The sequence below is a fragment of the Rhinatrema bivittatum genome, chromosome 11, assembly GCF_901001135.1.
Source record: "Rhinatrema bivittatum chromosome 11, aRhiBiv1.1, whole genome shotgun sequence".
Classification (NCBI taxonomy): domain Eukaryota; kingdom Metazoa; phylum Chordata; class Amphibia; order Gymnophiona; family Rhinatrematidae; genus Rhinatrema; species Rhinatrema bivittatum.
Window position 1 is genome coordinate 89,387,801 of NC_042625.1, and position 124,362 is coordinate 89,512,162.

Sequence of the window (124,362 nt, forward strand, 5' to 3'; positions counted from 1 at the left end):
AGATAGGACAACATGCAGTTAATGGAAGAACAAAGGAACAGGCCACATGGATAGCATGAACAGATAGGACAACATGCAGTTAATGGAATGACAAAGGGACAGGCCGCATGGATAGCATGAACAGATAGGACAACATGCAGTTAATGGAATGACAAAGGAATAGGCCACATGGATAGCATGAACAGATAGGACAACATGCAGTTAATGGAAGGACAAAGGAATAGGCCGCATGGATAGCATGAACAGATAGGACAACATGCAGTTAATGGAAGGACAAAGGAATAGGCCACATGGATAGCATGAACAGATAGGAAAACATGCAGTTAATGGAATGACAAAGGGACAGGCCGCATGGATAGCATGAACAGATAGGACAACATGCAGTTAATGGAACGACAAAGGAATAGGCCGCATGGATAGCATGAACAGATAGGACAACATGCAGTTAATGGAAGGACAAAGGAATAGGCCGCATGGATAGCATGAACAGATAGGACAACATGCAGTTAATGGAAGGACAAAGGAATAGGCCACATGGATAGCATGAACAGATAGGAAAACATGCAGTTAATGGAATGACAAAGGGACAGGCCGCATGGATAGCATGAACAGATAGGACAACATGCAGTTAATGGAACGACAAAGGAATAGGCCGCATGGATAGCATGAACAGATAGGACAACATGCAGTTAATGGAAGAACAAAGGAACAGGCCACATGGATAGCATGAACAGATAGGAAAAACATGCAGTTAATGGAATGACAAAGGGACAGGCCGCATGGATAGCATGAACAGATAGGACAACATGCAGTTAATGGAATGACAAAGGAACAGGCCACATGGATAGCATGAACAGATAGGAAAACATGCAGTTAATGGAATGACAAAGGAACAGGCCACATGGATAGCATGAACAGATAGGAAAACATGCAGTTAATGGAATGACAAAGGGACAGGCCGCATGGATAGCATGAACAGATAGGACAACATGCAGTTAATGGAACGACAAAGGAATAGGCCGCATGGATAGCATGAACAGATAGGACAACATGCAGTTAATGGAAGGACAAAGGAATAGGCCGCATGGATAGCATGAACAGATAGGACAACATGCAGTTAATGGAACGACAAAGGAATAGGCCGCATGGATAGCATGAACAGATAGGACAACATGCAGTTAATGGAAGGACAAAGGAAAAGGCCAGAAGGATAATTCAGACAGACAGGCCAATGCGCCGATTTTCTACCATGTGCGTGCCAGTGCATGCATGGTGGAATATCCATGGGCTGAGCGCACATGCGTGTTGGATTTTATAATCTGCGCATGTATGTGCAGGTGGTGCATGCAAGGGGGGGGGGGGGGCTTCAGCAATTTCCACGTGGCAGCGCATTCTGGTCTTCCCCAGTTCCCTCCCAGTCTCCTCCAATTAAGGAGCAGACTGGGAGGAAACTTCTCTACCCCCCTACCTAACCTCGCTTCCCCTTCCCCTCTCCTCTCCTCTCCTCCCCACACACTAAACCCTACCTTTTTCTTTTTTTTTTCCATTGTTGCACAACTTACTTCAGCTCCCAAGCAATGGCACTGTCCCGGCCCACTCCCCACCCCACCTCGCCCCTTCGAAGAGGCCTGGCACTTATTCACAAACCGGCGTTTACGTGCGTGGCTGGGCCTCTTCGAAAATTCACTTGGCAAACGCAAGGCCCGACAATGTGCTGGGATTTATGCACATGGGCGGTTGAAAATGCACTTTGAAATGTCTGTATGCCAATGCCAGGAGAGTTAGAGTGTATATCAGTAAATGAAGAGATTGATATAATTGGCATCACAGAGACTTGGTGGAAGGAGGATAACCAATGGGACAGTGCTATATCAGGGTACAAATTATATCGCAATGATAGGGAGGATGAACTTGGAGGGGGTGTGGCACTTTATGTCCGGGAGGGTATAGAGTCCAAGAGACTAAATGCTCAGTAGAATCTATATGGGTAGAAATCCCATGTGTGTTGGGTAAGAGTATAGTGAAAGGAGTATACTATCATCCACCTGGCCAAAATGATCAGACAGATGATGAAATACTAAGAAATCAGGGAAGCAAACCAATTTGGTAGTGCAGTAACAATGGGAGATTTCAATTACCCCAATATTGACTGGGTAAATGTAACATCAGGACTTGCTAGAGACAGAAAGTTCCTGGATGTAATAAATGACTGCTTCATGGAGCAATTGGTTCAGGAACCAACGAGAGAGGGAGCTATTTTAGATTTAATTCTTAGTGGAACGCAGGATTTGGTGAGAGAGGTAACGGTGGTGGGGCCACTTGGCAACAATGCTCATAACATGATCAAATTTAAACTAATAACTGGAAGGGGGACAATAAGTAAATCTGCAGCTCTAGCACTAAACTTTCAAAAGGGAAACTTTGATAAAATGAGGAAAATAGTTAGAAAAAAACTGAAAAGTGCAGCTGCAGAGGTTAAAAGTGTAAGAAGTGTTGAATAGACCAGTCATCTTAGGTTAGAAGAACTTTTATTTACACAATTCTAAAAGGTAAAAAATCCCAACTCTGGCTGATTTTCACTTACACAGCTGCATCAGGGGCTTATACAATGAAGTACAGCACTTGATGCATTAAACTCAATGATGACTATAAAGATATTGCTGGACAAGCAGTCGATGTGTGTGTTACTGAATCGATACGATACACCCAAGTATTTTTGCTAGCGAATACCACGCTGGTCTCTCATAAATTCACCAGTTCTCTCTATTTGTAAGAAATGCCGTACCGGTCTCTCCAATATTTGCTATCAAACGCTATGAGGGCTCGAACCTAGAACTCAATTCATTTACTTCCGCATGCCAGCTCAATGTTTCTGCTTAGGAAATGCACCCACTAGTCTCTCAAAAATTATGCAGCTGCGTAAGTGAAACTCAACCAAAATTGGGCTTTTTACCTTTTAGAATTGTGCAAAGCAAGAAACCTGTGAGGGAGATGGTTGGACTGTTAGATGGCCGAGGGGCTAATGGGGCTCTTAGGGAACATAAGGCCATTAGTTTTTAAGGGTGATGAATCAGATGAACTGAACCAAATCACTGTAAACCTGGAAGATATAGAAGACCAGACTGACAAACTAAAGAGTAGCAAATCACCTGTACCAGATGGAATGCACCCCAGAGTTCTGAAGGAACTCAAAAATGAAATTTCAGATCTATTAGTTAAAATTTGTAACCTATCATTAAAATCATCCATTGTACCTGAAGGGTGGCCAATATAACCCCAATATTTAAAAAGGGCTCCAGGGGTGATCCAAGAAACTATAGACCGGTGAGCATGACTTCAGTGCCAGGAAAAATAATGGTAACTATTCTAAAGATCAAAATCACAGAGCATATAGAAAGACCTGGTTTAATGGAACATAGCATGGCTTTACCCAAGGCAAGTCTTGCCTCACAAATCTGCTTAATTTTTTTGAAAGGGTTAATAAACATGTGGATATAGGTGAATCAGTGGATGTAGTGTATTTGGATTTTCAGAAGATGTTTGACAAAGTCCCTCATGAGAGGATTCTAAGAAAACTAAAAGGACATGGTATAGGAGGCCACTTCCTTTTGTGGATTACAAGCTGGTTAAAAGACAGGGAACAGAGAGTAGGATTAAATGGTTAATTTTCTCAGTGGAAAAGGGTAAACAGTGGAGTACCTCAGAGAACTGTACTTGGCCTGGTGCTTTTCAATATATTTATAAATGATCTGGAAAGGAATATGACAAGTGAGGTAATCAAATTTGCACATTATACAAAATTATTTAGAGTTGTTAAATCACAAGCGGATTGTGATAAATTGCAAGAGGACTTTCCGAGACTGGAAGATTGGGCATCCAAATGGCAGATAAAATTTAATGTGGATAAGTACAAGGTGATGCATATGGGGAAATATAAACCATGCTGTAGTTTAGGGGTGTGCATTCGTTTCCAACGTATTGGTAATCTGCAACGTATAGGGCCATATTCGTTGTATTCGTGGGGAAGCGAAACGAATCGCGATTCCCCACGAATACAACAAATCTTCACCGAATTATTCGGCCGTCTAAAGGAGTGAATTTAAACAAACCCCCCACCCTCCTGACCTCCCAAGACTTACCAAAACTCTCTGGTGGTCCAGCGGGGGGTCCAAGAGCCATCTCCTACACTCATGCCATCAGCTGCCAGTAATCAAAATGGCGCCGATAGCCTTTGACCTTACTATGTCACAGGGGCTACCGGTGCCATTGGTCAGCCCCTGTCACATGGTAGGAGCAATGGATGGTTGGTGCCATCTTGTCTTCCTACCATGTGACAGGGACTGACCAATGGCACCGGTAGCCCCTGTGACATAGTAAGGTCAAAGGCTATCGGCACCATTTTGATTACTGGCAGCCGATGGCCCGACTGCAGGAGATCGCTCCTGGACCCCCCGCTGGACCACCAAGGACTTTTAGCAAGTCTTGGGGGACCCTCCTGACTCCCACAAGACTTGCTAAAAGTCCTTGGTGGTCCAGCGGGGGTCCGGGAGCGACCTCCTGCATGCGGGCTGTTGGCTGCCAGTATTCAAAATGGCACTGATAGCCTTTGCCCTCACTATGTCACAGGAACTGACCAATGGCACCGGTAGCCCCTGTGACCTAGTAAGGGCAAAGGCTATCGGCGCCATTTTGAATACTGGCAGCCGACGGCCCGAGTGCAGGAGATCGCTCCCGGACCCCCGCTGGACCACCAGGGACTTTTGGCAAGTCTTGGGGGACCCTTCTGACCCTTCTGACCAGCTGCCAGTATTCAAAATGGCACTAATAGCCTTTGCCCTTATTATGTCACAGGGGCTACCGATGCCATTGGTTGGCCCTTGTGATATAGTGAGGGCAAAGGCTATTGGCTGTCTTTCTGACCCCTGCAAGACTTGCCAAAAGTCCCTGGTGGTCCAGCGGGGATCCGGGAGCAACCTCCTGCATTCGGGCCGTCGGCTGCCAGTATTCAAAATGGTGCCGATAGCCTTTGCCCTCACTATGTCACAGGGGCCGACCAATGGCACCAGTAGCCCCTGTGACATAGTAAGGGCAAAGGCTATCGGCGCCATTTTGAATACTGGCAGCCGACGGCCCGAGTGCAGGAGATCGCTCCCGGACCCCCGATGGACCACCAGGGACTTTTGACAAGTCTTGCGGGGGTCAGGAGGGTGGGGGGTTGTAGTTAATTCAATTTTAGCCAGGAAAAGAATAAGAATGAACGTATCAACGTATCGGGGGTCCCCCTTGCGGAATGCAACGTATCTGCCCCCCGACGAATACGAATTACGAATGCAACGTATGCCATCCCTCTGCACATCCCTACTGTAGTTACATGATGTTAGGTTCCATATTAGGAGCTACCACCCAGGAAAAAGATCTAGGTGGCATAGTGGAAATACATTGAAATCGTTAACTCAGTGTGCTGCAGCAGTCAAAAAAGCAAACAGAATGTTAGGAATTATTAGGAAGGGTATGGTGAAAAAAATTGAAAATGTCATAATACCTCTGTATAGCTCCATTGTGAGACTGCACCTTGAGTACTGTGTACAAATCTGGTCGCCACATCTCAAAAATGATATAGTTGTGATAGAGAAGGTACAGAGAAGTAGACCAAAATGATAAAGGGGATGGAACAGCTCCCCATGAGGAAAGGCTAAAGAGGTTAGGACTGTTCAGCTTGGAGAAGAGACGGCTAAGGGGGGATATGATAGAGGTCTTTAAAATCATGAGAGGTCTAGAATGAGTAGATGTGAATCGGTTATTTAGTCTTTCAGATAATAGAAGGACTAGGGGGGGCACTCCATGTTGTTAGCAAGTAGCACATTTAAAACTAATGGAGAAAATTCTTTTTCACCAATGCACAATTAAGCTGTTAATTTGTTGCCAGAGGATGTGGCAGTTAGTGTAGATGACTTTAATAAAAGGTTTAGATAAGTTCTTGGAGAAGTCCATTAGCTGCTATTAATTAAGTTGACTTAGGGAATAGCCACTGCTATTACTAGAATCAGTAGCATGAGATCTACTTAATGCTTGGGTACTAGCCTGGATTGGCCACTGTTGGAAACGGGATGTAAGGCTTGATGGATCCTTGGTCTCACCCAGTATGGAAATTTCTTATGTTCTTATGACAAAGGAACAGTCGCATGGATATTTTGGACAGACAGTCAAAAATAGTCAATGGAAGGACAAACGAACAGTCCACATGGATAGCATTAACAGATAGGAAAACCAACATTTAATGGATGGACGTCCATAATTTGTGCATCATTTACAGACTCCTGGTGATGCCTATAACGGATGCCCAAGTCCTGCTCCTTTTGTTGGCATCCAGGACTTGGGCATTCAATCACCCACAGCCTTCAATCCATATTGTTGAAGAAAAGGCAACTGAAAATAGTGGATGTTCAACAATTTACAAATGGAAGAAAAATAGGTAATATAAAATAAAAACAATGAACAAGCTGTGCGCATAGCAAAAACAAAGAAGGACAAAGCAAATACTTATTACCTGTTGAAAATGAAACAATGTTGATCTTCCTGCAATGTTGAATATTCTGAATGCCAGGCACCAGCCCACACCAGTCTGTAGAGAGCACAGGTCCAATGTGAACTGAGCACAAAAAGACCGTTGGACTCCCAGTAGCAATTTGTATACCCTGCTGGCAGGATGATGACCTCACATCATGATGTCACGTTGGGGGTGCACAATTTGATTTGATTTGATAATATTAATTTTCTAATAAACATTCTCCATATTCCATTTGACAGAATCTATGCACGTCCACATGGTGCACGCGTGATGCAGTATGGACGTCCGATGCAATAAAATGGGTAGAGATATGGACGCTCTTTTTTTGAACACTGCATGCTTTTTTGGCACCCTTTTCATTTCTGTTTCATTTGAATTGTGCAACAGATGCCCAGGAGAGGTGGTTGTGTACTCATTGAAAAAAATGGGTGCCCAGTTTGAATGCAGGACTCTTCATGCATGAGCCCGATCCACCCCTTTCCAGGAGCTGCTCTATGCAGGCCACAGCTCTCTCTGTTCCCAGTGCTTTTCCTTCGGCCAACTTTGTCCTGGTTTTTCTCTCTCTTTTCTTTTTTTTTTTTTTTTTTTGAAAAGGGAGACCATAGTTAAACTTGCCCGGGGAGACAAGTGAGAGAAAATGCAATTAAAATAAAAAACCAATGAGGAAACACTGAGAAGAAGAAAGGAGAAAGAGAGAGGAGGGAAGAGAAAAAGGAAAATGGAAAAAAAAGACCCTTCCTTTTTTTTTTTTTTGGTAAGTTCCAGTTATCCCTGCCTACCCTAAGCTTTTAAGCAGAGAACACGCATAGCTATCCTAGGCAAGGGCGGTAAGTGACATAAAAGAACGGGAATGAGTTCACCCCCTGCTGGCCAGCAGGGAAATAACATCAGTAATGAACTGGTCTGCAGGACAAGGAGTAACAATAGATACTGTAAAATAGCCCAGAAACTTGAACACCATGTGGATGCTTTTAACATGAACACTGTATGCAGATTTTATAATGGGAAACTAGCTGCAAATAATTAGCAAGTGTCATTAAAACCAACTGCATACCTAGTGCTTGCTATTTGTATGGGTGTCAGGGAAGAGGGGTGAAAGACAGCTTATGTATGTTAGGAAGTCAAAGATATATCTGTGCTGTCTTTCTCCCCCAGCCTAAACATGCAAACGAGCATACCTTTTTCATGCAGCTAAAAATGTGTACTCTATGGAACCGGCATAGACTTTTAGCCGCATATGAAGGCAGATTTTAGTCATGTCATTTAACCCAGTAAATAACTTTTGAAAACTGGCCACAAAGAAAGGAAAGAAAAACTTGGATAGAGGCAAAACAGAAACAAGGAAATGGATAAGAAAGAAAGAACAGAGGAGACACTGAAGACTAGCTGACAAAATTGTGCAGGAGAAGAGCTAAATTCAAGATTATTTACATTAGGCATTAGAGATGAAAAAAGCCACATTCACTGATAGTCCTACCTGACATATACTGGGTGATATTGCACATACAGCCTGATGCTGCAGAATAATATTCATCCAAGGCACAATCTAATGTGGTAAGAGTCAGTGTTTCTGTAGTTGGGGGAGTTGAGGCTGTAGATGTAGTCAAGGGCAATTGAGTGGAGAGAGGTGTAGATGACATTGGAGTGGGGGGAGGTGTAGTCAGGGAAGGTGTAGTTGAGGGTGTTAGGAGGAAGGGATGTGTAGCTGGGAAAGGTTTATTCAAGAAATTTGGGTTGGAGGGAGATGTAGTCGAGGGCATTGGCGTAGGGGGAGGTGTAGTGGGCAAAGGTGTAGTTAGGTGAGGCATACTAAAAGACATTTGGGTGGCAGGAGATGTAGCTGGGGTAGGTTTATGTGAGGGCTTTGGAGTTGGGGGTGGTGTTTTCAAGCTAGGTGTAGTTGAGGGTGATGTGCTTGAGGGAGGTGTAGTTGAGGGTAGGTTGGGGGCAGGTGTAGTCTGGGGAGGTGTACTCGAGGTTATTGGTGTGGTGGGAGATGTTGTCGAGCTTGGTATAGTTGAGGGTGTTGGAGTGGTGGGAGGTGTAGTCAAGGGGGCTGTAGTTGTGGGTGGGTTGGGGGGAAGTGTAGTCTGGAGATTTGGGGTTGGGGAGGTGTAGTGGGTGAATGTGTAGTTAGGGGAGCTGTACTAGAGGGCATTGGGGTGGCAGGAGATGTAGCTTGGGTAGGTTTAGGCGAGGGCTTTGGGGTTGGGGGTGGTGTTTCAAGCTAGGTGTAGTTGAGGGTGATGTGCTTGAGGGAGGTGTAGTTGAGGGTATGTTGGGGGGTGGTGTAGTCTGGGGTGGCGTACTCGAGGTTATTGGTGTGGTGGGAGATGTTGTCGAGCTTGGTATAGTTGAGGGTGTTGGAGTGGGGGGAGGTGTAGTCAAGGAGGCTGTAGTTGTGGGCGGGTTGGGGGGAAGTGTAGTCTGGAGATTTGGGGTTGGGGGAGGTGTAGTGGGTGAACGTGTAGTTAGGGGAGCTGTACTAGAGGGCATTGGGGTGGCAGGAGATGTAGCTTGGGTAGGTTCAGTCGAAGACTTTGAAGTAGGGGGTGGTGTAGTCAACCTAGGTGTAGTTGAGGGGTGGTGTAGTTGACTGAGGCGTAGATGAGGGGAGGTTGGGGGGAGGTGTAGTCTGGGGAGGTGTTCTCGAGGTTATTGGTGTGGCGGGAGATGTCGTAGAACTTGGTATAGTTGAGGGTGTTGGAGTGGGGGGAGGTGTAGTCAAGGATGCTGTAGTTGTGGGTGGGTTGGGGGGAAGTGTAGTCTGGAGAATTTTAATCAAGGACATTGGGGTAGGGGGAGGTGTAGTGGGTAAAGGTGTAGTTAGGGGAGCTGTACTAGAGTGCACTGGGGTGGCAGCAGATGTAGCTTGGGTAGGTTTAGTCGAGGACTTTGAGGTTGGGGGTGGTGTAGTGAAGCTAGGTGTAGTTGAGGGTGGTGTAGAGGGAGGTGTAGTTGTAGTTGGGGTGGTTGTAATCAAGGATGTAGGTGGGGTGGTTGTGGCTGTAGTTGGGGTTGTGATTGGGGTGGTTGTGGTTGCAGTCAGGGTTGTAGTTGGGGTGGTTGCGGATGTAGTCTGGGTTGCAGGTAAAGTGGTTGTGGTTGTAGTTGGGATAGTTGTTGCAATCAGGGTTCTAGTTGTGGTGGTTGTGGTTGTAGTCAGGATTGTAGTCAGGGAGGTTGTGGTTGTAGTCGTGGTTGTAGGTGAGATGGTTGTGGTTGTAGTTGGGGTGGTTGTGGTTGTGGTTGTAGTTGGGGTGGTTGTGGGTGTAGTCAGAGTTGTAGTCGGAGTAGTTGTGGTGGCTGTGGTTGGAGTCAGAGTTGTAGTTGTGGTGGATGTGGTTGTAGTTGTAGTCGGGACAGTTGTGGTTTTAGTTGGTTTGGTTGTAGTTGTAGTTGGTTTGGTTGTGGTTGTAGTCATAGTTGTAGTTGGGTTGTTTGTGGTTGTAGTTGGAGAGGTTGTGGATATAGTCTGAGTTTTAGGTGAGGTGGTTGTGGTTGTAGTTGGAATGGTGGTTGTTGTGGTTGGGGTGGTTGTGGTTGGGGTGGTTGTGGGTGTAGTTAGAGTTGTAGTCAGAGTAGTTGTGGTTGCTGTGGTTGGAGTCAGAGTTGTAGTTGGGGTGGATGTGGTTGAGATTGTAGTTGGGACAGTTGTGGTTTTAGTTGGGGTGGTTGTGGTTGTAGTTGGTTTGGTTGTAGTTGTAGTTGGTTTGGTTGTGGTTGTAGTCATAGTTGTAGTTGGGGTGGTTGTGGTTGTAGTTGGAGAGGTTGTGGATGTAGTCTGAGTTTTAGGTGAGGTGGTTGTGGTTGTAGTTGGAATGGTGGTTGTTGTGGTTGGGGTGGTTGTGGTTGTAGTTGGGGTGGTTGTGGGTGTAGTTGGAGAGGTTGTGGATGTAATCTGAGTTGTAGGTGAGGTTGTTGTGGTTGTAGTTGTAGTTGGAATGGTGGTTGTTGTAGTTGGGGTGGTTGTAGTTGGAGTGGTTGTGGTTGTAGTCTGGGTTGTAGTTGGAGTAGTTGTGGTTGTAGTCGGTGTTGTGGTTGTAGTCAGTGTTGTAGTTAGGGTGGATGTGGTTGTGGTTGTAGTCGGAATAGTTGGGGTTGTAGTTGGGGTTGTAGATGGTGTGGTTGTGGTTGTGGTTGAAGTCTGGGTTGTAGTCTGGACATTAGAGGTCAGGTCGGGTCCTGAAAAAAATAAGAACATAGCTCGTTACAGGAGCATCATTTAGTTAATTCAGCATATTCAGTGCACATGTGGAAGACGATTTCTTTATGGTTAGCTCAAACTTAAGTGAGTTTTATTTTACAGTCTGATGGGCATGGCAATTTTCCAATTGTTTTCTGTGAATAAACAAACATTTACCTCTTATACTGTAAAACATGTTTTGATAATTGCCTCCCCACTCTTCCCAGTCTGGAGGAAATGCACATTTCAGAATATGCGTACTTACATCCATGGGGAAAAGGAGGAGGGGTTAGGAGGGGCAAGGAATGGGTATATGGGGATTTCACTTTGAAATCTCTGTGCGTAATTTAACGCTCATGCTCAAGTGCTACAAAGCAGTGATAAAGTGCTCAGTACAAATGCACTCGTTTTCCCTGTTGGTTTGCATTTTCCAAGGGAGACTTCAGGGGCAGTTTCTAGGAATGTGTTTTCATTGAAACAAAACAGGAACTTTTAATGAAACTTTCCACTTTGTTTCATTTAGGGCCTTATCCGACTATCTAGAGCTACTGAATATTTAGGTAAACTCAGTGGCCCCTAGATACCTGGATAAGTGACTTATCCAGCTATCTGGCTAGCCAGCTAACTTGGGGGCAAGCAGCAGACAGTTCGGGGTGTCTCTTCTTAGCCAGAAAACGTATCCAGCTAAGTATCGATATTAAGACTTAGCTGGATAAGTTGTATCCATCTAAGTTTAGAAAACTTATCCGGCTAAGTGGTGACTTCTACGCGAATGCAGCATAGCCGTGCCACTGAATATTCATGTAACTTCTTAGCCAGATAAGCTTTTTCCAGCTAAGTTCCTTAACCAGCTGGCCTTTAAATATTGGGCCCTTAGTTTTTAAAATAAAATGAAAGAAAAATTAATTAAATTTTGTTTCCTTTGTTTTGCTTCTGTTAGTGTTCGTGGTAGTTGTAGGTGGATCTTTGGGCCGGTAGCAGATGACCACACCCCCGGGGGAAGATCCCTAGAGGGACCACCGGTCAGGCATAGAGTATGGAGACAGACACAACTAGCTCTTTTATTAAACAGTATATTGAACCACCAGAGGTGGCAGTAGTGAGCTGGAAGTGCCCGGCTGGGCTGTAGTCCCTCAGATACTGGAACAGCGATCCTGGATAACTGAGCTGTAGAGAAACTGAATATAGTGAGTAGGCAGGTTATGCAGAGTTCAGGAACAGAACCTTGATGGTAACACTCACACAATAGGGTCTTAGAAGCAGCCCAGGAGCTGGAATGAAGTAGGCCCTTGAGGAGCGAGTACCTGGTTCCAGGGAATGCTTTGAGAGAGAGATGATAACTCACTGGTGTTGTAGGTAGCGATGACTTCCTGGCAGAAGTGGTATTCAGTAGCAAGTCTGGGAACATGGGCCCTCGAGGATCGAGTACCAGTTCCAGACTGCGATCTGAAAAGCAAAAGAGAAAGCGAGGCCCCCAAGGAGTGGGTACCCCTGGTAAGTCCGAGGAGGCAGAGTAGCAAGGTATGCGGAGAGCGAATCCCATCCGCCGATACCTGGAGGAAAGCCCGTAGTAATCTATCCTTTGCTAACTCGATTAGTTAGCAATTTCAGAGACCTTAAATATCCGGTGATAATGACGTCACCTGAGGGGGACATCCCTGAGGTTCGTGCCACTGCTGGTACTAGAGTCGGGGCCGCGCTGCGCGTGCGCCCTTAGGCTGCTGGGGAACATGGTGGAGTGCAGCATCCAGCCAGTCCAGGGACGCCGGAGGAGAACGGCAAGATGACGCCATGGCAGCCAAACCTCCAACAGGCAAAGAGGGAGTCGCCAAAGAGGTAACGGGCAGCGAATGTCGCAACAGTATCCCCCTTCAAAGGGCGATTTCCTCTTCAGGTACCAGGCTTGGGTTTTGAAGGATGCGCGAGGTGGAACTGACGAAGTATTTCTTTGTCCAGAATATTGGTCTGAGGCTCCCAAGAGTTTTCTTCGGGGCCGAAACCTTCCCACTTTAGAAGGTATTCAAAGTATTGCCTCTTTTACAAACATCCAGGACCTCTTCGACTTTGAATTCTAAGTCGTCTTCTGCATTGATGACAGGTGGATCTTGAGGTTTGGAAGAAAATTCGCTGAGTATGAGTGGTTTCAGAAGTGAAACGTGGAAAGCGTTATGAATGTTGAGCCCAGGCGGTAGCTTCAGACGGTAGGTGACATTGCCAATATGTTGAAGGACTGGGAATGGTCCCATGTAGTGAGGAACAAACCGAGATGAAGGTAGTTTAAGTCTGAGGTGCTTGGTTGACAACCAGACCTTGTCTCCTGGCTTGAAGACTGGGGCTCGCGAATGGTGCACATCATAGTATTTCTTAGCACGGTCACTCGCTTTGATCAGCATGTCCTTAGTCTGAACCCACAGATTATGGATATCATCAGCAGTGGATTGAGCTGCTGGGGATGTCACTGAGAGTTTCAGTGAAAGTGGCGGTGTTGGGGAACGTCCATAAACCACTTCAAATGGTAAAAATCCAGTAGAAGTTGCTGGATGAGAGTTGATGGCGAATTCAGCCCATGGAAGCAATTTGGCCCAGTTCTGTCGTGACGTGACATAGACTCGAATGAACTGCTTCATAGTACAATTCATCCGTTCTGTTTGGCCATTCGACTGCGGATGGTAGGCTGAAGTATAGTCTAGAGTGATGTTGAACAACTTGCACAAGGCCTTCCAGAATCGTGCCATGAATTGGGACCCACGGTCAGATATGATGTGAGAAGGTAGTCCGTGGACGCGGAATATGTGCTTTATGAAGAGCTTTGCGAGCTCCAAGGCTGAAGGTATGCCAGGGAGCGCCACGAAGTGTACCATCTTGCTAAATCGATCCACTGTCACCCAGATGGTATTCATTCCTCCAGAAGTAGGTAAATCGACTACAAAGTCAGTAGTGATGTGCGACCAGGGCCGATCTGGAACTGGCAGTGGTTGCATCTGACCCCATGGTTGTCCAGAAGCAGGTTTGTTCTTAGCACAATTGGTGCAGGATGCCACGTAGGAATAGGTATCCTTTTTGATAGTAGGCCACCAATATAGCTCCTGTATCTTGAGCAGGGTACGGCGTTGGCCAGGATGGCCAGCCAGCTTGGAATCGTGCGCCCAAAAAGCACTTTCTTCCTAAGTCTTTTTGGAATGATGGTTTTACCAGCGGGCACAGACTGGGTAGATGCCAAGAGGATTTTCTTCAGGTCAGTTATGTGCTGTGGCTCATCAGGCACATCCTCCGAGTGAAAAGAGCGTGACAGAGCGTCTGCTCTGTTGTTTCTATCTCCAGGGCGAAACTTGAGCACAAAGTCGAACCTATTAAAAAATAGGGACCATCTGGCCTGTCTGTAATTCAGGCGTTGTGCGTGATGGAGATACACTAGATTTTTATGATCCAGGAATACGGTTATTTGATGTTGAGCACCTTCGAGCCACGGCCGCCATTCCTCGAATGCAAGCTTTATTGCCAAGAGCTCTTTATCGCCAATCCCATAGTTTTTCTCGGCAGGAGAAAATCTTCGTGAGAAGAACGAACAGGGACGTAAGGCTTTCGAGTCTCCTGCTTGGCTTAACACAACCCCTACACCCACATCTGAAGCATCAACCGATGATAAAGGGCTTGATGGGGGTCTGTGGAGCACGGTTCTGTGGAGCACGGTTCTGTGGAGAAGGCAGTCTTCAATTTCTCGAACGCGGAACCATTTTGAAGCGTTGGCACCCTTGCGGGTCATCGCAGTTAAGGGTATGGTTAAAGAAGAGTAGTTCTTTATGAAGCTTCAATAATAGTTGGTGAACCCCAGGAATCTCCTTAACGCCTTCAGGCTGGTAGGTTGGGACCAATTCTTGATACTTTCAAGTTTGTGAGGGCCCATTTGGAAGCCTTCTTTTGACACGATGTAGCCTAGAAAAGGCACTGAGTCTTTGTGAAATTCACACTTAGAGAGTTTGGCGTACAGCTGGTGTTCACAAAGACGGTGGAGTACTTGCTTGACATCCGCAATGTGGGTCTCCAAATCCTGGGAGAAAATTAATATATCGTCCAGGTAGACCACAATGTTCTTATACAGCAGAGCCCGCAAGATGTCGTTCATCATATTTTGGAAAATGGCGGGTGCGTTGCACAACCCAAACGGCATTACTAGATACTTGAAGTTGTCGTCTCGCGTACTGAATGCCGTTTTCCATTCATCGCCGCTCCAAATGCGAATGAGGTTGTAGGCCCCCTTCAGGTCATGCTTTGAAAATATCTTGGCCCCTTGCAGGCGGTCAAACAGTTCCGAGATTAACGGCAAAGGTAGCGGTCCTTGATCGTGATTTCGTTTAGATCTCGGTAATCGATACATGGACATAGGGTTCCATCCTTCTTCCCCACAAAGAAAAAGCCTGCGCCGGCCGGCGACTTTGATGGTCGGATAAAGCCCTTCTGGAAATTTTCTTCAATGTATTCCAACATAGCTTTATTCTCAAGAGCTGAGAGAGGGTACACCCTACCCTTCAGTGGTTCAGTGTTGAACTTCAGTTTTATGGCACAGTCATAGGGCCTATGTGGAGGAAGAATATCAGCTGCTTCTTTGGAGAATACATCCCCGAAGGATGCATATTGGGGCAGCAGCCCTGGCATCACTGGAGTTGTAGGCATGCACATGATAGGTGAGATCTCCTGAAGACACTTCCCATGACATTCTGGGCCCCAGCGGGAGAGATCCAAGGATGCCCAGTCAAATTGGGGTTGGTGCACTTGTTACCAGGGTAACCCCAGGACGATAGGGTGCATGGCCTTTTCCAGTACCAAGAAGGAGAGCGATTCCGTATGGAGAGCTCCGGTGCGGAGAGTAACTGGTACGGTTTGGCAAGTCACGTCGCCCGGTAAGGGCTCTCCATAAATGGAAGATAACAGTAGTGGATCTCTCAACTTGATGAGGGGAATCCTCAAGTATTCCACTAGACGTCTGAGAATGAAATTGCCTCCTGCCCCTGAATCCACCAGGGCAAGAGTCTGAACCGTGACAGGTCCATAAGTCAAAGAGACTGGAAGAGAAAGCGGAGGAGACGGCGCGGTATGGCCTAAGAACAGTCCTCCTGCAGGACTTAGGCCTGTCCGTTTTCTGGACAACTGGAGCATGTAGAGACATTATGGCTGGGCTGAACATAGTACATGCAAAGGCTGCACTTTTCCTGAAATCTTCTTTCTTTGGAAGTTAAACATCCATGACCAAGTTGCATCGGTTCTTCTTTATCAGTAGCAAGAATTACTGGAACCATCCGAAGTATGGATATAGAACTAGCCTGTTTTAACCCAGGTAACACCTTAGGCCAGAGTTCCTTCACCTTGTCCCGGAGCCGGTGATCAATCCGAGTGGCCAAGGCTACTAATTCATCCAGTGAGTCAGGTGTTTCACAAGCAGCCAGCTCGTCCTTTAAATGGGTTTCCAGGCCTCTGCAAAAGAGTGTCTTGAGACATTTGAGGTCCCAGTGGAGTTCTGCCGCAAGAGTTTGAACTCGATGGCAAATTCAGCCACTGATCTGTTGCCTTGCTTCAATTCCACCAAAGCAGAAACAGCTCAGCAGTACGAGCAGGGTCATTGAAAACTGATTTAAACAAGTCCATAAATCCTTCTATGTCCTGCAAAATGGGGTCCTTGTGCTCCCACAAGGTAGATGCTCACCACAAGGCCCTACCATCCAGGTATGAAAGGATGTAGGTGGTCTTGGAAAGAGCTGTAGGAAATAAAGATGGCTGTAAGACAAAATGCATGTAGCACTGGTTTAAGAAGCCCCGGGCCTTCTGGATTTCACCGGAAAAGCGGATAGGAGCCGCCAGTGGTAGAGCAGTTTTTAAAGTTACCTCCTGTAACTGACCTTCATGGTTGGAAGCTGTGCCTTGAACCTTCTGTGTGTGTAGCTGATGAAACGCTGAAGTTAAGTTTCTCCAAGGCGTCTTGCTGCTCCACAATGCGCTGGGCCAGGCCCGGTATGGCCTGCAAGGCATTAAGTTGTGCTGGATCCATGGAGTTAGCAATCTGTTAGTGTTCGTGGTACTTGTGGGTGGATCCTTGGGCCAGTGGCAGATGACCACGCCCCCGGGGGAAGATCCCAAGAGGGACCACCGGTCAGGCTCAGAGTATGGAGACAGACACACACTAGTTCTTTTATTAAACAGTATATGGAACCACCAGAGGTAGCAGTAGTGAGCTGGAAGTGCCCGGCTGGGCTGTAGTCCCTCAGATACTGGAACAGCAATCCTGGATAACTGAGCTGTAGAGAAACTGAATATAGTGAGTAGGCAGGGTATGCAGAGTTCAGGAGCAGAACCTTGATGGTAACACTCACACAATAGGGTCTTAGAAGCAGCCCAGGAGCAGGAATGTATAGGCCCTCGAGGAGCGAGTACCTGGTTCCAGAGAACGCTCTGAGAGAGAGATGATAACTCACTGGTGTTGTAGGCAGCGATGACTTCCTGGCAGAAGTGGTATTCAGTAGCAGGTCTGGGAATGTGGGCCCTCGAGGAGTGAGTACCCGTTCCAGACTGCGATCTGAAAAGCAAAAGAGAAAGCGAGGCCCCCGAGGAGCGGGTACCCCTGGCAAGTCCGAGGAGGCAGAGTAGCAAGGTATGTGGAGAGCGAATCCCATCCGCCAATACCTGGAGGAAAGCCCCTGGTAACCTATCCTTTGCTAACTCGATTAGTTAGCAATTTCAGAGACCTTAAATATCCGGTGAGGATGACGTCACCTCAGGGGGACATCCCTGAGGTTCGCGCCTCTGCTGGTTCTTGAGTCGGGGCCATGCTGCGCGCGCGCCCTTAGGCTGCTGGGAAACATGGCGGAGTGCAGCGTCCAGCCAGTCCAGGGACGCCGGAGGAGAACGGCAAGATGATGCCGCGGCAGCCAAACCTCCAACAGGCAAAGAGGGAGTCACCAAAGCGGTAAGGTGGGCGTAGTGGAGACGTCGGGTAGCGACGGTCGCATCCACTTCCAAGAAGCTACGAGTCCCAGCCCCCTCCAACCTGCTGGAAAAATACAAAACTTTGCTGGCACTGTAAAAATTGGAAGTCCCCCCTCTCCTCCAGATCCTTCTTACTCCACCATGGGTTTGTAGAAATCCAAATGAGGCAGAAGGAATACCCAGAAGCTCCTTCCCCACCGGGTACAGTCACTGGCCAGTGTTGAGTCTTGTACCATTTTGTTGAATGGAGTTACAGAGCCAGGCCAGTGCCATTTCATATGGCAAACGTTAACAATGGTGGCGGCCTCAGTCTGCTGGTGACATTTACAAGTGCAGCATCGACAGGGCAGAAGCGACCAAGGATTGCTTCTGCCCTGTGAAGAAAGTTTTGCCCAAAGAGTAAGGGGGTCAGAACGGGGAGGGAGTCAGGGGGTGGCGGGTGAGTAGGGTTGCCACATGGCTCCATGTCAATGGTAACTGGTTAATCCTATTGCATGCTGGGACTTGCAGTTCTGATTTTCTTAGGGAACTCAACGGGACAATCAGAACTACAAGTCCCAGCATGCATTAGGGTAAAACCAGGACTGTATTAGCCTGTTCCTGATGACACAGAGCCAGGTGGCAACTCTAGGAGTGAAGAGATGTGGCGGGGAGGATCGGGGAAGTTCTAGGGCGATGGGGGAATTTTTGTGGCTATTCTTTTAAAAAAAAAAAAGTTCCTGTTTTGTTTCAAACAATTGCACATCCCCGGTTCGTACTGCTTTATTTATTATTTATTCAATGATATATTCCGCTACCTCCAAGCAATTGTTTGGAACGGTCACAAGCAAATAGTCATAATCCAAAATTACACATAAACAATGCTGAGAGCCTGAGGCCTTATTTTTGGATTGACCCAGAAGTTTCCTGCGGCTCCTTTGGCCTTCCAGTTTAATCAGAACTGGTGTCTACTGGCAGCGCCACGTGCAGACGCTAGGAGCAGGGCCCCCCCCCTGCCCCCGGAACGAATCAGATGATGGTGGCATCCTGCTCTCCATGGCCAGGAGACGTCTTCCCCATCCCCCAGGAGGGTTGCACTGCAGCGACCCCTTCCCCTGCGTGATCCTACGACATAGGATCCATAAAACTGGTCCTGTTTACTGGGTGCACAATGGCGTGTGCCTTCATGGAGGGGGCAGAAGGAGGGAGAAGAGCGGGGGAAAGGAGAATGGAGGCTGAAGGGAAAGGAAGTGAAAGAGGGAAGAAAGGAGAGGGAGAGGGAGAGGTGGAGGCAAGAGGAAAGTGAAAGAGTGGGGAGAGAAGAGACTGAGTGGATAGAACAAGGCAGGCGTGAAGGGCAAGGGGAGAGGAGGTGACAGCAGAGGCTGAAGGAGGATGGGAAGAGAGGTGGGTGCTGAATGAGAGAGAGGGGAGGGCTAGAAGCAGGGGAAGAGAGAGGAGGCTGAGAGGAAGGAAATTCCCTCCTCTCTCTTCCCATCCCCTTCCCCCTACTCCCTAATCTCTCCTCCTCTCCCTTTCAGCACCCCACTTCCATCATCCTCTTCTTTCTTCAGCCTCTCCTCTCCCTCATCCCCACTCACTATTGCTCCCCAGCATCTCTCCTCCATCTCTCTCTCCCAGCCTCTCCTCCTTTTCTCTGTTCCCACCCCTAACTCTCCTTTTACTCTCTCTCCCTCTGGACTCCACCTCTTCCGCTTGCTCTCTTCCAACTAACCCCCACCTCCTTGACCCCAACTCTCTCAGTCCTCCTCATCCTCCCTCCACCCCATCCTAGTGGTCTGACTCCCCCCCCCCCCCCCCCCCTCCCGTGAAAATCTTCTAAGGACAATACAGGTCTGGTGATGGAAGTGGCAGCCCAGAAGGCCGGTCCTGCAGCCCGGGGCAGCTGCAGCTCGAGCAGGAACAGGAAGTACCCACAGCAGCAGAAGCAAGGAAGGGGGGGTCATGGCTGTGAAGAGGAACCATGTGCTTTACTGCTGCTTCTCTGAGCCTTCTCACTGCATCTGTCTCAATCAAGCGGCAGGGAAAGGGGAGAATCAGGGAGAGCGGGGAGGAGTCGTCGCGGCCTGATCAGCACTGGACAGACATGGTGCTTGTCGGTCAAAGGTTGGTGGGGCCATGGCCCCTATGGCCCACCCCATTCTGATGCCTATGGTTGTGTGATGAGTGAGACTCCCTCCCTCCAGGGGTTGCATTACATTCGCTCCCCCCCTCCCCTGCACACCATCTGATACTCCCTTCACCTGATGTGCATCTCGGCTTTCCCCTCCATGAGTTTATTTGCAAACACCATACATGAGACTATAAGAAATGAGTTTTTATATGGTTTGTAAGGACAATAGAACACACTTTCAGGATTCTGCCTCTTTTTAACCTTTCTCCATTCCTCATGTAGGATATTTGTTAGATCACAGCCACACATCTACACATGGTGAACAAAGCTGCATTTTCTCTTCTAGACCTTACGTTGCCTGCTTATCAGCCTCACTTCAAACTGTTCTTAAGTAACAGAAAGCTACTCTGTTAGATAGAAGTAAAATTACATTAAACTGGCCAACACATCTTACCTGTGCAGTAGACTTCAGAGGAAGCCGAGCCTGAATACTTGTAGACAAAGTAACCATTTGGACAAGCTTTGATGAGGACTGACCCAGTCTTAACGCAGCCGCTCACTTTGTTCCTGAAAAAGGACTGGGTCACTATTCCGTCTGCCAGGGCGGGATGGGTGCCATCCAGGCTGAAAGGTTGTGCGGATCCACATTTGAAGGGGCCAACGCAGCCCTCCTTCATCGTATTACCCGAGGTCCCATTCCACCGGTACCAGCCCACAAGACTCTGATCAGTTTGGAATACGCCACTGGAGTTAATAGTGGCCAGTCTGCTTGCACCGTTCACTGTGGTGTAGTAGTCACAGGGGTCACCGCACTGCTGTGTGCCACTGATTAGCAGACAATCCTGACCCTTGCCGCAAGGCTTGCCTGGCTCGCACTGCTCGTTGGAAGGCGAGCAGGTGTACGAGCCGTTTTTGTTCTTACAGTTGGAGGAAGGGGCGCAATGGTTTAAGGAGCTGTCTAGACACTCGTTCACGTCCACGCAGCAGACGGGCGTCCTCCCCTGATCCAGGACGAAGCCCTTGGGGCAGCATCCTTTCTTTGGCGGCTGGCTAGCACATAAGGCCAGTTTTGTGCAGCTGATCCCATTGCCCAAGAAGCCCGTTTTGCAGGTGCAGCTGGTGACGCCCGGCCCGGGCTTCGGTGAGGTGCAGCTGGCATTCTGGTGACACAGGCTGCAGTTTTCCACGTCTGGGGGGAGGGAACAGAAATCAAACAGGTTACGGGGCAGCCCTGTTGCTCTTTTTCATTGGGGCACACAGAAACCCCATAGCCTTCAGCCATCTCTGAAACCTTCCTCCAAATCAGAGACCAACAAATGTCTTGGGTTTTTTTGTTGGGGGGTGGGGGGGGGGGGTGATAATTTTGCTTCCCTCCAAATCAGGGCATTGGTCAAACTTTTGTGTATGGCCCCCCCCCCTTATGTTTTTCCCATATTGATCCTGCCCCCCAGGTAAGGACAGAGAAATATTATACTATTACCCAATTTATTTAAAGCAATGCTTTGCATGCATGAATGATTACTTACAAAAGATTATTAATACATAAACTGTTGCATTTTGTGATGTTTTCTGCTGTCAAAACTGAGCACTTCTAGGGACCAATTCCCTCCATCTTTTTGTCCCCAGTCTCCTCCTACCCCTACCAAGCAATGGGTGCAAAGCAGGATTAGGATATTTCCCTTCACCCTACAAAATATATATCCAAATGTATTTATGTAAACATTTTTGTGTACCACCTATACAAACAAAATGATGCTGTCACCTCAATAACAGCGAAACAGCAACCCCTCACTGCCAGACACTTCTGACATAACAAAACCCTGCAAAAGAGACACTTAGAAGCCATACAGAAAACCTACAATAGACTAAGTCCCAGGATCCAAACAGCAACCCTGTCTAGGAAAATATTACACTTGATTCTAACACTGTTATTGGAAAAGGAGAACAACTACAGACTCCGATGCAAAAACTGCATGCAGTTACTACACGCAGAAGAGCCTTATCTAATATAAAATAAGGGACCACAAACTAGAAACAGAAACATGCAGACTCTGAGAAGCCAGACTAATGCAGCGCAAGACTAGAGAAAGAAAAAGAGAGCTTCCTGTCCTCCTCTACTGATCAAAATACAAAAACAGAAGATCTGCACATTCCCAAAGTTAACCTGACCTCAGTCACATGGGCAGAACACAGACAGACTCTCACCAAGAGCAGAATAAAGAGACCATAAAATATAAGCAGAAACGTGCAGACAAAAACTGAACTGGAAATTGCAAGCAAACATCAAATACAATCAAGAAATATAAAACATCAATCATACCAATAAAAAGAATGTCAAATCAGCTGTCGAGAGCAACATCCAATAATTAAAAACACATTAAAAAATGTTTAAAAAATTACCAACCACCAATAACATATTTCAAAACAGCAGACACATCACATTCAACAATTAAAACTAATAAGAATTAAAAAAATATCCCCCGTGGTCCACACTTGGCAACTTTAGCTTTCCAGTCATCCTGCAATTGCTGTACATTGGAGGAGGCCACACAAACTTTAACCTCTCTTACACACACACACACACAAGTAGGCACTTTCTTTCTCACACACAAATACATACACATGCATGCACTCACTCTGTCTCTCACACACACACATACACACAGACTCATGCAGGCAAGCAGGCACTCTCATACAGACATATGCAGGAAGGCACTCTCTCACACACATACACAGAGGTAGGCACTCTCTCTCATACACGCACATGCAGGCATGCACACAGGCACTCTCACACATTCACACACTACACATACAGGCAGACACTCTGTCACACACATACAAGCAGGCACTCTCATACAGACATATGCAGGAAGGCACTCTCTCACACACATACACAGAGGTAGGCACTCTCTCTCATACACGCACATGCAGGCATGCACACAGGCACTCTCACACATTCACACACTACACATACAGGCAGACACTCTGTCACACACATACAAGCAGGCACTCTCATACAGACATATGCAGGAAGGCACTCTCTCACACACATACACAGAGGTAGGCACTCTCTCTCATACACGCACATGCAGGCATGCACACAGGCACTCTCACACATTCACACACTACACATACAGGCAGACACTCTGTCACACACATACAAGCAGGCACTTTCTCACACAAAGACACACACACACAAGCAGGCATTCTCCCCCATACACAAACAGGGGCGGATTGGCCTATCAGAGGATCGGGCATCCCCCGGTGGGCCGATTGCTCCAGTCACGTGGTCTGCTGTGCGCGGCCGTGACAGAGCCGCACTCGGCAGACCACGATGATGCGTCCTGGGCCGGCCTGGGCGGCGAATACCCGGGCCGGTCTGACATCGTGAATCCGCTGCTGTACACACACATGCAGGCATCTCACACACACACTTATGCATGCAAGCACTTTCACACATACACACACACACACACACACAGAGGCAGGCATTCTCTCTCTCAAACATACACATATACAAGCAGGCACTCTAACACACACACACACACACAGAGGCAGGCATTCTCTCTCTCAAACATACACATATACAAGAAGGCACTCTAACACACACACACACACACACAGAGGCAGGCATTCTCTCTCTCAAACATACACATATACAAGAAGGCACTCTAACACACACACATACACACACACAGAGGCAGGCATTCTCTCTCTCAAACATACACATATACAAGAAGGCACTCTAACACACACACACACACACAGAGGCAGGCATTCTCTCTCTCAAACATACACATATACAAGAAGGCACTCTAACACACACACACACACACAGAGGCAGGCATTCTCTCTCTCAAACATACACATATACAAGAAGGCACTCTAACACACACACACACACACAGAGGCAGGCATTCTCTCTCTCAAACATACACATATACAAGCAGGCACTCTAACACACACACACATGCATGCATTCAGGCATTCTCACATACATGCACACATGCAGGCAGGCACCCTCTTTCACACATACAGGCACTCTTTCTCTCACACAAACACACAAGCACTCTCTCAATTTCACACACAGGCAGTGTTACTCACTCATACTCCCTCTTCTGCTGTCAGCACATCATCTCATAGCATTGCAGGTTTTCCTGCTGGTGGCCCTGCTCCAAGCATCTGCTGGCCTTCACTCTCACTAGTAATAACTATTAACTGATTTCTTATTACCTGCCGCCTCAAAACCTTTGGGGGCAAGTCATGACAATAAGAATAACAACTCACAGAGAAGTAAAACAATATAAAACAGATACGACTGGCACCCTGCACGCAATAAATCTTTCTGAAAATAAAGAAAGCTGAAGAGCCCCCGCCCCTCCCCACCTAGGTTTTCACTGGCTGCATCGCTGGCCTGTTCACTGTCCCCAGGTCCCCTGTTTAGATTTATTGCTGTAAGGAGCCTTGGATGAGGGCACTAAATATAAACAGAAGCAAATAACATATATTTGTAAATCAAAATGGCTCCATTAGAAAGTAGGAACCGCTGAGCAGCTCAGGGAAGTGCTGGAGCCCAGAGTCACACAGAGCAGGAATGGAAGGATTTGGGTCTTGGGGCAGCTGCACGGGATGAAGGGCAGGCATGGATGTTGGTGCCTGGGTGTTTGAGGGCATTAATGGGGCACCTGCATGCTCCAAATATCTTTTTCATTCAAGACTATGATGAGCATTGCCTTTCTTTGCCTACTCACTCCCAAATGTCTGCTTTTACAAGAGTTGCTTCTTCAGGCTGTCCCTCACCACCACCATTCACCTCCTCAGAGGTACTGGGCCCTATTTGTATTGCTCAACTCAAAGGTCTTTCCTGGCAATAGCAGTGAATTTTGTCTGAAATTCTCAATTTGGCTACCATAGAGTTGGTAGCACTCACGAGCTTAACCATAGCCAAAAAGTACTGAAAGAGACCCAAAAAGGTGGAGACACCCCCACCCGAAATTCATTTCCAAGAGAAGAAAGAACCAGAAGAGATTAGAGCAGCGCAGGGCACCGGAGGGCAAGGATGCAGACTTTCCAGCAGCTGCACCAGCGTCAGCGGGAAACAGAGAGAGAACAGGTCCATCCAGCAAGAGCCTGCCAGCCGGATCAGGCCTTGTGCCACCAGAAGCAAGAAAGCAACCCTTCTAAGCCGGCAGAGAGAGAGGCAGCCCAGGCTGCTAGCACAGCCCCTGTCCCCCTGCAGCTTTCTCTCCAGGTGGAAAAATACCTACTTGTCTTTGCTGAAAAAAAGAAGAAAGAAAAAACTAATTAGTATTTTTCATATACTATAAATACAGGGTAAAAAGCTAAAGCAAGATTATCCTACAGAGACCTGGGGACGAAACTTTCAAAAGATTGTACCTGGGTAAAGTGGGTCCGTGCATAGCTCACCGGCTTTCTAGTACACGCGGGGAAATGTGGAGTATACAAGTATACATTATTAAAAATGTACGCATACTCTCTGTTTCCCATGAGCTCTAGAAAGTAGGTGAGGTACGCGCATAACTGCTGAAACGGATGTGATGAATTCAAATCCCTAGTAACTGGTACCCGTAGGTCAGGAAGGGGAATTGGATTCAGATGACGGTCGATGCTGGGCCCTCGACTTATGGTCTGGGGTACTGATACACGGACATTAGGGAAAAGGCGCAGGACTGCTTCCATGGCCAAGTCCAAAAGCAGAGCCCGTTCAAGCAGCACTGACTGAATTATCAGGAAGGCTGCTCACCCCATAAAAATGTTCCTAGCAGTAATTTTGTTATGGGTTTGACAGTCGCTTGGTTTGGATTGTAAATGTTACTGCCCTTAACACAACACATGGGGGTAACCAGCACGGAGCGGCAGTTACTACCATAAGAAACTTGCGGGCAGACTGGATGGACCATTTGGTATTTTTCTGCCATCATTGCTATGTTACTGTGTTACATACATTTAAAGAAACTCCCCCTCATCATGAGCTCTACACATGAACAGGGGCTGTGAGTGATATTTCTTATGAGATCAGAGATGCTTTCTCATCCCAGTTAGAACTATAGGATAACAGGAAAGTGAGTGCATTTGTGTACTCCAACCATGCCAAGCCATCATCCCTCATGCTCAGAGCAGCTATTACCCCACTATAGAGCGCTCATGCACGTCGCCTTTAGAGCTGCGCTATCATTTCTTTTTATTGATAAAAGAATGGGGGAACTGTTCCTCCCTGCTTCTCCCCTCCCCCCACCTTGTGCAGGCCGCAGTCCTGTGCCTGAGGACAACTGCAGATCCTCTACCTAAGCCCCAGTCTCTCGCAATCCCTGCGGGCAAGGTCACCGTCCACCTGATGCATTTTCCCCCTTCTGATTTCCCAGCAATGGAGACTTGATAGACACAGAGGGGGCAATATTCAGCCACTGAGTGGCTTTGCTAGTTACCCGGGTACATTATTTGGCTAACTAGCATGGTATATTCAGTGGCACAGTCACGTCGTTGAATATACCCAGCTATCTTAAAGTTAGCCGTATTTGTTTACGTGGCTAAGCTAGGACAGGTCAGTGGCATGACTAGAGTTAACTGCATTAATGAACTGGCTAACTCCACTCCTCCCTGAAGCACCTCTCACCCACCCTGAAATGTCTCTGACTTCTCTGGTTAAATTCGAGCTGGATAACTTGCTATCCAGCTAGAATTTAGCTGCATAAGTCTCTTAATATGCCAGTTTTGCCATTTAGACGGATAACTTTTCAGTTATCCGTCTAAATGGCTTTTGAATGTCAGACTTTCTTAAGAACATATGTTTTGCCATCCTGGGTCCATCCAGCCCAGCATTCTGTCAACAGTGGCAAATCCAGGTGCCAGGTACTGGCAGGATCTATCAGTGGCATAGTGAGAGGAGGACAGAGGTGGCCAAGGCCCCCAGGCACTGGGCTGCAGGGGGCACCCGGGGGCCTTTTTTTTGCAGCACTGGGAACTTTCCTGAAAACTCTGGGCCCTGCTGCAGAAGCAGGCCCGGATGAAATCGCAAGTGGCCAGGTCCAGAGCTACCAGCTGTGTACAAGGCAGCACACCTGGGGGAGGGGGGCTGCAACAGCAGAAGGAGAGGAGGCCACCGATTTTGCCGCTGGACCGCATCTCACTGGCGGACAAGAAGAAGAGGAGGTCTGTGGCCGAGAAGAGGAGCCCCTCGAGGAGGATACTCGTTCTCCTCCTCCTCCTCTGTGCCGGCATGCAGTATCCAAAACGTGTGTAGCTAGCATGTGCCTTATGCTGATTTCGCGATGCACAAGATCAGCATAGAGTTAGTGCGAGCTGCACACGTTTTGGATACTGCATGCTGGCGCACAAGGAAGAGCAGCACAACTGGCTCCCCATCTGATCCCGATGGTATGTGTGTGAATATGAATGAATAAGAGCCGAACTGGGGAGTGAGTGTGAATGGGAGCCTGACTCGGGTGTGTGGTGTGTGTGAATGGGAGCCTGACTGCGGTGTGTGAGTGTATGTGTGTGTGTATGTGTGTGTATATGGGAACCTAGCTGGTATGTCTGTGTGTGTAGAAACTTGACTGGAATGTGTGTGGGTGTGTAAGTATAGAAACTTGACTGGGATGTGTGTGTGTATATGTGTATAGGAACCTGACTGGGGAGTTTGTGTGCATGTGTATCCATGGAACTTGACTGGGGTGTGTGTGTGTGTGTGTGTATGGGAACTTAACTGGTATGTTTGTGTGTGTAGGAACCTGACCGGAGTGTGTGTGAATGTGTGTACAGGAAACTGACTGGGGTGTGTGTGTGTTTATATGTGTAAATGGGAGCCTGGCTGGGGTGTGTGTGTGTGAATGGGCTCCTGTTTGGGGTGCATGAGAGTGTGTGTGTGTGTGATAAAGAGAGCTTGTTTATATGTGAGTGCGAGCATGTGTGTGTATGAGAACATGTATGTATGAGAGAGAGGGTGAACATATGTGAGAGCTTATGCTTATGAGAGAGAGGGCGCATTAATGTGAGACACTGTGTATATGAGAAAGTGGGAGCTTGTGTGTATGTGTGAGATGATGTGTGTATGAGTGAGAGAGGGAGCATGTGCATGTGGGTGTCTCTATGAGAGAGATGGAGCTTGCATGTGTATGAGAGCCTATGCATATGAGGGTCTGGGGCTTTTGTGTGAGCATGCATACATAAGAGAGGGCAACTGAAAAAAAGGAATGTTTGTTGAAACTCTCGGGAAACTTCATATAGTGCCACTAGGGGCTACGAGCTTATATATACAGCTCTAGGAGACGCTAGGGCTTTTTAATCATTGGAATCCCAGAGTTGGTGATTCTTTAGAAAGCTATCATATGCATAGGAGAAAAAAGTCCACTTAGGACCTTTTGTATTTCATATTACCAGTCCTGTAGTATTAAAATCAGATCATGCCAGTATATTTTGCATAGAGTATCTAATGCAGTCTACATACAGTCCGACATTGCAATGTTTCGGAAGATCCTTCTTCAGGGAAACAGGATTTGCTAGATGCCGGTAGATGCAACTGGTGAATAACTTGATTTTATGCAGGACGGTCAATGCGTCGGTGTAACAGAGACTTTAAATATGATGCGCAGTGAAGACCTACTGCATCCAACGGGTCTGCATTTGTCTTAAATGTATTATCTAGTAACTTCATTGCATGTGCCCTTTTCTTTGTACTTTTTGAAAGCGTAAACAACTGATTCATGTTTACCAATTTCAATCCACTCATTTTATGGGCCTCTATCATATCTCCCTCCCTCAGCCGTCTCTTCTCCAAGCTGAACAGCCCTAACTTCTTTAGCCTTTCCTCATAGGGGAATTGTTCCATCCCCTTTATCATTTTGGTCGCCCTTCTCTGCACCTTTACTAATTCTGCTATATTTATCTTGAGATATGGTGACCAGAACTGAACCCATAGTCAAGAAGAGGTCATACCATGGAGCGATACAGAGGCATTATAGTATTCTCTGTTTTATTCTCCATTCCTTTCCTGATAATCCCTAGCATTTAATTGTCTTTCTTGGCCATACACTGGGCAGAGGATTTCAATGAATATATTGTATCATAGTAATAATGACAGAAAAGGACCAGTCTGCCCAGCAAGCTTCGTATGGTAGTATCTGCCATGCAGGTTGCCCCCATCTTTCTCTTAAGGGTAGCAACTGCTGCTTTGTGCAGTTATCCCCAAGCCTTATGATAACCCATAAAAAATTTACTGTTAGCAACTATTTTAATGGGTGATTAGCCTTCTTGAAAATTCAACCAGTGCTAACATGTTTTGCTTAAGGACTTGTCCTTAGATGCAGTCCTGTACTTTTTCACTAATGTCTGCATATCAGAACCCCAGTCCATAAAAGTGAGGGCCTGTGTTGGTGGTTATCTCAATCCAATTCCTCTTCCTCCACCACCCCCAAGTGCTGACAAAGCAAAGAGTGATGTTGTAGTTGTGTCTAAAGCATCAAGGCTTATTGATTAAGGGTAGTAATCTCCATGCCTTCTGTTAGGGATAGTAATTGTTGCTCCGTGCAAGTTACCCCCATGCTTATTAGTAGGGATGTGAATCGTGCTTCTGATGATTGAAAATATTGTACGATATTTTCAAAATCGTCAGAAATTGGGGGCTCCCCGAAACCGATAGGAAATCCCCACTAAATTGTTCGTGGGGGTTCTCTTATCGTTTTGGGGGAAGGCGGGACAAATGGCACACAAAAATAACCTCTAAACCCACCCTGACCCTTTAAAACTAATCCCTTTGCTTCCCCCACCCTCCCGACCCCCCCAAAAATGTTTTACAGGTAACTGGTGGGCCAGTGGGGGTCCCGGGAGCGATCTCCCGCTCTCGGGCCGTCAGCTGCCACTAATAAAAATGGCGCCGATGGCCTTTGCCCTTACCATGTGACAGGGTGTCTGTGCCATTGGCCGGTCCCTGTCACATGGTAGGAGCACTGTATGGCCCGCACCATTTTTAAAGATGGCACCGGCCATCCAGTGCTCCCTTTAGACACGCTCCCGGGACCCCCACTGGACCACCAGGTAGCTGTAAAAAGGTTTTGGGGGGTCGGGAGGGTGGGGGAAGCGAAGGGATTAGTTTTAAAGGGTCGGGGTGGGTTTTTTGTTTATCGGCTCGGGCGCAGCCGATAAAAAAAAACCCGATCGGGCCGGACAAAAAAAAAATCACGATGTGAATCGGAACCGGAATCGGAACCGATTCCGGTTCCGATTCACATCTCTACTTATTAGTTCCCCAGACCATGAAAGTCAGGGCCCTTTTTGATGTTATCTGAATCCAACTCCCCTTTTCCCCATGCCATTGACGTGGAGAGCAATGTTGCAGTTGCATCAAAAATATCACGGCTTATCGGTTAGGGGTAATAACCACCGCACCAGCAAGTTACCCCCATGCACTTTTTTCTTCATTTTCAATCTTTAGCCTTTAGGGATCCACAATATTTATCCCATGCCACTTTTCTTGGGTGGTGACAGCCAATGTGGAACCTCACATCGTGCAACTATAATTTTGGTTCCTCTTTTCTACATGCATCACTTTGCTCTTGTCCACGTTAAATGTCATCTGCCATTGGAAGGCCCAGTCTCCCAGTCTCACAAGATCCTCTTGCAATTTCTCACAGTCTTCTTGTGATTTAGTCATTTTGAATAATATTTTATCTTCAGCAAATTTGACCATCTCACTCATTACTGGGGCACTCAGCTAGTCACCTTTCTCCAGTGAGAAAAAATTGACCATTTAGCCCTATTCTCTGTTTTCCATCTTCTCTTTCTTGCCTGCTAATTCCCCCTCCCCAGCTCTCCTTCCCCAAGCAAAGAGATTTCTGTGAAGTAACACTTACGTTTCAGACATTGATCTGAAAAATTAAAAATAATAGAATGTCATTAGTCAAGAGGCACAAGGGTATTGTTCCAAGTTATAAAATGTCTCTCTGTTGTGACTGACAGGGCTGGGCTCTGATCCTTAGACCACTGGGCATGCATTAACAACTCACAGCCAAGAGGGTTTCAACTAGGTCACTGGGCTTCCAGCCTTACAGTGCATTCACCTGTTGAAATTCACCAAGGTCCAATACCCAGCGAGATCTGAGCAGCTTAACAAGGAATCAGTGCACCAGATCCTGCAGGATGAACCTTTCGCCCAGCACAGCAGCTAAACCTACTCTTATTTATTTATTTCCAAACATTTGATATTCTGCTTTTCTCCAGACCGGACTGAGAGCAGACTGCAATAAATTACAATGGCTTAACAAGTCAGTATAAGAGCAGGTGCTCCAACTGGACTAACAGAACCACATTAATTTAATTTAACTTAACACAAAGTATAAGGTTGAATTTTGACAGACAGCAGCAGAACTAATATAATTTAACATTCAGTATAAGATTAAACCCGAACCAGACTCATTGCAGTATCTCCTAATTCACCTCAAGTGCAGCATCTGAGGGTGGTGGGACTTGGTCAGTTAACACGGTCTCTGCTTACGTAGCCTCGCCTTTCCTTTCTTTCTGAATGTGAGGAGCATAAAACGGGTGGGCGGCAGAACCTTGCTCCAGAGTCTGGGGGCAAAGCAGCCGAAGGTTCTTCTTTCCCGTGCAGGTTAGTTTTGAGGACGCCAGAGGAGGGGAGACTGTGAGGACCGGAGCTCTCTTGTCGGGATGCAGGGAGTGATAAGGGGAGAGAGATACTCTGGATCTTCCTCATTTCAGAAGACGTACAAAATGTGCATGGCCCTAGAGGCATTCTCCGAGGCGGGGGAGGTCTTAGCTTTAGGGCCACTGCAAGAGGATTTGGTGCCCTAGCCAAACCTTTAAGCCATGCACCCACCTCCTCCCCTAACTTACCTATTGGTGGGAGCTCCAGCAGAGCAGGTCCCCCTGCATTGGCAGTGCTGGCTCTGGCACCCCTGCAGGCCTTGGGATTCTGCTGCCCCCCCCCCCCCCAAAAAAAAACTTTTGGCCACTCTAGATGACCCTTAGTATCCTGATGGAAGCACCGGCCTTGCTTAGCTGTCTGGGGATGATTTTTAGCCCTAGCCGGCTAAGTTCAGCAGCTAACTATAAACACTGGAACTGCAGGGCTAAGCCGAGCTGGTAAAGTCAGGGTCGGATTAGATTTAGGTGAATTTTCAGCTGCAGGTGAAAGCGCAGGTTACCTTAGCCTGCTAACGCATCGCTGGCTAAATTGGGCGATCAGCACAGTCTGTAATCTGCCCCTAAGTGCCTCAAAGAGGGCGTCCCTGGCATAAAAACTAACTCTGCTAAAATGCAGAAACAACAAGAAAATTCAATGTCATTTCAGATTAGAAAGGACGCAAAAAAATGTTCTTGCTGTTTTCAATGTAATTTTAAACAACTGCAAATCCCTGCATGAACAAAACTCACCTTGAGCTACCAATGCAAATGTATGAGGTAAATCAAAACAAGTAAACCTGAAGTGGCAATGAAATAGAAAGAGAAAGACGATAACCAAAGCAAGACTGGTACTCACTTTGTGCCCCTTCGAAGAGGCAGATGAACAGGACAATTCCCCAAAATGCCTTCATTCTCCTGATAACTCTTTTTCACGTTTCACCTACAGTGCAAATTATTGCAAAATCAATTGTCTATCAGGGCGTTAATATGTTTTGCACAGCACTTCCAAAAAATGTGCAAGCAGCCAGCCCCTGGGTGGATGCCTATACACTCATACTTACAGGGCAGGAGCGATGGGCTAGATTTAGCAAATCACTTTATCAGCTGAATGCTGGGATGCATCTGATTCTTTCAGAACATGGTCTTGCACAGGAGAATGGCAGCAGATCCCCCACTGCGCAAAAGCAGGGAAAGGTCATCACTTTCTTTAACTCAGCAATTTCACACTGCTCTTTTGGGCCTCCAGCTCAGCTGGACCTAGGGCTGAGATCTGGCAGCATGAGCCTTCATTTCCCCTCCCCCCACACCACCATCTATTTAATATCTCCTCTTCCCCCACCAGCAGCATCCTCCATATGTACCCAGTCTGGTCACTGCAGCACTGGTCCTGAGCTGGAGTCACCACTTACAAAATGCTGCAGTCATATGCCCATTGGGTGGTTACCTTTGAGCAATGACCATAAATCCCTCTCCCCCACTTTTACCCTGCTACCCCTCACTCCCTGAGGTTTGTGAACCCTGTTTTCGCAGTATCTGCAGCTCCAGCTCACCCAGAGAGAGGATGACCATAGCCGGGAACTCTCAGGAGTTCACCCTGAGACTCAGGGAATTTGCATCAATTGCACGGTCTCAGGGGAAACGCTAGAAATCTCAGGGCCTCTCTGTATCTATTTATTTATTTATTTAAAATCTTTTCTATACCATCGTTATGTAATATACTATCACAACAGTTTACAGTAAGGCACATATAGTAATGTTAGAATTGAAAATGGGTAATACTTTATAAAAGTGCCAACAGGGTTCTGGTTACAGAGAATTTCAATATTAAGACTAATTGATGAATGACATATGTCTTGTCCTTTTAATACATGTATCCGAGTTAATTTACATGTACAGCTCTCTTGTAGAGTATATTTTTATCTAATGTTATCAGTGTATACAGCTCAGCCTCTCCCCTTCCTCAGTAAGCCTGCAGGGAACAGGAGACGGTGGGTGAGTCTGGAGCAGACACTGCAAGCAGCGTGCGGGGAGGAACTGGAAAGGGCTGCAATACGAACAAAACTCAGCCTGCAGCTGGGAATCACTCAGCTAAGGGTAGAGGGAGGATGCATAAGTCATGGAGCTGAGACCTATATGGGAAGGAGCAAAGAGAGAAGGGGAGGTCTGGTGGGATCGTCTCTGGAAGAAGGACAGGTGATGGTGGTGAAAGAAAGAGAGGGAAACTCTGGGGGTAGGGGGTAGAAGAGAGGAAACTGATATATATATAATTCCATTCCTACCCCCCCCACCCCCCACCCCTGCGCCATCTGCTAATCAACGGCAGTCTCGGGGTGAACACAACTCAAAGGTTCCCAGGTATGAGAATGATCCTATTCAGGGATCAAGCCAGGGACCTTCTACAGGCCCCTACCCCAGCCTCAGTGTTTGGATGGGTGAGTTCAGAAAATAACACATGGAGCTTGCATTTACAAATCTGCACACATTTTCTTTCCATAGTAAGTTTACTCACAGAAAACGTAGGTGCAAAAGTCTGTGGCGTCTGTGTATCAGTGGACAGGGTTCAGAGGGAAGGTGCACACGTTAACAAGCAAGTGTGGATGATGCCTCTTGGTTGAAGTAATTTAATATTCAGCTAGAATAACAAGGTAAGCGCATTACATCAAGCAAAGGCTGAAGAATAACTTAGAAAGGTTGTAAGGTAAGGTACTGTAGAATAAAAAAAATCTGACTCTTTCTCTAGCTCTCTTCCCCCATCCCTCTCTTTCTCTCTCCCCCTTTCTCTGTGACTCCGATACAGATTCAGGAATTTTTCTTGTAGGGATAATTTGTATATGCGTTGCCAAAGTAATGTATAAACGTGGATAAAATAAGAAAGAGTTAAATACATAAGAGTTGTAATTAAAGTAAAATAAAATTACAAAGTAAGGACAAGAATGGGACAATTCCCGGATTTTGGAGCTGCTCGGGATTGCCTCTGCCCTGATAATGATTCTGCCTCCCCCTCGCTCTGTCCCCCTCCATCCACATTCTCTGTCTCTCTCAATCTTTCTTTCTCATTCTCCCCTCTCACTTACCTTCTCCTCTTCTCTTACCCTTCCTTCTATTTCTGAGCCTGTCTCTGCTTTCCTCTCTCTCTCCTTGTTTGATGCTATTTAGTTTTATCAGGTGGTGACTATACTAGCAGAGCTACAAACCTGCAGCAGGTAATCGTTTCCGAAAGAAATGCAAAAATCATTCTCCTTTCATTTTGATCTCTCTCTTTCCTCTCTTTCTCTCTCATCCCTCCCCCTAACCACAAACTTTCTCTCTCACCTTTTCCTTGCTTCAGGTCCCCCAAGAGCTGGCACTAGGAATTATTTTGGCTCCGTCCCAGAGCTCCAAGCTCAGGTGGTTCTGGTAAGTCCTACCCGGAACCAAACGAGTTCTCTCTTCACACAGAAACTACAGAAAGGGCGCAGGCTTCAAGACCTCGGCACCGTGGGCAATAAAACAGGTATTGTGACTTCATGGGATAGTGACTGAAAGCTAATGGAAGGCCCAGGGATGGGCTGGAGGCCGAGATGTTCCTGTTCTTTACTCTGGGGTTTAATAATGCGCATGTGATTCATTGTATCAGAGACTGTAGAGCTGCAACAATGGATTGGGAACCGGGACGCCTACCTCCACCTCTGACCCAAGCTGTGACCTTGGGCCAGTCACTTGGAGGGCAACTTCCATTTACCCAGGTAAAATGGCCTGGCTGGAAACTTCCCTTCTCAACTGCAGCTGAAAGGACCACACGTGGGCTCCACAGTGCGCACAAGTTTAGCCACAGGAAGAAGAGGCGTCCCCGGGGCACAGTGAGGTCAGGGAGGAAAACAGCCTGTGTCTAATTCATTTGCAATCTGATGTCCACAATTTTGCCCCAGCCCCTGCGCCCATCATCCACTCAAATAGCAGATGCACAGGACCCCAATGCTTTTAATGCATGCACTTTGCCCTTCTCATTTATAAAGAAAAAGAACGTGGGTTGTCAGTTTTTGAAAATTTACTTAATGTATGTGTGTTATTAGTGCCCAAGCAGTACGCAACTGTGCAAGCTGTTTGCAAGTTGCCCCCTTCTAATGCTTCAGTTAACCACTCAGATTTCAGGACTATTCTGCCATCTTTTCTGTGTTGATTCAAGATAATGTGCCCGCACTAGCAACTTAAATTATACAGTGTTTGTGCCACATCCTTTAGCACCCGATGGTGCAAAATGAAGTGTTCATGCAACCCATGATTCTATCAGCCCAGAATATCATAGGCTTCACCAAATAAGCCACAAATAAACTGAGGCTATTTATGAAGGTTGCTATCCACATCTCAGCAAGAGTTCCTTTTCAGCTGAATATTTATTATTGTGGCATTACCCTGAGACAAGGGCAGCTACATGGCTTTGATTGGAGTAGGTGAAAGAGAGAGAGAGAGAGAGAGAGAAACCACAGCTGGTCCTGGCCCGGCCCATCTCACTCCCTCCGCAGTTCCACATCCTTTCTGTCTACAAATTAAATTAAGAAATTCTATAACCACATTTTTTAATCCATTATTCTGGACCTCTGTATCATTTCCTAGCATACACTTACTGTCAGAATTAATAAAAGGTGCAAAGCCTCAAAAGTTCAATATTTTTAAAAACTCAGCAAAACTTTCATCTTATTAACATCATTCCTAATCAAAATGTGTTAATAATTTAATAGCAGATTTATTTTCTGTAGATTCTCTATAACTAAAGAGGGGATCTGTGAGTTCTTGAAAGCTCACATACTATGTTCTCTAGTTTTTGGTCGTTCAAAAGGTGTCACAGCCTACAAAAACTCCATTTCTTTCCCAGGATCCTTATGGCTACTAGAATATCCACTCTAGCAGTGTAATAATAATAATTTTTAAAAATCTTATCCTAATGATCCCATGTATATAATGATTTAAGAACATAAGAACATAAGAACATGCCATACTGGGTCAGACCAAGGGTCCATCAAGCCCAGCATCCTGTTTCCAACAGTGGCCAATCCAGGCCATAAGAACCTGGCAAGTACCCAAAACCTAAGTCTATTCCATGTTACTGTTGGCTAGTAATAGCAGTGGTTATTATCTAAGTCAACTTAATTAATAGCAGGTAATGGACTTCTCCTCCAAGAACTTATCCAATCCTTTTTTAAACACAGCTATACTAACTGCACTAACCACATCCTCTGGCAACAAATTCCAGAATTTAATTGTGCATTGAGTAAAAAAGAACTTTCTCCGATTAGTTTTAAATGTGCCACATGCTAACTTCATGGAGTGCCCCCTAGTCTTTCTATTATCCAAAAGAGTAAATAACCAATTCACATCTACCCGTTCTAGATCTCTCATGATTTTAAACACCTCTATCATAACCCCCTCAGCCATCTGTTCTCTTTATTTTAAAAAATCTTATCCTAATGATCCCATCTATATAATGATTTATCCTTAGTCTGTATCCACCTCGGCTAACCTATGTCCCTTCTCACCTGTGTCTGGTAGACAGAACTCTCAGACAGTTCCACAAAGAAAAAGTGGAACCTCCATTCCGGAATGTTTGCACCTGTAAATAAAAATATTACCCCTGTCAGATCCTCTGTACCCCCTGACTTATTCTGAGAATTGAATGGGAGTGGGAAACCAACACACACATGCGCGCGCACACACACACGCACAATCTCATAATCCTTTTGTCCTTTGTTAAATAAAGTAACTAAAAAAGTCAGTGGGAGCCCCAGGATATAAACAGTGATTCAACTGTGAGGTCATTAGAACTTTAAATAACACATAGGGCAGGGACGTAGTTACTTCGTAGATTTAGGATGAAGGAAGATCTGACATCAAGTTCAGCCTTCTCCTGTGATTGCCTAACTCTTTCATAGTGGTCCACACACACACACACACACACACACATAACCTCAAGAAAATCCCCAAACATCTGTAGACAATTCTGCAGCATTAAAAAAAATTCCTTCCCTACCTCAAATTGGGTGATCAGGCCAGAATTGTTGGATTGGTGCTTTTCAATGATTGCTGAAAAGGAATCCCAGGACAAAAATTATAAAGAGAGCACAGAAAGCTTCTGTTTATCTGTGGTCTAAGAGCAGAGCTGCAGTGGTTAGCATTCATGTCAGAAGAGTGGCATCGTTATAACAACTCTCTTTCTATACATGAATTTCCATTCATTTTTTTACATTCTGCTTTATCAATAAGATTAATTTCACAGCTATGGTCACCCTGCACACATTACAAAGGGTTCATGGGTTCCCCCTATTTTACGTGTATGGGAACCCCGCTTAGCACAAATGGCAGTCTGAACCTGATCCAGCCTCTTTGATGGAAGTCAGCCTCCCTCCTGACAACTGCATCAGCGCTTTTCCGACATGGTCAAAAGGGCGAAAAATTGGGGAAGTGCATTCATTCAAATGAAACCGTAAATTTCAATAGAATTTCCCCTTTCATTTCATTTTTATTTTTTTAAAACAAAATGAAAGGAAAACAAACAATTTTGCTTATCTCTTTTTCCTTAAAAAAAAGGGTCAGGTCCATGCCCTATTGAAATTGTCTCCCCCCCATTTTGTTTACTTTTCCCTTCGCCAGTGCTCCCAGCCTTCTCCAGACCCTACTACCCATTAAGGGCCAAATTTTAAGAATCCTGCACGCGCAAAAACCGGGGGATACGAGCGTGGTTGGGCTGTGCGCTCATTGAGCGCATTTTACAAACAGCTCGGCCACGAGCGTAGGCCCCCGGAACGCGCCGAAGTGCCGGGCTATGTGAAAGGGGTGGGCGGAGCAGGGAAGCGAGCGCCGGACAGCTCAGCTCATCAGAGCAGGTCAATTTAAAAACACACAAGAAAAGCTAGATAGGTAGGGGTTAGGAGTCAGGGAGGAGAGGGGAAAAGGTAGGAAGGACTGGGAGGGAACTGGGAAAAAGTGGGATTGCGTCCTGCATGTATTAAAAAAAAAAATCGCACCTTGCGAGCACGAGTGGGGCACCCTCGTGCACATATGCAAGCTGATACAAAATCTGCACGCGGGCATTGTATTTTATAACATGCACGCATTGGCGCACGAACGTTATAACACTGGCGGGCAGGTTTAAAAATCTACCCCTAAAGCCTTTAAAATCTGTTTAAATATTCTCGGGGAAGCACTACTGCTGCTGTTTTGTAAAGAAGAACGGTGCCAGCCTTGGCCTGCCAGCAACATTTGAAATGACGGCAACAGTGGGGCACAAGCAACTCAGGGATCGCTCCTGCCCTGTGAAGATTTAAATGGATATTAAAGACTTCAGGGGGGGGGGGGCAAGAGGATCCCAGGGAGCCTGGGGGCATCGGGAAGGGCCCAGGAGCTTTTGGTTTTATTTTCTCTGCAGGGGCCCTGCAAATGTTTTCTTTTATTTTGGTTTTCATTTCTTCCTTTTAAATTTCATTTACATTTTTTTCATTTCAAATAATTTTTGGTTTTTTTTTAAAAGCCCATGCTCACCATACACTCCAGGTCTCCAGGCTCTCCAGCAGTGCTTGTGGCTACCCTGACTTACTCAGTGGTTTAGGAAATCTTCATTCTGTGTTTAATTACCTACAAATTCATCACAAAATCACAGACTCAGAGTAAGAAAGGTTTTTTGAAATGAAATGAAAGGAAATAGTAATTGATTCTCCTTTGTATAGTAATTGATGTCATTTTTGATAATCAAAACTTTTGACTAATTCATCTGTAATCAAGCCTCTTGATTTATAAATTAATATTCATAACATATTAGAAACATTTGCAGAAATGAATTGATTAAATAAAATGCTGTTAAAACGGGTGGCTACACCAGGAAGAAGTAACACAATATATAAACACAAGGAGGTATTCTGTTGCTCTCTGAAATGTTTTCTTAATTTTCTGTGTAAGCGACTGGCTCTGGCTGGCCCACTGTAAGCCACAAAGTCCTGGGGTGTGCCATTTAGGGGTCAATTTTAAAAGGCACATGTGCGTCCATGTACTCGTGATTCCCGGCACGCACGCACGGACGTGCCAATTTTATAACATGCGAGCGCCGGCGCAAGCAGGTTATAAATATGTTTCCCGCATACACATGTACGCCGTATTTTCATGGCTGTGTGCGCGGGGGGGGGGGGGGAATTTTAGCATAAAATGTGCAGCGATGCAAGTAGGGCTTCCTCAGTTCCCTCCTAGTCCACTCCAATAAAGGACCCACCCCTGGCTCGCCCCTTTCAGCAGGCCAAGGGTTACGCGCGTGGCTGGGTCCATTCTAAAATGCGTGCAGCGCACACAAGACCCAACCACGTACGTAACCCCCAATTTTTATGTGCGCGAGCCTTTTAAAATTTGGATGTCAGGGAGGAAGAGTGGCTTACTGGTTAGAGAGATGGGCTGAGAAGTCGATTCAAATTCTGCTTCTCCCACTGAAGCTCCTTGTGAGTTTGGGCAAATCACTTTATCTCCCATTGCCTCAGGTACCCACAGGGAGGATAAGTTTCAAAACTGCACATGTGCGCCCATATACGCTTGTATATGGACACATGCAAAGTTGCTTCTGTATTTTATAAACTGCATGTTCACGTATGTAAAAACCATGAGCCGCGCAAGTTCAGACTTGTCTGGATAAAAGCCGATTTATCCGGCTACATAGTGGCATGTAGCTGGATAATTCCAAAAAGTGGTACAAGTATGAGTATCAAATATATTTACACAGACGATATTCAGATTCTAATCCCGATCAATAGATTCCTAGAGCATTCATTAAAAATATTAGAAATCTACTTTAAAGCAATCAAACACTTCAGGAAATGAAATTAGTATTGAACTGTGATAAAACTGAAATTATTCTGATGAATAGAAAGATAGCAAATGTATCCCCTACAACAGTTGTCAAAAGAACAAACAAAAATAAAGCTTGTGGAATATGGACGAGATTTAGGCATAATCATCGACAGTGAACTCTCCATGAAAAAACATATAAGCTTAAAACTAAAAAATGGATATCACAAATTAAATATCTTGGAAAGGTTAAAACTGCTACTGCACCAAGACGATTGCAGGACCGTACTACAAACACTAATCTTTAGCAAATTTACTACTGTAACTCACTGCAAGACTATTAACAGGTACTAGCAAATTTGAACATAACTCTTCTACATTACTATCATTACAATGGTTACCCATCAACTACAGAGCAAATATAAAATACTATCAATCATTCATAACTCATAAGAACATGCCATACTGGGTCAGACCAAGGGTCCATTAAGCCCAGCATCCTGTTTCCAACAGAGGCCAAAACCAGGCCATAAGAGCCTGGCAAGTACCCAAAAACTAAGTCTATTCCATGTTACCATTGCTAATGGCAGTGGCTATTCTCTAAGTGAACTTAATAGCAGGTAATGGACTTCTCCTCCAAGAACTTATCCAATCCTTTTTTAAACACAGCTACACTAACTGCACTAACCACATCCTCTGGCAACAAATTCCAGAGTTTAATTGTGCGCTGAGTGAAAAAGAACTTTCTCCGATTAGTTTTAAATGTGCCACATGTTAACTTCATGGAGTGCCCCCTAGTCTTTCTATACAATAATATAGTCACTTGGTTAAATGTCTATACAATAATAATGTCACTTGGTTAAATGCTTCTTTGCATCTCTATATTCCCAAAAGAACTCTTAGATCCGCAAAAAAAAGTCTCTTACAGGTCCCTACTATTCGTGGCGCACATTTAAGTGAGGTCAGGGACAGAGCAAGTTCAATAGCTGACCCTAAACTCTGAACACCTTGCCCAGTGAGTTAAGATTGGAATCCAACAGCAAGATCTTTAAAAAAGCACTGAAAACATGGCTATTTAACATCGCATATCCAAAAAACAGCAATGATTGAGCATTTTAAGCTTAAGTTAATTGTTTATATAAAGCTATGGACATTAGCTTTTAATTTATTGTAATTTAAAATTGTATATGTTGTCATTTTATGTTATTCAATGTACTGTAAACCACCAAGGTTGATCATACAGATTGATGGTATACAAATACATAAATAAATAAATAAATAAAAATAATAATACTTAGCACTTTTCAGACTTATCCTGTTATGTAGGCCTGCTGCTACTTAGCCTGATAAATCAGACTATAGCCAGATAAGTGCCACTACTTATCCAAATAAGTTCAGATATGTCCGTCTAAATAGCAGGAAAGGTGCTACTTAGCCAAATAAGTTGGAAATTAGCCAGATAAGTGTGCGCAAACTATATACCTGCCTATTTGTACTTCCAATTTTAAAAGGATATATGTATAGATTTTAATTGCATTAATTTGATGCTTTTATCACCCAAAAGTTGGCTTTTACATGCATAAGTCAGGGTATTTTATAACATGGGCCTGGCAATGAAATAACCAGTTTTAACAATTAGGCTACTGGTTTGCCCAGTCCGTCTGCAGCATGTGAAGACCCTCATGGTTCTTCAGCTCTCCCCCCCCCCCCCCAATGAACCTAGGCCCCCTACCCAGTGATTTTTTCACTTTATAGATGTTTATGATCACTTACACCAGATATTGAGCAGAAGTAAATATACTCAAGGAAAAGACATACTCATGACACTTTGGCAGGTTTTAAAATAGCAACTTATTTGCATAAATTTTGGCCCCGTCCTGGTAAGTACCTGGCATGCTCCTTTTTTACACATGCAAAGTTATTCATGGACCCTGATTTATGTGTAAGTTGCAGTTTTGAAAATAACATTTATTCGCAGATGTGCTATTTGATGCACACAAGTGCTAATTTTTATTAAACGATATTTAAAAATTCACCTCTTAAACAGTAAGCTCTTTCTGGCAGGGACTTATTGTACACGAATACTTATCACTATTGTACAGTGTTGCATAATTCCAGTAGAGCTATAACAATGATGAGCATTATTATTTTTGAGTCCCTGAAAAACTAAAGGTGGCATTAGGACTAAGAGCCTTCTGTGTTTCTTCTGTTGATTTAATGGCTACCATTAGTGCTCACCTCAATGTCTTTATTAAATTCTAGCTATGAGTAGCAAGAACCAAGAGCCCTCTGAAACTGCCAGGTAAGAGGGATCCTCAGCTACCCTTCTGCGCCCCTCACTCATACCTGATGCTCTGCCTCCTCTCTCCGACCTCTGTTGCCCTGATCTTTCTTATCTGATAGCGGAATTTGTTGCCAGAGGATGTGGTTAGTGCAGTTAGTGTAGCTGGGTTTAAAAAAGGTTTGGATAAGTTCTTGGAGGAGAAGTCCATTAATGGCTATTAATCAAGTTTACTTAGGGAATAGCCACTGCTATTAATTGCATCAGTAGCATGGGATCTTCTTAGTGTTTGGGTAATTGCCAGGTTCTTGTGGCCTGGTTTTGGCCTCTGTTGGAAACAGGATGCTGGGCTTGATGGACCCTTGGTCTGACCCAGCATGGCAATTTCTTATGTTCTTATGTTCTTATTATCCAGACCCCTCTGTTGCCATGAGTAAGCCTGTAAGTCTGCACTGGTGGTCCATCTGGTGGTATCCACGATGATATCTCGCCACTAATATTAAGTGCCTATCATATCTCATCAGGACACTTTCCCTCAGCCTTGAATTTTTAAACTCCCATTCCTTAGCATGCCAAGATGTAACTTCCTACTTTATCAATACAAAATACAGCACCAAGGCAGGATTTAAGCCCCCACAGGCAGAACTGCAGATCAGGGTCAGGATGGGGTGGAGTGGGGGTGCCTCCCTGGAGATTGGGGAGTTAGGATGCAGAGGAGGGAGAAGAGCACTATGGATGCACCACTTTGCAGTGGTACCAGGTGCAGGGCTCTGAAGCAAGCTGGAGCAGGTTCCTCTTCAGAGCTGGCATTTGGCGCCCGAGGCTGTTGCCTACGTCACCTATGCATTTACTGAGCCTTTTCAGGATTACAGATCCCAGAAGCATTGAAAATCCAGGGCAGGCTGAAAATGTTCTTTATTAATGGATTGGACGGAGTGGAGAGGGAGGGTGTTTATCTCCCTAGTGCTCTTGTAACACTATGGTATGGACACTGATTTGAAACTTATTGGTGAGCAGAACCCAAAATGTAACCCGGGCTTCTTAAAACCCTCCCAGAATGTCACATTTAAAATGAAGTATCAGGCACCTGCTTTGGGCTATGTTCTAAGGGAGTGTGGAAGTGGAAAGATCTGGTACAATGCCAGGCACTTATGAGGGTAAGAGGAAGCAGGAGAAGAAAATACAGAACATCAAACTATCTCACAAACCACTGCACCGATATTTTTTTTACCTTGCACCTTATTACATTTACAGTTCTCTGAATCTCGGCTAAGACCTGCAGTTAGAGCTGTGCCCCTGTCTAGCAAACGTCAGGAAACCTGAGGAGTGAAACCCACAACGACAAAGTGCAAGCCAATGCGTTTCGTTTCAGTTTATACACGGGGACGATATTAGATCCCTCCGGCACTGCCAGGTAAGGGGGATCCTCAGCTACCCTTGCAGAGAAAGCCTGAGAAGAAGGAGCCCCAACTTGAGGCGCTGACCCGGCTCCCTCTAAACATACAACTCTGGGAAAGGGTTTCAGGGAACGAGTTTGTACCCATCGGGTGAAAAAAGAACAAAACTGCACGAAGAAAGGTCACATCAAGTCATCAACTCAATCCCCATCAAATGTAAATTTATTTCCTGTAAAATATATTCACTTTCCTCCTATCGTTCTCTTTCGTTTCCTTCTGCGCCCCTCGCTCATACCTGATGCTCTGCCTCCTCTCTCCGACCTCTGTAGCCCTGATCTTTCTTAGCTGGTAGCGGTGCTGAGCTAAGGGCTGCCCTGATATACAGCTATAGATAGAGAGCGCTTCCCTTTCAGCCAATCAGCGCTCCGGGGGGGGGGGGGGGTTGAGTCAAGGGCTTGGCCCTTGACTCAACCCCTTTTCCCTTCACTGAGTGATGGGAAAAGGCGCAGGTTCGCCTGGGTGACCATGGATGGGGGAAAGGAGGGGCAGACTCCTGGATCAAAGGCAGGTCAACTCTCCCTCCTGTCCATGGATGGGGGAAAGGAGGGGCAGACTCCTGGATCAAAGGCAGGTCAACTCTCCCTCCTGTCCATCTATGGGGGAAAGGAGGGGCAGACTCCTGGATCAAAGGCAGGTCAACTCTCCCTCCTGTCCATGTGTGGGGGAAAGGAGGGGCAGACTCCTGGATCAAAGGCAGGTCAACTCTCCCTCCTGTCCATCTATGGGGGAAAGGAGGGGCAGACTCCTGGATCAAAGGTAGGTCAACTCTCCCTCCTGTCCATCTATGGGGGAAAGGAGGGGCAGACTCCTGGATCAAAGGTAGGTCAACTCTCCCTCCTGTCCATCTATGGGGGAAAGGAGGGGCAGACTCCTGGGTCAAAGGCAGGTCAACTCTCCCTCCTGTCCATCTATGGGGGAAAGGAGGGGCAGACTCCTGGATCAAAGGTAGGTCAACTCTCCCTCCTGTCCATCTATGGGGGAAAGGAGGGGCAGACTCCTGGGTCAAAGGTAGGTCAAGTCTCCCTCCTGCCCCCAGAAACTGAGCTAATTGCCAGCAGCCAGGACTGATGGGTGACTCCCACGCTCTGTGCCCTCTCAGTCTCCTATCACCTGATGCCCTTTCCCATGGGTCAGGTGCCCTTTGCATGCCTGAGACGGATGCCAATGAAGTCTGTGGAAGAGCAAAACACGGGAGGGAAAGAGGATGGTGAAAGCTTGTTGGAAAGTGCTCTGTCCTCCAACCCCAGCCTCTGTCTTCCCCCATCACCAGTATCTCTTCCCCTGTCTCTTTTATCTTCCTTTCCTACCCTATTCATCTCACCCCAGGACCATCACTTATTCTCCCAGAGTACCGCAGTGCCTTCCCCTCCTCTCCCTCCCTCACACTCACTTCCCTCAGCATCTCTTTACCTTCCTTCTAGAAGTGGATCCACCTGCAGGTCCGAGGTCCCCTTCGCCCTGAATGATCGCAGCTGTGCTTAGGCTCCGTTCTCCGCGTCAGCTCCTCGCCCACCTCTTCGGTGTATTTTCAGTGCTTTCTGCCTTTATTGCTGTGACAAATGCATTATTCCCTTTTGTGACTGCTTCCCTTCCTCGCCAGAGGGACTTCACCAGTATCTTGGCGGTGCTGACGATAACCCACCCTCCTCAACCCTCGGGGCAGATATTTCTTCTTCTAGCCATCCAGCAGGTATTACTAGAAACCAATTCAGCCACTCGCCTTTTCCTGTTGAAAAGCTTTCTCTCATTTTCTGCAGGCGCCGTGTCCTGGTCACAGGGTGTGGTCGGAATTTCAAGTAACTAAAGGTCAACAAAATTGAAATCTGCATTTTTTTGGGCTCAGAAACGCCTGAGAAATGTTTTTAGGGACACGTAAATCTATGGAGGGGGGGGGACCTATGAAAATCATGGTTCACAACCCAGTGGAAAAAATGTTTGCAGATTTTAGTAATGCTTTATAACAAGAAGGGTTCCGATTGTGCATGTAAATCACCAGAGCTGACACCGGATCCCCAAGCTCACAAAACAAAAACCATAAGATTTTGCAGCTATCTTGTGGAAATGTCAGTCAGCTCCAAAGTTGATTAACTACATAAAGTCATCCTGGCTAGATTCAACTATAATAGGAGTTCGGAAGTCCTCTGGTCCTGGAGAAAAGAAAACTGGATTTTTAGTTGTGAAACCTAAGGAAAGGGTTTATAGTGTCTGGAAATGTTGTGAATGAGAATATTGTATTTTTCTTGCGCTGGTCCAAGAAAAGCTTTCACAACCTGAAAAGAACAGGCATACAAATGAACTAGTTTGCAGCAGGTCACCCCTGGGGAAGCCGCTTTCTGTGGGTAAAGATTTTGGGGGTCTTTCTGGGCTCCAGAACACCTGGTCAATAGGAAAATGAGATTTGTTAGGTTATGTACCCCGAGGTTTTGCTGGCAAATTAGTTAATCTAATCCTGGAGGGGATGACAGAGGGCAAAAGAGATGAAGACCAGAGCAATCTGGGGTGATGACATCAAAAAAACGGTCACCGCCTGGAAACATGGGCGAAATGAAGAAGAAAGCTGAGCACAGAGAGAACTAAAGCCCCAGAGCTGCCAAGTTTCACATCCACGATGGCACCTGATGAGGTTGAAGGAAGAATTTTGGAGCCCATTTCCAACCAAGCATAAAGGCCTTCAAATGCCCTCTCCCCACCACCTTTTCCTGGAGACCTCATTATTTGTCTTAGAAATGACCTTTGTGGCTTAGGATCTCTTCTGGAATCCATCTGCACATAGATAGAGCTGGGTAATGAACTACGCCCCAGCGTGGGTGAGGCCTTTTACAATCAATGCGAGGAATGAGCTTCTAAACTCGGTGTTCTGTGGACAAGTGTAAGAATCACAGCCTGCAGCAGGACTTTCAGGATTTGCAAAATGTTTTTTTAAAGATGATTGACAGAGCTTTAAAGGTTATTTTCATTCTAATTTGGGTTAAGCTGGAGGACCTGTTAAACATCCAATTTCTGAATGTCAGAATAAAAAAAGAGTTTGGTATGTGCCATTTATGTTAAAGGATGAAAAACAGCAATGATGCACATAGGCAGTTAACACATTTATACTCAGAAAGCCATCATCTCTACTCAAGTCTTTTATGTTTTATGCTTTTTAACCAATTTTATATTAGGTGGGGTAACACACGACTCCTCTATTTTAAGTTGAAGGAGCAAAATCACCTTTCCATAGTAATGAGAAAGTCAAATTTAACAAAAAAAATGTATAATATCCTTGTAATCTGCAATTACAAATAAGAATTTAATCTTAAAAAAACAGATGAAAATAATTCTTTGAATGGAAAAGATCCTCTCCCCCTTCAATAAACTTCCGGAACAGGTGGAGCCATGCCTGTGTTTACTTCATTGCCACTGGGGACTGTTCCTGCTTTTCTTAAAGAAATGGAAACCAACAAATCTATTTATGGCAGTGCTTCTCAAGGAAGACTTCAGGGCACACCTAACCAGTCAGGTTTTCAGGATATCCACAATGAATATGCATGAGATTGATTTGCATGCACTGCTTCCATCATATGCAAATCTATCTCATGCATATTCATTGTAGATATCCTGACAATCTTACTGGCTAGTTGTACCCCGAGGCCTAGGTTGGGAAGCACTGATTTATGGGATGGGATAAACTCAGGACTGACTGAGCCTACCACCATTGACATGGATCCAGATGGGAAAACATTTAAGGAAACTGTATGTCTGCTCCTCAAGCACAGCAAACAGGTCTGGTTTTCAGTCTGGTTTATTTCTTGTTTCAGGTACCCACTTAAATTGGCCAGGGAATTAACATACTTGAAAAATCCGTTTATACTGTCTGAGCTATAATTGAAAAGTCAGTTTAGGAATACAAAATATTATGACACGCAGCAGTGCATGGAGTTTGAAGATCAAATGATTTCTGTTGGGAGATCTTTAATATTGAAAATTGCACACAATATAACTTAATATAATACATTAACTACTATTATTGAGCAGTTTCTTCTCAGGAGAGCTTACAATATAGTCAGGACTCAGGAAAAAAAGGCTTTTGGAATTTCATTTATTAAGAAATTAGATAAAATCAAAAAGGCTGTGGCCACTGTCAGCAGAATAATCAGGAGTTAAGATTGGAAAGAACCAGACCAAGATGGCCGCTGATTGAGAGGAACAGCAAGAGCTCTCTCCCTACGATTTCCTCATACTAAGAGGAAGGCCAAGATGAGGGAGAGTATTACTAGCTCTCCTTGGATATTTATCAGTCCCGGATCGAGGGATTCTTTTTGCCGCTATGCCAGGAGTGAGCCCGGACGTGATAGCTCTTGCGGGGACTGATGGTGAGCGAACGCTGTCCACGCTGGCTGACACCATCTCTCTTGGCCCCGGTGCAGCGACCACACCAACTCCTCCTCACGAGGTCTGCCACCGCCGTCAGGTCTTTCTTTGGCCTCCCTTGAGGTGAGTTGGGGTGCCAGAGTCCGATATGAGCGGCTGCGGAGGAGCCTGGGGGGCCTTGCTGTTTCTGCCGCGAGGGCAGATTTGGATGTCATCGGAGAGAGTAGCCCTGTTTTGGAGGTGGATTGGAGCGGCGACTCCTCAGGCCTCGGCCCCCATATCGGCCCCACGTGGTGATGTTAGTGGAGAAGGTGCTTGCAATGGAGGCTGTTGGAGCGGCGACTCCTCAGGCCCCGGCCCCTCAGTATCGGCCCCACGTGGTGATGTTAGTGGAGAAGGTGCTTGCAATGGAGGCGGTTGGAGCTGGCGACTCCTCAGGCCTCGGCCCCCGTATCGGCCCCACTGTGGTGATGTTAGTGGAGAATGATGCTTGGCCATGGAGGCTGTTGGAGCGGCGACTCCTCAGGCCTCGGCCCTCGTATCGGCCCCACGTGGTGATGTTAGTGGAGAAGATGCTTGCAATGGAGGCTGTTGGAGTGGCGACTCCTCAGGCCTCGGCCCTCGTATCGGCCCCACGTGGTGATGTTAGTGGAGAAGATGCTTGGAATGGAGGCGGTTGGAGCAGCGACTCCTCAGGCCTCGGCCCCCGTATCGGCCCCACGTGGTGATGTTAGTGGAGAAGATGCTTGCAATGGAGGCGGTTGGAGCGGCAACTCCTCAGGCCTCGGCCCCCGTATCGGCCCCACGTGGTGATGTTAGTGGAGAAGATGCTTGCAATGGAGGCGGTTGGAGCGGCGACTCCTCAGGCCTTGGCCCCCGTATCGGCCCCACGTGGTGATGTTAGTGGAGAAGATGCTTGCAATGGAGGCGGTTGGAGCGGCGACTCCTCAGGCCTCGGCCCCCGTATCGGCCCCACGTGGTGATGTTAGTGGAGAAGGTGCTTGGAATGGAGGCGGTTGGAGCGGCGACTCCTCAGGCCTCAGCCCCCATATCGGCCCCACGTGGTGATGTTAGTGGAGAAGGTGCTTGCAATGGAGGCTGTTGGAGTGGCGACTCCTCAGGCCTCGGCCCCCGTATCGGCCCCACGTGGTGATGTTAGTGGAGAAGATGCTTGCAATGGAGGCTGTTGGAGTGGCGACTCCTCAGGCCTCGGCCCCCGTATCGGCCCCACGTGGTGATGTTAGTGGAGAAGGATGCTTGCAATGGAGGCTGTTGGAGCTGGCGACTCCTCAGGCCTCAGGCCCCCGTATCGGCCCCACGTGGTGATGTTAGTGGAGAAGATGCTTGCAATGGAGGCTGTTGGAGTGGCGACTCCTCAGGCCTCGGCCCCCGTATCGGCCCCACGTGGTGATGTTAGTGGAGAAGATGCTTGCAATGGAGGCTGTTGGAGTGGCGACTCCTCAGGCCTCGGCCCCCGTATCGGCCCCACGTGGTGATGTTAGTGGAGAAGATGCTTGCAATGGAGGCTGTTGGAGTGGCGACTCCTCAGGCCTCGGCCCCCATATCGGCCCCACGTGGTGATGTTAGTGGAGAAGATTGCTTGCAATGGAGGCTGTTGGAGTGGCGACTCCTCAGGCCCCGGCCCTCGTATCGGCCCCACGTGGTGATGTTAGTGGAGAAGATGCTTGCAATGGAGGCTGTTGGAGTGGCGACTCCTCAGGCCTCGGCCCCCATATCGGCCCCACGTGGTGATGTTAGTGGAGAAGGTGCTTGGAATGGAGGCGGTTGGAGCGGCAACTCCTCAGGCCTCGGCCCCCATATCGGCCCCACGTGGTGATGTTAGTGGAGAAGGTGCTTGGAATGGAGGCGGTTGGAGCGGCGACTCCTCAGGCCTTGGCCCCCGTATCGGCCCCATGTGGTGATGTTAGTGGAGAAGATGCTTGCAATGGAGGCTGTTGGAGTGGCGACTCCTCAGGCCTCGGCCCTCGTATCGGCCCCACGTGGTGATGTTAGTGGAGAAGATGCTTGCAATGGAGGCGGTTGGAGCGGCAACTCCTCAGGCCTTGGCCCCCGTATCGGCCCCACGTGGTGATGTTAGTGGAGAAGATGCTTGCAATGGAGGCGGTTGGAGCGGCAACTCCTCAGGCCTTGGCCCCCGTATCGGCCCCACGTGGTGATGTTAGTGGAGAAGATGCTTGCAATGGAGGCGGTTGGAGCGGCAACTCCTCAGGCCTTTGCCCCCGTATCGGCCCCACGTGGTGATGTTAGTGGAGAAGGTGCTTGGAATGGAGGCGGTTGGAGCGGCAACTCCTCAGGCCTCAGCCCCCATATCGGCCCCACGTGGTGATGTTAGTGGAGAAGGTGCTTGCAATGGAGGCTGTTGGAGTGGCGACTCCTCAGGCCTCGGCCCCCGTATCGGCCCCACGTGGTGATGTTAGTGGAGAAGATGCTTGCAATGGAGGCTGTTGGAGTGGCGACTCCTCAGGCCTCGGCCCCCGTATCGGCCCCACGTGGTGATGTTAGTGGAGAATGTGCTTGGAATGGAGGCGGTTGGAGCGGCGACTCCTCAGGCCCCGGCCCTCGTATCGGCCCCACATGGTGATGTTAGTGGAGAAGATGCTTGCAATGGAGGCTGTTGGAGTGGCGACTCCTCAGGCCTCGGCCCCCGTATCGGCCCCACGTGGTGATGTTAGTGGAGAATGTGCTTGGAATGGAGGCGGTTGGAGCGGCGACTCCTCAGGCCCCGGCCCCCATATCGGCCCCACGTGGTGATGTTAGTGGAGAAGGTGCTTGCAATGGAGGCTGTTGGAGTGGCGACTCCTCAGGCCTCAGCCCCCGTATCGGCCCCACGTGGTGATGTTAGTGGAGAAGGTGCTTGCAATGGAGGCTGTTGGAGTGGCGACTCCTCAGGCCTCGGCCCCCGTATCGGCCCCACGTGGTGATGTTAGTGGAGAATGTGCTTGGAATGGAGGCGGTTGGAGCGGCGACTCCTCAGGCCCCGGCCCTCGTATCGGCCCCACGTGGTGATGTTAGTGGAGAAGATGCTTGCAATGGAGGCTGTTGGAGTGGCGACTCCTCAGGCCCCGGCCCTCGTATCGGCCCCACGTGGTGATGTTAGTGGAGAAGGTGCTTGGAATGGAGGCGGTTGGAGTGGCGACTCCTCAGGCCTCAGCCCCCGTATCGGCCCCACGTGGTGATGTTAGTGGAGAAGATGCTTGCAATGGAGGCGGTTGGAGCGGCGACTCCTCAGGCCCCGGCCCTCGTATCGGCCCCACGTGGTGATGTTAGTGGAGAAGATGCTTGCAATGGAGGCTGTTGGAGTGGCGACTCCTCAGGCCCCGGCCCTCGTATCGGCCCCACGTGGTGATGTTAGTGGAGAAGGTGCTTGGAATGGAGGCGGTTGGAGTGGCGACTCCTCAGGCCTCAGCCCCCGTATCGGCCCCACGTGGTGATGTTAGTGGAGAAGATGCTTGCAATGGAGGCTGTTGGAGCGGCGACTCCTCAGGCCCCGGCCCTCGTATCGGCCCCACGTGGTGATGTTAGTGGAGAAGGTGCTTGCAATGGAGGCGGTTGGAGCGGCGACTCCTCAGGCCCCGGCCCTCGTATCGGCCCCACGTGGTGATGTTAGTGGAGAAGGTGCTTGCAATGGAGGCGGTGTGTTGAACGCTTCGGTTAATAAGTTTGGACTCTAACCCTCATTTTCTTTCTTTTATTTTCTTTCGCTCTTTATTTCTTCTTGATCTCCCCTTTTTCCTTTTACTAATAAGAGGGCGCTCAGATTTTCTTTTTTGCCTGTTTATAGATGATATTTATTACATTTTTTTTTTGTGCACCTCTTATTTCTGTAACAAGGATTCTTGTGTTAATTTGAAATGCATGAAAAAAGAAAATTAAAAAAAAGATTTAAAAGTGCCTTCAAAAATGTATTTACAATTTCATCTTAAAGTCTATCATGAATAAGAGAAACTTGGATGCAATTAATCTTTCTGTTGACACAGTATTAATCATTCTTACGGAATATTTATTAAATGAACAAGTACAATGGTCCACTGATGACCAAACAACTGCAATTCTTCTGCCTGCAACCTCAAGGCATTGTTCTGGGAGACAGAAGAAAAAAATACACGAAACGTCTGCCTAATAAGCTGACAAGTCTGTATAACCAATGTGCTTATAAGAGGAACTAATTGTGCTGGATGAGTGGGGCCAGGGATTTGGGAGGCAGGGTGAATCCCATCAATTTCACAAATAACTAGGGATGTGAATCGTTTTTGAACGATTAAAATTATCGTCAGATAATTTTAAAATCATTAGAGTGCACGATACAATACAAATGCCCCCGATTTATCGTCAGGAGCATTTGTATTGTATCGTTAAATAGGGCGCGGGAAAACCAGCACACCAAAACAACCCTAAAACCCACCCCGAACCTTTAAAACAAATCCCCCACCCTCCCGAACCCCCCCAAAATGTTTTAAATTACCTGGGGTCCAGTGGGGGGGGGGGTCCCGGCGCAATCTCCAGCTCTCTGGCCACGGCTGCGTTGAGATGTCATACGGTCGCCCGTATGACATAGTGAGGGCAAAGGTAGCGCCGGTGCCATTTTGAATATTGGCAATACGGCCCGCGTGCTGGAGGTCGCTCTCGGACCTCCGCTGGACTTTTGGCAAGTCTTGTGGGGGTCAGGAGGCCCCCCCAAGCTGGCCAAAAGTCCCTGGGGGTCCAGCGGGGGTCCGGGAGCGATCTCCTGCACGCGTGACGTCGGGAGCCAGGAACCAAAATGGCGCCGGCGCTACCTTTGCCCTGTCACATGATAAGGGCAAAGGGCCACCGGCGCCATTTCTCAACGCAGCCGTGGCCAGAGAGCTGGAGATCGCGCTGACAATGCTGACAATGCTGCCTGGCCTTAGACGTCAACCTGTTTATCCTCACTTTAGTGATTTTTTTTTTCATTTTTCCTAGTGAACCAGTGCGATCTCCTTTCCCATAGCCACCAAACAACCATCAAGCACTGGTTTCCTAAAGAAAAAAACAAGGCTCTGTGAACATTTTTCTCCAGTTTTTTTTCTTACTGCTTAAAGATCAGGGAAACTTTTTCTCCAGTTTTATTTTCCAACCTGTACGCCAAAATATTCTGGGATTTGACATAGAAAAAATCCCCCCAGAATTAAAAATCCCAAAAGTAGCTGTGTGTTTGGTGAACTTCTCTTACATTGGATACCAAGAATTAGAATAATCAACAGATCCCAATTAAGAGACTGTGTCAGCTGGAACACCTTCTATATCCACAAGACTACATGGTCTGCAAAAGTACTGCTAAGTACAATGTTTATTTTCCCCACAAGATGGTGCTCCCTTCTTTAATTATTTGTGAGCATGCCACACATATTTTTATGTTATAATCTGTTTTTTGGCATTTCAAAGAGGATTACATTCAGGTACTGTAGGTATTCCCCTATGCCCATAGGGCTTACAATCTAATTTTGAATATGAGGTAATGGAAGGTAAAGTGACTTGCCCAACATCCAAAGGAGTGACAGTAGGATTGAAACCCTGATTTTGCTGGGTTGTAATCCACTGCTGTAACATAAGAACATAACAAAATTGCCATGCTGGGTCAGACCAAGGGTCCATCAAGCCCAGCATCCTGTTTCCAACAGTGGCCAATCCAGGCCATAAGAACCTGGCAAGTACCAAAAAACTAAATCTATTCCATGTTACTGTTGCTAGTAATAGCAGTGGCTATTCCCTAAGTCAACTTGATTAATAGCAGTTAATGGACTTCTCTTCCAAGAACTTATCCAAATCTTTTTTGAACCTAGCTACACTAACTGCACTAACCACATCCTCTGGCAACAAATTCCAGAGCTTTATTGTGCGTTGAGTGAAAAAGAATTTTCTCCGATTAGTCTTAAATGTGCTGCTTACTAACTTCATGGAATGCCCCCTAGTCCTTCTATTATTCGAAAGTGTAAATAACCGAGTCACATCTACTCATTCAAGACCTCTCATGATCTTAAAGAACTCTATCATATTCCCCCTCAGCCGTCTCTTCTCCAAGCTGAACAGCCCTAACCTCTTCAGCCTTTTCTCATAGGGAAGCTGTTCCATCCCCTTTATCATTTTGGTTGCCCTTCTCTGTACCTTCTCCATCGCAACTATATCTTTTTTGAAATGCGGTGACCAATATTGTACACAGTATTCAAGGTGTGGTCTCACCATGGAGCGATATAGAGGCATTATGGCATTTTCTGTTTTATTAACCATTCCCTTCCAAATAATTCCTAACGTTCTGTTTGCTTTTTTGACTGCTGGAGTACACTGAGCTGACGATTTTAAAGTATTATCCACTATGATGCCTAGAGCTTTTATCCTGGTTGGTAGCTCCTAATATGGAACCTAACATCGTGTAACTTCAGCAAGGGTTATTTTTCCCTATATGCAACACCTTGCACTTTTCCACATTAAATTTCATCTGCCATTTGGATGTCCAATCTTCCAGTCTTGCAAGATCCTCCTGTAATGTATCACAGTCCACTTGTGATTTAACTACTCTGAATAATTTTGTATCATCCGCAAATTTGATAACCTCACTCATAAGAACATAAGAAAATGCCATACTGGGTCAGACCAAGGGTCCATCAAGCCCAGCATCCTGTTTCCAACAGTGGCCAATCCAGGCCATAAGAACATGGCAAGTACCCAAAAACTAAGTCTATTCCATGTTACCACTGCTAGTAATAGCAGTGGTTATTATCTAAGTCAACTTAATAAATAGCAGGTAGTGGACTTCTCCTCCAAGAACTTATCCAATCCTTTTTTAAACACAGCTATACTAACTGCACTAACCACATCTTCTGGCAACAAATTCCAGAGTTTAATTAACTCTAACTTCCCTTTTCCCGGGCTACACTGGAGGCAGCAGAATTGTGTAAACTCCAGCCTGCCACTAACTGAGACAGGAAGTCTGAAAAAACACTTGCACTAGACATGCCTGCCCCAGGAATAGATCTCAAACTGTAGCACCCAAAACTGCTCTCTGCTTACTTCCTCTTGCACTTAGTCAGCTAGTTCAACACATCTTAAACTGCTTCAATGTCCAGCTTATGACCTTTTCCCCTCCCGGCCTGCCAGCTTACACGTAGTCAGCATAAAGGCCAGGAAGGACATTTATGGTATGACGCTGTAATTGCCAATGAATGATGTATGTATTTGCAAGGACCCAATGATGTTATGACAAATCTGCATGCCATGCTATGCTATGGAATTATGTACAATAAAAAGGGGCCTCGGGGAAGGAGGAGGAGAGGTTACCTTCCCGGGGACACGCTTCACCACGAATCCTGCCTGATGTGTCTTTATCATTGCAACATTTTTAGAATCTGTGTTAAATAAGATTTAAATAAATCAATTGGACCGATATGTTTTAATATTGGGAAGTTAATTACTCTTAAATTTAGAGCTCTGATGGAATTCTCTACATTTTCCATCCTTTTCTGGATTTCACTTTCACTTTTTATCTGATATTCTTGAATTTTTTTCTGTATTTACTAATCGATTGTCTAACTTACTAATCTTTTCATGTTGATCCTCTGTCTTCCCTATATTCTCCTTTAAGGAAATATTAACCTGTTTCACTTCTTCAGTTAAATTGACAATTAAACCATCCAGTTTTACCATATAATACCACAATGATTCTAGCATTATATTACTTGGTTTTAAAGTTACAGATCTAATTGAATCTAATATTTTGGGCTTAGGTGTACTAGTTTCTCTAAAACTTATTTGAAGATCTCCAGTTTTACTAGCTTGGGGTTGTATAGCCCCATGGGAGTCCAGATCGATGTTTAATGTTCCTTTAATTACATCCTGTATATTTCCTTGACTTCCAATGTCCTCTGGGGAGATTCCTGGCAGACTTGAAGGTAAAACCCTTCCATTGCCTGGTGGTGATGGAGTCTCCGGTGCCCCTGGACTTAAAGTTGTTTCCATGACTATAGGGGGAAGATTTTGCTCTGAATCCTCCTCCAAAGCAGTCGAGACCACAGGGGTTACTTGAGGGGATCCCAACCAGTCTGAGACAGCTCATTGTCCAGGCTCAACATTAGAAATATTTGAGATAGGCCATAGTTTAGCCTTTCTTTTAGTATGAGGCATAGTCTGTAAGAAAATTATTTAATGGAGCACTGGCATGTACCAAACTCAGTTTGATTTCTTTGTACCACTTTCCCAAATGAAGGATTCTCTTAAGGAGGAGAAAATTATCAGTTAATTATGATTATAATTTACCTACCTAAGGAGAGAGTGAAATATCAAAACTTAAGAAAAGTCCAGTTACCTCCAGCAAATCCAGGCAAAGCCAGGCTAAGCCAATCGCCACGCGCCCCTTAGGCGCGCGCGGCTTTGGCTTTGTGCCGGCGTCAACTTTGCGCCGCTGAGAGGCTGATTTTATACTTCCCCTTCTGGGTTCCACCCCTCTCACCACGTCACCGCTGCAGCTCCCTGTCGGGGCCAAAGAATTCTGTTTCTCACCCCTGGAATGGCTCCACAGCAGGCAAGAAACAAGTCTTTCAAATTCTCTCCTCGCAGGCATTTATTTATTTAATGGTATGAAGAGCTGGAGATTTTTAAATTATGTATTATTTTAAATTTTGGGGTGTTATTTCATGTATCTGCTGTTCTGAAATATTTTATTGTTGTTTGGGAAATATTAGAACACAATTATGTGCCTTTTTAAATCATTAGGGGCCCAATATTGAAAGATGGCCATTTAAGTAACTTGGTCGGATGTAACTTATCCAGCTAACTCACGTGATATATTCAGCAGCATGACCTTGTCAATGAATATACGCATATATATTTGTACTAGGCCGTACCAGTTATAACCATCTAACATTTAGTCTATTGAGCTAGATGAAAGCTAGCTTTCATCTAGCTCAATAGACTAAATGTCCAACCCAGTAATTGCATATCCAGTCATGTTTATTCTCCAGTTTTTTCTGTCCTTTATTTCCTGGCTATTCTAGCCTCCAAGTTCATTCCCCCTGTTATTTGTATCTGCGCTTCGGCCTTCTTGTTATATGGTATTTTGTTAAGTTAACCCCCAAGTTCGATGTAAACCGGCCTGATATGAAGCTTGTCATGAAGTTCGGTATAGAAAAATGTTAAATAAATAAAATAAATAAATAACATAGCTGGTGCAATGAGTTATGGAGGGAGAATATAAGCTTTTGAAACTTCTGAAATTAAATTCAAATATTGATTAGTAAGACACAGGCTTTGCAGGAAGACTACAAGTCTAGGGGCTGTGGCCTAAGTAATCTGGACTCTGACCTTCTATCAGAAAGATAATCTTAGCAACAGATGATGTGCCTGATACATCAACTCTCCAGACACTTGCTTCTTATCATTATTCCACTTGTCTTGCTGCCCTTCGGAGCTGAACTCAGAACTCAGCGCTGACTCCCTGCTTCATGGACATCTGAGGGAGGGAAGTGTGTATGAAAGGCTTCAGAGGTCCAGATCCTCAGGCTGATGGAGCAGACTGGGGTTGCCAATATGGTAAAATGCTGCCAAAAAATCACCGACGAACCAGTGCTCTCAGTGTCAGAATTTGAATCAAGTTCAAATCAATTGCAGATCACTTGAATCCAATGCACTCCCCGCCAGTTTCTTAATTTTTTTAAAATGCCAAATGTGCCCTGAAGTGGTAGAAGAAAGGTATGACAATAATGCTTAGGCGAAACTCTTTAAATATGCAAGGGTAAGTTCACAAATATCAGCCTGTTCTGAGAATAGCTGCACCCACAAGTACCCGGCCTTGGAAGGGGGCCAGAAGTCACAGCCTGAGAATCCTCTGCTTGTGGGTTTCTGTTATCACAATATTTACAGAGGCGATCACTAAGGGCAGGGCCTGAAAATCAGGCTCCCTGCCGCAAACCAGATTCTCTTCCCTGGGGCCAAGCACTGACTTTAGCCTTTACCTTGCTGTCACTCACAGTGACTGACCTCAAAGTGCATTAGCAAGCAAAGATTGGGGGGGTTTTCTTCTTGTTGTTGGATGTTGTTACATCATTTTCCCCCCAGTGGGTTCAGGGTGTTAACTCCCTTCTCAGCACATCCTCATATTGTACAGCATTCAGTCACAGCCAAGAAGAGAGCACCCTTAGCCCCAGCTTAGAAGCTCATGTTTGATGCTACACTCGATTATTGCCAATAGACTAGCAAGGAAAGACAATCAGAGTCTGCTGAGATGAAATCTGTCAGGGCTGGGGGAAAGCTCCCAGTAGAGATGCGCATGCCTATGAAACTTAAAAGAAAATTTTAACATAATCTCCCATTTAGTTTCAATTTGCTTTTAAAACAAAAGAAAAGAAAAACCACATTTTGCAAGTTATTGTTTTAACAAATTTTTCTGCCACTGTCAATAAAAAAAAAACCCTTCCTTCTCAGATCTCCCCTCCTATATCCCTCACCCCACACACTCTCTCATCAATTGTCCTTTTCTTCAGGGGGCACGAGTGATCTCCACTCACTGCTGCCACACCAGGGCACGAGAGATCCCCACTCACTGCTGCCACACCAGGGCACGAGAGATCCCCACTCACTGCTGCCACACCAGGGCACGAGTGATCCCCACTCACTGCTGCCACACCAGGGCACTAGAGATCCCCACTCACTGCTGCCACACCAGGGCACGAGTGATCCCCACTCACTGCTGCCACACCAGGGCACTAGAGATCCCCACTCACTGCTGCCACACCAGGGCACGAGTGATCCCCACTCACTGCTGCCACACCAGGGCACTAGAGATCCCCACTCACTGCTGCCACACCAGGGCACGAGTGATCCCCACTCACTGCTGCCACACCAGGGCACTAGAGATCCCCACTCACTGCTGCCACACCAGGGCACGAGTGATCCCCACTCACTGCTGCCACACCAGGGCACGAGTGATTGTTAATTTATCCCATTCAAAATTGTGCAGGGCAGACCCATTTTGCATGGCCTGGGTCTGCCGGTGCCATTTCTGAGCACAGGCCTGGCGTGGCAGGAGCGAGGGGGGATTATTCCTGCCCTGTGAATATAAAGAATATTATGGGAGAGGGCTCAAGGCAGCAGGGGGGGGGGGGGGCAGGAGGGATTTTTTTTCCTTCTGTGAGAGAAGCTCTCCTTTTTCTCTTTCTTTTTTTTTTCATTTTAAAACTTTCTTTTTTTGTTTGCTTTGCTGTGTTCATTTTAAATTAATGGAAAAATAATAATAAAATATCCAGCAACAAAATATACCTGTGCTCACCCCTGGCTTCCAAGCTCCAATTTAGGTGAGAGGGAGGCCAGGGTTTTGGTGGAGGGTGAATGCCCCGGGGCAGTAGTATGGTTCTGAGTACCTACACTGGGGCAGCAGTTTGGTAAAGGCCGAATGATCTGGGGCAGAAGTTTGGTTGAGGGTGAATGCTGTGGAGAAGTAGTTTGGTGGTGGATATGTGCACTGGGGCAGTTGTTCATTGGAGGCTAAGTGTTCTGGGGCAGTAGTTTGGTGGTGAGTGAATGATGTGGGACAGTAGTTTGGTGGAGGTTGAGTGTTGTGGGGCAGTAGTTTGGTGGAGGGTGAATGTTCTGGGGCATTAGTTTGGTGGAGGGTGAATGGTGTGGGGCAGTAGTTTGGTGGAGGGTGAATGTTCTGGGGCATTAGTTTGGTGGGGGGTGAATGTTCTAGGGCAGTAGTTTGGTGGAGGATGAATGTTCTGGGGCATTAGTTTGGTGGAAGGTGAATGTTCTAGGGCAGTAGTTTGGTGGAGGGTGAATGTTCTGGGGCATTAGTTTGGTGGAGGATGAATGTTCTGGGGCATTAGTTTGGTGGAGGATGAATGTTCTGGGGCATTAGTTTGGTGGAAGGTGAATGTTCTAGGGCAGTAGTTTGGTGGAGGGTGAATGTTCTGGGGCATTAGTTTGGTGGAGGGTGAATGTTCTGGGGCAGTAGTTTGGTGGAGGGTGAATGTTCTAGGGCAGTAGTTTGGTGGAGGATGAATGTTCTGGGGCAATAGTTTGGTGGAGGGTGAATGTTCTGGGGCATTAGTTTGGTGGAGGATGAATGTTCTGGGGCATTAGTTTGGTGGAGGGTGAATGCTGTGGGGGTAGTAGTTTGGTGCTTGGGGAGTTAACTGGGACTGTCCTTTTCTAGCAGGAGATTGGTCCTGGGATCTGGCTGATGTTGGGGGGGATTTAGCTTTTCTTCCTGATAGCAGGATGTGGTGTATCAGGGAGAATTTCCGCTGCATTTTATTCTCCTGTGCTCATAGCTGCCACCAGCTCCATGTCATGCGCATATGTGAAGCCCAGGCCATAATCTTAAGCTCCCTTATCTTTTCTGTTTGTATTCAGTGTTTGGGAAGGCCGCAGGCGGGGCAGTGAGGCACAAACTTTCAGTGACTGCCAGAGGAATTCCAAGCAGGCAGGGAATCTGTGGCCTTTTTCTCTGCCGCTGCCAGATTACGCCAACATCAGTCTGCTCTTAAACTGAGCTGTGAAAGTGGTGCTTATAATGAGTGGGGAAGGGCATGGGGGTTCTATAATGCCATTGCCTAGTCCACTAGAGCAGTGTGTGACAGAGTAGTCATCCTCAGAGTTATGCACCTCTGCACATTCAAACAGGATAATAATTGTAATAGTTCTTATTTATGTAGCTCCACCAGTGTATTAAATGCTGTGCAGTATATTTCCTACTCTTATGGTGTCCCTTTCCAAGAGAACCTACAAACTCTATTTGAGATCCTGCAGGTAATGGGTAATTTTCATTTTACCCACAGAGCTTGCAGACCCCAGGGTACTGTAAGTGCCAAGAGCCCAAGGTCTTTCATCTGTAGACAAAGCGAGGAGGAAGAGGCGAGCTTACTCTCTGTCATCCCTGATGCATCAACTGCTGCACTCAGCATTGCCAACCGCAGGGGCCCTTCCCAGCCTCTGACCCATCTGGCATTGAAGGAGGATTTTCATAGGAAGGGAGAGGGTGGGGAGGAAGATCCAAGCTGGACAAGGCACATAACAGTAGGATCATCTCAGTTCGAGCTATGCTTCCAAATCCTTTTATACTTCTCTGCCTTGGATCCAGGGGATCGATTAATTAATTAATTAATTTTATTTATTTATCGCTTTTTTTATACCGGTATTAGTGGACACATCATACAGGTTTACATTAGAACTGCAGGTTGAAAATGCATCAAACAGGTACTGGGTATGGGATCACACATCAAACATCAAACAGGTACTGGGTATGGGATCACACATGATAGGCCCGGAGGTACTGGTTATGGGATCACACATGATAGGCCCAGAGGTACTGGGTATGGGATCACACATCAAACATCAAACAGGTACTGGGTATGGGATCACACATGATAGGCCCGGAGGTACTAGGTATGGGATCACACATCAAACATCAAACAGGTACTGGGTATGGGATCACACATGATAGGCCCGGAGGTACTGGTTATGGGATCACACATGATAGGCCCGGAGGTACTGGGTATGGGATCACACATGATAGGCCCGGAGGTACTGGTTATGGGATCACACATGATAGGCCCAGAGGTATTGGGTATGGGATCACACATGATAGGCCCGGAGGTACTGGGTATGGGATCACACATGTTAGGCCCGGAGGGTACTGGGTATGGGATCACACATGTTAGGCCCGGAGGTACTGGGTATGGGATCACACATCAAACAGGTACTGGGTATGGGATCACACATCAAACATCAAACAGGTACTGGTTATGGGATCACACATGATAGGCCCGGAGGTACTGGTTATGCGATCACACATGATAGGCCCGGAGGTACTAGGTATGGGATCACACATCAAACAGGTACTGGGGTATGGGATCACACATCAAACATCAAACAGGTACTGGTTATGGGATCACACATGATAGGCCCGGAGGTACTGGTTATGCGATCACACATGATAGGCCCGGAGGGAAACTCGTCAGCGTCTACATGGCAGCAGCCAACTTGCTGGCAAGTGTTTTACATTCAATTTGAGCAAGGTGTCCTAGAAACACACCCCAAATCTTGTCATGTTTCAGAAAGTGGGAAACAGAGGCAGTGTCTAACCAGACACAAGATCATCGACTCATCAAAGTTATAAAAACTGTTTTGGTGTGGTTAATCCATGTTTTCTTGTGTAAAGTAAGAAGATTCATCACAGGCAGACATAAAGCTCAGGGGCATCAGTAAAGATGAAGAAGTGCCCTCAGGCAGCACTCACACTGCCAGAGGGTGCAGAAAAAATGGGGGTCAAAAACCCCACAGATTTCATAATGCTTGCTATTTATGGAGGATATATTACAGATTCCAAATCACTTATTCACAAAATATTAATAAATGGATAGAGTCACATGACATACAAATAAGCCTTTTACAGCCAGGTTCAAACTTTACCTGTGCTAAAGTGCAATCCATTTTATTTTCTGTACAGACAAAAAGTGTTGGGTCGGTGTGTGTGTGTGGTGGGGGGGGGGGGGGAGGTAGTGGTGTGTGCTGTGTGGGCACTTTCCTCCCTTGCATGCTCCACTTTCTGCCCCTACCCCTCTCATCCCCATCTATCTGGGAATGGGGTGTATGTGTTGTAGTTGTGAATGGTGAATGTGTAGGTGGTATTGGGAGGTGAGTGGAGAGTGTGTGTGGGTGTTTGGGGGGATGTACATCCCCATTTTCCAACCATTCTCCCTCTCCTCTCCTGTGTAAGTGTGATTGGGAGCATGTGCACTTTCTCCCTCTCCCCACTGCACTCCCCAATTCCCCCATGTGTGTATTGGTAGATGGACCCACTCCCCCTTGTAGTCTCCACAGTCTCTCCTTCCCCCCTGTGTGAGGAGTGACAGGATGTGTGAGTGTATGTTATGGGGGTGGTGTGAGTGGTTTTAAGGATCAATTGTGTGGTATTAGGGGTGAGTGAGATGCGGGAGTAAGATGAGGGAGTTTATGCACACTCTCCTCTTCACAAATTTGCCCCCACTCATCTCCTTCCCTAAAGTAGGTAAGGGGTGGATTGTGTGTATGTGCTATGGGGTTAGTGTGTGAGTGACTGGTGTGTGTTAGAGAAATAACTGAAGGTGTGAATGTGTGTGTATCGGGGAATGGCTGGGCATGTGGGGTGTGCATGTCAAGGAGTGACTGGGCAAGTAGGGAGTGTGTGGATGGAGGAGTTGGGGGTGATTAGAGAGGTGAAAGTGGGGATGGGAGTGGAGGAGTTGGGGGTACATGTGTGTATTTAGGGTGGGGTGCATATGTTGAGGAGTTTGTATGCTTGTGTGGGGTGGGGATATGTGTGATTAGGTGTATGGGGTGAGAGTATGTGTTTGTGTGTATGGAGTGGGGATGTGTTCACATGTGGGCTGGGGATGCATATGTGGGTGTGCAGTGGTTCTTGTATATATGCGGTGTGGGTGTTTGTGGGCGCAGATGCAATGCAATAATTACACACAGCCCTAGTAATCTCATAATGTAGAGAAATCTAGAGGTCATTATTCAAAAGCCATTGAGATAGATAACTTAAAAGTTATTAATTAAAATGGCAAATTAGACATATTTAACTAGTTATGTAAATAAATTACAACTGGATAACTACTTATGCGGCTGTAATTTAGCCGAATGTAAAAGGGGCATTTTAGGGAGGGGTTGAGTTAGCTGGCTAAAACTTAGCCAAATATTACATATATCTTTTGTTTTCTGAGCAGGAATTGTTTGATTTCAGCCTTCTCACAAAATGGTGCCTTGTGGGGGCTTGTAGTTTTTCAGTACCCCTGCCCTCCTTCCAATCTCCCTCCCCCTTCTACTTGAGTGCTTCTGTGAGCAGAGCTTACTGTTTTAACAGCTGGAGCAGAAACCAGGACAGATCTCAGACGGCTGTGTGCATCTCTTTTTTTTCCTAAGATTCCTCACCCATTCCATGATAGCTGCCTGTGTAGGTCCAAGTGTGTGGTCTTTTTTTTTTTCTTTTCTTTTTTCATAGCAAATATGTTTCACTTATTTTCAAAGCAGCACTGCTTTAAAAAATATATATTTTCTCTATATGTTTGCACACAGTTGTCTGAGATTTGTGCTGGTTTCTGCTCCAGCTGTTAAATCAGTAAGATCTGCCCACAGCAGAGCTCTAGTGGAAGGAGGAGGGGTATGTGCTTAAAAACTACAAGCTCCCACAAGCCACCATTTTGTGAGAAGGCTGAAATCAAATACTTCCTGCTCAGAAAAGCAAAGATAGATATGCCTGGAATGACTTATCAACATAACACTAATTCATCTATGACTTGCAGGCTATTTGCCTCTTTAAAAAATGATATGGTTTGGCTTCTACACATTTTTTGAATTATACATCTACTCAAAAAAATAATCCTGGCTGGATCTCTCTTTATTTAGTTTTGAACATTTTAAAAAATAAAAAGGAAGGTCCAACTGTGAGCCATAAAATGCATGTCTCTTGCTTACTGCTGTAAGTATGTTGTGGAGGTGGGGGCTGTTGTCTGTGCTAACTGCAATGAGTACAGGGGAATGGGGTAGGGGCTGTTGCAAAAACAATGAGGAACTGATATTCTCTGCTCAGATGAATTTACAGCAGGACATTTTTCTCTCTTTTTCTAAGGCAGCCCTGAGTTTGATAAAAAAAAAGAAAACACTGGCAAAAAATGTATGGCTTGTGGCAAAAGAAAACAGACAAATTTTCTTTTTATTTTAATGACAGAAAACAGAAGAATTTTATTTTTATTTTAATGACTGATATCAACTACCCTTTCAAATCCCAACTGCTGACTGATCATGCTCTGGTGAAGTCATTCCTTCAAACATGGCTGCTTGCAGTACTCTATCCTTGTAAAGAAAACACCTGAGCATGCTCAGGGATGATGTCATGTCCTGTGACATCATTCCAAGATGGCAGCCTGCAGCATGGTTCACAGCATCATGATTCAAATGTGGTTTTGCTGTGCATGCGTGGCTGTCACATAATTTCCAGCCCTTCCACAAGAGCCACCATCTTGGATGCATGTCATTTCCTCTCCAGTCCATCTTGAAAAATGTAATTACAATTCTGGTCTGCATTATCTACAAGGGCCAGATAAGGGGGGGGGGGGTGCATCTGGAAGTGACATAATCAAAAAGAGACAGGGTTTGGGTGGGGCAATGATGAATGTTAACAAATGGGCAGGGCTAAGGTGGAGAAAGGGGATTAACCTAGAAGTGAACACTGAATGACTGAGAGAGGGGTCAGTGGGCAGGGCTTAACCTGAAAGTGGGTTTAGCCACCGTCAAAGTTTGATAAGATGTTTACCCATAAACTACAATATGATTTAATGGGACACAGCCAACATGGATTTTCACAATGGAAGTCTTGCCTTACAGATCTGCTATATTTTTTGGAAGGTGTGAATAAACATTTGAATCTGGTAGATGAGGTGTATTTGACTTTTCAGAAGGCATTTGACAAAGTCCCTCAGGAGAAGCTTCTAAGAACACTAAAACTGCATGCATAGGAGGCGATGTCCTTTTGTGGATTGCAAACTGGTTAAAAGACAGGAAAAAGACAGTAGAAAAAGGTAAATAGTGCTGTACAGGGAACTGTACTTGGACCAGTGCTTTTAATATATTTATAAATTATCTGGAAAGGGGTTTGATGAATGAGATGATCAAATTTGCAGATGACACAAAATTATTCACAGTAGTTAAATCTCAAGTGGATTGTGATAAATTGCAGGAGGACCTTATGAAACTGGAAGATTGGGCGTCCATATGGCAGATGAAATATAATGTGGACAAGTGCAAGGTGATGCATATAGGGAAAATTATGCCATGCTGTAGTAGGGATCCATTTAATGTTTGGGTACTTGCCAGGTACTTGTGACTTGGATTGGCCACTGTTGGAAACAGGATGCTGGGCTTGATGGACCCTTGGTCTGACCCAGCATGGCATATCTTATGTTCTTACGCTTCCAGTGCTACCTCTAGCTGGGAATAACTTTACTCGGATAACTTGTCCATTAAACGGCCTACTGAATATTGGCCTCTAAGTAATTAACAGAAAGCATTTAGAAATGTATACAATCTCTCTATCAACTGCATTGACATCTCCTGTTGCTGGCCACGTTTTGTGTGTGTGTGTGTGTAGGTGAGAGCTTATTTGTGTGTATATGTGCCAGGGGAGCGTGTCTGTATGCCTTTGTGAGAGTGCCTGCCTATGCCTGGGAGCCTGAGAAACAGGACTTTGAAGACAGAGCATATTAGTAAAAGTACTTGGCTCAGGTTGTCTAGTTCAAAACTGATGTAATATTGTTTTAATATATTAAAAAATTAAGGGGGTCATTTATCAAATCGCGTTATGGCATTTTCGCATGCGTTAAGTGCCTTTAACGCTTGCGAAAACTCCTTTAATGCATGCGATAGCATCATAATGCATGGTGCGATGCAAATCAAAAAAAGAGGAGAAGTTAGGGGTGGGCTAAGGCCAGGATTCATCATTCTTTGCAGAATGATGAATCCTGTGACTTTTGCATCATGGTGGTGCAATTTCTCCAGCTTTTGCACTGAATAATGCCATTGGAGGGAACTTTCCTCCCCCACCTCACTTTCCTGGGTTTTAGTAGTTTTGAAGCTCCTGGAGAGAGAGAGAGAGAGAGAGAGAGAGAGAGAGAGAGAGAGAGAGAGAGAGAGAGAGAGAGAGAGAGAGAGAGAGAGAGACTAGCCATAATGCCCTCACACTAGATAGGTATTTATATGTCTATAGGAGGCCCACCTAGTAACTCGAGGTGAGGTTTAGGTATTAGTGTAGGGGTTTATTTATTTATTTATTTCTAGAATGTTTAAATCACTCTAGCAACATTACTAGGTGCTTTATAATATTACATTCATAATTAAAACCAAATACAATACAAGACACCAAAAAAGTAAAAATTAAAACCAACAAATATACGATTTTACATAAAGTGAAACCTAAAAATCAAACATGAAGTCGACTGAGCTATTGCTGGATTTTCCCCAAGAGTTGAATCAATAGGCCAACTTGAAAAAAATATGCTTTTAACATTTTCCTGAACCTCAACAATGAAGTCTGAGATAGATGGCTTCTACATAAGCTTCCCAAGCTCTAGACAGTCAAGACAGAGAAAATGCATGCACACAAAAAGTCAACTTCTGACAACTGATAGCATGTTGCTTTAAGGTACAGATATTTTAGTTATAATTTAGAAAGGCAAAAATTATTTTAATCTAGCCAGAGGAAACACCATCTGTATTCAAGAAAGAAGAAGAAAGTATGTTATATTACATTTTCTTCACAACTTATCCCAGGAGAGACAAAAGCAGCTTTGGATAAGAGATACCTACAAGAAAAATAATGAGACATATGAGAATGAGGATTTTACAAATCAATAGCAAGATCCTACAGCTTTCAGTGATAACATCTGGAGAGCATCCTTTAAGTAGCTGACAACTAGAGAACATTTCCATATCTAGCTGAATATGGACAGCAATCAAGATTGAGAGAACATCAAAACAATAAAAGGTGAATTTTAAAAGCCCTACACATGCAAAAGCCGGTAGATACGTGCAGAAGTCAGGTTGGTGCACACCGTGTGGATTTTAAAAAGCATGTAAGTAAGTATGCGCATATCTCCCAGTACGTGCACATTTTTTTTGCAAAAAAGGGGCAGGATGTGGGCGTTCCTAGATGTCTCAATGAAATCTGCACGTAAGTATTTACGTGCACAAGCATGCATTGGGGTCCCCTACTGAGAAACTTTACTTCTGCTATGGATGGCATGTAACTCCTGAAAAAAAAATGAAAGAGGTTAGTGGGGTTTTATGGATTGGGGCTAACAGGGTAACAGATAGACTGGTTAACTAAGGCCAGGATTCATCATTCTTCGCAGAATGATGAATCCTGCGAAAACGGGGGTTGGGGGGGGGGGGGGGGAAGGTGAGGGCGGGTCTACAAAAGCCCGCAGCTTTCGCATCACAGCGGTGCAATTTCTCTGGCCGCGGTGCGCCGGCTTTCGCACCAAATAACGCCATTGGAGGGAACTTTCCTACCCCCCCCACCCCACTTTCCCTTCCCTTCCCCTACCTCCCCCACACTTTACTACCCCCTTCCTTTGATGTTTTGTTTTTTTAATCTTGAAACTTACTTCAGCCCTGGGGCTGAAGAAAGTTGCGCGTGCTGGCCAAGTGCCAGCACGCAATCCCCAGCACAGCAGCAAATATAGCCGCTGTGCCGGGATCCTGACCCCTCCCCGCCCCATTTTGCTAGCCCTGGGACTTACATGCATCCTGGGGCTTTACGCGCATCACCGGGCCTTTTTAAAATAGGCCCGGCACGTGTAAACCCTCCAGATTTACGTGCGTAGCCCTTTTAAAATCCGGCCCATTGAGAGCAGGATTATTTGAAATTTTGAAAGAAAGTAAAAGCAGCTTTGTTTAATCAAGCTTATTAGTATATGTTTCATATTTGTTTTTATTATGTTTTCTTTTATAAAAGTTGATATCTACTGCTTTAGTTTGTGTATTAATTTTAATGTGTATGTTTGTTGTAATCCATTTTGAACATTTTTGAATTAATGGAATAGAAACTGATAAATAAATAAATAGAGAGAAGGAGAGAAAGAGAGGGCATCTGAGCAGGAGAATACAGAGACAGACAAGGTAAGAAAACAGTTAAGGAAAAACAAAGATGCACAAAATGGGATAACAGACAAAAACATGCTAATGAGAAAAAAGAAATAGAGAACAAAGGAAACAAAAGAATATTTGGTCATTATTATGGAGATGGTCTTGTAGGCCTTTTACAGAATCCTTCCAAAGTAAGTTGGAAGCTCAGTACTGAATGTTATAAAATCTGATTGCCACACACCAGATTTAAAAATCTGCGCATGCATGTGCGGGCGGCGTGCTCAGGGAGGAATTTTCACAAAATATGCATGGCGACAGAATCAGGCCTCTCCCAGTTCCCTACCCCCCCCCCCCCTCACCTAACCTTCCTCTGTCTTCCTCTCTCCTTCCCACCCCCTAAACCTAACATAACTATCCCCCAGTTTTTTATTTTAGTACTTACTGCTCCTCTGGAGCAGAAGTAATCTCCACACGCTGGCCGGATGCCGGTGTGTGCTTCCATGGGACAACATCGAATGGCGCTGTCCCAGCCTGCCCCCCACACCAGCCCTCCCCACCCAGACACCACTCCCTGGCTGCCCCTTTGGCGCATTCTGGGGTTTATGTGCATGGCTGGGCCTATTGTAAAATGCGCACCTAAACTCCGAAATTTATGCGTGTAGCCAATTTAAAATTTCCTTGAATATTTTTTTTCTATAGGCAGCATTGAGGAAATCCCTTGAAAAATCACACCCATAGTAATTTAGAATTTAATGACAAATATACCACCCGCCCTATTTCTCTATATTCTGCAGACCTTTCCTTATTTCTAATTTTATCCTTGCTGAATCAGCACCAAGAATCCTCTTTTCCAGTTCCATGTTTTTTTATTTAAAGGTCTGTGCCATTTTTACCTCACCACCTCACCTGAGAGACTGTGCCATTACGCACACGGCCCAACCACGCATGTAACCCCCAGTATTTGCGCACGCAGGCCTCTTAAAATTCAGCCGTTAGTGTACAATGTGCTTGTGAGCAAAACCTCAAGGTTTCTGCAGTTTCAACACAGTCACCTGCTGCATGAAATGATCAAAGTGTGGAGCAATGCAATAAGCAGTGCATTAGAATTATGCGCCAAACTTTCACCATCCTTTCCATGAAGAAACATTTTCACAGCTCCTAAGCCTTACTCACCTAACTATTCCCCCCAACACACACACACACACACACACACACACATACATTCAACACACACAAACAGAGTGTCAAAAGGGAGAGGTCTGAGCAGAGTCCCCTCTATACCTAATACCGGACACTCACTGGATTATTTCCCCAGATTAAAGAGAATTTCTCTCTACCTTTTATTGGTATGGCCAGTAGTATTCTATTTGTTTGTTGGTCCAGGGTCACTCTGGTTCGTATCCTATTACAGATCAGAAAACAACAATTGCAGTTAGGTATTTCCTTTTCTATTACTGACATAACATACCAAAAGGTATACAGCCTCTGCAGGAAAATGAAATAGCAAGTATTCAAATTATTTTTCAAGCATGCAAAGCTTGCTGGAACAATTCAGCACCATGGATAGCACCCATGCAAGCGCACATTGGGCTGACAACCTAATACAGGACTTCATTAAAAGGTCTTATTGGGGAACTTTCACAGAGCGGCAGGACATTATAAATGAGGTGGATTAACAGTGTTTATGTAAATAATATGTGGAATCACTAAAGATCAAGAAAAAAAAGAACTAAAATAAACCTAATGATACATTCAGTGGGATAACCTAATTAGAAGCCTGAAATACCCCGAGTTAATAAAGTCCCTTATAGGGTACTGAATGCATCTAAGTTTTACACACCTATTCTCAGGAAATGCAAGTTTTTTAATTGAGATGAAATCATTTTCTCCTAATTTATTGGAATAATTTTTGTAAATCATTTTAAGAGTACACATTGTAAAATAGTAATGACAGCAGAAAAGGATCAAATGGTCCACCCAGTCTGCCCAGCATGCTTCTTATGGTAATATCTGATGAACTGTGCAAGTTACCCCCAGGTTTCTCTGAAGGGTAGTCTGTACAGATACCCCCAACCTCTGTGATAAAGTTATTAATATTTACAATCAAGAACCAAGCAACTGTGAAACCTACTGCTAGCAACTCTTTTATTGGGTGAGTTGCATTCTTGAAAATTCAGACAATACTGCTTGACTTGCTTTGCTTTTGGACTTGGCCATAGAAGCAGGCCTGTGCATTTTCCTTTATGACTGCATATTAGTACTCCAGACCATAAAATTTGGGGTCTGGAGTCTGTATTTGCGCACGCAGGCCTCTTAAAATTCAGCCGTTAGTGTGCAATGAGCTTGTGAGCAAAACCTCCAGATTTCTTCAGTTTCAACACAGTCACCTGCTGCATGAAATGATCAAAGTGTGGAGCAATGCAATAAGCAGTGCATTAGAATTGTGCGCCGAATTTCAGCACAAAGTTTCTTAACACACACTTTGAAACAAATGTTTACTCTTGATGTGATAAACTATTTCCATGGTAATGCTTTGGGAGTTTAAAAAAGCATGCTAACCTGAAAACATGTGCACAAGAGAAATGCATAATGCACATTCATTGTGTTTTTTGTGCATAAAATTCCAAATACAGGTCCCAGCACCAAAACTCCAACTTTTGCCCAAGGATTAACACTAACCCTTTAAACTTTACTCCACCTCCGACTAGCAGTTAAGTTTTTACAACTAAGAAAACCAAATAGCACATTAACAAAAATTATTGGGTTTCCCAAGGAGCTTAGTGTTGACGGGTTTATCGCCATAGGAACCTAGGGTTAACGGGCTAAGCCAGTGGTTCTCAATCTTTTTAGTGTGGTGGTGCACCCGACACAAAGTTGACTGCATCGTGGCACATCATGTTCATTACCATCATTATCTTCTCTTCTCTTCCTTTCCCTCTTTCCCCCTCCTCCCTGAGGCATCAACACCTTCTCTTCCCTCTCCCCCACCCCAGGCATCATCGTCACCTTCTCTTCCCTTCTTTTCCCCCCTACATCATCATATCATCATCTTCATCATTACGTTCCCTCTACCTCAGCCTCCTGGCATCATCATGTTCCTCTCCCTTCCCAAATCCCTAACATCACAATCCTCCCTTTCCTCATCCCTCACCCTCTGGCATCATTATCACTTTCTCCTCCCACTCCTCTGACGTGATCACATTCCCTTCTCTCCTCCCTGGCACCATCACTTTATCTTCCCTTCCCTCTTCCCTATTACCTGGTATCATCATCACTTTTCTTCTCCCTCCACCCCCAGGCATCACCATCTTCCTCTCTCTCCCTCTCTTCCACCCTCTGACACTATCCTTTTCCTCCTCTACCCCCTGGCACCATCACTCTTCATCCATTCCCTGGAATCAGCCTCACCTTCTCTTCTCTCCCCCTCTGGCATCACCTTCTCCACATCCACCCCCTAGCAACATCATCACCTTGTCTCCCCCTCCTCCCAAGCATCATCATCTTCCATTCCCTCTCCCCCCCACACCTCGTGGCACATTCAACGGTCCCTTCTCTCTTCTATGTCCTGTAACTGGCAGAGTTTCTGTGTAGTGCTTACCTGGTTCTGCTTTTTTGATCCTTTGCTGGCTTCCCACTGCAATTGGAACTGCAGGGGCCAGCAGGACACAAGACTACAGGGCCCCGTGCAGTTTCAAATGCAGTTATCCCCCCTGCTGGTGAAAGGCCATCCTGCAAGCCAGGAAGGAAAAAAAATGCAGAGTGCAGTTGCACCTCAACTCCTTCCTGTTGGCGGTTTTTACAGCACACCTGCATTGCAACCAAGGCACACCGGTTGGAAAACTCTACTATAGGCTGATACTGAGAACTACATCCATTTAGATGTGTCCTACATAACTTTGTTCTTATGTTCTAAGTTTGCTGAGTGCTCACAAAATGTATGATGCAAATATCCCTGGTTGAATCCCACCCAAATAATCTAAATTCCTATGGACAGCAGAGAGGAATGATCGATCCCACCCTGGGAAGCAGAAGAGAAAGGAGCATGTGAGGAAGGTTTGGCTACTCACAGAAGAACTGTAGTCATATATGAAGCAGGACATGTGGTAGCCGCTGGAATCCCACCTATCCTCATTTGAAGCACATTGCTGCAGTACATCTTTGATGACAGGTTTTGCTTCTAAAACGCAACTTCTCACACAAATCATGTACTTGTTTTGCTCATTATGATATTCTGTGGTCTGTTTAATGTCAAAGTCTGCTGCAAAGAAATCAATGTACATAACAGATAGATCAGTCCAGCAATACAATGAGTTTCTATCATTACTATCCAAGAAAGTTTAGTCATGGCATATTTTAAAAACTCTTTTAGTCATCAGAAATGAATATAGTGAGACAGATATCTTGATAAAATACAATTTTCTTTTTTAAAAAAAATTGTCTAAGCACCAAAATGAGAGCATAATGAAAATGATGAATGTCTCAAGGCTTGAGCTGTATATGGTAGTTGCATGACTGGTTTTTAGTTGTACATAGGAAGGGTAATTTTATAAAGTGAGCACATTCAGGGAAAGTCTGCGGCTACCTTTTATGCGTGGACTTTACCACAAGCTTTCATGTGCACAAGATCACATTGAAAATTCATGGGTAATTGGCTTGGTAAGCACACAAATTAACTCTCACAAAGTTACACCTTCTCTTTGGACAGCAAATCTTGTGTGGGCTCATTTATGGACATATTTATTAAAACCAGAAGTGCGTGCGTATGTTCCAACCCTGCCCCGCCTTCACTCTTGACCACCTCTCCACATTACACATAAAAGTGTTACTCATGGATTTTAATGCAAATCAAGCCCTGGGCTATTTTGGAACAGCTGTTTATATGCATAAGAAGAGGGTTCTCAGCCCATAAATGGTTTTGAAAAATTCACCTTTTAATATAATTCTCACTTAGAATTTTTTAGAATTTTTTCCATACTGGGTCAGACCAAGGGTCCATCAAGCCCAGCATCCTGTTTCCAACAGTGGCCAATCCAGGCCATAAGAACCTGGCAAGTACCCAAAAACTAAGTCTATTCTATGCTACTGTTGCTAGTAATAGCGGTGGTCCATTGATCAGGGACTCCCTCTTATGTGTCTGTACAGTGCTGTGTAAATATAAACAATAAGTAGAGGCTACAAATGCTTAAATAAATCTATTAAATAGGTGTCATATAAATGCTGCTAGGTTTTTCCTGTGTACCAAAGTACAATCACACACCTACACTGAGTGATTAAAAATTATTTTTGAGCAAGTTTAAAAAATATTATTCAGCACAGTGAAAACCTACTAAATGTATCTAAACATTTGTAGAACCTTACTGGCTGTTAACATTTTTTCCATTGTGGGAGTGTATTGCACTGTGAGTTTGTACAGTGCTGTGTACTTATTTTAGTGCTGTATAAATGAATATTTATAATAGTAAAATTGCAACAAATCATTGTCACACAGTGGATGAAAAGGGGCAGGAAACATCCAGAGGGCCACAATATAACATGGATGGGAGGTGAAGAAACTGGTGATAACTTATGGAAAATCTGTTGAGTGGGGCTGTATTGAAGAGATGCCTTAATATGTGGAGGGAAGGGAGATTGTGCAGCACCAGAGGTCATTAGAAAGGATGTGAGGTGAGGATGAGCACAGGAGATAAAAGAGGGGTCAGAGCAAACTTTGTGATACATGTGGCACATATAGTTAGATAGTGTCAGATGGTGAGAGGCATATAAGAATGCAGGAATTTAAAAGAGACTACTCAGCAATTAAAATTTAATCCAAAAATATAAGAGAGTCAGAGAAAATATTCAGCAAATGGATAAGGCTGGAGCCAGAAGAAGAAAGAAGGAAAGAGGACAGCAATGTGATGAGTTGAAGATATGGAGGATGATGGGAGAAGAACATGCCATACTGGGTCAGACCAAGGGTCCTCAATTCCAGGATCCTGTCTCCAACAGTGGCCAATCCAGGCCTTAAGAACCTGACAATTTCACAAAAACTAAGTCTATCCCATGTTACTGTTGCTAGAATTGCAGTGGCTATTTTCTAGGGGTGTGCATTCGGATTGACCGCATTAGTAAAACGCAACTCATATTTTTTTTTTACTTAAAAAATTGATTCGACATAAACGATCGGATTTCCCACATATCGAACATAGATATGTTCGATATGTGGGAAATCGCGATTGTTGAGCCAAAATAAAAATATAAACCCCCTCACCCTCCTTAATCCCCCCCCCCGACTTACCACAACTCCCTGGTGATGGAGCGAGGAGTGAGGACGCCATTTCTGCAATCCTTGGCGAGAAGCATGTGACGTCGGCGGCACGTCGAGTGACGCCGGCGTCACGTGATTCCCGGCTCGTTCGCGCCGGACGGCTCGTTCGGCCCAAAAAGAACTTTTGGCCAGCTTGGGGGGGCCTCCTGACCCCCCAAGCTGGCCAAAAGTTCTTTTTGGGCCGAACGAGCCGTCCGGCGCGAACTCGCCGGGAATCACGTGGCGCCGCGTCACTCAGACGCGACGTCACGTGATTCCCGGCAAGTTCACGCCGGACGGCTCGTTCGGCCCAAAAAGAACTTTTGGCCAGCTTGAGGGGGTCAGGAGGCCCCCCCAAGCTGGCCAAAAGTTCTTTTGGGCCGAACGAGCCGTCCGGCGCGAACTTGCCGGGAATCACGTGACGTCGGCGTCACGTGATTCCCGGCTCGTTCGCGCCGGACGGCTCGTTCGGCCCAAAAAGAACTTTTGGCCAGCTTGGGGGGGTCAGGAGGCCCCCCCAAGCTGGCCAAAAGTTCTTTTTGGGCCGAACGAGCCGTCCGGCGTGAACGAGCCAGGAATCACGTGACGCCGCGTCACTCGACGTGCCACCGACGTCACATGCTTCTCGCCAAGGATTGCAGAAATGACGTCCTCACTCCTCGCTCGATCACCAGGGAGTTGTGGTAAGTCTGGGGGGGGGGATTAAGGAGGGTGAGGGGGTTTAAATTTTTTTTTTGCACATATGTACATATACCCAACTCATTGGATTTTTTTTATGTCCATATTGGCCGCAAGTGGGACCCCCTTTCGGACATAAAAAATATGAACATAAAATTTTGCTCTGCACATCCCTACTATTTTCTAAGTCAACTTAATTAATAGCAGGTAATAGACTTCTCCTCCAAGAACTTATCCAATCCTTTTTAAACCCAGCTATACTAACTTCACTAACCACATCCCCTGGCAACAAATTCCAGAGTTTAATTGTGCATTGAGTGAAAAAGAACTTTCTCTGATTAGTTTTTGTTGTGGGAATGCTGGTAGTGGTCCCATCTCTGGGATTTCGTGTACCCTTAGACCATGACGCAGCCGCAGAGGAGCTCCAGAAAGCGCTGAGGCAGGTAAACAGTATCCACGTACAGGCTGGTGTTGCTGGAAATGCTGAATCCTGGCCACTGCCGAACCTGATCGCATAGAGAGAGACCCAACAATGCAATGTTGGTCTCTGGAGTAGCCCTCCAAACATTTGATAGCCCTTTCGGACCTGCCGCATGGGAGCAGCAAATGCGACAGGATGGTCAGTGGCTGAAGGGCGAAGACATCAAACAAAGATGCCGGAAATGTGAGGGTTTCACATGAAGAAGACGAAGATTTGAAGACAGGAGACGTGAGGACTTCATTGAGAAGACGAAGACTCACGTTGATTGAAGAGAACTGAATGGATATTCAGGATTACTTGAAGAAGGTCTGAGATGACTCAGAGTTGCTAGAAGAGGAAGACTCCGACAGAGTAACAAGATCCACCATACTGGATAGGCACTGCCACATCACGTGCCCTACTCAGCCGATGAGAGTGCCAATGAGAAGCTGGATGCAGAGAAGTCCAAAGGAGGACTGGCTCCTTGCGAAGGCAAGGACAAAATGAAGACAGGCCCCTTTTGTAGGGCTGAAGAGGAGGCTCCCTTGATGATGTCAGAAGAGAACCACTCCCTCACTGGCCCTTTAAGATGAGAAGAGAGGCGTGGCCCCACGCCTAAGGAGGAGGAGTGCAGGACCCTGGACAGCGGTCATGCTGTAACGCTGAGCAGGAGGCAGAACAAGCCGCAGCATGGTGAAGACAGACCCCAATGCTGGAGCAGTGGCACCCTGCCGGGAAGGAGCAACTGGAGGCAGCTCCTTGCTGTAGGCAAGACCGGGGACGAAAGCCCCTCCCCTCAGAGGGGCTGAGATAAGGCCTCCAGCCTCCGGGCCGCATAGGATTGCAGTCGGCGGCCTCCTGCCGCAAAGAGGAACGCCTCAGGGTGGCCTCCGAGCCGTGCAGGGATGGTGTCTGCAGCCAGACCGAAGAAGCGACACTGGCGGCTCCCTGCCGCATGTGGCGCCCTCCCAGCCACCTAGAATACAGCAGTGCAGTGCCGGCCGTGCTGAAGGAGCATCAATGGCCTTCGGACCATGGGAGGAAACAAAGAGAAGAGAAGTGGAGGAGCTGGCCATGGCGGTAGCTAGGGGCGGTTCGTAACAGTTTTAAATGTGCCACATGCTAACTTCATGAAGTGCCCCCTAGTCCTTCTATTATCCGAAAGAGTAAATAATTGATTCACATTTACCCATTCTAGACCTCTCATGATCTTAAACACCTCTATCATATCCCCCCTCAGCCGTCTCTTCTCCAAGTTTAAAAGTCCTAACCTCTTTAGTCTTTCCTCATAGGGGAGCTGTTCCATCCCCTTTATCATTTTGGTTGCCCTTCTCTGTACCTTCTCCATCACAACTATATCTATTTTGAGATGCGGTGACCAGAATTGTACACAGTATTCAAGGTGCGGTCTCACCATGGAGCGATACAGAGGCATTATGACACTTTCCATTTTATTCACCATCATGGAACACAGGAATGATGGGGAGTAGAAGAATCTCATTGCAGGTACGTCACTGAGTATAAGGCACTCAAAGGATGTGCAAGAGCAGACAAAAGAGAGGACAGAGATCTGGCTCTGGAGGGTTAAGCAGGGGACCTGGGCAGCAGGCTACAGCTGATTGCTGAATGCACAGGGGGGCAACTGTGAAATAGCCCAGAAACCTGAAAACTGTGTGGACACCTTTAACATGTACACTGTATGTAGATTTTATAATGAGAAACTAGCTGCAATTAATTAGCAAGTGAAATTAAAACTATCCACATACCTATTGCTTGCTATGTGTATGGGTATCAGGGAAGAGGGGTAGAAGACAGTGCATGTACGTTCAGTCAAAGATATATCGGCACTGTTTTCCTCCCCCAGCATAAATATAACCTCAGGAATGCCCCTTTCATGCAGCTAAAAGTCTGGATGCTTTAGAACCGGCACAGACTTTTAGCCACATATGAGGCAGCTTTCATTAACACCATTTTATCCGGGTAAATAACTTTGAAAACTGCCCACAAAAAATGGGAAGAAACTTGGACGGAGGCAAAACAGAAACATGGAAATGGATAAGAAGGAGCAGAGATGACACTGAAGACCAGCTGACAAATTTATGCAGGTAGAGAGCAAGATACAAGATTAGTTTACATAATTGTCATTGTGATGAAAAAGGCCGTTCACTGTTAGTCCTACCTGACGAATAGTGGGAGGTATTGCACATACAGCCTGATGACGTAGAATATTCATCTGAGGCACAGTCTGGTGTGGCAGGAGTCACAGTCACAGTCACAGTGCTGGCTTTGCCTGTCACAGTCGTGCCAGTCTCAGCCGAAGTCCCACTAGCCCCAGTCCCAGCATCGCCGACCACAGCCTCATTCCTAGGCCCAGTCTCGGACTTGGCCACAGTTTCAATTAGGGTGGTTGTGGTTGGAGTTGGAGTTGGAGTTGTAGTCAGGGTTGTTGTGGTTGTAGTAGGGGACGGGGTTGTAGTTGGGGTGGTGGTGGTTGTAAGGGTGGTTGTGGTTACAGTTGAGGTTGTAGTTGGGGTGGATGTGGTTGTAGGGGTGGTGGTGGTTGTAGTTAAGGTTGTAGTCGGGGTGCTTGTAGATGTAGTTGAGGTTGTAGTTGGGGTGGTTGTGGTTGTAGTTGAGGTTGTAGTTGGGGTGGATGTGGTTGTAGGGGTGGTGGTGGTTGTAGTTAAGGTTGTAGTCGGGGTGCTTGTAGATGTAGTTGAGGTTGTAGTTGGGGTGGTTGTGGTTGTAGTTGAGGTTGTAGTTGGGGTGGATGTGGTTGTAGGGGTGGTGGTGGTTGTAGTTAAGGTTGTAGTCGGGGTGCTTGTAGATGTAGTTGAGGTTGTAGTTGGGGTGGTTGTGGTTGTAGGGGTGGTAGTGGTTGTAGTTGAGGTGGTTGTGGATGTAGTCGGGGTGGTTGTGGTTGTAGTAGGGGTTGTTGTTTGGGTGGTTGTGGATGCAGTTGAGGTTGTAGTTGGGGTGGTTGTGGTTGTAGTTGAGGTTGTAGTCGGGGTGGTTGTGGATGCAGTTGAGGTTGTAGTTGGGGTGGTGGTGGTTGTAGTGGGGGTTGTTGTTGGGGTGGTTGTGGATGCAGTTGAGGTTGTAGTTGTGGTGGTTGTGGTTGTAGTCGGGGTTGTTGTTGCTGGACGATTCTGGGGTATCCGGTTAATGGGATCTGAAATAGAAATAAGAACATAGCTCATTACAGCAGCACCATTTAGTTTATTTAGTATATTCAATACATTTGTGGAAGATGAGTTCTTTTTGGTTAGAGCAGGGCAATTTTCCAAGGGTTTATTGTGAATAAACATACGCTTACATGCATATAAAACATATTTTGATAATTGCCCACCCTCTACCCCCAGTGTGGGGGAAGTGCACATTTCACAATATGCATACTTCAACCCACACAGGGATTTCACTTTGAAGTGCTACAAAGCAGGAGTAAAGTGCACAGTACAAATGCACTCATGTTCGCCGATGGTTTGCTTTTTCCAAGGGAGACTCTGGGGGCAGTTTCTAGGAATGGGCTTTTGTTGAAACTTTTAATGAAATTTTGTTTCTAGGATGCTACCAGTCCCCCTCCAACCTGCTGAAAAAAAAGCATTGCTGGCACTGCAAAACCTGAAGTCCTCGTTTCACCTGGAACCTACTTTCCCCAACCTTGGGTCTTAGAAATCCAACAGGGGCAGGAGCAATCCCCAGGTGCTCCTTTCCCACCAGGTACCTTCTTAAAACCATCACCGGCCATTCGTGGGTCTGGTGCACATTGTGGTACAGAAGTACAGCGCCAGGCCAGTGCCGTTTCGTACGGTGAAAGTTAACGATGGCCTCGGCCTGCTGGTGCCATTTACAAGTGCGGCACTGACAGGGCAGGAGCGACTGGGGATTGCTTCTCTCCCATGAAGAAAGTTTCACCAAAAGGGTAAGGGGTCAGAAGGGGAAAGGATTCAGTGTATGGTGGATAGACAGGGTTGCCAAATGGCTTCATGTCCATGGTAACAGATAATCCAACTCCGGTTTTACCCCACTGCATGCAGGGACTTGTAGTTCTGATTTTCTTAGGCCAATCAATGGGACAATCAGAACTACAAATCCCAGCGTGTTTAGACCAGGACTGGAACAGCCTGACCCTTATGACACGACAGGAGGGGAGGATCGGAGAAGGGCTGCCACTGGGGAGATGAGTCTCGGCTTTCTTTTTAAAAAGAAGAAGGAAAATGAATGCAATCCCATTTGCAGTACTTTATTTATCATTTACTCAATCTTATATTCCACTGCTTCCAAGTAATTGTTTGCAGTGGATCATAAGCAAATATTCACAATCGAAAATTAAACAAACAATGCCTTATTTCTGGATTAAGCAGTAGTTTCCTGCTGCTCATTTTGTCTTCCAGTATAATCAGAACAGGCGTCTCCACTGGCAGCACCATGTGTGGACTCCAAAAGCAGAGCCCACCCTGACTAGGGGGCTGGGGGTTTACCCTCCCCCTGAAGCGAAGCAGATGGTGGCGTCCCCTTTAAAAATCACAGTGGCTTCCTGCTCTCCATGGCAAGGAGAAGGTTTGCATGGCAGTCTCTCCTTCAAAGCTGCCGCCATGGCCGTGGCAGTGTCACTGTGTGACCCCTACAGCTCACATGTCCTGTTTATTGGGTGTACAGTGGCATGAGCCATAGTCCTCAGTCAAGGGACGTTTCCCTCCAGAGTCTGGACATCACTGTTCTGTGTAGGAGCAGCAGAATGCAAACTCCCCAGCTCTGCTCCCTGTTTCTGATTAATGTCGTTATTTCTTACGTACATTCCTCACATAAATAATTGATTCTTATTATAACAATGGGGAGGTGGTGGCAGGGAAAAAGAGCAACCAGGGGGAGAGAAGGGGCCCGAGGGAAGAAGCAAGAGCAGTGGGTGAGAGGAAGAGGCGGTGGGGATAGTAGGTGAGAGGAGGAGCTGAAGGGTAAGGATGGTGGAGAGAGAGAGAGATGCAGTGCTAAATGGGGGAGAGGAGAGGGCTGAGAGCAGGGGGAAGGGGCTGGTGGGAATGTGAGAGAGAAAGGGACTGGGGGACAGGAATAAAGAGGAGGAGGCTGAGGAGAGAGAAGAGCGACCTGCCCCCCACAAGAGAAACCATGACGGCTCGGTGGCCCCTCTGCTGGCACTGCTGGGCCTGCAGCCTTATTCTTGTGGAAGGTGGGTAGTGGTGGGAGCAAGAGGGAGAGATTGTGAGAAGGAGGGGTGAGAGAGCAAGAGGTGGGTAAGAGAAGTGGGGCCGAAGGGAGAGGGGGAGGTGGGGCAAGAGGAGAGGGAAAGGATGGGGAGAGAAGAGGCTGAGTGGAGAGGACAAGGCAGCGGTGAAGGGGAAGAGGCAGTGGGAATAGGAGGAGAGTGCAGAGGCTAAAGGGGGGATGGGAAGAGATGTGGAGTGTGACTGAGAGGGAAGAGAGGGCTAAAAGCAGGGGAGACAGGAGGGGGCTGAGAGGTGCAAATCCCCTCCTTTCTTTTCCTGACCACCACACCCTTTCCCTTGCTCTCTGACCTCTTTTCCCCCCAACCCTTCAGCACCCCACCTCACTCCTCCATCCGCCTTTTCTCCTTTCAGCCTCTCCTCTTTCCTATCCCCATCTGCTATTGCTCCCCATCATCTCTCTTCAGCCTCCCTCCTCCATCGCTCCTTCCCAGCCTCTCCTCTTCTTTTCTGCTCCTACCCCAACCCTCCTCTTCCTCTCTTTCCCTTCTGATCCCACCCCTTCCGCTTGCTCTCTTCCAACTAACCCCCACCTCCTGCTCCCCAACTCTCTCAGTCCTCCTTCCTCCACCCCATCCTAGTGGTCTGACTCCCCTCCCCCCCCCCCCCCCTGCGAAATGCAGGTCTGGTGATGGAAGTGGCAGCCCAGAAGGCCGGTCCTGCAGCCCGGGGCAGCTGCAGCTCGAGCAGGAACAGGAAGTGCCCACAGCAGCAGAAGCAAGGAAGGGGGGGGTCATGGCTGTGAAGAGGGACCATGTGCTTTACTGCTGCTTCTCTGAGCCTTCTCACTGCATCTGTCTCAATCAAGCGGCAGGGAAAGGGGAGAATCAGGGAGGAGTCGTCGCGGCCTGATCAGCACTGGACAGACATGGTGCTTGTCGGTCAAAGGTTGGTGGGGCCATGGCCCCTGTGGCCCACCCCATTCTGATGCCTATGGTTGTGTGATGAGTGAGACTCCCTCCCTTCAGGGGCTGCATTACATTCGCTCCCCCCCCTACCCCTGCACACCATCTGATACTCCCTTCACCTGATGTGCATCTCGGCTTTCCCCTCCATGAGTTTATTTGCAAACACCATACGTGAGGATATAAGACACTCATTCAGGATTCTGCCTCTTTTTAACCTTTCTCCAGTCCTCATGTAGGATATTTGTTAGATCACAGCCACACATCTACACATGGTGAACAATGCTGCATTTCTAGACCTTACCTTGCCTGCTTATCAGCCTCACTTCAAACTGTTCTTAAGTAACAGAAAGCTACTCTGTTAGGTTGAAGTAAAATTACATTAAACTGGCCAACACATCTTACCTGTGCAGTAGACTTCAGAGAAAGCCGAGCCTAAATACTTGTAGACAAAGTAACCATTTGGACAAGCTTTGATGGGGACTGACCCGCTCTTAATGCAGCCGCTCGCTGTGTTCCTGTATAAGGACTGGGTCACTATTCCATCTCCCAGGGCGGGATGGTTGCCATTCAGGCTGTAAGGTTGTGCAGATCCACATTTCAAGGAGCCAACGCAGCCCTCCTTCATCGTATTACCCGAGGTCCCATTCCACCGGGTCCAGCCCACAAGGAACTGATCAGTTTGGAATATGCCTCTGGAGTTAGTAGTGGCCAGTCTGCTTGTACCATTCAGTATGGTATAGTGGTCACAGGGGTCACCGCACTGCTCTACGCCATTGATCTTCAGGCAGTCCTGGTCCCCGCTGCATGGCCCGCTCGCCCCACATGGCACGTTGGAAGCCGGGGAGCAGATGTACGCACCAACGCTGTTCTTGCAGGTGGAGGAAGGGGTGCACTGGTTCAAGATGCTGTTTGCACACTCGTTCACATCCACGCAGAATTTTAAGTTTTTGTCATAAGACCAGCCCTGGGGGCAGCAGGTCAAGCCCGGTAACTGCATAGAACAGGACGCATGTGACGTGCAGTTGATTCCGTTGCCGACCACGAATTCCTTGCATATACAGGTAGGGAAGCCATCCTGCGTGGGGCAGTCAGCGTAAGGGTGGCAATATCTGCAGTTTTCCACATCTGCAGTGGAGGGAAAAGAAATCAAATAAGATACAGGGCAGGGACTTCCCACCTGCAGTGCCTTCTCCTCTGGAGTTACTGCCGAATGCCCTTCCTTTAGGAGTCCAGCACTGTTGCTCTTTTTCACTGGGGCTCGCAGAGACTGCACTGCTTTCAGCCATGTCTGAAACCTGCCTTCAAATCAGAGACCAAAATGTGTTTTCTCCAAAGGAGAGGGGAGGGAATACTGTTTCCCTCCAAACATCTGCTGGCCTTCACTCTCACTAGAAAATAACTATTAACTGATTTCTTATTACTGCCGCCTCGAAACCTTTGCAGGCAAGTCATGACAATAAGAGTAACAATTCACAGAGAAGTAAAACAATATAAAACAGATACGACTGGCACCCTGCACTCAATAAATCTTTCTGAAAATAAAGAAAGCTGAAGAGCCCCCGCCCTCCCCACCTAGGTTTTCACTGGCTGCATCGCTGGCCTGTTCACTGTCCCCAGGTCCCCTGTTTAGATTTATTGATGTAAGGAGCCTTGGATGAGGGCACCAAATATAAACAGAAGCAAATAACATATATTTGTAAATCAAAGTGGCTCCATTAGAAAGTAAGAACCACTGGCAGCTCAGGGAAGTGCTGGAGCCCAGAGTCACACAGAGCAGGAATGGAAGGATTTGGGTCTTGGGGCAGCTGCACGGGATGAAGGGCAGGCATGGATGTTGGTGCCTGGGTGTTTGAGGGCATTAATGGGGCACCTGCATGCTCCAAATATCTTTTTCATTCAAGATTATGATGAGCATTGCCTTTGTTTGCCTACTCACTCCCAAATGTCTGCTTTTACAAGAGCTGCTTCTTCAGGCTGTCCCTCACCACCACCATTCACCTCCCCAGAGGTATCGGGCCCTATTTGTATTGCTCAACTCAAAGGTCTTTCCCATCAGTGCAATCTCACTGTGGGTACCAAAGAGTAGGTAGCACTCAGGAGCTTAACCATAGCCAAAAAGTATTGAATGAGACCCAAAATGAAGGGAGTGGTGGAGACACCCCCACCCGAAATTCATTTCCAAGTGAAGAAAGAACCAGAAGAGATTAGAGCAGCGCAGGGCACCGGAGGGCAAGGATGCAGAATTTCCAGCAGCTGCACCAGCGTCAGCGGGAAACAGAGAGAGAACAGGTTCATCCAGCAATAGCCTGCCAGCCGGATCAGGTCTTGTGCCACCAGAAGCAAGAAAGCAACCCTTCTAAGCCGGCAGAGAGAGAGGCAGCCCAGGCTGCTAGCACAGCCCCTGTCCCCCTGCAGCTTTCTCTCCATGTGGAAAAATACCTACATGTCTTTGCTGAAAAAAAGAAGAAAAAACTAATTAGTAACTTTGCTATATATAAATACAGAGTGAAAAGACAATCCAGGATTGTCCTACAGAGAGTACATAGACCTGGGGAGGGAGACTTTCAAATGATTGCACCTGAGTAACTGGTTCTCATAGGTCAGCAAGCCCCGCATACATTTAAAAAAGCTTCTCATACAACTTGAACTCCCTATGTGAGCTCTACACATGAATAGGTGCTCTGTGTGATATTTCTTATGGCATAAGAGATGCCTTCTCATCCTGGTTAGAGAGAGAATATGAAACTGAGAATATCTCTTTACTCCAACCATGCCAAGCCATCATCACTCATGCTCAGAGCAGCTATTACCCAACTATAGAGCGCTCATGCACGTCGCTATCATTTCTTTCTATTGATAAAAGAATGGGGGAACTGTTCCTCCCCATTTCTTCCCTCCCTCCCCCCTCCCACCTTGTGCAGGCCGCAGTCCGTTGCATGAGGACAACTGCAGATCCTCTACCTAAGCCCCAGTCTCTCGCAATCCCTGCGGCCGAGCTGATCATCCACCTGAGAATTTTTCCTCTTCTGGTTTCACAGCAATTGAGGCTTGATAGACATGGACTTTCCAGCTTGCTTTCAACTCTCCCCCACCCCTCAAGCTCACCTCTCCCAAAGAAACAGATTTCTGTAAAGTAACACTTACGTTTCACACATTTATCTGAAAAATTAAAAATAATAGAATGTCATTAGTCAAGAGGGACAAGGATATTAGTCCAAGTTATATAAGCTCTCTCTGTTGTGACTGACAAGGCTGGGACCTGATCCTTATCCCCAGGGATGAATTTGCAACTCACAACCAAGATGGTTTCAGATAGATCACTGGGCTTACAGCATTACAGTTGTAATTCACCAAGGTCCAATATCCAGCGAGATCTGAGCGTCTCAGGAAGGAATCAGCAGTCCAGATCCTGCAGGACGATCCTTTCGCCCAGCACAGCAGCTAAACCTAATCCGCCTCATTTCACCATGGCCCTAGAGGCATTCTCGGAGGCCAGGGAGATCTGAGCTTTAGGTCCAAGGCAAGTTTTGCTGACCCCAAAATGTTGGCACTTAGGGCAAACCCTGGTTATGCTAATGGAAGCACTGACCTTGCTTAGCTGGCAAGGGCTGATTTCCGGCACTCCTCAGCTACGTTTAATGGCTAACTGTGAATGATCAAATTTCAGGCCTAAATTTCCTTTCATTGGGCTACCCAAGAAGCTAATGGTGCAGCTAGGGAAATGGCAGGGGTCAAATATAATAACCACATCACATCTGTGTTACCATCTCTGCATTAGCTCCCTATTGAAGAAAGACTTAAATTCAAGTTCTTATCATCGCAGCAGGATAACTTCTAGGGATGTGCATTCATTCATTGCTTCCATTTCTGTACCTCGCTGACGTTCTAGTACAGGCGGAAAACTGAATATTATGCGCATAACTCATTGTAAAAAAAAACCACAGGCATAATATCCATTGTTCATGTGCACTAGAACGTCAGCGAGGTATGCGCGTACCTGCCGAAATGGAAGAAACAAATCCACAGCCCTAATAATTTCCCTGTTACAGATTATATTGATATTTAAGTTCCAACTAGGTGGCTATGCACTGAGGGTGAAAATTAGCTTAGGATACCTCATCCTCAGTGCTGGTGCGAGGGTCTGCAGCCGCCCTAGGCAGTGATGTCACCGTGTCATGTGGTGTGTCCTCTCTCTCTCTCCCCTACCCCGAACTGCCAAGATCACATACTGTGCACCTCCATGCCTTCTGCCCAATGTCTCCTTGTCTCCTGCTCGAGAAACCATACATACGCCTCTATCGCTCTTATCCCTCCTTCATGCATTTGAAAAATGGCGGCCTCGTGTCCACCTACAGTGCCCCACCCACTTCTGACACCCTGGCAGTTGTCTAGTCCTGCCTAATACGTGAGCTGGCCTTGCTCATACTGCAAGTTGTGAATCACAGCAAACTAGAATGATGGCTTTTCCCCCAAATTGGTGCAGTACTCCCCTGTCCTGACAGCATATGAAGATGATAACATTTTCAGAAAGCAACTCAAATCTAATTTTTTAAAGCAGATTTATGCTGTTTGTTTTGTAATGTGACTTTATCATGTTATGTTTTTGTTAAACATGTTATATATGGTTTTGATGTGTTTATGAGTGTTGTTCTATAATCTGCAGTGATCAATTTGCAATTGGATTTAACGGACTATCAGTATACTAAATAAATCTGGCTGGTAAAGTTTGGGTCAAATTAGATTTTTGTGAATTTTCAGCTTGCAGCCCTTGCTGGCTTGGTTGCAGATGAGAATGCACGTTACCTTAGCCGGCTCACACTGAGAATTAGATCTAAAATTGCCCCCTCTCTCATAAGTTCCTGAACCAATTACTCCATAAAACTGTTATTTATTACATCCAGGAACTTTCTCTCTCTCTAGCATGCCCTGATGTTACATTTGCCCAGTCAATATTTGGGTAATTGAAATCTCCCATTATTACTGCACTACCAGTTTGGTTGGCTTCCCTAATTTCTTTTAGCATTTCACTGTCTGTCTCATCATTTTTGGCCAGGTGGTCAGTAGTATACACCTATTACTATACTCTTCCCCAACACACAAGGGATTTATACCTATAAAGATTCAATTGTGCATTTAGTTTATTGCAGCATCTTTATCCTTTGGACTCTATGCCCTCCCAGACATAAAGCACCACACCCCCACCAAGTTGCTCCTCTCTATCATTGCGATATAATTTGTACCCTGGTATAGCACTGTCCCATTGGTTATCCTCTTTCCATCATGTCTCTGAGATGTCAATGTCATCATTCACTGCTATACACTCTTAACTCTCCCATCTTACTTCTTAGACTTCTGGCATTAGCATACAAACATTTCAAAGTGTGTTTTTTGTTTGCATTTACATTCTGCTTTTTAGTTGACAGGGATAAATTGGAATCTTTTAGCTGAGGTGAGTTTTTAATTACTGGCACTTGGACACTTTTCTTATTATTGGAACCTCTCTGTTGGGATGCCCTAACTCTAATGCTTCATTAGTATCCTTTGAAGATACCTCCCTCCGAACCATGCGCTGCTGAGTGACTGTTGGCTTTCCCCCTTGTTCTAGTTTAAAAGCTGCTTTATCTCCTTTTTAAAGGTTAGCGCCAGCAGCCTGGTTCCAGTCTGGTTAAGGTGGACCCCATCTCTTCAGAAAAGACTCCCCCTTCCCCAAAAGGTTCCCCAGTTCCTAACAAAACTGAATCCCTTTTCCCTGCACCATCGTCTCATCCATGCATTGAGTCTCCAGAGCTCTGCCTGCCTGTGGGATCCTGCATGTGGAACAGGGACCACTTCAGAGAATGCTATCCTAGATATCTTTTGACACTGTTGATCACTACCTACTCCTTGATACTCTGTCCTTGCTTGGATTTCGGGACTCTGTCCTCTTTTAGTTCTGTTCTTACCTCTCCATTCACACTTTTAGCGTTTCCTCTGGTGGTTGCTCCTCTACTGCCATTCCACTGTCAATTGGTGAGCCTCCGGGCTCCACCCTGGGTCCTCTTCTCTTCTCACTATATACTTGTTCCCTTGGTGCTCTGATTTCCTCTCATGGCTTTCAATATCATTTTTATGCTGCTGACTCCCAGATCTATCTATGTACACCAGAAACTTCACCAGAAATCCAGTCTCAGATCTTGGCCTGCCCTGTCTGACATTGCTGCCTGGATGGCCCGCCACCACCTTAAACTCAAAATGGCCAAGACGTAGCTCCTTATCTTTCCTCCCAAGCCCACCTCCCCTCTTCCTCCTTGCTCTGTTTCTGTGGATAACATGGTCATCATCCCGGTCCCATCAGCTCGTAACCTTGGCGTCCTCTTAGACTCCTCTCTCTCCTTCTCTACGCATGTCCAGAACACTGTTAAAACATGTTTCTTTCTTTATAACATTGCCAAAATCCACCCTTTCCTTTCTGAACACACAACCAGAACCCTTATCCACTCTCTCTTCTCCTACTGCTTAGACTATTGCAACCTGCTCCTCACAGGTCTCCTGGCAAGCCATCTCTCTCCACTGCAATCTGTCCTAAATTCAGCTGTGTGACTTATCTTTCACCAAGGTTGCTATGCACCCATAACCCCTCTCCTGAAGTCACTGTATTGGCTCCCTATCTTCTCCTATATACAGTTCAAACTCCTCTTTCTCACCTACAAATGCTTTTGCTCTGCAGCACCTCACTACCTCTCCTCTCTTATCTCTCTCTACACCCCTCCTCGTGCACGCCACTCATGGGATAAGCCACTCCTATCCGTGCCCTTCTCCTCTACTGCCAATTCCTGACTCCGTGCTTTGCACCTGGCTGCCCCGTGTGCTTGGAATAGTCTTCCTGAACTGGTGAGTCATGCTCTCTCTCTTGCCATGTTTAAATCCCTTCTAAAGACCCACCTTTCTGAAACGGCTTTTAAATCTTATGCCTGATTGTCTGCTTTTAGTCTTGATTAACTTTCTTTTCTTTTAACCAAGTCACTTGCTCTGTATGTTTGTCTTAATAGATTGTAAGCTCTATTGAGAAGGGACTGCCTTTTTGTATGTTTGTACAGTGCTGTGTATGTCATATAATGCTATAGAAATGTTAAGCAGTAGTAGTAGTAATAGTAGGTGTTGTATTTCAGCTTTCTATCTAACAACCTAAATTTGGCTTTCCAGAGCCTCCCTCCCACATTTTCCTATGGCTTTGATGCCCAGATGTACCATGACAGCCAGCTCTTCCCCAGCACTGTCTAATAGCCTATCTAAGTGATGCATGAGGTCCACCACCTTTGCACCAGGTAGGCATGTTACAGGCAATCCTCATGCCCACCAATCACCCAGCTGTCTACATTCCTAATAATCGTATTGCCAACTATGACAGTTGACCTAACCCAACCCTCCTGGGCAGTAGCCCTGGAAGACTCATCCTCGGTGCGAGAGGACAATGCATCACCTGGAGAGCAGGACCTTGCTACATGATCATTTCCTGCTGCACCAGGTTGATGCTCTCTGACCAGGAGACCTTCCTCCTCCAAGGAAGCACCAGGGCTGCCAGACTGGAGTTGGAACTTGGCTACTATATCCCTGAAGGTTTCATCTATATACCTCTCTGTCTCCTTCATCTCCTCCAGGTCTGCCGCTTTAGCAGAAACAAAATGAAAATTTGCTGTCATTTCCAATTAGAAATGACACAAAAATATGTTGTTGTTTTCAATTTAATTTTAAATAACTGCAAATCAGTATATGAATGTAACTCACCTTGAGCTACAAGGCATGAGCTGAATCGAAATAAATAAACAAGAAGTGACAAGGAAGCAGAAAGTGAAAAGGCATTAATGAATGACAGCAAGGCTGTTACTCACCACCACATGCTTGTAAATGGGCCCTTTGGAAGGAGCAGATGAACAGGACGATTCCCAAAAACGCCTTCATTCTCCTGATAACTCTTTTTCAGGTTTCACCTAACATGCAAATTATTGCAACATCAATTAACCCAGCAGAGTGTTAATATGTTTTGCACAGCATTTCCAAAAAAGTTCAAGCAGCCATCTCCTGGGTGGGTGCCTATGTCTCACGGGGCAGCAACAGACTTGAAGAAACGGTGGGTTAGATTTAGCAAATTACTTTATCAGCTGAATGCTGGGATGCATCTGATTCTTTCCAGAACATGGTCTTGCACAGGAGAATGGCAGCAGATCCTCCACTGCGCAAAAGCAGGGAAAGGTTATCACTTTCTTTAACTCGGCAATTTCACACTGCTCCTTTGAGCCTCCAGCTCAATCGGACCCAGGGCCGAGATCTGGCACTATTTCCTTTGCCTCCCTCCCTTATTTAATACCTCCCCTCCACCCCCCACCAGCATCCTCCATTTGTACCCAATCGGGTCACTGCAGCGCGAGTCCTGTGCTGGGCTCACAAAATGCTGCAATCAAAACCCTGAATCTGTCCATTGGGTGTCACCTTTGAGCAATGACCATGAATCCCTCTCCCCCACTTCTACCCCACTACTCCTGCACCCCCTGGGGTTTGGGACTCTTGTGTTTGCAGTATCCGCAATCCCAGCTCACCCACAGAAAGAAAGACCTTATTTGGGGATGAAACTAGGAACCTTCTGCATGCCACTCCACCAGCCTAAATGTTATCACTCATGAGATTTAGGTCATATCAGCACAGAATTTGTGGGCTTTTCAAAATAAATCATTGAATTTGAAGTCTGCTGCAAAATACTGGAGTCTGCATGGAAAGGCCAATTCTGATTGTAGGCTCACAAGACTGATTTCTGGTATTTGGATTGTGGCATAAAGCAGGGCAAGTTTCAAAGCCTTTTAGCCAGATAATTAACTATTTACTCAGTTAACTGACTGTTGGAAAATTACTCTCAATCTTACTAAAAGGACCTGCAGGTTTCCGTAGCAAGCAGACTTTTAGCTGGATTGAGAGGTGGCATTCCAGGGTGTGAGCTTTCAGTGAGATCAGAAAATAACACATGGAGCTTGCATTTACTCTCAATCTTACTAAAAGGACCTGCAGGTTTCCGAAGCACGCAGACTTTTAGCTGGATTGAGAGATGGCATTCCAGGGTGTGAGCTTTCAGTGAGATCAGAAAATAACACATGGAGATTGCATTTACAAATCTGCACACATTTTCTTTCCATAGTAAGTTTACTCACAGAAAAAGTAGGTGCAAAAGTCTGTGGCGTCTGTGTATCAGTGGACAGGGTTCAGAGGGAACGTGCACACGTTAACAAGCAAGTGTGGATGATCCCTCTTGGTTGAAGTAATTTAATATTCAGCTAGAATAACAAGGTAAGTGCATTACATCAAGCAAAGGCTGAAGAATAACTTAGAAAGGTTGTAAGGTCCTGTAGAATAAAACATCTGACTCTTTCTCTATCTCTCTTCCCCCCATCCCTCTCTTTGTCTCTCCCCCTTTCTCTGTGACTCCGATGCAGATTCAGGAAGTTTTCTTGTAGGGATAATTTGAATATGCGTTGCCAATGTAATGCATAAACACTGATAAAATAAGAAAGAGTTAAATACATAAGAGTTGTAATTAAAGTAAAATAAAATTACAAAGTAAGGACAAGAATGGGACAATTCCCAGATTTTGGAGCTGCTCAGCATTGCCTCTGGCCTGATTATGATTCTGCCTCCCGCTCGCTCTGTCCCCCTCCATCCACATTCTCTGTCTCTCTCAATCTTTCTTTCTCATTCTCCCCTCTCTCTTACCTTCTCCTCTTCTTGCACCTTTCCTTTTCTTTCCGAGCCTGTCTCTCCTTTCCCCTTCCTTTTCTTCTTTTATTGTAATATAATTTTGTTTTATCAGCGTGGCATCTACAACACTATTAGAGTCATAAATCTAGAAGATTAACAGAACCATTTTATGGTTTCTGACGTGAGATATCACTTTAAATGCAATAATCATTCTCCTTTCACTCTTATCCTTCTAGTTTAATCTCTCCCTCCCTCTTCCCTACTCTCTCACCTTCTCCTTGCTTCGTGTCCCCCAAGAGCTGGCACTAGGAATTATTTTGGCTCCGTCCCAGAGCTCCAAGCTCAGGTGGTTCTGGTAAGTCCTACCCGGAAGCAAACGAGTTCTCTCTTCACACAGAAACTACAGAAAGGGCGCAGGCTTCAAGACCTCGGCACCGTGGGCAATAAAACAGGTATTGTGACTTCATGGGATAGTGACTGAAAGCTAATGGGAGGCCCAGGGATGGGCTGGAGGCCGAGATGTTCCTGTTCTTTACTCTGGGGCTTAATAATGCGCGTGTGATTCATTGTATCAGAGACTGTAGAGCCGCAACAATGGATTGGGAACCGGGACGCCTACCTCCACCTCTGACCCAAGCTGTGACCTTGGGCGAGTCACTTGTAAGGCAATTCCCATTTATCCGCGTAAAATGACCAGACTAGAAGTTTCCCTCCTCACATGCAGCTGAAAGGGCCGCATGCGTGTGGGCTCCAGGATGCACATGTGTTTATTCATGGGAAAAAGAGGCGCCCCTAGGGGCGGATTGAGGTCAGGGAAGAAAACAGCCCGTGTCTATTTTATCTGCAGACATACGTTTGCTATTTTACCCTCCCACCTTCTTCCTTGTTTACGTCATCCACACAAAGAGCAGATTTGCAGGTTACCGATGCTTTTAATGCATGCAGTTTGCACTTCTCCTTTTTATATTTGTCTGTTTATTGATATTTTCATTAAAATACTTGAACAAAGAAAAAGTGAATGAACAAATTCCTTAAATACGATAACTGCATTCATATTTGAAAACATATCAGCAACATCTTAATGTACATTAGGTAATTTTGTGAATAATTCTTAAAAAGATCCCATCCCCCAGAGTAAGTCCCACCCTATCCCTAACTTGATATTGAACTTCTCTTAGATTATCATTCATCTGTAGTACTAATTTTGCGCTGAGATATTTTGCCCCTGAACTGGATGCCTAACTCTTACAGACAAGGACATTCATGAAAGGTTTTCAAATGCTTTGGAAATTTGCCCACTTTCTATTGATGACATCCATTCCATTACCAGCACATTATATAGTTGGCATTTCCATACTTCACCACCTAGTCAAGTGTTCTCCACTCTTTTGATCATTATACACTTTTGGGCTATAATCATGCTTTCGCGATTTAACAAGTAATTATTTTTATTTAAAGAAGCCAAGCTTGTGGCTTGATCAAAGACACACGATAGGATAGAATTGATAAGTGAGCAATTCATCATTACATTTACAGTTGCTACAATTTGATTTCAAAAATTGGAAATTTTAGGACATTCTCATATACAATGACTTGCATTTGTTACACATTGCAGAGGGGATAATTCCTGCTTTAAAGGCGTTAACTGGGTGAATAGAGAACTTTTGTTCACAATTTTGTAATGGATTTCCCAGAGCAATGCATTCTCCATTACCTTTTTTGCAAGGTAGGACCCCTTCCATCTCACAACTATATTGGATGATGGCTCGACCAGCTGGTGGCTGTTTAGAAACTTACAGCTGAATTTTCAAAAGGCTGCCCATGCAAAACCCGGGAGATATGCATGTGGCCGGGACGTGCGCTCGCCAAGCGCATTTTAGAAATGGCCCGGCTACACGCGTATTTCCCGGTATGCGCAGAAGTGCTGGGGGCTGAATGGGACGGTGCCATTTTGTGCTGTCCCAGGAAAGCGCATGCCGGCAGCCGGCTGGCGCACACAACTTACATCTGCTCCTTAGAGCACGTAAGTATTAAAAGAAAAAAATTTAGAGGAGCTAGCGTAGGTTTAGGGATCAGGGAAGAGAGGGGAAAAGGGAGAAAGGTTACGTAAGGGATAGGAAAGATTCCTCCCAGTTCACTCATTAATGGGAAGGGGACTGGAGTAGGCCTACTCGTGTCGCCGTGCGTTTTTTTTTAATTGCCCCCCCCCCCCCCGTGTGTGAGAGTCACGACCCACCCACACGTGCACAAGCCGATATTAAAATCATATTTTATAGCATGCACGCATCATCGCACGCATGTTATAAAATTGCCACGTCCATGTGCACGCGCCAGGAACCGCGCACACATGGACACCCGTGCACTTGTTTTAAAATCTAACCCCTCATAGACGTGAGCGATAGAAAGGCTTCGCTCTGCATTCCTGAGGAGCAACTCATCAAATTCATTTTGAGCAAAACCAGTGGAGCTTTCACCTCATATGGAATCAAGGTAATGCCTAATTTGTAGAAATGCAAAGAACTCTTTATCTGAAATATCAAAACATTTTCTTAGTACTAGAAAGGAGTGCATCAAATTTCCCTCGGCTGGAACTCGCTCATTTGTGGGTTTTTTCATTTGCTCATTTGTGGCATTGCCTCTAAAAGGAATAAATTTAAAGCACCAAGGAGACAACTGCAGAAGACTGAGTTCCAAGCCCATCTCAATGGTAGTATTAGAGGGCTCATTGGCTGCGTGATCTGGATGACAAAAGAGACAGCGGTCAATAAGCAGTTCCTGTGGATTTAAAGACTCTCACAAGCAGCCTATGGCTGAATCTATCTGAGGTTTAAAAGATAAATTGCCTAATCCCTTGTTGGATCTCTTTTTGGGAAATGGGTGCACTTACATTTTCAAGAGCCTCTGAAGGAAACGGAGGCAGGGTCAGATTAAAGAGGAAGCCTCCCTGGGCCAAACTGTCCGTCTCATTCTGAAGTTACAAATCTGCCTCAGCTATTTGTTTATCTAAATGAGTGCGCAACCCCTGGGCCCCTTTAATGACCGGTATAAACCTACATCCATCCTGAGGGTGAACAATCCTGGCCAGAAGCCTACCTGCTTTATTCCCATAACGCTATCACTTACGTTTATGGTATAGCGTAGAATTTTGAGACCTTCTATGCAACGGCGCATTAAGCCCAGCACGAGAGGCCATGTAGGCCTCTTTATTCCTTAGAGAGGGAGCTGAGGCAAAGCATCTTTTGTGTTTCTTCAGCTGTTTCTCTAGAGGCTGATATTCAAAAGCCATGATATTAAAAGACTTATCCAATTATAATCCAGCCAGATATTAATGAATTATCCGGCTATAATATAACTGGATAAGTCGGGAGCATTCCTTAGGTGGGTGGGAGGTATTCTGTGAAGAAGCAGAGCTAGCTAATTAACTTAACCGGCTAACTCTGGTCACACGGTAGGACTGTCCAAAAGTTAACCAGATATACTTATCCAGCTAACTTTAAGATAGCCAAATATTAAACCCAGCTACACTAACTGCTGTAACCATATCCTCTGGCAATGAATTCCAAAGCTTAATTATGCATTGAGTGAAAAATAATTTTCTACAATTTATTTTAAATAAGCTACTTGCTAACTTCATGGACTGCCCCCTAGTCCTTGTATAACTGAAAGAGTAAATAACCAATTCACATTTACCCATTCAAGTCCTTTCATGATTTTGTAGACCTCTATCTTGTCCCCCTTGGCCATCTCTTCTCCAAACTGAACAGCCCTAACCTCGTTAGCCTTTCCAACCCCTTTATCATTTTGGTTGTGTTATGATTTTGCTTGTCTTGCAGCCTCCCAACCACCAAGGGTCCTCTGGGAGCTGCGCCTACCCTCTTTTCAGCTTTAGTCTCAGTGTCCTCATGACTCGGCAATTCCCTGCCTATTTAGCCCTGCCTCCGTCTACACTCAGCACCTTGTCATTGAGTCTGCTCGGCTCCTTGCTTAGCCCCCCATCTCTGTATACCTTGTGGCTTTCCGTTGCCTTCTGCCTTGTAGCTTTCCAAAGCCTTCTCATCTTGTATATCTTATGGCTCTCTGCAGCCTTCTGCCTTGTGATTTTCTTAAGCCTTCCTATTTCCAAGCTTACCTTGTGGCTTCCCTAAGCCTCCTGTCTCAAGCCTTGCTCCCTGGCTCCCAAGCCTCCTGTCTCAAGCTTGCCAGTATTAGTAACCTCTGTTTTGTTCCACTGTTCCAGTGCTCCATCCCTGACCTTGGCTCCTGCCTGAGCTCCAGACCCACCAGACATCAGCCTCCAGCTCTGCAGCCTGCATCTCAAGTCTGCTCTGGCTTCTGTCTCCAGTTCTGTCTGACATTAGACTACTGCCCTGCAACCTGCCTCTTCAATCCTGCCTGACTTCGGTCTCCAGCCCTGCAGCCTGAATCCCCAGGCCTGTTTAGCTTCCCCTGAGTTTGTTCCTCTCTACTCCGGATTCAAGTCCAACTCCAGCCTTGTTCAAGTCCTGCTGGCCAAGGGCGCAACCTGCGGGTGGCTGGTATAGGCCAAAGATCCCTTAGTCTGGAGTCCTGGTGTTGCGTTCATGCCTGTTTCTCGCCCTCGTTCCACCCTCTCTACTTCGGTGGTGACTCCCTCCAGGTCTGACAGACAGTTGCAAATCCGGAGTTCTCCTGCCACATCTCGTCGGAACCTCTGAGCTGGCTTGATGTTACGGAACCGCCATGTTCCTAATGACATAAGGGCGCACACGCGCTCCAGACTTTGTACCAGCAAGAGCGTGAACCTCGGGGGCGTCCCCCCACAGTGATGTCATCCATTTTCACTTTGAAAGGACTTTGTTTGCTAACCACTATTGAGTTAGCAAGGATTCGAATCTATCTCTGCTAGTTACGATTCTACCAAGCTACTCTGCTATTGTATTATTAGGAGTTCCCGCTCCTCGGGGGCTCCGCTCTCTCTATTCTTTATTTCAGATTGCCAAGACAGGATCCGGTACTCGCTTCTCAGAAGACTCCTCTTTGCCTGGAAGCGATCGCGGACGTGAACACAGTGAGTTCTATTATACATAGGAATCGGTACTCGCTCCAAGAGGGCCTACATTCCTATAGCTCTGAAGACTCCCTTTCATCCAAGACGTTATCGCAGGTATGGAGATCGAGAGTTACCTTGGCAAGATTACAGTTAGGAACCGGTATTCACTCCACGAGGGCCCATGTTCCTAGAACCCTTTACAGACTCTCTTCTACTCTAGAAGCCATTTCATATTCAACTATTGTGAGTTCTTATTACAGACTGTTTATTGGAACCAGTGCTCGCCTACAGCTCCTGTTCCTGAATATACTGAAGACTCTGTGGCACAGAGACCACTGCAGACATCTACTCTTGTGAGTGAACCATCTTGTATCTAGTATACCCTGTCTACTCACTACTTTTAGTCTCTCTCTACAGCTCAGCAACCCAGAGATTACAATTCCAGAATCAGACGGTCTTCAGCCCTGCCGGGCATATCAACTCCCTACTGCCATCTTTGGTGGTTCTACTCCCAGACTAATAAAAAACTATCTATGTTGTCTCTATACTCCAGCCTAGTCGGTGGTCCCTCTCAGGATCTCCACTTTGAGGGCGCTGTCATCTGCCATTGGCCCAGGGATTCACCATTTTACTAAGTGTTCATTCTTTACACTAATAGAATGGTATTATCAACTACCACTCTGTGAGAATTACCCGCAGCAGATCACTAACTCCGCCTACGGAGTATCATCAAGTGCTAGCCCCTCCCCTTGGGGGAGCAGCACTGAACATCTGGACTGTTCCCGTGGGGGTTTCCCGAGTGAGCTGGGTCCTTAAACCGATCAGGTCGCCCTTCTTTGTACTTTCTTCAGTGCAGCAACATCTTTTTTGAGATGTGGCGACTAGGGATGTGAATCGTTTTCCATATCGTCTTAACGATAGAAATCGTGTGGCAGGGCAAGAAAATCGTCTTAGGCACGATTTTTTAGTTAAAAAATCGTTAAAAATCGTTTTTTACGATTAGTGCGCACTAACTGGGAGTTAGTGCGCACTAACTGAAAATGATACAATTTGACACTTTTCAGGTCAGTTAAGGTCAGTTTAGGAATGAATATGTATTCCTATTGGCTGCCCTCTTATTTATTCATGTTACCAAGTTTCCTACTGACAGTATATGGGGGATGGGAAATGGAAACAGTTGGTAGCTTGACAAAACAAGGAATGTGATCAGTCAATGTGACTAGAACTTGTGCCCTAACCCTGATACCAGGGGTATTGTGATCTTCCTGCACACAGTGCCCTATCCCTATTAATACCAGGAGTGTTGTGATCTTCCTGCACACAGTGCCCTATCCCTAATACCAGGGGTGTTGTGATCTTCCTGCACACAGTGCCCTATTCCTGATACTGGGGGTGTTGTGATCTTCCTGCACACAGTGTCCTATTCCTGATACCGGGGGTGTTGTGATCTTCTTGCACACATCCCGATATCAGGGATAGGGCACTGCATGCAGGAAGATCACAACACTCCTGGTATTAATAGGGATAGGGCACTGCATGCAGGAAGATCACAACACTCCTGGTATTAATAGGGATAGGGCACTGCATGCAGGAAGATCACAACACCCCTGGTATCAGGGATAGGGCACTGTGTGCAGGAAGATCACAATACCCCGGAGGAGTGAGGGTCAGGCAGCTCCCCCCTGTCTGTGAAGCCAGCCTCTCACTAGTAATGCAGGGAGGGAGCTGTCTCAGACTTCACCATCCCCCCCCCCCCCCTCACCCACACACCATTCACTAGCTGGGACATGGGGGAAGTCAGTAGTGAGGGTCAGGCAGCGCCCCCCTGTCTGTGAAGCCAGCCTCTCACTAGTAATGCAGGGAGGGAGCTGTCTCAGACTTCACCATCCTCCCCCCCCCTCACCCACACACCATTCACTAGCTGGGACATGGGGGAAGTCAGGAGTGAGGGTCAGGCAGCTCCCCCCTGTCTGTGAAACCAGCCTCTCACTAGTAATGCAGGGAGGGAGCTGTCTCAGACTTCACCATCCTCCCCCCCCCCCCTCACCCACACACCATTCACTAGCTGGGACATGGGGGAAGTCAGGAGTGAGGGTCAGGCAGCTCCCCCTGTCTGTGAAGCCAGCCTCTCACTAGTAATGCAGGGAGGGAGCTGTCTCAGACTTCACCATCCTCCCCCCCCCCTCACCCACACACCATTCACTAGCTGGGACATGGGGGAAGTCAGGAGTGAGGGTCAGGCAGCTCCCCCCTGTCTGTGAAGCCAGCCTCTCACTAGTAATGCAGGGAGGGAGCTGTCTCAGACTTCACCATCCTCCCCCCCCCCCCCTCACCCACACACCATTCACTAGCTGGGACATGGGGGAAGTCAGGAGTGAGGGTCAGGCAGCTCCCCCCTGTCTGTGAAGCCAGCCTCTCACTAGTAATGCAGGGAGGGAGCTGTCTCAGACTTCACCATCCTCCCCCCCCCCCTCACCCACACACCATTCACTAGCTGGGACATGGGGGAAGTCAGGAGTGAGGGTCAGGCAGCTCCCCCCTGTCTGTGAAGCCAGCCTCTCACTAGTAATGCAGGGAGGGAGCTGTCTCAGACTTCACCATCCTCCCCCCCCCCCCTCACCCACACACCATTCACTAGCTGGGACATGGGGGAAGTCAGGAGTGAGGGTCAGGCAGCTCCCCCCTGTCTGTGAAGCCAGCCTCTCACTAGTAATGCAGGGAGGGAGCTGTCTCAGACTTCACCATCCTCCCCCCCCCTCACCCACACACCATTCACTAGCTGGGACATGGGGGAAGTCAGGAGTGAGGGTCAGGCAGCTCCCCCCTGTCTGTGAAGCCAGCCTCTCACTAGTAATGCAGGGAGGGAGCTGTCTCAGACTTCACCATCCTCCCCCCCCCCCCCCCCACCCACACACCATTCACTAGCTGGGACATGGGGGAAGTCAGGAGTGAGGGTCAGGCAGCCCCCCCCTGTCTGTGAAGCCAGCCTCTCACTAGTAATGCAGGGAGGGAGCTGTCTCAGACTTCACCATCCTCCCCCCCCCCACCCTCACCCACACACCATTCACTAGCTGGGACATGGGGGAAGTCAGGAGTGAGGGTCAGGCAGCTCCCCCCTGTCTGCGAAGCCAGTCTCTCACTAGTAATGCAGGGAGGGAGCTGTCTCAGACTTCACCATCCTCCCCCCCCCCCCTCACCCACACACCATTCACTAGCTGGGACATGGGGGAAGTCAGGAGTGAGGGTCAGGCAGCTCCCCCCTGTCTGTGAAGCCAGCCTCTCACTAGTAATGCAGGGAGGGAGCTGTCTCAGACTTCACCATCCTCCCCCCCCCCCCTCACCCACACACCATTCACTAGCTGGGACATGGGGGAAGTCAGGAGTGAGGGTCAGGCAGCTCCCCCCTGTCTGTGAAGCCAGCCTCTCACTAGTAATGCAGGGAGGGAGCTGTCTCAGACTTCACCATCCTCCCCCCCCCCCCTCACCCACACACCATTCACTAGCTGGGACATGGGGGAAGTCAGGAGTGAGGGTCAGGCAGCTCCCCCCTGTCTGTGAAGCCAGCCTCTCACTAGTAATGCAGGGAGGGAGCTGTCTCAGACTGGTATCAGGGTTAGGGCACTGTGTGCAGGAAGATCACAACACTCCTGGTATTAATAGGGATAGGGCACTGTAAGAGATGACTGTAGTAGATTGAATAAAGATCTGATGTTTCTGCTCTCCTCACACCAAACAAAAACAACACACAAGCAGAGAAGCCCTTCTTACAAAGCTGAGCTAGTGAGTTAAGTAGGAGGAAAAGTAAACATACTGGTGCCAGTGTGGCTACTTAAAAAATACACTTACCAACAATCAATTACATATATTTGAACTGTGTACAGTTCCAGCCAGGACCACCTTTCTAAAATGCACAGTGATTGGCAAATTCAACATGCACTAGCATTTCAGGTGCCTGTTAACAAAAATAATAAACAAACAAGTTCTAGTCACGTGAGTGCTGATCATTACATTACTTTTTTTGTCAAGCTTCCAACTGTTTCCATTTCACATCCCCCCAACCATATTGGTAACATCAATAGATAAGAGCACAGCCAGCCAATAGGAATACATACATACATATTCATTCCTAAGTGACCTTTACTGACCTGGGAAGTGTGAACACTTTGTTTCATTTTCTGTTGGTGTTCGTTAGTTTCCAGTTCCATTTCCCATCCCCCCAACCATCACCTCAGTGGTAACCTTGGTAATATCAATAGATAAGAGGGCAGCCAGCCAATAGGAACACATATTCATTCCTAACTGACCTTCAGTGACCTGGAAAGTGTTTATTTGTATCATTTTCAGTTAGTGCGCACTAAATCGAGTTAGTGCGCACTAACGGGGAGTTAGTGCGCACTAACTCGAGTTAGTGCGCACTAACACGATTTAACGATTTTTAACGATAAATCGTTAGAATTTCTATTGTATCGTGTTCTATAATGATTTAAGACGATATAAACATTATCGGACGATAATTTTAATCGTTGAAAAACGATTCACATCCCTAGTGGCGACTAGAACTTCACAGAGTGCTCTAGGTGCGGTCTCATCATGGAGCGACACAGAGGCATTATGACATCCTCCATTTTATTCATCATTCCCTTCCTAATAGTTCCTAACATTGTTTGCTTTTTTTGATTTCTGCAGCGCACTGAGCCGACGATTTCAATGTATTATCCACTCTTAATTTTCTTGGTTTTAATTGGTAGTGATTTGTGGAAAAGAATGGCTATGCCTGCCTTTCTCGTTGCAGAAGATGCAAAGAAAGCAGTGTCCAACCCATTCTCTTTGTAGCTTTTTGTGCTCCTCCTCATCATCCAAATGGGTTTCTTGGATAAACACAACTTTAGCACCACATCTAGGTTGAAAGCACCTTTTCCCTCCTTATTGGAGACTTCATGTTTAAATGTGAAGGTGCTGTCCGTAAAACGTATAGAAATCCCAAGTATAAATAAATCCAACTGAAAATTGTTAGAGAAATTCATACAACTAGTATCTATCATTATCCCAATATCCCCTGCACCTTTCTCGACATTCCCCCCCCCCCCACCACCACCACACACACACACCCCTTTCCTACCAGCCGAGGGAAATTTGATGCACTCCTTTCTAGTACTAAGAAAACGTTTTGATATTTCAAATAAGAAGTTCTTTGCTTTTCTGGAAATTAGGCATTATCTTGATTCCATACGATGTGTAAGCTCGACTGATTTTGCTCAAAATGAATTTGCTGAGTTGCTCTTTGCCTTTCTATCACTCGATTCTATGTTTCCCGAGTAGTGTGCAACTGTGCAGGCTGCTTACTTCTGGTACCTTCTGATGCTTCTGGTACCCACTTAGATTTCAAGCTCTTCGGAGCAGGGACCCATTGGTTGTAATTTTAGTGTCTGCTACCTGGTGGAAGGAGTCATAAAAATGCTAAAATAAAATTAATAATAAAATATATGCCTATGTTAAGTTTATAGGTAAAGTATAAGGGATGAAATTATTAGGGTCGTGCATTTGTTTCATCCATTTTGGTGGTAGACACGTATCTTGCCGACTTTATAGTGCATGCGAGAAAACAGATTTTGGAAGTAATTTTCAAAGGAGTTACATGTGTGTTTGTAATATACTGTAGTAGCAATATTCAAAAGCCATTTACATGCGCATAAGTGCACTTACGCATGAATATCCTATGGACAATTCAATGGCATATATTGTAGCAATTTTCAAAAGCCCACTTACACAGATAATGTGCAGATACACATGTAAAACCCAGTTCTATGCCTATAAATTCTTTTGAAAATTACCCCAAATATGCCCATTACTCGTTATTAAAAAAACACATGTACAACCATTTTTTTGCGTGTACTATAAAGTCAGCAAAGGACACATGTACCACCAAAATGAATAAAACAAATGCACAGCCCTAGAAGTTATACATATAACCAACAATATTCTGGACCTCTGTATCATTTCCTAGCATCTATTGTCAGAATGAATAAAAGGTGCAAAGGTTCAAGAGTTTAATATTTTTAAAACTCAGTAAAAGTTTCATCTTATTAACATCATTCCTCCTGATAATGTAACAATAATTTAATAGCAGATTTATTTTCTGTAGATTCTCTATAACTAAAGAGGAGATCTGTGCATTCTCGAAAGCTCACATACTATGTCCTCTAGTTTTTGGTCATTTAAAAGGTGTCACAGCCTACAAAAACTCCATTTCTTTTCCAGGATCCTTATGGCTACTAGAATATCCACTGTAGCAGTGTAATAATAATAATTTTAAAAAATCTTATCCTAATGATCCCATCTATATAATGATTTATCCTTAGTCTGTATCCACCTCGGCTAACCTATGTCCCTTCTCACCTGTGTCTGGTAGACAGAACTCTCAGACAGTTCCACAAAGAAAAAGGGGAACCTCCATTCCGGAATGTTTGCACCTGTAAATAAAAATGTTACCCCTGTCAGAATCCTCTGGTACCCCCTGACTTATTCTGAGAATTTAATATGAGTGGGAAACCAACACACACACGCGCGCACACACACACACGCACAATCTCATAATCCTTTTGTCCTTTGTAAAATAAAGTAACTAAAAAAGTCAGTGGGAGCCCCAGGATATAAACAGTGATTCAACTATGAGGTCATTAGAACTCTAAATAACACATAGGGCAGGGACGTAGTTACTTCGTAGATTCAGGCTGAAGGAAGATCTGAGATCAAGTTCAGCCTTCTCCTGTGATTGACTCTTTCAAAGTAATCCAAGAAAAGGCACCCCCCCCCCCCCCAACACACACACAAATAACCTCAAGAAAATCCCCAAACATCTGTAGACAATTCTGTAGCATTAAAAAAAATTCCTTCCCTACCTCAAACTGGGTGATCAGGCCAGAATTGTTGGATTGGTGCTTTTCAATGATTGCTGAAAAGGAATCCCCGGACAAAAATATTAAAGAGAGAACAGAAAGCTTCTGTTTATCTGTGGTCTAAGAGCAGAGCTGCAGTGGTTAGCATTCATGTCAGAAGCGCGGCATCGTTATAACTCACTTTCTATACATGAATTTCCATTGTTTTTTTTATATTTTGCTTTACCATCATCAGCCTGTATTTTATACTTTTCAACTGTTCACTAATCTGATGAATTTCAATATGATAAATTTCATAACTATGATCAGCCTGCGCACAAAGGGCTAATGTTTTTTTTCTCCCATATTAGCACAAATGGCATTTTAATCCCCTTTAATGAAAGTTAGCATTCCTGATGCTCCCAGCATTCCCCAGACTCGCCTACCTCATTTACAAGTACATTTTCAAAGGTCCGCGCGTGCAAATACCGGGATTAACGAGCCCAGCCACAGGCGTAAACCCCAGTACGTGCTCAAGTGTTGGGCCTCTCCAAAGGGGCTGGCCGGGGAGCGGGCCCGGACAGCACCATTCGACGCTGTCCCAGGGAAGCGCCTGCTGGCAGCCGCCCAGAGAAGCAGTAAGTACTGAAATAAAGATTTTGGGGTTAGTTAGGTTAAGTCTAAGGGGCGGGGAGGAGAGGGGAAGAGGAAGGAAGGTTAGGTGGGAGGGGGTAGGAACAGGGGGAGGCCTGATTGCTTCGTTGTATTTACTGAAAATTCTCCCCACCTGTGAGCCACCCGCACCAGATTTTAAAATCCAGCGTGCATGTGCGCAGAGCCATCGGATTTTATAACATGCGCGTGCCAGTGTGGGCATGCTATAAAATCGGCACGTCCATGTGCGTGTGCCAGGACCCGCCTGCACATGGACGGCCACACGCTGGGGTAGATTTCCAAAGGGTTGTTCGTGTAAGATACGCATAAGATACGCGCGCAACTCCGAAAACCTACTCCTGCCTCCTCCTGCACGTGCCGAGCCTACTATCTTGCATAGGCTCGGCGGCGTGCGCAAGCCCCGGGCCGCACGTAAGTCCCGGGGCTTGAAAAAAATGGGCATTCCGGGGTGGGGCCGTGGGCGGGGTGCCGGCCCGGGAGCGTTCCGGGGGCAGAACCGAGGCCTCTGGAACAGCCATCGGGCCGGGGGATGAAGAGCCGGGGCATGCAAGTTATGCCTGGAGGCAGGCGTAACTTGTTCAATAAAAGTCAGGGGGGGTTAGTTAGGGCTGGGGGGCAGGTTAGATAGGGGAAGGTGCGGGGGGGGGGGGGCAGAAGGAAAGATCCCTCCCAGGCCGCTCTGATTTCAGGAATGGAGGCAGGCTGCTCGGCTTGGCGCACGCAGGTTGCACAATTGTGCAGCCCCCTGCGCGTGCCGACTCTGGATTTTATAATATCAGCGAACAAATCTACGCCCCTGCGCATGTTATAAAATCTGGCCCACTGCTTTTAAAAGCAACCCCTTAGGGCCTGATTTTCCAAAGCATTTACAGATGGAAAACTGGGATGCACACATGTAAATGTACTTTACCCGTGTAAGTGGGCTTTTGAAAATTGCTACAAAATATGCCATTGAATTGTCCATAGATTTTGCTTGTGTAAGTGCGCTTTACATGTGTAAATGGCTTTTGAAAATTTCTAGGCTAGTATGCTACATTTACATGCATAACTCCTTTGAAAATTCACCTGTAAGCTTTAAAATCTGTTTAAATCTTCACAGGGATGAATCAATCCTCAGTCTTTTCTGCACCAGTACTGCTGCAATGTTTTGTTTTGTTTTTCCCAGAAAGAAAGCAATAATGGTGCCAGCCTTGGCCTGCCAGCAGCATTTGAAATATTGACAACAGTGGGACAGGAGCAAGCCAGGATCGCTCCTGCCCTGTGAAGATTTAAATGGATATTAAAGACTTCAGGGGGCAAGAGGATCCGAGGGAGCCTGGGGGCATCGGGAAGGGCCCAGGAGGTTTTGGTTTTATTTTCTGTAGGGAACCAGACAGTTCTTTTGTTTAATTTTGGTTTTTATTCCTTTGTTTTTAATTTAATTTAATTGTTTTCATATCAAATAAACGAAAAGAAGCAAAATACAAAAAAGTCTGTGCAGACCCCCTACCATACATGGACTACTCCAGGTCTCCAGACTCTTCACCAGTGATATGGCCACTCTCACTTACTAAATTTCTAAACCCATCTGTGTTCAGTTACCTTCAAATTCATCTCAAAATCACACTCAGACTAACAAAGGTTTTTAGATATGAAATTAAATAGCAATTGATTCTCCTTTGCATAATAACTGATGAAATTTTTGATAATGAAAACTTTTGATTAATTCATCTGTAATCATTATGTGATTTATAAATTAATATTAATTAAATATTAGAAATGTTTACAGAAATGGATTGGTGTAATGAAATTTTAATAAAATTGGGGGCTACACCATGAAGAAGCACAAAATATATAAAACATAAGGTGTTTTTCTGTTGCTTTCTGAAATGTTTTCTTAACTTTCAGTGTAAGTGGCAGGCTCTGGCAGACCCATTCTAAGCCACAAAGACCTGGGATGAGCCATTTAGGGAGGAAGAGTGGCTTACTGGTTAGAGAGATGGACTGAGAAGCAGCGAGGTCTGGGCTTAAATTCTGCTTCTCCCACTGATGCTCCTTGCGAGTTTGGGCAAATCACTTTATCTCCCATTGCCTCAGGAACCCACAGGGAGGATAAGTTTCAAAACTGTGCATGTGTGCCCATGTATGCATGTATATGGGTGCACACAACGTTGCTACTGTGTTTTATAAACTGCATGGAAAGGATATGTGCAGCTTAAAAAAAATACAGTTACATATGTGTGCACAAATGCTCACATATGTAAAAACCACGAGTTGTGCAAGTTCAAGCTTATCTGGATAAATGCTGATTTATCCAGCTACAAAGCGGCACATAGCCAGATAAGTCCGAAAAGCACTGCTCAGACAGAGAAAAAGTGCTTTTCAGACTTACCCAGCTATGTAAACCTGTTGCTATTTAGCTGGATAAATCAGAATATAGCCAGATAAGTATCACTACTTAGCCAGATAAGTTCAAATTTGTCCATCTAAGTAGCAGAAAGGCACTACTTAGGGCCTCATTTTTCAAAGCTATCGCAGGCCTGCGCTACTGAAATCGGGGTGGAGTCGGCCCTGGAAGAGGAGGAGTCGGGGGCCTCACCGGGGCCGACTCCGCGAGGGCGGTGCGCCGAGCGGAAAGGTAAGGCCCTTTTCGCTCTCTATTTCACGCCCAATAACTACACCTTCTATGGTGTAGTTATTGGGCGCGATGCCGGCAGCTATGGTGTAGTTATTGGGGGCGGTCCGGCAGCGATCGCACCGCGGCGGTGCGATCGCTGCCGGACCGCCCCCCCCTGTTTCGGCCCCGCCCCCCCCCGTTAGTGCGATTTTCTAAAGTATCGCAGGCCTGCGATACTTTAGAAAATGAGGCCCTAAGCCAGATAAGTTGGAAATTAGCTGGATAAGTGTGTGCAAATTATAAACCATCTATTTGTACTTCTAGTTTTAAAAGGCTATGCATGTAGCTTTTAATCATGTTAATTTGACACTTTTATTCCCCAAAAGTCATATTTTACATGCGTAAATCAGGGAATTTTATAACATGTGCATGGCAATGAAATCACCAGTTTTACCAATTAGCCTACCAGTTTGTCCAGTCCATCTGCAGCTCCAGAGGTTCCCCCATTGCACTCAAACCCTCTACCCAGATACTTTTTCACTTTAACAATGTTTATGATCACTTATACCAGATACTGAGCAGATGTAAATATACACAAATAAAAGACATACTTTGGCAGGTTTTAAAATAGCAAATTTAGGGCCGGATTTTAAAAAGCATTTACTTGAGTAAAACTGAGTTTTGATCGAGCAAATGCACTTTATTTGAGTAAATGGCTTTTGAAAATTGCTATAATATTAATTACATTTAGGCGTATACTTTTGAAAATGACCCCTCTGCACGTAAATGTTGGCCCCTCCCCCTGATCACTCTTGGCACGCCCCTTTCTTACATGCACAAAGTTACTCATGGATACTGATTTACACATGTAAATTGCAGTTTTGAAAATAGCACTTAATCGTGTATGCACTATTTTATGGGAACAAGTGCTAATTTGTATGCACGTAACATTTGAAAATTCATCTGTTACTGTAAGCTCTTTCAAGCAGGGACTTATTGTACCTGAATGCTTATCACCATCACCATTATGCTGTGTTGCATAAGTCTAACAGGGCTATAAAAAGGATAAATTAAATATTATTATTTTGAATCCATGAAATACTACAGTAAAGGTGAGTTTAGGAGGGAAGAATCCAGGACTGAGTGCCTTCTGTGTTTCTTCTGTTGATTTTGAGTTGAGATTGATGGGATTCATCACCTTCTCTTGAATCAGAGAAAGTGGGGGCTTTTCTGATTCAAGCTGACAGTGAGATGGGAGGGAAGGAAGTTGGATGAAGGATACTGAAAGCTTTGAAAACCTGCATGGTTGGTGAATTTTATGCTGAGTACTCCAGTGTTTCTATGACCCTTTTTTTTTCCACTTATGGCTACCATGAGTGCTCAGTTCAATGTCCATAATAAAACTGACCTATGAGTACCAAGAGCCAAGAGCAGTGCTGTGCTACCATGAGCAAGTCCGTAAGTCTGCACTGGTGGTGTCCACGATGATATCTCGCCACTAATATTAAGTGCCTATCATATCTCATCAGGACACTTTCCCTCAGCCTTGAATTTTTAAACTCCCATTCCTTAGCATGCCAAGATGTAACTTCCTACTTTATCAATACAAAATACAGCACCAAGGCAGGATTTAAGCCCCCACAGGCAGAACTGCAGATCAGGGTCAGGATGGGGTGGAGTGGGGGTGCCTCCCTGGAGATTGGGGAGTTAGGATGCAGAGGAGGGAGAAGAGCACTATGGATGCACCACTTTGCAGTGGTACCAGGTGCAGGGCTCTGAAGCAAGCTGGAGCAGGATCCTCTTCAGAGCTGGCATTTGGCGCCCGAGGCTGTTGCCTACGTCACCTATGCATTTACTGAGCCTTTTCAGGATTACAGATCCCAGAAGCATTGAAAATCCAGGGCAGGCTGAAAATGTTCTTTATTAATGGATTGGACGGAGTGGAGAGGGAGGGTGTTTATCTCCCTAGTGCTCTTGTAACACTATGGTATGGACACTGATTTGAAACTTATTGGTGAGCAGAACCCAAAATGTAACCCGGGCTTCTTAAAACCCTCCCAGAATGTCACAATTAAAATGAAGTATCAGGCAGCTGCTTTGGGCTATGTTCTAAGGGAGTGTGGAAGTGGAAAGATCTGGTACAATGCCAGGCACTTATGAGGGTAAGAGGAAGCGGGAGAAGAAAATACAGAACATCAAACTATCTCACAAACCACTGCACCGATATTTTTTTTACCTTGCACCTTATTACATTTACAGTTCTCTGAATCTCGGCTAAGAGCTGCAGTTAGAGCTGTGCCCCTGTCTAGCAAACGTCAGGAAACCTGAGGAGTGAAACCCACAACGACAAAGTGCAAGCCAATGCGTTTCGTTTCAGTTTATACACGGGGACGATATTAGATCCCTCCGGCACTGCCAGGTAAGGGGGATCCTCAGCTACCCTTGCAGAGAAAGCCTGAGAAGAAGGAGCCCCAACTTGAGGCGCTGACCCGGCTCCCTCTAAACATACAACTCTGGGAAAGGGTTTCAGGGAACGAGTTTGTACCCATCGGGTGAAAAAAGAACAAAACTGCACGAAGAAAGGTCTCAACAAGTCATCAACTCAATCCCCATCACAATGTAAACTTGTTTCCTGTAAAATATATTCGCTTTCCTCCTATCGTTCTCTTTCGTTTCCTTCTGCGCCCCTCGCTCATACCTGATGCTCTGCCTCCTCTCTCCGACCTCTGTAGCCCTGATCTTTCTTAGTTGGTAGCGGTGCTGAGCTAAGGGCTGCCCTGATATACAGCTATAGATAGAGAGCGCTTCCCTTTCAGCCAATCAGCACTCCGGGGGGGGGGGGGGTTGAGTCAAGGGCTTGGCCCCTTCACCGAGTGATGAGAAAAGGCGCAGGGTCACTTGGGTGTCCATGGATGGGGGAAGGAGGGGCAGACTCCTGGATCAAAGGCAGGTCAACTCTCCCTCCTGTCCATGAATGGGGGAAAGGAGGGGCAGACTCCTGGATCAAAGGCAGGTCAACTCTCCCTCCTGTCCATGAATGGGGGAAAGGAGGGGCAGACTCCTGGATCAAAGGCAGGTCAACTCTCCCTCCTGTCCATGTGTGGGGGAAGGAGGGGCAGACTCCTGGATCAAAGGCAGGTCAAGTCTCCCTCCTGCCCCCAGGAGCTGAGCTAATGGTCAGCAGCCAGGACTGATGGGTGACTCCCACGCTCTGTGCCCTCTCAGTCTCCTATCACCTGATGCCCTTTCCCACGGGTCAGGTGCCCTTTGCCATTCCTGAGGCGGATGCCAATGAAGTCTGTGGAAGAGCAAAACACGGGAGGGAAAGAGGATGGTGAAAGCTTGTTGGAAAGTGCTCTGTCCACCAACCCCAGTCTCTGTCTTCTCCCATCACCAAGATCTCTTCCCCTGTCTCTTTTATCTTCCGATCTTACCCTATTCATCTCACCCCAGGACCATCACTTATTCCCCCAGAGTACCGCAGTGCCTTCCCCTCCTCTCCCCTCCTTCCCAGACCCCTCCTTTCCCTCCCTCACACTCACTTCCCTCAGCATCTCTTTACCTTCCTTCTAGAAGTGGATCCACCTGCAGGTCCGAGGTCCCCTTCGCCCTGAATGATCGCAGCTTTGCTTAGGCTCCGTTCCCGAGTCAGCTCCTCGCCCACCTCTTCGGTGTATTTTCAGTGCTTTCTGCCTTTATTGCTGTGACAAATGCATTCTTCCCTTTTGTGACTGCTTCCCTTCCTCGCCAGAGGGACTTCACCAGGTGCTGACGATAACCCACCCTCGTCAACCCTCGGGGCAGATATTTCTTCTTCTAGCCATCCAGCAGGTATTACTAGAAACCACTCGCCTTTTGCTCTTGAAAAGCTTTCTCTCATTTTCTGCAGGCGCCGTGTCCTGGTCACAGGGTGTGGTCGGAATTTCAAGTAACTAAAGGTCAACAAAATTAGACTTTGCATTTATTTATTTATTTATTTATTTATTTTTGCCTCAGAAACTCTCGAGAAATGTCTTTAAGGGTAAGCGAGAATTCAGCGGGAGAAAAGGGGAGAAAGAAACACAGGGGGAGACCCACTAAAATCCTGAAAATGTTTCGGTGGATTGAATATTGCTTTAGGAAAAGGAGGTTCCCAGTGTGTGTGCAAATCACAAAAGAGCTGAGACCTTCTCACCAAGCTCACAAAACAAAAACCAGAAGACTCCCAGCTCAGTCCGCTCCAAAGTAAATTAATTTTTCCCCTGATATTCTGCCATTTGGTTGGTTATAATAAAGAATGATAAAATCCCAGGGGAAAAATTAACAAGGAAAGACCCTTAAGTTATAGGTAGGGGGCCTTCATTTTCAGTTTTTATTGTTTTCTTTCTCTGGGAATTTCAATGTTATAATAAAAATAAAATCAGTGGAAAATGGGTTTGTTATAACAAACAGGAGAGAAATAAGTGAAAAAGTAATTTCTCCACTGATATATTTTTAGTTAGAACATTGAAATTCCTAGGGAAAATAAGAACTGAAAATGAAGGACCCTAGCTAAGGGTGGCAAAGGCCTCCTCCCCACTTAAAAAAAAAACAAACAAACCATAAAGGGAGAAGTTAAAGCACTAGATTGAAAGCTTTCTTTCTGCACATCCCTAGGAGGAATCCTGGTAGAAACCCGGGTCAATAGGAAAATGAGATTTGCTAGGTATGTACCCTAAGGGATAGATTTTTAAAAAGCACGCGCTACCCGGCGCGCACACAAGGACACGCGATTTTATAACGTGTGCACGCTGGCACGCGCAGGTTATAAAATCCCGGTCGGTGTGCATAAGGGGCGAATAATTTCGTGATTTTGTGGGGCAATGCATCGTCGGGCTTCCCCAGTTCCCTCCCAGTCCACTCCAATTAAGCAGGGGATTGGCAGGGAACTTCCCTACCCCCTACCCTAACCTCCCTTCCTCTTCCCCTATCCTACTCGCCCCCTATCCCTATCCTAACCCCCCCACCCCCCTACATTTTTTTAACTTACTTTTTGCTTCGGCAAAGGAGCAAGAGCAAGTTGCGCACACCGGCACCCTGACGGCGTGCGATCCCCCGGCACAGCGGCAAATGGCCGCTGTGCCAGGCGCCTCTAGCCCCGCCCTCCAGACCGCCCCACTGCCGAGACATGGCCTTTGTGCACATTATAGGGGTCATGCGCTGGCCAGGCCCCCTTTTAAAATGCGCGCAGCGTGCACAAGGCCCGGCCACGCACTTAACCCCTGTGTTTTACGTGCGCGGGCCATTAAAAATATGGCCTTAAGGTTTTCCTGGCAAATCTGTTAATCTGATCCTGGAGGGGATGACAGAGGGCAAAAGAGATGAAGGAAGGCAAGAGAGTAATCTGGGGTGATGACATCAAAAACCGGTCACCGCCTGGAAACCTGGGGGAAGTGAAGAAGAAAGCTGAGCACAGAGAGAACTAAAGCCCCAGAGCTGCCAAGTTTCACATCCACGATGGCACCTGATGAGGTTGAAGGAAAAATTTTGGGATTCATTTTCAACTGAGCAGAGAGACCTACAAACCCCCTGGAAATCTCCTCATTTGTCTTAGAAATGACCTTTGTGGCTTAGGATCTCTTCTGGAATCCATCTGCACATAGATAGAGCTGGGTAATGAACTACGCCCCAGCATGGGTGAGGCCTTTTACAATCAATGTGAGGAATGAGCTTCTAAACTCGGTGTTCTGTGGACAAGTTCTAAAGTGTAAAAATCACAGCTTCTAGCAGGACTTTCAGGATTTGCAAAATGTCATTAAAAGATGATTGACAGAGCTTCATTAAGGTTTATTATTATAATTTATGGTAAGTTGGAAGACCTGGCACACATCCAGTTTCTAAATGTCAAAAAAAGAAAGCTGTTGTCTGTGCTATTTATGTTAAAGGATAAAAAACAGCGATGATGCCTGCAGGTGGTTAAGACCCATGGGTGGGGCAGGATGGATCCGGGGCAGGTGCAGGTGGAAGTGGTGGGAAAGGGGGAGGATTTAAGCAGCTTGGGAGGACTTTATTTTTACATTGCTTGTGGCACCAACACTGTTTTATCTTGGACAGGGAAGGGGACCACAGCGTCTTCCATTCATTTTTTTTTTCTCATTACTTTTTGGTGTATTTCATTTCAAATAAATGAAAACCATAAATGAAATTTAAAAAAAGAAAACAAAAGGAAACCACAAAATGTAAGATCACAACTCAAATAAGGAGATGAGTATGGTGGGGGAGGAAAAAGAAGGTATGGAAGGGTAGAAGAAGAGAAGAGGGAAGAGAGGAGGGAGGGAGTTGGTAGGGACAGAGAGGAGGGTATGGGGTGAGTGGATTGGGGGAAAGAGGTGGGTGAAAGGGTGGGGCGAGGAGAGCACTGGAGTGAGTGGGTAGGAAGAGGACGGGGTGAAGAACAGAGGAGGAGAGTGAGGGCTGCATGGGATTGGGATGGGGGTGTGCACAAGCCAGGGAAGAAATGCACTCATCATGTACTCCTGCCACCCAGACCTCTCCAAAAAATAGTTGTTGGGGAGAGGGAGAGAAATGTGAAGGGAGTGGTGTGGTGGGAGGACATGGTGAGTACATTTTCTCCCTGGTGAGTAAGTGCTGAAGGTAGAGAACACTTTGGGAAATGTGTACACCAGGCATTCACCTTTCCTGTCTTGTTTAAAGTAGATTTCTTAAGGCTGCAGAAACATTAGCATTTGGAATACCCAGAAAGTACATTATATAAATTTAAATAAAATAAAATAAATAACCATCTCTTTTTTCTCTCCTCTCTTCTTCCTTCTCCAAGTTCGGCTACCCTTGTTAAATGTAACTGTACTTTCGGACACCACAGTTCTAGTTTTTGTTTATAATGCACTCCTGTTCGATGTAAACCAGCAAGATATGTTTTCATGATTGCCGGTATATAAAAACTCTAAATAAATAAAAAAATAAAAAACTAGTTTCAAGCAAAGGTTGCCATCTACTGGCCAAAATATCTTACTACTGCCCACCAAATGTCTGAAGAGAAGAAGGCTTGTAAGATCACTGTGTGCCTGCGTGTCCCTAATAACTTTTATGTTTACTATCCCCTCCCCACCAAAGTTTCAGGACATGTCAGGAGTGACCTGAAGACTCTGAAAGATGGATTTTTCTCAGATCCATGCATATTTGCAGAACATGGAAGTCCACACCTACATATCCCAGAAAATAGGCTCCTTTAGTTCTCGGTGGGACTTCTTGGGGGCAGGGACTTTCCAAAAGAAGTTATCTGTCTCAGGGCAGAGCAATTTCACTCCTAGTTTGTCAGCAAAGGAACAAAAGATATTACAGGACACCAGGGATGAGACATGCAAAGCAGGGTTCTCATTCTACGTGAAACTGTCTATCAAAATAAAAGCCCCCAAGGTGTTTTTCTCAATGGCTGGCAATCCCCGATCACCATCCAACCCAAGAGATCTTACCAGTGGAGTAACTCCCCCCATTCCATTTCAGTATTTACATACATACTATCTGTGATATTATTCAGTCCTTCAACATTAAATGCCATCTATTTTCTGATCAAATCCAACTACACATCACAATGAGGCCCAACCAAACTTTATCCATTGTCAACCTCAATGATTGTCTTACAATAGTTGCCCAATGGCTTAACAACTACAAACTCAAACTAAACCCCTCCAAGTCAACCTGCAGGATCACATCCTACAATTGCTACTTTCCCTGTCATTTACCTCCCTAAATTGTAAGGAGTTACCACCCAGGAAAGAGATCTAGACGTCACAGTAGTGGAACAGTAGTGGTTGCTGCTATGGATATACATCAAACACAAAAACACTGGTTGAATATATTAGGATCAGGAATTATAGCTTCTGCTTACAACCCGACCTCATATAACATTTTGGAGAGATTAGTTCAATATTACTCTCACAATTAAGTCTACCACATATATTAAATTGTTTGTACGTATTGTGGTTTCTTATAGACTTTTTAATCATTGGTCATGGTTGTGAGCTCTCACATCTGAAATTTCATTTTTTTAAATATTTTTAAATACGCCGGCCGTATGGCCATTTTGCATTATGGCAACACGATTCGAGTGCAGGAGGACGTTCCCGGACCCCTTCTGGACTTTTGGCAAGTCTTGTGGGGGTCAGGAGGCCCCCCCCCAAGCTGGCCAAAAGTCCCTGGGGGTCCAGCGGGGGTCCAGGAGCGATCTCCTACGCTCGTGACGTCGGGGGACAGGAACCAAAATGGCGCTGGCGCTACCTATGCCCTGTCATATGACAGGGCAAAGGTAGCGCCGGCGCCATTTCTATCAACGCACCTGTGGCCCGAGAGTGGAACATCACACCGGGACCCCCCCCCCCCCACTGGACCCCAGGTAATTTAAGACATTTTGGGGGGGTTCGGGAGGGTGGGGGATTTATTTTAAAGGGTTGGGGTGGGTTTTAGGGTTGTTTTAGTGTGCCGGTTTTCCCGCCCTCCCCCGATTTATGATTTACACGATATTTAAAAAAACAAAACTGCGACGATCCGATTCCCTCCCCCCCCCAGCCGAAATCGATCATTAAGACGATCGATCACACAATTCACATCTCTAGTACTTTGTACAATTCTGGTTGCCACATCTCAAAAAAGATATAGTTGCACTGGAGAAAGTGCAGAGAAGGGTGACCTCATAGGGGAGCAGAGAACAGCTCCCCTATGAGGAAAGACTAAAAAAGTTGGGGCTGTTCAGTTTGGAGAGGAGATGACTGAGGGGAATATGATAGAAGTTTACAAAATCATGAAAGGACTTGAACAAGATAATGTAAATCAGTTATTTATTCTCTCAGATAATAGAAAGACAGGGGGTACTCCATGAAGTTAGCAAGTAGCTCATTTAAAACAAATCAAAGAAAATTATTTTTCACTCAGCGCATAGTTAAGCTCTGTAATTCATTGCCAGAGGATGTGGTTAGCAGATAGTGTAACTGGGTTTTAAAAAGGTTTGGATAAGTTCCTAGAGGAAAATCCATAAACTGCTATTAATTAATAAGCAATAGTAGATTGAGATTTATTTAATGTTTGGGTATTTGCCAGGTTCTTATGGCCTGGATTGGCCACTGTTGGAGACAGGATACTGGGCTTGATGGACCTTTGGTCTGACCCAGTATGGGTCACATAACGAAGGTGGTAAGGATCCCCTTTATGTACCTGCACCAGATCCACCAATTCCACAACTACCTTGATAAACACAATCTTGCAGCATCACTCAATCTAATATGAAGCCTCTCCAGCTCCTACAAAGCACTGCCTCTAGAATTATGGTAGCAGCCAAAGTAATTGACTATGTTAAACCTATACTACATGAACTGCACTGGCTCCCAGTTGAAAGCAGGAGAAAATTCAAAACTCTTCCCTGTTTAGAAGTGCGTGAATAAACAGGCCCCTCACAACTTCTCTCCTCTTACACACGTACAGGGGAAATCTGGTCCTCCCAAACAGGTCTTTTTGTGTCTTTTCCTCTGGCCTCTGCCAGACTGACCTGTATAAGACTTTGGGTATTCAGTTGTTATGCACCAAAACTGTAATTATTTATAAATGTACTTATTTAGGGCTGGATTCACTAATGCCGCAAGCATTGGTGAATCCAGGGGGGGCGAAGCGGGGGGCGGTCCTGCGCTGCCGGCGACACGCCAAATAACTACACCATAAAAGGTGTAATTATTCGGCGCAAAACTGACAGCGATAAAGGTGCTGGCGCCGCCCAGACTCCGTCCCCATCTTGGTATCGCATGCGATAAGGGACTTTTCACGTGCAAAACGTTCCTTATCGCGTGCGATCTGCTTAGTAAATTTTATGTATTTATTTTATTTATTTATTTTAAATCTTTTCTATACCATCGTCAAGTTATATACCATCACAACGGTTTAAAGATAGGCACGTATAGTAATGTTAAAATTGTATTGGGTAATACTTTCTATCAAAGTGCCAATAATGTTCCGGTTACATAATTTAAAAAAATAAAGACTATTTGATGAATGTCATAAGTCTTGTCCATTTATACATGTAACATATTTACTTTACATGTACAATTCTTTTGTACTGTGTATTTTTTCTAATGTTAGCGGTGAAATAATAAAATAATAAAATAAGCCCATGTTGAGCTAAGTGCTGTGTGCTGATGTTCTGTTGCCTGCTTTATTTGGTTTCCTATTCTCTGTTGTCTTTGCAAAACGTTGTTTGACCCCCTTAGTTAGTTAGTCAGTTATTTTATATACCGTCGATCCAAGTGAGGATCACAATGGTTTACAAAAGTAACATTCATATTCTTGTTCAGCAACTACTAAGAGGAACCATGGACTTAGGTAATTAGGTATAACAAATATTTCCATTTTACGTACTTGGTCAACACATATTTTGGTATAACACAAACTTCGATAGTACATTTCCTTTGATGAGATATGTTTATTTTGGTGTAACCCAAACTTTGGTAAAGTACCGAAGGGGAGTTATGTGAGTCTACAGTTATGTACCTAAGTGTCATAGCTAGAGGTATGGGGCAATATTCTGTCTATAGTTATGTACTTAAATGTCATAGCTAGAGATAAGAGGAAATATTTTAAGGGGTGTGGTTATGAGATACTTTCAATCTCTCGTCACTTAATATTGGCTATGTCCTTGTTGATGTTGTCTCAATATTCTGATAAGGTTGAGTAATAGGCATTTTTAAATAGCCAGTTCTTTAGTTCTCATTGGAATATATTTCTTTCTGAGATCATACGTAATGACTCTGGTAGTGAGTTCCATGATTTTGGATCTGCTATGGAAAACATGTGCTCTCTTATGTGCTTCAGGTAGGTATTCCGGACTGTTGGTACAGTTAAAAGACCTTTGCTTTGGGATCTTAGAGTTTGCTGTGGTGTGTATTTTTGTAGCATCACACATAACAGTCCTGTTGTGTCCGTCGGTCTCAGACGGCTTTGCCCCATATGCATCACCTTGTTCTCGGCTTCTTCCGCTTACCTTAGGAAAATGGCTACCGCCGTGTCTGCAAGTCGCCCTCTCCGGCGTCCCCAGAACGGCTATGGTGTTGCCTCCCACCATGCTCCTCCCAAGGACTACTAGGGTGCGCGTGCACGTGCTACACACGTCTTTATTCCAGCTATGGCACGAACCTCGGGGGCGTCCCCTCAAGTGATGTCACGCCATCCGGATATCTAGGCTGTACTTGTTTGCTAGCTCATTGAGTTAGCAAGGATTGGTCTCGGCCGGTCTATGCTACTCTGCCACTTCCGTGCTACTGCTGGAAGCTCTCTCTCTGCCCTTCGGGGTATTGACTAACCTGGGTACCCGCTCCTCGGGACCCTCTGCTTTATTTCAGGTGCCTTACTGGGATTAGGTACTCGCTCCTCGAGGGCCTGCTCTCCCAGCCTCAGTGCCAGTACCATCTACTTCAGCCTGGTGGAATCGCCAACCTACAGCTACCATCTAGTGAGTAATCTAACTCTCAGTCTGTCTCATCTACAGCATTGCCTTGCTGGGAAACCTACACCGGAATCCCCCTATACCAACGGGGTGAGATGGGTTCCCTCTGCTGAAGATCCCGAGATTGCTACATCTGGATCACCTCACTACTGCCACCTCTGGTGGTATACATCAAGCTGTACAATAAAAGATCTAATTCTGTGTTTGTGCATCCTGAGTCTAGCCCAGTACTGTGGCTCCCCACGGGGCTCCTCCCCGTGGGCGTGGTCATCTCCCACAGTACCCAAGAATCCACCCAAACACTGCTAAACCATAACAAGACCTGGATTATCAGTGTGAATGATTTTAAATATTAGAGTTAATACTTTGAATTGGATTCAGTATTGTATTGGTAGCTGGGGCAGTGCAATTAGCGAAGGTGTGATAGGATCAAATTTCCTGGTTCCTATCAGGAGTCTTGCAGCAGCATTTTTTGTAATAGCTGTAGGGTTTTTTTTGTAGGCATGATGGTAGTCCAAGTAGTAGGGAGTTACAATAGTCTATATTTGAGAAAATGAGAGAACAGTAGGACCATACGGAAGTCTTCGAAGGTTAGTAGTGGTTTCAATCTATGTAGAATGTGCAGTTTTGCATATCCTGTAGAATTAGTTTATTTCCATGATTTTTCATTGTAATGTTTTCATCTGTCTGGATTCCTAAGTCTCATACATTATTGGAAGGTGTAATTTGAAAATCACCAAGGTTTAGAAAGGAGGTTTAGTAATTGAAGGGCTTCTCCTTAACCAGATGATTTCATGTTTTTTTGGGTTTAATGTTAATTTAAGATGTGGGAGTTATTGCTGAATTGCCTTCATGTATTTTGCAAGTGTTAGTGTTGTATTTTCCATTGATGAAGTGAATGGGATGTGGAACTGTATGTCACCTGCGTACAAGAAGAAGGCGATCCCTAGTTCTGTCAGTAATTTACACAGAGGTAGCATACAGATGTTGAATAGGGTTGCTGAGAGTGCTGAGCCCTGAGGAACACCTGTGTCGATGGTGAAGGTGTCAGATAAGTGGTTTCCCATTTTTACTTAGAATGTCCTATCAGAAAGGAACGAAGAGAACCATTTGTGGACTATGCCGTCAATTCCAATTTTTTTTAGCTGGTGGCATAGCAGTATGTGGTCGATGGTGTCGAAGGCTGCTTTTAGATCGATTAGCACCAAAATATAGGATTCATTATTATTAAAACCGTACAGGACAGGATCCATTAATGATATGAGTAAAGTCTCAGTTGAGCAAATTTTTCTGAAACTGAATTGGTTAGGATATAGAATATTGTGGTCTTCTAGGTGGTTTTCCAGTTGATATAGTACAGGTTTATCAAGAATTTTTGCAAGGAAAGATAAGTTTGATATTGGACGATAATTGTCCCAGTCATCAGTTCTGCCAGATTTATGTTTTAGGATTGGTCTTATTACTGCTTGTTTTGCCCCGTGTGGGACTAGTTCTTCAGAGAGCAAGTGGTTGATTATTTTTGCTATTGTAGGAGTGATTATGCTGTGTATTAGTTTCAAGGAGCTTGCTGGGATTGGGTCACATGGGTGGTTAGTAGGCTTAATTTTATTAATCATTTGTCTAATTTCCAATTTACATACAGTGTTGAACGTGGTATATTTAGGGGCTTATTTTCTAAAGCTATCGCACGCTTGCGCTACCAGGGCAAGTGTGCGATAGCTAGAAAGCTTAGCGCACGCGTGCGAAAGCCACATCGGGGCGGAGTCGGCCCCCTGAAGAGGAGGAGTCGGGGCGACACCAGGGCTGACTCTGCGAACACAGCGCGGACAGCGAAACGGTAAGCTTCCGTATTGCTGCCTATTTTGTGCCGAATAACTACACTTTTTATGGTGCAGTTATTCGGCGCGACGCTGGCAGTGATTGCACCGCGGAGGTGCTATCGCTGCCGGCTAGCACAGGACTGCCCCCCACTTCACCCCGCCCCCCGTTACCGCTGGGATTCAGTATGCCTTGCGGCATTAGTGAATCCGGGCCTTAGTTTGTTCATGGTTTTCTTCTGGTTCATTACTTGGTGAGCTGGTGCAGCTTTGTATTTTTAACCTATTGATTTTACCCAGCAATGAGATGGCATAGTCATTGCATGAGTTCTTTGAGAAGTTATGCTTATTTGAGATAGAGGAAAATGGGTCTTTGATTAAATGTTTCACCACTTCGAAGAGTAATTTGGAGTTAAATATGACTCCATGAATCTTTTTTTTTTTTTTTTTTTGCTTTATTTATTTGTGTGCGGTATTTTGTGAGAACAGATCTGTATTTTCCTTGGGAGTCTGTAGATGGGCATTTTTGCCATTGGTTCTCAAATCTTCTCAGTGTCCCCTTGGTTCGTCTTAGTTCTTCGTTGTATCATGGCTTCTTCTGAGTAGTCGAATTCTTTTCTTTTTGTAGTGTTTTGTTTGGATCGGACTCAGGTTTTCAGCAATTTCATTGACAATTTTGTCCCAGGAGTCAAATGTTAAGGAGGCACTCATTTGATTAAAGTCAGATAGTTTAATATTCATTGCTTCTGCAAGTATCTCTGTTTCAATCTTTTTTCAGAAGGTGAAGGCAGCAGTTTGGTGCTGAGTGGATGCTGTGGGCAGCAGTTTGGTGGAGGGTGAATGCTGTGGCAGTGGTTTGGTGTTGGGGCAGTAGTTTGGTGCTGAGTGAATGCTGTGGGCAGCAGTTTGGTTGAAGGTGAATGTGGTAGGGCAGCAATTTGGTGGAGGATGAATGCTGTGGCAGTAGTTTAGTGTTGGGGCAGTAGTTTGGTGCTGAGTGAATGCTCTGGGGCAGTAGTTTGGTGCTGGGTGAATGTGGGAGGGGAGCAGTTTGGTGTTGGGGAGCAGTTTAGTGCTGGATGAATGCCATCAGGCAGTAGTTTGGTGTTGGGGAGCAGTTTGGTAAGAAGATTCATCACAGGCAGAAGTAAAGCTCAGGGGCATCAGTAAAGATGAAGAAGTGCCTCAGGCAGCACTCACACTTCCAGAGGGTGCAGGAAAATGGGGGCCAAAAATCACACAGATTTCATAATGTTTGCTATTTATTGAGGATACATTACAGATTCCAAATCACTTATTCACAAAGTAAATAATAAATGGATAGAGTCACATGACATTCAAATAAGCCTTTTACAGCCAGGTTCAAACTTTACCTGTGTTAAAGTGCAATCCGTTTTATTTTCTGTACAGGCACAAAGTGCCCAGCTTTGCTCAGGTTTTCCGGTCCATAACAGATATACATTTTAAAAACAAACAAAAGTGAACACAGTATATATTTTACTTTATTAAATAATTAACAGAAAGCATACAGAGACTTAGAGAACATTTCTATAAATTACCCTGACAGTATATCAGACATCTCCCACCGTGGATCCCATCCCATGGCAGTCAAAGAATGAGAGGGCCACTGCGGTTCCCCATTCCACAGACACCAGCCTGCGTCGGATGAAGAAGGAGTCTGGCGGTGGCTAAAGAAGAGGCCCTGACTGTATATGTAAATGGGAGCCTCTGTGCCTGCATGTGTGTATGTGGGGGAGCCTACATTTGTATTATGTGTAACCGTGTGTGTGTGTGTGTGTGTGTGTGTGCCTGCATGTGCAAGCCGAAGAGCTTTGCAGACAGAGCATAATAGTGAAAAAGACCCCAGCATTGTTTGGATTGTCTGATTCTCGTGTGATATAAATTTTAAAAACCAAACAAAAGTGGAAAAGATTAATATTGTTTTACTTTAGTAACAAATTCATAGAAAAGAATATGCATGTGTGTGTTTTTATGATTGTGTGTGTCTGAGAAACAGGGCTTCTTCAGTCAGAGCATATGATCTTTAAACAGTGCACCTTCCATTGTCTAGGGTGCCACCTGCTGGAGACAGACACAACAGTGTGACTGACTGACCGACACAAGCCTTTTTTTCATGTCTGTGTGTGTGTGTGTGTGTATATATATAGTTTACAAATTGTACAACTCTTCCTTGAACCACCTTCTGAGGGCAGCACTGCTAGCAGGAGAATCACAAATCAGCTCTTTCTCACTGGATCTGCTCAATCGATGGTGAGAGACCGTGATGTCACAACTGACATCACATGCACTGCATGAACCAATCTGCTCCCAGTCCATGGAAGGTGACATTGTGATGCTGTTCCAAAAATGGCTTCCCCCCCACAAACAGAGGAATTTCAGGGGAGTGTCTTAAAGAATTTTAAAACATAAGGACATTACAGTAGGATGTTTGGATGATTGAGAGTGGCTAGGATTACTTGCTCTGTACATTCATGAAAGGCCAAGTATTAGGCAGAGAGAACAAATTCAGGTGCTAGTTCCCTAAGGTAAGTAAAATACGGCTCCCTGACAGTTTCTCAAAACATAGAAGGGGGGGGGGGAGGGGGGAATTTTAACTAGAAAGGCGGTATAACAAGCAGTATAAAAAATATTAAAAGCCAGCCTGCCCAGTTGCAAAGTGCAGGGGTACTTAGCACCTACAGACAGTTCAAAGGGGAAGTTCACGTGTTTTCCCTTTAAAAGTTGCCTGGCTTTGCCTCGTTTTTTTTTGTACGAGCAACTTTTGGCAGATAAATAGCAGACATTCATTTCAAATGCAGGGGGTGTGCATTATGTGCTGTGCAGTTTCTTAACCCTGCCCAAAACTTGCCTTTGGCGATGCCTTCCCCTGAACCCGGGTAACAGATTGGGCACCGTGCATCCCTGTAGCAGGGTAAAGGTGGGAAGGTTCAGGCACTCATTTTACCTGAGTAAATCAGTGGTGATCACCTGGAGAAATGGCTCTTGCATACTGTCCATCTTGCAACAGCCCACATAAATTTTAAATCAAATATATGCATAGTAGGCGACTACTGCCCTTTTGAAAATTATCCCATCAAAACTCACATTTGCACCTTCTAATCTGTGTGCGGAATTTTGGGAGGAAAATGTGTGAGCAGCCTTTTGAAAATGCTGAAACCCCTCCTCAACACCACCTCTGGCGCACCCTGCAGGTAAATGACATGCGTGCAGGCCGTATGTGTGTAAGATTCCAAGCATATTAGGTGGGCAATTTTGTAAAAGGTCATTTCCACGCCAGGCAAAGCACCATTTTATCTCCCTGGGCATAGTGCAGTATCTTTAAATGGCTAATGCACAACTCCTGAAAGATGCTTAACCCAGGGCTCCCCAAAATGAAACAAAATGCAGTTCCCTGAGATGAAACATATTTGGTGCAAAATGGCCTTAAAGAAACCTCAGCAAGATGGTAGCCAAACCAAGAATATCATAAAATATCCATCTAAACAAGTACTCAATGTAAGAAAATATAAATACAATGAAGGAAGACCCTCATATAATAGAGCTCCAAACAGCACTAATTC

General features: G+C 45.8%; 1 protein-coding gene across 1 annotated transcript; it reads right to left on the reverse strand.

The window, feature by feature from the left end:
• Positions 1 to 9,008: 9,008 nt before the first annotated feature.
• On the reverse strand, positions 9,009 to 111,383 carry LOC115100570 (mucin-2-like). Its single transcript, XM_029619088.1, has 16 exons — positions 111,066 to 111,383; positions 104,257 to 104,309; positions 103,754 to 103,827; positions 91,785 to 91,907; positions 90,477 to 90,575; positions 85,753 to 85,767; positions 85,052 to 85,060; positions 83,011 to 83,733; positions 78,637 to 79,629; positions 73,101 to 73,291; positions 72,632 to 72,762; positions 32,354 to 32,421; positions 30,708 to 30,722; positions 25,110 to 25,118; positions 20,297 to 21,031; positions 9,009 to 10,753 (listed from the first exon to the last, which is right to left on the reverse strand). The coding sequence occupies exons 5-16, from the start codon at positions 90,544 to 90,546 to the stop codon at positions 9,135 to 9,137; spliced, it is 4,578 nt and encodes a 1,525-aa protein (XP_029474948.1). The 5' UTR covers positions 90,547 to 90,575; positions 91,785 to 91,907; positions 103,754 to 103,827; positions 104,257 to 104,309; positions 111,066 to 111,383; the 3' UTR covers positions 9,009 to 9,134.
• Between the last annotated feature and the right edge of the window lie 12,979 nt (positions 111,384 to 124,362).

What these genes read in the sequence shown, in the direction of transcription:
- LOC115100570 (XM_029619088.1), bottom strand. Translation starts at nt 90,546, where the DNA reads ATGAAGGCGTTTTTGGGAATCGTCCTGTTCATCTGCTCCTTCCAAAGG. An exon ending in CTCTGAAGTCTACTGCACAG is followed by an intron (nt 79,630 to 83,010) that starts GTAAGATGTGTT and finishes TTTCTATTTCAG; the next exon opens with ATCCCATTAACCGGATACCC. An exon ending in TACCTCCCACTATTCGTCAG is followed by an intron (nt 73,292 to 78,636) that starts GTAGGACTAACA and finishes ATTTCTTTGCAG; the next exon opens with CAGACTTTGACATTAAACAG.